This window comes from Trachypithecus francoisi, unplaced genomic scaffold (genome assembly GCF_009764315.1).
Source record: "Trachypithecus francoisi isolate TF-2019V2 unplaced genomic scaffold, Tfra_2.0 Lachesis_group11, whole genome shotgun sequence".
NCBI lineage: Eukaryota > Metazoa > Chordata > Mammalia > Primates > Cercopithecidae > Trachypithecus > Trachypithecus francoisi.
Genome location: NW_022681456.1, coordinates 76520809 through 76622075, shown reverse-complemented (window position 1 = coordinate 76622075; position 101267 = coordinate 76520809). Strand labels below are relative to the sequence as shown.

The 101267-nt window shown below is 45.6% G+C and overlaps 3 protein-coding genes and 2 pseudogenes across 14 annotated transcripts; 3 read left to right on the top strand and 2 right to left on the bottom strand.

Moving 5' to 3' along the window:
• The first annotated feature begins 1951 nt into the window (after positions 1-1951).
• On the top strand, positions 1952-2572 carry LOC117091046 (nucleolar protein 56-like). The gene has a single exon (XM_033223526.1). The coding sequence runs from the start codon at positions 1952-1954 to the stop codon at positions 2474-2476; it is 525 nt and encodes a 174-aa protein (XP_033079417.1). The 3' UTR covers positions 2477-2572.
• A 5970-nt stretch (positions 2573-8542) lies between these two features.
• On the bottom strand, positions 8543-8638 carry LOC117091262 (annotated as a pseudogene).
• A 20165-nt stretch (positions 8639-28803) lies between these two features.
• LOC117090856 lies at positions 28804-29388 on the top strand (annotated as a pseudogene).
• Positions 29389-48841: 19453 nt separating this feature from the next.
• On the top strand, positions 48842-78601 carry OS9 (OS9 endoplasmic reticulum lectin). 9 transcript variants are annotated; one of them, XM_033221494.1, is made up of 15 exons: positions 48842-49219; positions 49645-49821; positions 50999-51062; positions 51184-51260; positions 51497-51595; positions 72765-72975; positions 73094-73195; positions 73409-73509; positions 73690-73741; positions 74874-74962; positions 75152-75385; positions 76001-76190; positions 77127-77291; positions 77434-77546; positions 77827-78601. In XM_033221494.1, the coding sequence occupies exons 1-15, from the start codon at positions 49058-49060 to the stop codon at positions 77950-77952; spliced, it is 1962 nt and encodes a 653-aa protein (XP_033077385.1). In that variant the 5' UTR covers positions 48842-49057; the 3' UTR covers positions 77953-78601. The 9 variants fall into 9 exon arrangements, with proteins under 9 accessions (XP_033077385.1, XP_033077383.1, XP_033077384.1 ...); XM_033221492.1 differs by having other exon boundaries at positions 75152-75430; XM_033221493.1 differs by having other exon boundaries at positions 73091-73195.
• Positions 78602-81227: 2626 nt separating this feature from the next.
• AGAP2 (ArfGAP with GTPase domain, ankyrin repeat and PH domain 2) lies at positions 81228-99772 on the bottom strand. 4 transcript variants are annotated; one of them, XM_033221488.1, is made up of 19 exons: positions 94674-99386; positions 92960-93018; positions 92074-92161; positions 91795-91880; positions 91502-91649; positions 90327-90461; positions 89905-90014; positions 89311-89469; positions 89060-89146; positions 88870-88974; positions 88296-88458; positions 87998-88117; positions 87138-87266; positions 85773-85832; positions 85392-85540; positions 85133-85223; positions 84798-85020; positions 84412-84667; positions 81228-84232 (listed from the first exon to the last, which is right to left on the bottom strand). In XM_033221488.1, exons 1-19 carry the CDS (start codon positions 95839-95841, stop codon positions 83990-83992), a joined length of 3579 nt encoding a protein of 1192 aa, XP_033077379.1. In that variant the 5' UTR covers positions 95842-99386; the 3' UTR covers positions 81228-83989. The 4 variants fall into 4 exon arrangements, with proteins under 4 accessions (XP_033077379.1, XP_033077377.1, XP_033077380.1 ...); XM_033221486.1 differs by having other exon boundaries at positions 87998-88114; positions 94674-96552; XM_033221489.1 differs by lacking the exons at positions 85773-85832; positions 94674-99386 and adding an exon at positions 99488-99772.
• Positions 99773-101267: the final 1495 nt, after the last annotated feature.

Below are 101267 nucleotides of genomic sequence, written 5' to 3'. Positions count from 1 at the left end.
ACCAGATTTCTGGTTTCTCTCTGTCTGTGTAAACAGTTGAATGAATGGTAAAAGTCACTGTTTACTCTTCTGTAAAGTCGTGATTAATGCAAAAAAAAAAAAAAAAAAAAAAAAAAAATTTTGAGGCCAGTCTCAAACTGATGTATTTGTGCTATGAATTTGTTTTTCTGTGTCGAGGGGTACCTTAGGATAAAACATGGGCTTAGGACCCCATAAACTCGCTGCCCAAGATGACCCAGCAAACTGGTTAATAACAAACTTTCCTGCATGTCCCTGAAACAAACAAACAACTGAATGGGGTCTCCATCTTGTACTCCACCTTGGGTGCTTGACCTTGTAACGACGTGGCAGTACTTCCTCTTGGTCTCTGCCTTCCAGGGAACAGGGATTTTAGGGTTTATGTCATAGGTTGCTCTAAAAATTATCTAGAGTAGTTAAAAGATTCTGCAAGCTCAAAATTAACTACTCTAGACTTCTTCTGGGAAAGCTAACAGAGACTACCCTGTGCTGTAGCTCAGTAGCTAGTGTTTCGGCATTTCACACTGGCAGTCCAGGTTTGATTCCCTGTTTAGGAAGTAAGTCCTTTCTGGTTTAATATCTGCATAACCTTGTCTAGTCTCTTCTCCTCCATGGACTATCTTAAATTTTCCTTTCTCTGGTCAAGTGCAGTGGCTCATGCCTGTAATCCCAGCACTTTGGGAGGCCAAGGTGGGTTGATCATGAGGTCAGGAGTTTGAGACCATCCTGGCCAACATGGTGAAACCTTGTCTCTACTAAAAATACAAAAAGTAGCCGGGTGCAGTGGCTCATGCCTGTAATACCAGCGCTTTGGGAGGCCGAGACGGGCGGATCACAAGGTCAGGAAATCGAGACCATCCTGGCTAACATGGTGAAACCCCGTCTCTACTAAAAATGCAAAAAAAATTAGCTGGGCATGGTAGTGGGCTCCTGTAGTCCCAGCTACTCGGGAGGCTGAGGCAGGAGAATGGTGTGAACCCAGGAGGAGGAGCTTGCAGTGAGCCGAGATTGCGCCACTGCACTCCAGCCTGGGTGACAGAGCAAGACTCTGTCTCAAAAAAAAAAAACAACAACAAAAAAACCCCACAAAAATTAGCTGGACATGGTGGCACACACCAATAGTCCCAGCTACTCGGGAAGCGGAGGCAGGAGAATCGCTTGAACTCAGGAGGCAGAGGTTGCAGTGAGCCAGGATCGTGCCACTGCACTGCAGCCGAGTGACAGAATGAGACTCCTCCTCAAACAAATTTTCCTTTCTCTGAGCACTTGGGAGGTTACCTCTGGTAAGTTTCAAAAGCCAGAAATATTGGCCATTTAGCCTGGCTAAAATTAGGTAATAGGAAATTTTAAATGGATTTCATTAAAAAGTGCTATGATTAAAAGTCATCTTAATTAAAAGTGGATATTCAACCTCTTTCCTGGCCCTGTTTTTCCAAGGGCTCCACCCTAAAGCCAATAACCAATTAAGAAACTTAAAAACTGGCAAATGAAAAATCTTACAACTACTGTAGTAATCTTCTGTCTGTCTGTCTTTCTGTGTAACTATATATGTGTTGTGTGTAATGTTTATATAAAAGAGCTTTAATTAGTTGGCTTAAACAAAAATAAACTCTTAAAAGCAAAATAGCTAGTCCTGGTGTCTGAGTGATTCTCAGGGCCCAGCAAAGGGACCAAGTCTCTAGAGCCCTGAAGACAAGGGGTAAACACACCAAAATATGGACTCATTTTCCACTCCACCTTCATTGGCCGAGCAGCTGCCAAGAACAAAGGCCACATCTCCCGATACCTGGCAAACAAATGCAGTATTGCCTCATGAATTGATTGCTTCTCTGAGGTGCCCACGAGTGTATTTGGGGAGAGGCTTTGAGAACAAGTTGAAGAGCAACTGTCCTTCTATGAGACTGGAGAGATACCATGAAAGAATCTGGATGTCATGAAGGAAGAAATGGTTCAGGCAGAGGAAGTGGCTGCTGAGATTACTAGGAAGCTAGAGAAACAGGAGAAGAAATGCTTAAAGAAGGAAAAGAAATGGCTGGTTGCACTTGCCCTCATATCTTCAGAAAACAGCAGTAGTACTCCAGAGGAGTGTGAAGGGACGAGTGAAAAACCCAAAAAGAAGAAAAAGCAAAAGCCCCAGGAGGTTCCTCAGGAGAATGGAATGGAAGGCCCATCTATCTCTTTCTCCAAACCCAAGAAAAAGAAATCTTTTTCCAAGGAGGAGTTGATGAGTAGTGATCTTGAAGAGACCGCTGGCAGGACCAGTCTTCCCAAGAGGAAAAAGTCTTCACCCAAGGAGGAAACAGTTAATGGCCCCGAAGAGGCAGGCCACAGAAGTGGCTCCAAGAAAAAGAGGAAATTCTCCAAAGAGGAGCCAGTCAGCAGTGGGCCTGAAGAGGCAGCTGGCAAGAGCAGCTCCAAGAAGAAGAAAAAGTTCCATAAAGCATCCCAGGAAGATTAGAATGCAAACGGACATTCTCTGGGAGGTGGAGCATACCATAGCCCAAGGTGACATCTCCCAACCTGTGCCCTGTTCCCCAGTAAAAACAAATTCACACACACACACACACACACACACACACACACACACAAAGCAAAATAAAAACAGTAATGCCTTCTAGTTCATGTGACTTCAGTAATCTTTGGCAAATAAAAATAGCTTTAAAGATTATTGATAAAAACATTTTGTCTAAATTATGCAGGTCAGATATTAGGTTTGCTAAAGGCTTTAAGGTCATAAACTGCTTTGACTTTTGAAAACTGTTCAATTTATTTTGAAGACATTAAATTCTAAATAAGGCATGGGGATGTATGGAATCAGCCATGCCCTCTAGCTATGCAAAGAAGGTTATAAAGAAAAGAGATTTTATATAAAAAAGGATGTTGTATGGTAAATTCTTGTCCTAAAGTAAAAGGACTGGTTGTTTAAAAGAGGGATGTTTAGGGCAAGTCATAAAGTCTAAACATGTTGTACATGTTCTATGTAAGTCGTGAAAGAATTTAAGAAAAGAAATTTATGCCAAAAATGTTGTACAATTTAAAGGTGATTAGGCCTCCTAAATACTTCATAAAATGCTGTTGTGACTCAACTGTACAGCTTGCCTGCTTTGCAGCTAGGTAGGGTCTGGGACACATGGAGTTAGACACTGGAAAGAGTCAGACCTTATTTGCATTTCTCTCTGGGTCCTAGGCTCCACATCTAGTACATAATTAAAATCCCTTACTTACCAAGGTTTTCACCAAGAGTAAAAGTCACTAAGAGTTAACACTGGAACATGTAATTGAGACTACTGAAAAAATAAGTTTACATACAAGATGTGTAAGAGAATAAAATGTGTTTTTGTAAGAGATTATAAGAAAGTATGGGAATGTAAATTTTTGCCTAGGTTAGAGGGTTAAAGGATTGTTTTAAGTTAAATAAAGCTAAAGGTTTGAACAAGTTGTGAAAGGTTTATAAAAATTAATTATAAGAGATTCTATGTGTGAACATATTGGCTAAAGTTAAACTGGCATTATTTAGTTTTTTCCCCCATAAATTGGACATGGAATAGAAACACAACAGAGTTTGCTTAGAACACTGTTCTGCTCTGAGAAAAAAAATATTGTAAAGCATTATAAAATGTTTATATAAATCTTACCTTATGGTCAAACTAATTAAAACTGAATAGATTTATAAAATGTTATTAAAACTAGCTTTAACATTAAAAATACACTAATGGAAACATAAAATTTGATTTTCTACTTTAAAAATGATTTTATGGCCGGTCGCGGTGGCTCCAGCCTGTAATCCCAGCACTTTGGGAGGCTGAGATGGGTGGATCACAAGGTCAGGAGATCGAGACCATCCTGGCTAACACAGTGAAACCCCGTCTGTACTAAAAAATACAAAAAACTAGCCAGGTGACTTGGCGGGCGCCTGTAGTCCCAGCTACTCGGGAGGCTGAGGCAGGAGAATGGTGTAAACCCGGGAGGCGGAGCTTGCAGTAAGCTGAGATCCAGCCACTGCACTCCAGTCTGGGTGACAGAGTGAGACTCCATCTCAAAAAAAAAAATGATTTTATGTAATATTAAAAGACAGTGAAAGGTTTTTGTTTACTTTTTAAGTAAACTACAAAAGGAAAAAGCAGGGGAAAGGAAAGAAAGGAGACAGAATCAGTTGTCCTCATGCTATCATCATCTTCATTGGGTCTTGTTTGGAAAGCTGAGTCTCCTCTTTATCAGAATAATGTTTTTTCCTCAAAAAAAATTTTTTTTGAGACAGAGTCTCACTGCAGTGCAGTGATGTGGTCTTGGCTCACTCCAACCTCCACCTCCCAGGTTCAAGTGATTCTCCTGCCTCAGCCTGCCGAGTAGCTGGGGCTACAGGCACCCACCACCATGCACGGCTAAGTTTTGTATTTTTAGTACAGGCAGAGTTTCACCATGTTGGCCAGGCTGGTCTTGAACTCCTGACCTCAACTGATCCAAAGTGGTGGGCCTCCCCAAAGTGGTGGGATTACAGGCATGAACCATGATGCCTGGCCTAAAAAAATTTTGAGTTATCATTTTGGCTAAATGAGTGACTTATGGTAACCTGAGATTCTATTTTGTAATATCCAATGTTTTAAACCTTTGGTATTTAACAAACCTTTCAAAATGAAGCTCTAGATTATCATGCTAAATCAGCGAACATTAAAATTGTTTAAATATACAATTTGAATGAACTCCATGGTCTCAGTCAAATTACCTATGATAACCCATTAGTTATCAGTGCTATGCACCTAAATTGGAAAACAACTGGTATTCAAGAGGACATATGTCTAATGTTAAGCATGGTCTCATGAAGAATCGGGACATGCCTTGTCCTTCCTAAATCCTTAAAGCTTTTGCTATTAAAGGTTCTTCATTCCATGACTGGTCATGGAAAATATAAAATAATCCAAATTGAATATATTGATGTGGTGACTTATAAATTGCGGAAATAGTTTAAAACCAATGTTTGGTTCCATATTCCCGGGAAGACAATTAAAGCCTCAGGTACATTTGGCTACCTGATGGGCCATTTAAACATTTATAAAGGAATTTCATTCAATTGTCATTTTCAATGCATGTTTTCTGGTGTATAAAAGCTTTTCCGTGCAAGAGGACTGATGTTATAGCAGTAGATTATTATGCTACAGTGTATTTTACCAGGTAAAGAAAGTTTTTTATGGGTCACTGAGGACAATCCCTTCATAGTCTAGAATCCGAAGACTGGATCTTCTGAGAACATCAGAGAAAGACCGTCCTTACCATCCACACTACAGAAAAACTTTGGAGCCTGGAACCTTGGGTTTATAATCTCACAACTGAGAAGGGTCCCTCACACTCCTGGAACTGTACACTTCTTGGAACCCTTAAGGTAAAACTAATCAGGAAAGTTTCTCCCCAGAAGAAGATGGCATCCTTGATACGAACAGCTTTTCTGAAAGATCGCAGATCAAAACTTCTATTATCATGAGACTCTTATCTTTGAATATGTTTTCCTTGTTTATGCCTCTATGAACAATAGAAATGAAAAGGGGGTCCATTATGTGCTCTTATAGGGTACGCTTTTCTTTGTGAAGGATTTTGCAGCCAGCCTTATACATGAATAACTTTAATAGACAAAAGATGAAGGCCCAGTGTAGGTGAGAAACTTTAGTGATACATATGTTGCCTCAAAATCAGTCAAAACTCCTCTTAACCGACATCATGGATTAAAGAGAACATTGACAGGAGGCCTTCACTCTTCTAGAAGGACATCATTTGTTTGGTCCTTTTTCCATGGCTTAGAATAAAAGAGGCAATAATTAGAAATGTCTCCCTCATAATAGGCTCTATAGCAAATTTTACTTTAAAGTCTGTTATTACACAACAGACTTTAAATTCTCTTGTGAAAGTTATGCTAAATAATAGAATTGGCTAAACAGAAAAGTACGTGTGCAGCTGCTGACATTTGTGGCCTATGGAGAAATATATCAAGTGTAAATTATAAAAATTCAGTTGTAGGGGATTAACGAAAAGACCACTTAGTCAAGTGAGTAGACTCTAGATAGTTCATTCTTTAATCTATTTAATTTTAGGTGGTTTGGTTTATGGGGACCCTGGGTAAGGAGCATACTTCAAACTCTTGGTATCATCCTCCCCATAGTCATACTAACAGTCTCCCTGGTATGCTGTATTCTCTTAAAAGTTTTAAATGTTTGCATGCAGCTATCTCTAGAATGTCAAATGGTCTCTCTTCAACTGGAATGACAAAAGCTGAAAGAAATGTGCAACCATGAGGATACCATAACATATGAATGACACGCTGAGACTGGAAACCTAAAACGATGGTAACTGAGAGTGGTGTTAAGGCCCTAAGTTTTGGTCACACTCTCACCTAAGTGAGAACCTGGCCAGAAAAGGGGAATTTTTTTAAACAAAATTATGGGAGGCCATTATTTTGGACTGAGCTCATGCACTAGGCCCTAACAAACCAAACGAAACTAAAATGGAGTCACTTGTGCTAAATGTGACATAATCAAACTAAGGCTTTAAAGAAAACACATAGATCCTAGAAAAGATCAGGTTTTGTTTTTCTCCTGTAAACAGATGTTCCAACATAAGGAGATACCCTCTGCTCAGTGCTTATTCTCTCCTTGCAAAACCCACTGTTCTACTGTTTCCCAGTGGGTTTCAAAACCATATAAGTACATTTACAACAGTGATAGTAACATCAATGACTAAGGTGTTGGTCAATCTCTCAAAATTGAGAAAATGACCAAAATGGGAGAATTGTTAAAGCAAACTAAATATGGCCTGAGAAGGACTCCATACTTCCATATTTGAGACCTTGTGGATGAACTGTGACTTAGCTTAATAGTCAGACAAAATTGAAAACCTAACTTAATAGTATGCGCCCATAACAATAGCCGAGTGTTGGCCAATCCCAGCAGCCATACTTCAACCACTCATAGACTGCTGAGTGTTCAAACTGCGTTCAAGTAAGGCAAACACGGAGCTATAACCAATCTTACTGTTTCTGTACCTCACTTCTGATTCCTGTATGTCTCTTTAACTTTTTTGTGTATAAATTTGTTCTGATCACGAGGCACTCCTGAAGTCTGTGAACCTGCTCTGATTCTGGGGGCTACCTGACTTACGAATACTTCATTGCTCAATTAAGCTCCTTTAAATTTAATTCGGCTGCAGTTTTTCTTTTATTAGGGCAAAACTGCCTCCCATTCTATTCAAAGTCACCCCTCTGCTCACTGAGATAAATGTACATCTGATTGCCTCCTTCAGAGAGGCTAATCAGAAACTCAAGAATACAACCATTTGTCTCTTATTTACTTATGACCTGGAAGCCCCTTCCCTGCTTTGAGTTGCCCAGCCTTTCCAGACTGAACCAAAGTTCATCTTACGTATGTTAATGATGTCTCATGTGTCCCTAAATGTATAAAACCAAGCTGTGCTCTGACTACTTTGGGCACATGTCGTCAGGACCTCCTCAGGTTGTGCCACAGGCACGCGTTCCCCAACCTTGGCAAAATAAACTTCCTAAATTAACTGAGACCTGTCTCAGATTTTCAGGGTTCACACTTTTCACATTCCTATTATACAAGGCTGTATGTAACAGATGTCGCTTTTTTACAAACTATATTTTACATAATACATTTACAATTTTAGATTGTCTACATCGTAAGCACACAACAGGTGCTTATTAGTGGCAGAGCAGTGTAAACAATACCTGCTTATTTTTTAGTGTGATACAGCCTAGTGGACCTGTATATGTGTTTATAAGTTTAAGGTAACATGTTTACTTACAAATTGCTCCTTCTCACCCCATCTAACACATCTCAGAAAATAATTCAGGATGATAGAATATATTACGTTACTCTGAATTTATACATCATATCACCTTATAATTTATTTATTAATTACACTTATTACAATGTCCTTAAGATAAATTCCTAGCAGTGGGATTTTTAAATGAAAGGATTATATACATATTAAATTTGGATAGTTAATCCTAAATTGTCCTCCAGAAAGGTTATACCAATTTACACTCTTGCCAAGTATTGCCACCATATTTTTAAGGTTGCCTAGTATTCTTTCATGTAGATGTACCATAATTAAAATGCTTTAAAAGTGCCTGCCCAGGCCAAGCACAGTGGCTCAAGCCTATAATCCCAACACTTTGGGAGGCTGAGGTGGGCGGGTCACAAAGTCAGGAGTTCGAGACCAGCCTGGCCAACACAGTGAAACCCAGTCTCCACTAAAAATACAAAAAATTAGCTGGGCATGGTGATGGACACCTGTAATCCCAGCTACTCGGGAGGCTGAGGCAGGAGAATCACTTGAACCCGGGAGGCGGAGGTTGCATTGAGCTGAGATGGCGACACTGCACTCCAGCCAGGGTGACAGTGCTAGACTCCGTCTCAAAAAAAAAAAAAAGTGCCTGCCCTCCTTTTTCTCTTTCTCTCCCTCTTCCTCTCCTTCTCCTTCTCTTCTCCTCCTTCTCCTTCTTCTTTGTCATTATCGTCATGAGACAGGTAATGTGTCAACGTTGTAAAAAGGTGGCACATCTCATATTTGTGCATGAACACCCAATCATCATGGGTATGACCCACAAAAGGATTGTGTGTGCTATTATTATTGCTGTTATTACTAGATATTTTCACTTTTTTGCTAATATTATATCATATTATTGATGTTTTCTTGGCACTTTTTCCATTTTCTTTTCTCTTTTTGAGAGAGGTTTTCACTCTGTTGCACAGGTTTGAGTGCAGTGGCATGATCACAGCTCACTGCAGCCTCAAAGTCCTGGGCTCAGGCAATCCTCCTGCCACAGCCTCCTGAGTATCTAGGACTACAGCAGTGTGCTATCATGCCTGGCTAATTTAAAAATTTTTTGTAGAGACAGACTCTTGTTATGTTGCCCATGCTGCTCTCAAAGTCCTGGCTTTCAGTGGTCGTCCCACCTTGGCCTCCCAAAGCACCATCTTCTTTTGTATTAAAAAATATGGCTGGGCGGGGTGGCTCACGCCTGTAATCACAGCACTTTGGGAGGCCAAGGCAGGTGGACTGCTTGAGCCCAGAAGTTTGAGACCAGCCTGGACAACATGGTGAAACCCCGTTTCCACACATAAACACAAATCCCCAAAAATTAGCCGGGTGGGGTGATGCACGCCTGTAGTCCCAGCTTCTCAGGAAGCTGAGGTGGGAGGATCTCTTTAAGCTCTGGAGGCCGAGGCTGCAGTGAGCCGAGATCACGCCACTGCACTTCAGCCTGGACGACAGAGCGAGACTCTGTCTCTTTAAAAACAAACAAACAAACAAACGAACAAAAAAATGGACATGGTGGCTCACGCCTGTAATTCCAGCACTTTGGCAGGCCGAGGCAGGTGGATCACCTTTGGTCAGGAGTTTGAGACCAGCCTGGCCAACGTGGTGAAACCCCATCTCTACTAAAAATACAAAAAAATTAGCCAGGTGTGGTGGCAGGCCCCCGTAGTCCCAGCTACTCGGGAGGCTGACGCAGGAGAATCACTTAAACCCGGGTGGCGGAGGTTGCAGTGTGCCAAGATCGCGCCACTACACTCCAGCCTGGGTGACAAAGGCAAAACTCCACCTCAAAAAAAAAAAAAAAAAAAGTGGGGCTCATGCCTGTAATCCCAACACTTGGGGAGGTAAAGGCAGGAGGATACCTTGAGCCCAGAAGTTTGATATCAGCCTAGGCAAAATAGGAAAATCCTTTCTCTATTAGAAAACAAGCAAACAAACAAATAAAACAGTACTTGTCTCTTTTTTGTTTGTTTGTTTGTTTTGTGAGACAGAGTCCCAGTTGCTCGGGAGGCTGAGGCACAAGAATCACTTGAATCCGGGAGGTGGAGGTTGCAGTAAGCCTAGATCACACCACTGCACTCCAGCCTGGGCGACAGAGCGAGACTCCGTTTCAAAACAACAACAACAACAACAACAAAGACCAAAAAACAAAAACAAAGAGTATCCTTTGTGAAGCTGTGAAAAGTATTAACTTTGTTAAATCTCAACCCTTTAGTGAACATCTTTTGAAAATTCTGTCTAACAAAATGGGAAGTATGCATAAAGTGCTTTTGCTCCCTACCAAAGTCTGGCTGTTTGGAAGAAAAGCCCTTGTGTTATTTAGACATAAGCTGAACTAGCCAATTTTTTTCAGTGAACACATTTTTTACTTGAAAGTATAATGAACCATGTTTATTGAGTCTTGAGTATTTGGCAGACAGTTTTACAAAAATAAACAAAGTAAGCCTGTCACTTCAAGGAAAACAACTTAACATTATTTGTTGGCAATGATAAAGTTAGAACTTTCAAGCCAAAAATAGAATTTTGTACCTGCCACCCGAGCTTCACAGTTTCCCAATACTTCAAGACTTTTCTGATGAGATTGGTAGTGATATTAATTAATGTTATTTTTAAAACGTTGTATAGTGAAATGTGGCAACATTTGGAAGCTCTGCATAGCTCAGTGAACCAATGTTTTCCAAATGACCAATTCATTGATGATACAAAATCATGCACGGGTAAAAAAAATGCAATCAAAGTGCAAGATAGATTTTCATATAACCCAGAGTAGAAAAGGCTTATTGATATGGTTTCAGAGTTTAAGTTGCAGCTAACCTTTAAGAAACAAATATTTCAACCTGGACAACATTGGGAGTTGCTGTCTCTACAATTTTCTTTTTCTTTTTTAATTTAGTCAGGCGTGATGGCACCTCCTTGTAGTCCCAAGTACTCAGGAGGCGGAGGTGGAAGGATCACTTGAGCTCAGGAGGTCAAGGTTGCAGTGAGCTATGATTGTACCACTGCACTCCAGCCTGGGTGTCACAGCAAGGTCCTGTCTCAAGAGAAAAAAAAAAAAAAAGTAAGAAAGAAAGAGAGAAGAAAGAAAGAGAGAGAGAGAGAGAGATGGAGGGAGGAAGGACTATTTGTTGTGTGGTGTAAAATAAACAAAGATTGTCCATAATTGTCTGAAAAGGCAACTAAACCCTGCATCATACAACTACATAGCTAGAGTTCTTGTTTTTTGTTTTTTCAAACATGGAGTCTCACAATGTTGCCTAGGCTGGCCTCAAACTCCTGGGCGCAAGTGATCCTGCTGCTTTGGCCTCTGGAGTAGCTTGGACTACAGGTACAGTGGCTCAGAATTCTTCATATAGTTTAGCCAAAATAACCTATCACAAATATATTGAATGGAGGCTGGGGGTGGTGGCTCATGCCTATAATCCCAGTGCTTTGGGAGGCCGAGCTGGGTGGATCACTTGAGCCCAGGATTTCAAGACCAGCCTGAACAACATGGTAAAACCCTATCTCTACAAAAAATAAAAAAAAAAATTAGCCAGGTGTAGTGGTGCACACCTGTAGTCCTAGCTATTCAGGGGGCTGAGGTGGGAGGATCACTTGAACCTGGAGGCTGAGGCTGCAGTGAGCCATAATGGCACTACTGCACTCCAGCCTAGGCGACAGAGTGAGACTCCATCTCAAAAATAAACAGGCCAGACACGGTGGCTCGTGCCTGTAATCCCAGCACTTTGGGAGGCCGAGGTTGGTGGACCACAAAGTCAAGATAGTGAGACCATCCTGACCAACATGGTGAAACCCCATTTCTACTAAAAATATCAAAATCAGCTGGGTATGGTGGCACGCGCCTGTAGTCCCAGCTACTTGGGAGGCTGAGGCAGGAGAATTGCTGGAACCTGGGAGGTGAAGGTTGCAGTGAGCCAAGACCACGCCACTGCATTCCACCCTGGCGACAGAGTGAAACTCCGTCTCAAAAAACCCCAAAAAACCAAAAAACTAACAAAAAACACAGAAAAGCAAATATATTGAATGGAGAAATAGATATGAGAGTTCAGCTGTTTTTTTATTATTAACCCACAAACTAAAGAGATTTGCAAAAGTTTAAAACAACATCTCTTCTTATTATTTTTTGTTTTAGAAATTATAATAGTTTAAAAATATATATTTATGTTAAAATTAGTGGTTTTATCATTATTTAACATGAATTTGTAAGTATACATTTACAGTTTTTCTGTTTTAATTTTTCTTCATTTTTTTTTTGAGACAGGGTTTCTGTCACCCAGACAAGTGCAGCAGTGAAATCATAGCTCACTGCAGCCCAGAATTGTGCTCAAATGATCCTTCCCTCTCAGCCTACTGAGTAGCTGGAACCACAGGTGCATGCTATCACACCTGGCTGATTAAAAAAAAAAAACTGGCCGAGCATGGTGGCTCATGCCTATAATCTCAGCACTTTGGGAGGTCAAGACAGATGGATCGCCTGAGGTCAGGAGTTCAAGACCAGCCTGGCCAACATGGTGAAACCTTATCTCTAACAAAAATACAAAAATTAGCCAGCATGGTGATGTGCCCCTGTAATCCCAGCTACTTAGGAGGCCGAGGCAGGAGAATCACTTGAACCTGGGAAGTGGAGGTTGCAGTGGGCCGAGATTGTACCACAGCACTCTAGCCTGGGCAACAGAGTGAGACTCCATCTCAAAAAAAAATTTTTTTTGTTTTTGCTTTTTTTTGTTTTTAGAGATTTGGTCTTGCTGTGTTGCCCAGGCTGGTCTCAAACTCCTGGGCTCAAGTGATCCTCCCACCTTGGCCTCCCAAAGTGCCAGGATTATAGGTGTGAGCCACCATGTCCAGCCTCAATTTCTAATATGGTAAATATCAATAGATATTAACCCACAAGGCCAGGTGCTGGGTCTTACACCTGTAATCCTGGCACTTTGGGAGGCTGAAGTGGGTGAATCACTTGAGGTCAGGAGTTTGAGACCAGCCTGGCCACCATGGTGAAACTCCATCTCTACTGAAAAAAATACAAAAATTAGCCAGGAGAGGTAGCACATGCTAGTAATCCCAGCTACTTGGGAGGCTAAGGTATGAGAATTGCTTGAACCCAGGAGGCAGAGGTTACAGTGAGCTGAGATTGTGCCACTGCACTCCAGCCTGAGCGAGAGTGAGACTCTGTCTCAAAAAAAAAAAAGATATTAGCCCACAAAACTAATGTCCTTTGTAGTTCCCGATAATTTTTTTTTTAGATGGAGTTTTGCTCTTGTTGCCCAGGCTGGAGTGCAATGGCGCGATCTTGGCTCACTGCAACCTCCACCTCCCAGGTTCAAGCGATTCTCCTGCCTCAGCCTCCTGAATAGCTGGGATTACAGGTGCCTACCACCACGCCTGGCTAATTTTGTATTTTTAGTAGAGACAGGATTTCTCCATGTTGGTCAGACTGGTCTTGAACTCCCAACCTCAGGTGATCCACCCACCTCGGCCTCCCAAAGTGCTGGGATTACAAGCGTGAGCCACCATGTCTGGCCTATAATTTTTAAGTATGTAAAGGAGTCCTGGGACTAAGAAGTTTGAGAACCATTGCTTTAAAGCCCCTAAATGACCCTCCCTATTACAACCCTTTTCCTCCCCCACCAGTTGCTACTATCCAGGGTTTTAAATATTGCCTTTCTTTTCCTTCTAGTTTACCATACATATTCTATATATGTATAGATACATTGGTGTCTGCCAAGCAAGTCTTATCGATGGAATGGTTGCCTGAGCTCAGTTTCCCCCATATAATATTGTTCATGAAGCCCCTACTCAGAGGATTAGCATTAGTCCAGTCCTTGTTTTTGTTGTTGCCTTTGGGAGACTTCTCACTCATGTAATCAAAAGACCTTGGTACAATAAAGTTCCAGTCCATCAAAGTTTTGTTAGTTGTGGTTGTGACACTCTGCCAGAGTCAGTTAAAACAGGCCATTTCCACCTCCCTGCCACACAGAGGGTGCCAGATGCTCAGTAAGCCTGAGCTCTCATTCTGCTGGTGTGCTGGTGTATACTGTGGCATTGGGAATGCTGGTGTGGTTTACTACTTGCAGGACAAGAAGGTCATTCTGGTCAGCAGCAAAATGAGGTCTAGGGTGGCAGATCCAGCGCTGCTTCAGGTTATCCTTTGTGGCCACAGTTTGGGAGAGCCTAACAAAAGTTTTTTTGTTTCCAGACCTCTGCTGCCATTTTCTTGTGAAAAAAGCAGATGGACAGGTTAGTGCCCCACCCTCCATCCTCGGGGTCTCATGCATTCCCTACCTATCAGATGGGCTTCACCTGGGTTAGTGTAGCAACTCCATCTGTCTATCTCTTCCTGAGGCTGTTAACCTCTATGGGCACCCGTTGCCCTCGTTGCTTGACTCAGACCTTTCTGCCATAGTTGTCCAGTCCAGGAAGGGAGGTCACATCCTATACAAACTTGACATGTTTGAACATGTTGCTCACCTGAATGGAAGAATCAGGCATCCCCAGCACAGCTTGAGGGACCTAGCACCCTGGTATTTCTGGGTCCCATTCCCCACTCCTGTGGGATCACAAAGAGTAGAGTCACTCAGTGAAGCCTCACCTCCAGATTAGAGTTGGGGTGCCTTCTCTGGGCTACTATGGCAGCCTGAATTGCAAACCACCCCCAAGGTGTGCACTCTAAAGGGAAAAAGGAAAAAGAATGTCTGGGAACACTAAGATTGGGATTTCAAAGGTGCAGCCTAGCAGGTGGCTGCCTGGTCCACCAACACCCCTGCTAAGCTCAGTGTCTCTCAACATGCACCGTGGTGCTGTTTCCCTTGCACTGGAGTGCAGAGTTTAGTGTCAGTACTGCCCTAGTCAGACAGAGGTGCCATCCCATTAGCAGGCCATCTTGATGTCTTTCTTCAGTTGTTGTGTGAGCTGGGTGTCTCATCATTAAAAGTCTTCATTCAAAGGATGATGAGGTGTATGTATTTAATGAGAGAGTGCCCACTGGCAAGTTGCTTGGTCAGTGAAGCATGTTTCTTGGTCAGAGTAAAGTCCCATAGGGCATCCAAAAACATGACATAAGTTCCTCTCAAGGGTGGAGGGTGGTCATGTTAGACCCAGCATCCACATGAGTGATGTATATTTGTCTCTTTCAGGCAGCAAATCCTTGTCCCTACACAGGGGTTCCTTTAACAGTCTGGTCTCCTAGTTGCCATTCTCCTGACTAGGTGGCTAGGCTGTTGGCAATGGCCCTTGAGTCAGTGAAAATGAATGGATGGCTGCTGCAGCCTGGTGGATCCCATCTGCTTGTTGTTTCACAGAGCCATCAGTAAAACATGCCATGCCAGCACTAGGCATGTCTCTGAGGTCTGAGTCTTGGGCTACAGATAGCCACAGAAGGAGCCAAAGCATCCTTTACAGGTCACTTGGTCCCTTATGGCAAGCTGGCCATTTGTCCCTGAAGCCTACTGGTCCCTTGGGGTCCTGGCTGGGCCCTATCTTGAATGTACCATTTCCATTTGATAATTGCACTCTGTTGAAACTATCCAGTTTTATTGTTGGGATTCTAAGCACCCAAGTGATAACTGGCAATTCAGGTCACAGCATCAACATGTGACACTCCAGTTGTAAGACACTGTTTCCACCAGGGCCCAGAAGCAAGTACAGAGTTGCCATTTAAAATGGTTATGTCTCATGCTGTTTCAAGCAAGTTACATGTCCAAAATCTGTGAGGCTGGTGCACCCCAGTGGCAGTTTGCTGTTGCCACAGACTCTAATCAGTGTGTATGGAGGTTGGGATACCTGAAATTCCATCAGACTAGCTGGCATTGCCTTTAAAGGTTTTAGTGCAGCACTGCTTTTGTTAAATAACCCATTGGGGCTTGGGTAGCTGGGTGGCAGGTAGGAGTGAATTTGCTCCACTGTTATAGCTCAAATTTTCAGGTGTGAGGGGGCATACCCTCTCAGGCAAGTGCCTTTAAAGGTTTTAAAGGCAGTGATGGGGCCATGGCTTCCTGAAAGTCTTCCAAGGCCTATTGCTGCAAAGAACCCTTTTCAAAGTTGGCCGCTTTGCTGATCACCTTGACTAAAAAGGCCAAGAGAACACCTGGGTGGGGTACATACTGTCTTTGGTACTCAAAGAGGCCTACCAGCTGTTGGGGCTCCTTTTTATTAGTGGGTACTGTCAGGGTTAAACATTTTTGCTTGACAGTATCTGGGATACTTTTTTTTTTTTTTTTTTTTTTTTTTTTTGAGACGGAGTCTCGCTCTGTCGCCCGGGCTGGAGTGCAGTGGCCGGATCTCAGCTCACTGCAAGCTCCGCCTCCCGGGTTTATGCCATTCTCCTGCCTCAGCCTCCCGAGTAGCTGGGACTACAGGCGCCCGCCACCTCGCCCGGCTAGTTTTTTGTATTTTTTAGTAGAGACGGGGTTTCACCGTGTTAGCCAGGATGGTCTTGATCTCCTGACCTCGTGATCCGCCCGTCTCGGCCTCCCAAAGTGCTGGGATTACAGGCTTGAGCCACCGCGCCCGGCCTACTTTTTTTTTTTTTAAAGACATGATCTGGCTCTGTCACCCAGGCTGGAGTGCAGTGGTGTCACTGTAGCATTGACCTCCCTGGCTCAGGCGATCCTCCCACCTCGGCCTCCTAAGTAGCTAGGACATGCCACCACGTCCAGCTAATTTTTTGTATTTTTTTGTAGATACAAAAATGTTGCCCAGGCTGGTCTCAAACTCCTGGGCTCAGGCAATCCTTATGCCTCTGCCTCCCAAAGTGCTGGGATTACAGGTGTGAGCCACTGCACCCAGCCTGGATCCTTTTTTTTTTTGAGACGGAGTCTTGCTCTGTCGCCCAGGCTGGAGTGCAGTGGCCGGATCTCAGCTCACTGCAAGCTTTGCCTCCTGGGTTTACGCCATTCTCTCGCCTCAGCCTCCCGAGTAGCTGGGACTACAGGCGCCCGCCATCTCGCCCGGCTAATTTTTTGTATTTTTTTAGTAGAGACGGGGTTTCACCGTGTTAGCCAGGATGGTCTCGGTCTCCTGACCTCGTGATCCGCCCGTCTCGGCCTCCCAAAGTGCTGGGATTACAGGCTTGAGCCACCGCGCCCGGACTACTTTTTTTTAATGTTAAGATTTTATTTACAAGATTTTTTGTTGTTGTGCGAAAAGTAAAAAATGCTGTTCCAATCTTGGTGTAACTGGTAGCCATGGACGGATGACTTACCAATCACAGCTATCCATGTTATAGCAAGAGTTTTACACAGAAACCTATCAGCGCTTACAATTTTGTTGGGGTTAAGTCCTGAAGCATGGTGGTGGATTACCAAGAGTGACTAAATAAAAGAAGGTGGAATGTCACTGGAACTATTCTTAGACTTTTTGGGTGGGTGTTTTAGGGTTTCTAACACAGCTAATTTTTTTTTTTAACAGTCACCAAATTCATGAGCAGTCCTGCTGAACGGCGCTGTTTCTGCAGGTCATTTGGAGTCTTAGTCATCTTTTCCTTCATCATTTGTTTCTACCTTCCTGGGATACTTTTTTTGACTTTTAGCACAGGTGGCCTTGGCATTCTGCCTCTTACAGTCCATTGTTAGTTTCCATGCCTGGACAGCCTTTTTTGCCCGGTCAAACTGGTCTGTTACATTATCACGGGGTGGTTTGTAAGAAAGTTTTGAATTAACCAAGTGATCTCCTGTTCTCCTTTTAGTATGCAGCACTGCTTTTGTTGAATAATCCATCGGGGCTTGAGTAGCTAGGTGGCAGATAGGAGTGAATTTGCGCCACTGTTATAGCTCGAATTTTCAGGCGTGAGGGGCATACTGTTCCAATCTGACCTTTAGATAGTGAGTCTCACTTTCTGTGAAGGACCACCGGTTCCCCTCGGATGCCTCAGGGGTCACTTGAGTACCTCTTTCTTGTACCCAGTCAAGTACCTCAGGGTCCATCTGAGTAGCCACTTCCCAACTCTGGCCCCGGGAATGAGGGATCACGTAAGTGCTCAACAACCAGAGGATCTTGCATTATGTTTCCCTGTTGCCACTGTGAAAGGAAAATCTTGGGACCCCAAAATTACTAAGCTAAGGGAAAAGTCAAGCTGGGAACTGCTCAGGACAAACCTGCCTCCCATTCTATTCAAAGTCACCCCTCTGCTCGCTGAGATAGGTGCATATTCTGATTGCCTCCTTTGGAAAGGCTCATCAGAAACTCAAAGAATGCAACAATTTATCTCTCACCTACCTATGACCTGGAAGCCCCCACCTTGCTTCGAGTTGTCTCACCTTTCTGGACAGAACCAATGTACTTCTTTTTTTTTTTTTTTTTTTTTTGAGACTCTGGGCTGGAGTGCAGTGGCCGGATCTCAGCTCACTGCAAGCTCCGCCTCCCGGGTTTACGCCATTCTCCTGCCTCAGCCTCCTGAGTAGCTGGGACTGCAGGTGCCCGCCACCTCGCTTGGCTAGTTTTTTGTATTTTTTAGTAGAGATGGGGTTTCACCGGGTTAGCCAGGATGGTCTCGATCTCCTGACCTCGTGATCCTCCCGTCTCGGCCTCCCAAAGTGCTGGGATTACAGGCTTGAGCCACCACGCCAACGTACTTCTTACATATATTGATTGATATCTCATGTCTCCCTGAAATGTGTAAAGCCAAGCTGTGCCCCGGCCACCTTGGGTACGTGTCGTCAGGACATCCTGAGACTGTGTCATGGGCACATGTCTTTAACTTTGGCAAATAAACCTCCTAAAATGATTGACACCTGTTTTGTCATTTTTCTTGATTGACACGACATTGCTCTTTCTTTGCTTCAATCCATGAAGCCAGCTCACTCACATCTGTGGGGCTGGGGCAGGGTTAGCATTCTATGTCCTGCTTATCACTCTTCCTTTCCCATAAATCATCCATTTGCATTTTCAGCTCCTGAACCCCCAAGCTGATCTCTCCAACCTGGGCCAGGTACTGGGGAGTATCGCCCCTCCCATGTTGACAATAAGCCATTGTTTTGTCAGACCAGATGCTGCTCACTGTGCCAGTTTTGTAAAGCAGGTTCACTGTGCACTGCTTACCAACTTGTGTCAGTCTGGTGAGGTAGAACGCACTTATATGCAAGTTACATGATGCAGAATTACTCCTCACAGATAGGCAGCAAGGAACGGCAGAAGCCTGGGGTCCACCGTGAGCTGATATGCCAAGCCTCAAGAAAGCTGCCTGGGGCAGATATAGTCTCTGCTGCATGTGCCCCACTTGTACCACAGCTGAGGGACCCCAAAAGGTAGCTCTGTGTTACATATCTCATGGTCATATGTCTTGCTGGGCAATGCTTTCAAAAATGTACTGCTTCCAGGGGAGACAGGAACAACTCTTGGGCTATTCCAGGTAGTTCCTCCGTACTCAAGATGTTCCATTCCCCAGGAGGGACAGGAACAAGGCCTGGGCTGTTTCAGGCAGTTCCTCCTTGTCTCAGGATGTTACATTCCAGTACATTCCAAGTTATTCTTGAGGATGTTACATTTCCAGCACATTCCAAGTTATTCTTACAAGCAAGAAACAGGGAAGAACTGGGTGGGTCCATGTGCCCAGAGAACTGGTCTGTACAAATTTTAAAATTTTTATATAGTCCAATTTATTAATTTTTAATTGTATGGGTCATGTTTTAGTGTTATATCTAAGAATGCTTTGCCTCAGCCAAGGCACGAAGAATTTTTCCTAGAAGTTTTATAGTTTTAGCTTTTACATTTATTATGTGGTTTGGCTGTGTTCCCACCCAAATCTCACGGTAGCTCCCGTAACTCTCATGTGTTTTGGGAGGGACCCAGTGGGAGATAATTGAATCATGGGGGTGGTTTCCCCATGCTGTTCTCCTGGTAGTGAATAAATCTCGTGAGATCTGATGAGATTTATAAGATTTATAAGATTTATAAGGGAAAGCCCCTTTCACTTGGCTCTCTCATTTCCTCTTTGCCTGTCACCATGTGAGACGTGCCTGTCACCTTCCACCGTGATTGTGAGGCCTCCCCAGCCACGTGGAACTGTGAGTCCATTAAACCTCTTTTTCTTTATAAATTACCCAGTCTCAGGTAGGTCTTTATCAGCAGTGTGAAAACAGACTAATACAATTTAGCTGTGTGATCCATTATGAGTTAATTTTTGTGTATGACAAGGGTCTATATTTTGCTTATGGATATGCAGTGGTCTTAGCACCATTTCTTGATTAGACCACCCTTTCCACTATTGAATTGCCTTGGCAACTTTGTCAAAAATCAATTGACCAGAAGTATAATGGTTTATGTCCAGACTCTCAAATTTGTTTCATTAATCTATATGCCTAGTTTTTCCCCAGTACTGCAGTTTTTTATTATTGAGGCTTTATACTAAGTTGTGAAATGGGATGAGGTAAATCATCTGAATTTCTTCTTTTTCAAATTTATTTTGGCTGTTATGGGATCTTTGTCTTTCCATATAGATTTCAGGGTAAGCATGACAATTTTCACAAAAGATCTTTCTGGGATTTGGGTATGGATTGCATTGCATCTACAGATCAATCTTTATAGAATTGTCTAAATTATCTAAGGAGAATTTTCATCTTAAAAATATTGAGTCCTTCAAGAGAATGAGAAGACAGATGCAGACTGGGAGAAAATATTTGCAAAAGACATAACTGATAAGGGACTAGTATCCAAAATATACAAAGAACTCTTAAAACCCAATGATAAGAAAACTACCCAGTTAAAAAATGGGCAGCAGCCCTGAACAGACACCTCACCAAAGAAGATATACAGATTGGCAAATAAACATATGAAAAGATGCCCCATGTCATAAATCTTTAGGGTGCTGAAAATTAAAACAGCAATGAGATGCCACTATACACCTATTAGAATGGCCCAAATCAGATGTTGAGCAACAGGAACTCTCATTCACTGTTGATGGAAATGTCAAATAGTACAGCTACTTTGGAAGACAGTTTGGCAATTTCTTACCAAATGAAATATACTCGTACTATACAATTCAGCAATCACGCTTCAAGTGAGTTGAAAACTATGTTCACACAAAAACCTGCACTTGGGTGTTTGTAGCAGGTTTATCCTTAGTTGCCAAAATTTAGATGCAACCAAGATATCCTTCTGTAGGTGAATGGGTAAAAGAAACTGTAGTACATTCAGACAATAGAATATTATTCCATTATTTTATATATATGTTCTAATTACGTTATGATTTCTGCTTTGAACTATAGGGTTGTTAGCAATTTCTTCTTTTTCAAACATTTGCATTTATTCTAGTTATCTCTTTATTACTGATTTCTGGCTTTATTACATCATTGTCAGAGAGCTTGTCCTATTTGATTTGAGTTCTTTTACATTTGTTGAGACTTGTGTGGTCCAGTATATGTCAATTTCTGTGAATGTTTATTTGCATGCTTTATTGTTGGCTACTGTGTTTTCTGTATGTCTCCTAGGTCATGAATGTTAATCATGCTATTCAAATCATTTGTATCCTTATTGATGTATAAGTCTCCCATGATAATTATGGATTTGTATATACACCTCATTATTCTGTCACTTGCTATTTTAGGTATACTGGAACTACTTATTCATTTATTCATTAAAGGTATATTAAGAGGTGGGCAGATTGCTTGATCCTAGGAGTTTGAGACCAGCCTGAGAGAGAGAGAGCTTTCTGAGTGCTAGACACTGTTCTACTTGCTGGGGATAGAGCAGTGAACCAAATAGGCAAACATTCCTGCTATTCTTGAGAGAATCAGATCATAAGAAAGATAAATAATTACATACAATTTTGAAATTATCTTTCTGTAAATGGAATCTTTGAACATTATGAAATGACCTTTTTATCTTTAATAATTTTTAACATAAACTCTAATTTGTGTGATGTTAATATTGTTATAACAGCTTGTCTTTATTCATTTTTGTGTTGCTATAAAGGAATACCTGAGGCTGGGTAATTTATAAAGAAAAAAAGGTTGATTTGGCTCATGATTCTGATAGCTGGAAAAGTTCAAGAGTTTAAGATTGGGCATCTGCATCTGGTGAAGGTCTCAGGCTGCTTCCACTCATGGCAGAAGGGGAAGGGAAGTCGGTGTGTGTGCAGAGACCGCACAGTGGGAAATCAAGAGAGAGACAGGGAGAGAAAGAGAGAAGGTGCTAAGCTATCTTTAGCAACCAACTTTTGCAGGAATGAATAGAGCGAGAACTTGCTCACTCGTCTTTCTCCCCACTCATTAATCTATTCATGGGAGATCTGCCCCCATGACCCAAACACCTTCTACTACATCCACCTCCAAACATTGCCACACTGGCAATCAAATTTCTTTTTTTCCTTTTTCTTTTTTTTTTTTGAGATGGAGTCTTGCTCTGTCGCCCAGGCTGGAGTGCAGTGGCCGGATCTCAGCTCACTGCAAGCTCTGCCTCCCGGGTTTTTACGCCATTCTCCTGCCTCAGCCTCCCGAGTAGCTGGGACTACAGGCGCCTGCCACCTTGCCTGGCTAGTTTTTTGTATTTTTTAGTAGAGATGGGGTTTCACCATGTTAGCCAGGATGGTCTCGATCTCCTGACCTTGTGATCTGCCCGTCTCGGCCTCCCAAAGTGCTGGGATTACAGGCTTGAGCCACCGCGCCCGGCCGCAATCAAATTTCAACAAGAGATTTGATGGAGACAAAAAACTATACTCAAATTTTTACCCCACTCATATTGAGTTACCATTTTAAAATGTATTTCCATCCTTTTCAAGTTTCTGTATTCCTATATTTTAAATGTGTTTTCTAAATAGTATATAGTTGTGCTTTCAAAATTTTAACCAGTGTGGCATATCATTATCTAAAAAATTTAATCAATTTACACTTATTTTATATATATATAAATATATTTGCATTTATATCTAACATTTTATGCTTTCTGTTTATTCAACTTCTGTTTCTTTTGTCTCCCCTCTGGCTTTTGTTTTGTTTTAATCATTTCACCTTTTTTTTCTTTCTTTAGTTTTTTTTTTTTTTTTTTTGGACAGGGTCTCACTCTGTCACCCAGGCTGGAGTGCAATGGCATGATCTTGGCTCACTGCAGCCTCGACCTCCTGGGCTCAAGTGATCCTCCCACCTCACCTCAGCCTCCCAAGTAGTTGGGACCACAGATGTATACCCACATGCCTGGCTAATTTTTGAAACATTTTTTGTAAAGACGGAATCTCACTATGTTGCCCAGGCTGGTCTTGACTCCTGGCTCAAGGAATCTGTGGGGGATCATCAGAGTTGTGGGAAAAACTATACGGAAAGGACGCAAATTTTCTGAAAGGTCAGAAGGTTCTGCAGACCCCTGGGGGAGAATAGCTGAAGGCAGCTGTTCTGTAACCCTCAGGCAGAGGGCAAGGAGTAGGTATAAGGGAGTGTGGAGGAATTTATCTTAAACAGTCTTCTTTACTTATGTTGACCAGGAACTGACCTTTGATTATCCGCAGGCCAGATGTTCCCTGAAAGGGGAACAATAAATGTTAATTACCTACAGGTTGTGTTGGCTCCAGGTTTTCAGCATTGTGCCTGCACTGAATAAAAGCAAACAGCTCCAGCTTCTCAGGGCTGCTCTCTGGCCATTGGAGCCAGGCAGTCACCTAGCTGCTCTTACACTGCATACCTTTGTCTGAGTACTCATTTCATCCATCGGCCAGGGTCTGCGGGACAGACCCGGGAGTGATCCACCTGCCTCAGCCTCTCAAAGTGCTGGTATTACAGACATAAGCCACTGCGTCTGGCCCTTTGCCTATTTTTTTTTCTCCTCATCTAGGTTGGAAGCTATGTGCTCTGTTCCTTTCATTTTCTTAAAAAAATAGTAGTGTTATCAATATATAATTTATATAAGTCTGGTGTAGTGGCATGTGACTTTAAGTCCCAGCTACTCAGCAGGCTGATGCAGGATGATCCCTTGAACCCAGGAGTTCTAGGCCAACCTGAACAACACAGTAAGACCCTGTCTCTAAAAAACAAAAGAATATATAATTCACATATCAAAAAACTTACCCATTATATTAGGGTTCTCTAGAGGGACAGGGCTAATAGGATAGATGTATATATGAAAGGGAGTTTACTAAGGAGTATTGACTCACACAATCACAAGGTGAAGTCCAGCAATGGGCCATCTGCAAGCTGAGGAGCATGGAAACCAGTCCAAGTTCCAAAACCTCAAAAGTAGGGAAGCCAGCCAGGCGTGGTGGCTCAAGTCTGTAATCCTAGCACCTTGGGAGGCTGAGGCGGGCAGATTACTTGAGGTCAACAGTTCAAGACCAGCCTTGGCAACATGGTGAAACCCCATCTCTACTAAAAATACAAAAATTAGCCAGTCATCATGGTGGGTGCCTGTAATCCCAGCTACTTGGGAGGCTGAGACAGAAGAATCGCTTGAACATGAGAGGCAGAGGTTGCAGTGAGCCGAGATCACGCCACTGCACTCCAGCCTGGGTGACAGAGCGAGATTCCATGTCAAAAAAAAAAAAAATAAGTAGAGAAGCCAACAGTACAGCCTTCAGTCTGTGGCCAAAGGCCCAAAAGCCCCTGGCAAACCACTGTAATAGGTCGAAGAGTCCAAAAGCTGAAGAACTTGGAGTCCAATGTTCAAGGGCAGGAAGCATCCAGCATGAGAGAAAGATGGAGGCCAGAAGACTTGGTCAGTCTGTTCCTTCCACGTTCCTCTCCTTTTATCCCAGTCATGTTGGCAGCTGATTAGATGGATTAGATGGTGCCCATCCAGATTGAGGTTGGGTCTGCCTCTCCTGGTTCACCGACTCAAATATTAATCTCCTTTGGTAACACCCTCACAGACACACCCAGGAACAATACTTTGCCATCCTTCAATCCAATCAAGTTGATAGTATTAACTATCACACCAATTTAAAGTGTAGATTCAATGGTTTTTAGTATATTCACAGAGTTGTGCACTACAATTAGTTCTAGAACATTTTTATCACCCCCCAAAAAACTCTGCACCCATTAGCAATCACTACCCATTTCCCAGCTTTCAGTGAGCTCCCCAGCCCAAAGCAACCTCTAATCTACTTTCTGTCTATAGAATTACCTATTTTGGGCATTTCATATACACATTATCACACAATACGTGGTTTTGAAGACTAGCTTTGTTCACTTAGCCTCTTTTCTTTTTTTTTTGAGATGGAGTCCTGCTCTGTCACCCGGGCTGGAGTGCAGTGGCATGATCTCGGCTCACCACAACCTCCGCCTCTCAGGTTCAAGCAATTCTCCTGCCTCAGCCTTCCAAGTAGCTGAGATTATAGGCACCAGTCACCATGCTTGGCTAATTTTTTTTTTTTTTTTTTTTGTATTTTTAGTAGAGCGGGGTTTCACCATGTTGGCCAGGCTGGTCTCGAACTGCTGACCCCAGGTGATCCACCCACCTCAGCCTCCCAAAGTGCTGGGATTACAGGTGTGAGCCACTATGCCTGGCCATGCTTAGCCTGTTTTCAAGGATCATCTATGTATAGCATGTACCAGTATAGTACTTCATTTCATTTTATTGTTAAATAATATCCCATTGTATAATGATACCACATTTTATTCATCCATTTATCAGTTTACAGACATTTGGGTTGTTTCCACTTTGGGGCTCTTATGAATAATGCTATGAACATTTATGTACAAGCTTTTGTGTAGGCATGTATTTTTATTTCTTCTGAGTATGTTACGAGGAGTGGAACTATTGGGTCATATAGCAACTGTTTAACCTTTTGAGGAACTACCAGGCTGTTTTCCAATGCAGATTCACCATTTAAAATCCCTCTAGTATTTTATAAGGGTTTCAATTTCTCCACAGTCTCACAAGCACTTGTTACTATCTGTCCTTTTGACCACAGCCACCCTACTGGGGATGAAATCGTATTTTATTATGGTTTTGATTTGCATTTCCCTGCTGGCTAATGATGTCAAGCATCTTTTCATGTGCTTATTAGCAATCTGTCTATCTTCTTGAGAGAATGTCTATTCAAATTATTTGCCCATTAAAAAAATTGGGACCAGGCATGGTAGCTCACTCCTGTAAGCTCAACACTTTAGGAGATGAGAGGATATCTTGAGGCCACGAGTTCAAGAGCAGCCTACAGACTAGGCAACATAGCAAGACCTCATCTCTACTAAAAATTTAAAACTTAGCTGAGCATGGTAGTGTGCACCTGTGGTCCCAGCTACTCAGGAGGCTTAGGCAGAAGGATCACTTGAGCCCAGGAGGTTGAGACTGCAGTGACTGCACCACTGCATTCCAGCCTGGTCGATAAGAAAAGAAACCAAACAAACAAAAACAAAAAATTAGGTATTTTATTATTGAGTTGTAAGAGTTCTTTATATATTCTGGATAGAAGTTATTTATCAGACATAATGATTTACAAATATCTTCTCCCATTCTGTGGGTTGTCTTTTCACATTTTTAGTAGTATTCCTTGCAGCACAAAAGCTTTTAACTATAATGAAATCCAATTTATTTTTTCTTTTGTTACTTGTGTTTTTTATGTAATATTTAAGAGTTTTATAGTTTTGGCTCTTACATTTAGGTCTCTGATCCACTTCTAGTTAGTTTTTGTATATATTATGAAGTGGGGATCCAACCTCATTCTTTTGCTTGTGGATGGCCAGTTGTCCCAGCATAATTTGCTGAAAAGATGATTCTTTTCCCGTTGAATTGTCTTGGCAACTCTGTCAAAAAACAATTCTTGGTAAAAGTGAGGATTTAATTTATAGACTCTCAATGATATTTTATTGGTGTATAATGTCTAGCCTTATGTTAATGCCACACTGTCTTGAGTGCTGTAGCTTTGTAGTAAGTTTGGGACTCAAGGAGTGTGAGTTGTCTAACATCGCTCTTCTTTCTCAAAATTGTCTTGGCTATTTTGGGTCCCTTGAATTTTCATATGAATTTTGTAATCAGTTTGCTAATTTCTGGGAAGAAACCAGGTGAAATTTTGATGGGATTGCATTAAATCTGATGATCAATTTGAGGAGTATTGCCATGTAAATAATATTTAGTCTTCCAATCCATAAACACGAATGTCTTTCCATTTATTTAAGTCTTTTAAAATTTATTTCAGTAATGTTTTGTAGTTTTTAGAGTACATGTTTTTTATGTTATTTATTTATTTTTTTTGAGATGGAGTCTTTTTTTTTTTTTTTTTTTTTTGAGACGGAGTCTTGCTCTGTCACCCAGGCTGGAGTGCGGTGGCGGGATCTCAGCTCACTGCAAGCTCCGCCTCCCGGGTTCACGCCATTCTCCTGCCTCAGCCTCCCGAGTAGCTGGGACTACAGGCGCCCACCACCTCGCCCGGCTAGTTTTTTGTATTTTTAGTAGAGACGGGGTTTCACTGTGTTAGCCAGGATGATCTCAATCTCCTGACCTCGTGATCCGCCCGTCTCGGCCTCCCAAAGTGCTGGGATTACAGGCTTGAGCCACCGCGCCCGGCCTAGAGATGGAGTCTTGCTCTGTCACCCAGGCTGGAGCACAATGGCATGATCTCTGGCTCACTGTAACCTCTGCCTCCCAGGTTCAAGTGATTCTCCTAGCTCAGCCTCCCAAGTAGCTGGGATTACAGGCACCTGCCAACATGCCCGGCTAATTTTTCTACTTTTGTGGAGACAGGGTTTCACTGTGTTGGCCAGGCTGGTCTCAAACTCCTGACCTCAGACGATCCGCCCGCCTGGGCTTCCCAAACTGCTGGGATTACACGCGTGAGCCACCGCACCCGGCTCTAGAGTACATGTTTTGTACATCTTGCTACGTATATTTCTAATTATTTTATTCTTTTTGATGCTATTGCAAATGAAATTATGTTCTTACTTTTGTTCTTAGATTGTTCATTGCAAGTGTATAGAAATGCAATTGAGGCCGGGCGCGGTGGCTCAAGCCTGTAATCCCAGCACTTTGGGAGGCCGAGACGGGTGGATCACGAGGTCAGGAGATCGAGACCATCCTGGTCTACACGGTGAAACCCCGTCTCTACTAAAAAATACCAAAAAACTAGCCGGGCGAGGTGGCGGGCGCCTGTAGTCCCAGCTACTCGGGAGGCTGAGGCAGGAGAATGGCGTGAACCCGGGAGGCGGAGCTTGCAGTGAGCCGAGATCGCGCCACTGCACTCCAGCCCGGGCGACAGAGCGAGACTCCGTCTCAAAAAAAAAAAAAAAAAAAAAAAAAAAGAAATGCAATTGATTCTTGTATTCTGCAACCTTGTTGAACTCTTGTATTAGTGCTAATAGATTTTTTAGTGAATTCCTTAGGATATTTTAGATATAAGGTCATCTGCAAATAGAGATGGTTTTGTTTTTCTCTCCAATCTGTATGCCTTTTACATGCATTCATTCATCTACATACAACATTCATCTTCGTGCCTAATTACACTGGTTAGAATGTCCAGTACAATGTTGAATAGAAACGGTAAGAGTAGGTATTCTTGTCTTAGTCCTAATATTAGAGAGTAATCATTCATTTTTCACCAAAAAGTATGATACTAGTTGTGGGTTTTTTGTAGATGCTTAATGACTTTTATCAGGTTAAGTCCTTTTATCTTCCTGGTTTATTAAATGTTTTTATCATGAAGAGATGTTGAATTTTGTCAAATGTCTTTTCTGTGTCTGTTAAGATGACCATGTGGTTTTTGTCCTTTATGGATAGGATGTACTATATTAATTTTATTTCTTACATTAACTCAATCTTGCCTTCCTGGGATAAATCCCACTTGGTCATGGTATACAATCCTTTTTATTTGTTGTTGAATTCATGGTAATTTGTGGAGAATATCTGGATCTATATTCATAAGAAATAGTCTAGTTTTCTTGTATTGTGTTTGTCTGATTTGGTATCTGAGTAGTACTACATCATTGAATGGGCTTGGAAGAGCTTCATTTTCTTCTGTTTTTGGAAAAACTTGTGAAGAAATAATATTAATTGCTATTTTTTCATCGGAAATTTCTGATTTATAATTCAATCTCTTCTAGGCGGCTGCTGAAGATGGCGGAGGGGCAGTTTCTGCTGCTTGCTGGCCAAGGTCACTCTGGGGCCACCTGGCAGCCATCGTGGCTAAGCAGGTACTGCTGGGCCAGAAGGTAGTGGTCGTGCACTGCGAGGGCATCAACATTTCTGGAAATTTCTACAGAAAAAAGTTGAAGTACCTGGCTTTCCTCCACAAGTGGATGAACATCAGCCCTGGCCGAAGCCCCACGTCTTCTGGCAGAGCTTGCCAGGTGGGCTGCCCCACAACAGCAGCCAGCCAGGCCGCCTAGGACCAGCCGCTAGGTGCTCGGTGGCGTCCCACCGCCCTGTGACAGGAAAAAGTAGATGGTGCTTTCTGTTGCCCTCGAGGTTGTGTGTCTGAAGCCTGTGAGAAAGTTCGTCTACCTGGGGTGCCTGGCTCACGAGACTGGCTGAAAGTACCAGACCGTGACAGCCACCCTGGAGGAGAAGGGGAAGGAGAAAACCAAGATCCACGACCAGAACAAACAACTCCTGAAGCTACGGAGACAGGCCGAAAAGAATGTGGAGAAGAAAACTGACAAATACAGAGAGGTCCTCAAGGCCCATGGACTCCTGGCCTGAGTCCAGTAAAGACTGTTTATTCCTCATGCTTGGCCTGTCCTGCCCTTCCTCCATCGTGGACCTGGAATGTGGGCACCCAGGGGCAGCAGTCCAGGTGCCACAGGCAGCCTGGGATTTAGGAAGCTTGGGAGCAAGGAAAGGGTCTTAGTCATTGCGTTTCAATAAGGTTACTTAAAGCACTCAAAGAATTGTGCAGGCATAATTCATCTGTGACCAACAGAGCAACCAGTTACTTCAGTTTCAATATCAGCAAAAGGGAGCTGGAACACTAATTGGAGGGGCCCTATCTTGTGAGCATGCATCTGTTTAATTCCCAACTGGTCATATACTATACTATGCAGCTGTTAAAATGTGAACAAGCGCTTGGGGACAGCAGCATGAGCTTGCTGTTGTACAAAGGGTATCTATAAAAGCACAGACTGGGAAGATGTATGATCAAGGGGTTACAGGCATTGCCCATGCTTCTTGCCTGTATTTTGTGACCAGAATCAAATAAATTACTTTTATTCTTTTTTTTTCTTGAGACGGAGTCTCACTCTGCCACCCAGGCTGGAGTGCAGTGGCGCATCTCAGCTCACTGCAAGATCCGCCTCCCGGGTTCACGCCATTCTCCTGCCTCAGCCTCCCAAGTAGCTGGGACTAGAGGTGCTCACCACCATGCCCAGCTATTTTTATTTTTAGTAGAGACAGGGTTTCACCATGTTAGCCAGGATGCTCTCGATCTCCTGACCTCGTGATCTGCCTGCCTCAGCCTCCCAAAGTGCTGGGATTACAGGCGTGAGCCACCGCGCCCAGCCAATATTCTTTTTGATGACAGACACAAGTATTTCCTGAAATACTTGTGGCATCATAACTGGTATTTATTTCTCATTTCATTTTTCCCTTGATCAATTTGAAGTTACATAATTCTATTTCCACACTTTTACTGATTACCTACAACACAAACCTTTCATTCATCAAAAAATCAAGTTAATCAGTATTACTTGTATCAATAAGAGTTCATTCAGGAGGGAGGCCGAGACGGGCGGATCACGAGGTCAGGAGATCGAGACCATCCTGGCGAACACGGTGAAACCCCGTCTCTACTAAAAAATACAAAAAACTAGCCGGGCGAGGTGGTGGGCGTCTGTAGTCCCAACTACTCAGGAGGCTGAGGCAGGAGAATAGCGTAAACTTGGGAGGCGGAGCTTGCAGTGAGCCGAGATAGCGCCACTGCACTCCAGCCTGGGTCACAGAGCGAGACTCCGTCTCAAAAAAAAAAAAAAAAAAAAAAAGTGCATTCAGGAAAACAAAAGTAACACTAGAATGTAATGCAGGGAGTTGATTAAATAAGTGTCAGAGGAATTAAAAAGCAAAGGGAAACATTGAGGTAACATAGAGATAAAATCTGCAAGGAGTAGCTACCACCTTTGGATCTGGGGAAACAAAGGGAAGAGGTTGGGGTTATCTAGACCAAAAGTTCAGAGAAAGGCCCTAACAGAGCTGAGGCTCAGACTCTGAGGATGGGATGTTTCCTGATTGGTGCTGGATGTTTAAGGGGGCACAATGAGTCTGGTTCTGGGAGAGCTGAAAGAAGCTTGAGGCTGGACTGATGCAGGCCAACACTAACAGGCATAGCAAGCAAAGGGGAAAATGAAAGTCACTTTTCTTTCAGTTTTCCAGTCTCCCTTAGCACTCCTATTGATAGAAACTAAGAGGGAACCAGTTGACAAGAAAGAAATGTGAATAAAACTGTCTTTGTTCACAGATGACATGACTGTCTATGTAGAAATTCCAAAAGAATTAACGAAAAATTTCTGAAACTAATAATGACTATAGCAAGTTTGTAGGATACAGATTAATATAAAAAAGTAAATTGCTTTTCTTTATACCAGCAATGAGCAAGTGGAATTTGAAATTAAAAACATAATACTCCCCAAAAATAAACTACTTAGGTTTAAATGCAACAAAATATGTACATGATCTATGTGAGGAAAAGTATAAAACTCTGATGGAAGAAATCAAATAAGAACTAAATAAAAGGAGAGATAGTCCGTGTTCCCGGAAAGGAAGACTTGATATTATCCAGATGTCAATTCTCCCCAACCTGACTGATACAATGCAATCTCAATAAAAATCCTAGCAAGTTGTTTTGTGAATGTCAACAAACTGATTCTAAAGTTTCTATGGAGAGGCAAAAGATCTGAAATAGCCAACACAATGACATAGGAGACCAAAGTTGGAGGACTGATAGTACCTAACTTCAAGACTTAGTATAAAGCTACAATAATCAAGACAGTGAGGTATTGGCAAAGTAATAGACAAATGGACCAATGGAACCCAGAAATAGACCCACATAATGCAGTCAACTGATATTTGACAAAGAAGAGGAGAAAAGCCAATACAATGGAGAAAAGATAACCTTGTCAATGAATGGTACTCAAACAACTGGGCCTCCACATGCCAAAAAAAAAAAAGAGACTCTAGACACAAACCTTATACCCTCAACAAAATTAACTCAAAATGGATCATAGACCTAAATGTAAAATGCAAACTATAAAAGTCTTAGCATATAACATAGGAGAAAATCTAGATGAACTTGGGTATGGCCATAACTTTTTAGATACAATACCAAAAGCATGTTCCATGAAATAATTGATAAGCTGGATTTCATTAAAACTAAAAACTTGCTCTGTGAAAGACACTATAAAAAGAAATGAGAGGACAAGACGCAAACTAGGAGAAAATATTCGCCACTTTGGGATGTCAAGGTGGGAAGATCACTTGAACACAGGTGTTCAAGACCAGCCTGGGCAACATAGCGAGACTCTTGTCTCTAGACAAAATTTGGCTGGGTGTGGTGGCTCACGCCTGTAATCCCAGCACTTTGGGAGGCTGAGGCAGGCAGATCACAAGGTCAGGAGTGTAAGACCAGCCTGGCCAATATGGTGAAACCCCATCTCTACTAAAAATACAAAAAATTACCTGGGTGTAGTGGCACGCACCTGTAGTCCCAGCTACTCGGGAGACTGAAGCAGGAGAATCGCTTGAACCTGGGAGGCAGAGGTTGCAGTGAGTCGAGACTGTGCCACTGCACTCCACCCTGGTGACAGAGCGACACTCCATCTGAAAACAAACAAACAAAATGAAAAGTTAGCCAGATGTGGTGGCATGCACCTGTAGTCCCAGCTATTCAGGAGGCTGAGGTGGGAGAGCTCAAGGCTACAGTGAGCCATGATTATGTCACTGCACTCCAGCCTAGGTGACAGAGCAAGAATATATATATATATATTTACAAAAGGTGTTTTTGATAAAGGACTAGTTTCCAAAATATCAAAGAACTCTTAAAATTCAACATTAAATGTATTTAGTCAGGTTCTCCAGAGAAACAGAATCAATAGGAGAGATAGATAAGTAAATAGAAGGTAGGTAGAAAGGTAGATAGATAGATAGAGAGAGAGATATTTATTATGAGATATTGGCTTACACAATGATTAAGTCCCACAATCTGTCATCTGCAAGCTGGAGGCCAGGAAAGCCAGTGCTATAGCTCTGGTCCAAACCCAACACCTGTGAATCAGGGGGCTAATGGTGTTAAGTCTCAGTCTGAGTCCAAAGGCTTAAGAACTAAGGCCAGGTGCGGTGGCTCACGCCTATAATTTGGGAGGCCGAGGCAGGTGTATCACTTGAGGTCAGGAGTTTGAGACCAGCCTGGCCAACATGGTGAAACCCCGTCTCTACTAGAAATACAAAAATTAGCCGGGTGTGGTGGCATGTGCCTATAATCCCAGCTACTTGGGAGGCTGAGGCAGGAGGATTGATTGAACTTGGGAGGTTCAGTTTGCAGTGAGCCATGATTATGCCACTGCATTCCAGCCTATATAACAGAGTGAGACTCTGTCTCCAAAAAAAAAAAAAAAAGCAAATAAACATATGTAACATATGTAAAGATGTTCCATATCATATGTCTTTAGGAAACTGCAAATTAAAACAAAAATGAGATACCACTACACACTTATTAGAATGGCCAAAATCTAGAACACTGAAAACACCAAATGCTGTCAAGGATGTGGACCAACAGGAGCTCTCGTTCTTTGTTGATGGGAATGCCAAATGGTACAGCTACTTTGGAAGGTAGTTTGGCAATTTCTTACAATACTAAATATACTCTTACAATATTATCCAGCATTCGTGCTTTTTGGTATAAGCTTAAATTAGTTGAAAACTTATGTTCACACAAACTTACACATGGGTGTTTATAGCAGCTTTATCCTTAATTGTCAAAACTTGTAAGCAACCAAGATGTCTTTCTGTAGGTGAATGGAAAATTAAACCATGGTACATCCAGACATGAAATATTATTCAGTGCTATAAAGAAATGAGCTATTAAGCCATAAGAAGACATGGAGGAACATGCATTAAGTGCATATTATTAAGTAAAAGAAACCAGCTGAAAAGGCTAAATACTGTGATTCCAACTATGTGACATTCTGAAAAAGGCAAAACTATGGAGATAGTGAAAAGATCAGTGGTTGCCAGGGACTAGGGTAGGAGAAGGTATAAAGGGGTGGACCACAGAGGATTTTTAGGGCGTAAGACCATTCTGTATGATACTTATATGATGGATACAGTTCATTATACATTTATCCAAACCCAGAGAATGTACAGCACAGAGTTGTGTTCACCACAGTGAACCTATGTGTAAACTGTGGACCTTGGGTGATAATGATGTATCAATATAGGCTGATCAGCTATAACAAGAGTGCCTCTCTGCAGCAGGATGTTGACAGTGGGGGAGGCTGTGCATGTGTGGGGACAAAGGGTATATGAAAACGCTCATATTTTCTGATCAGTTTCACTGTGAACCTAAATCTGTTGTTTGAAACAGTAAGTCAATTTAAGAAAGAAAACAAGGCCGGGCGCGGTGGCTCAAGCCTGTAATCCCAGCACTTTGGGAGGCCGAGACGGGCGGATCACGAGGTCAGGAGATCGAGACCATCCTGGCTAACACGGTGAAACCCCGTCTCTACTAAAAATACAAAAACTAGCCGGGCGAGGTGGCGGGCGCCTGTAGTCCCAGCTACTCGGGAGGCTGAGGCAGGAGAATGGCGGAAACCCGGGAGGCGGAGCTTGCAGTGAGCTGAAAACTGGCCACTGCACTCCAGTCCGGGCGACAGAGCGAGACTCCGCCTCAAAAAAAAAAAAAAAAAAAAAAAAAAAAAGAAAGAAAACAAAATGTAATTTGCAGGATACCACCCCCAGCATCATGGTGTATAGAAGGGTGGATTTGAAGTTGAAGGACATAGTTTGATAATCAGCATACTATCCTTGCAGACAATGTAAGAGAAGCCTAGAACAATTTAACTTTGTTGGTTCACCTCCGAATGTCTATGTTATTGTTTTAATGTGTTTTAATTCTATATTTTTACTTAAATTCCAGAAGACATTAATGTTGTTGTTTTATTCTTTTTTTTTTTTTTTTTGTAGAGCCAGGGTCTCCCTATGTAGCCCAGGCTAGTCTTGAATTCCTGGCCTCAAATGATCCTCTCCTCTTGGCCTCCCAACGTTCTGGGATTACGGCATGAGCCACCACACCTGGCTATCCTCATTATGGAAATGTATTTACACTAGTCATAAAATTTCTAGTGGAAGTTGTTTTCTTTCATCACATTAAAGATATCAACTATTGTCTTCTGTCTTTCATTGTTGCCGTAAGAAGTCAGTTTTCAGTCTAAACTGCTGCTCCTCTGAAGGGAAGCTGTTTCTCTAGCTGCTTTTAATTTAGTTTTTTACTCTGGTAAAAGTTGCATGCAGTGAAGTGCACAGACCTTACCTGTATAAGGACAGTGAATTTTGACAAATGTGTACACCCATATGTCCCACAGTCTGGTTGCTTTTAAGATCTGCTGTTTTCCTTTAATGTTATTTGGTTTCACCATACTATGTTTATGTGTGGACTTCTTTTTATTTACCCTGCCTGAAACTTGTTGGACCTCTTGAATCTGTGTTGATTTGTATCTTTCATTAGTTCTGAAAAATGCCCAATCAATAGGTTTGCTACCATGCTCTCTTCTCATTTCAGAACTCCAATTAGTTAGATTTTTTTTTTTTTTTTTTTTTTTAAGATGGAGTTTCCCTCTGTTGCCAGGCTGGAGTGCAGTGGTGCGATCTCGGCTCACTGCAAACTCCATCTCCCAGGTTCAAGTGATTCTCCTACCTCAGGCCCCTGAGTAGCTGAGACTAGGCGTGCACCACCATACCCAGCTAATTTTTGTATTTTTAGTAGAGACAGGATTTCATTATGTTGGCCAGGATGGTATCGAACTCTTGACCTCGTGATCCACCTGCCTTGGCCTCCCAAAGTGCTGGGATTACAGGCATGAGCCACAGTGCCCAGCCTAGTTAGATTTTTACTCTGCTCTTCATATATCTTTCTCTTTTAAACTCTCCTCTTTGTTGTTCTGTATTTTATTCTGGATAATTTATTCTAATCTATCTTCCAGTTCATTAATCCTATCTTCAGCTAAATCTAAACTGGTCTTTGGGTTACTTAAATTTTAAATGGAAAATTTCAAACACAATCAAAAGTACAATGAATCCCTCTGTACCTATCATCTTGCTGCAACAATTACAAAATAAGTTTAATTTTGTTTCATCTATATTCCACCAATTTCCCCTGGACTCCCATAGGATTATTTTAATGCAAATCCCAGACATTATGCCATTCCATTAATAAATACATGTGTATGTAACTCTAAGAGTTAAGGACCATTTTAAAAACCGTACCAAAATACCACGACTACGTCTAACAAAATTAACAAATTCTTTTTTTTTTTTTTTTTTGAGGCAGAGGTGGAGTGCAGAGGCAAGATCTCGGCTCACTGCAACCTCCGCCTACCCAGTACAAAAGATTCTCATGCCTCAGCCTCCCAAGTAGCTGGGATTACAGGCGGCTGCCACTACGCCTACTAATTTTATGGTATTTTTTATTTTTTGTATTTTTATTTTTACTCTTTTTTTTGAGACAGAGTTTCGCTCTTGTTGCCCAGGCTGGAGTGCAATGGCGTGATCTCAGCTCACTGCCACCTCCACCTCCCAGGTTCAAGCAATTCTCCTGCCTCAGCTGGTCTCAAACTTCTGACCTCAAGTGATCCACCCGCCTTGGCCTCCCAAAGTGCTGGGATTACAGGTGTGAGCCAGCATGCCTGGTCAATTTTTTTGTGTTTTTAGTAGAGATGGGGTTTTGCCATGTTGGCCAAACTGGTCTTGAACTCCTGACCTCAAGTAATTTGCCCTCCTTGGCCTCCCAAAATGCTGGGATTACAGGCCTGAGTCACTGCACTCAGCCAACAGTTTCTTAATATCACATAATATCCAGAGTCCATAATTGACTAATATAAGTTTTTTTATAGATAGTTTGATTCAGGATCCAAATAAGATCTATGCATTACATTTGGCTGCTATGTCTCCTAGATCTCTTTTATTCTCTAACAGTTCTCCTTTCCCACCTTTTCCCCCTTGCAGTGTACTTTGTTGAAGAAACTGGAGCTTTTATTCTGTTTGTTCCTGATCACATTCCTACGATGTCATTTAACATATTCTCAGATTTCTCATACTTCCTGTAAACTGTTGGTTATATTTAGAATCTTCTTTGGGCTGGGCACGGTGGCTCATGCCTGTAATCCCAACACTTTGGGAGGCCAAGGCAGGCGGACCATCTAAGGTCAGGAGTTCAAGATCAGCCTGGCCAACATGGTGAAACCCCATCTCTACTAAAAATACAAAAATTAGCCAAGCATGGTGGCACGCACCTGTAATCCCAGCTACTCAGGAGGCTGAGGCAGGAGAATCGCTTGAACCCGGGAGGCAGAGGTTGCAGTGAACCAAGATCGTGCCACTGCACTCTAGCCTGGGCGACAGAGCCACACTCTGTCTTAAAACAAAAAACAAGGCCGGGCGCGGTGGCTCAAGCCTGTAATCCCAGCACTTTGGGAGGCCGAGACGGGCGGATCACAAGGTCAGGAGATCGAGACCATCCTGGCGAACACTGTGAAACCCCGTCTCTACTAAAAAAAATACAAAAAAACTAGCCGGGCGAGGTGGCGGGCGTCTGTAGTCCCAGCTACTGGGGAGGCTGAGGCAGGAGAATGGCATGAACCCAGGAGGCGGAGCTTGCAGTGAGCTGAGATCCGGCCACTGCACTCCAGCCCCGGCGACAGAGCAAGACTCCGTCTCAAAAAAAAAACAAAACAAAACAAAAAAATTCTTCTTTGGAGAGCAAGAATCCTTCATAGATAATGCTCTGTGTTTCCTATTGTATCACATCAAGAAGCCCTGGTTGTTCCTCCTTTCGTGATGTTAGATTTTGTCAGTGTATTCACTTGGTGTCTGTTTGATTCACCCACAAGCCACGTAACTAATGTTTTTGGAGGTCATTGGTGACAGTTGACTAGATTATTTATTTCATTAGGACTGTAAAAAGATGGCAGCATATCATTCCTTCTACACTTATTAGCTGAAATTCTTCTATAAAGAAGAATTCTTAAGTTATTTAATTACTTCATTCATTTTAAAATTTAATTTTTGTTTTTAAATTTATTTATTTATTTATTTATTTGAGATGGAGTCTCACTCTTGTTGCTCAGGCTGGAGTGCAATGGCATGATCTCGGCTAACTGCAACCTCCACCCGCCGGGTTCAAGCAATTCATCTGCCTCAGCCTCCAGAGTAGCCGAGACTACAGGCCCATGCTATCATGCCCAGCTAATTTTTGTATTTTTAGTAGAGAAGGGGTTTCACCATGTTGGCCAGGCTGGTCTCAAACTTCTAACCTCAAGTGATCCTCCTGCCTCAGCCTCCCAAAGTGCTGGTATTACAGGCGTGAACCACCTTGCTCACCTATTTTTATTTCTTATTTCAATAGTTTTTGGAGTACAGGTGGTCTTGGGTTACATGGATAAGTTCTTTAGTGGTAATTTCTGAAATTTTGGTGTACCCGTCACCCAAGCAGTGTACACTGTACCCAACATATAGTCTTTTATCCCTCATCCCCTCTCCCATTCCACCTCCAAGTCCCCAAAGTCCATTATATCCATTTTTATGCCTTTGCATCCTCACAGCTTAGCTCCCACTTATAAGTGAGAACATACGGTATTTGGTTTTCCATTCCTGAGTTACTTCACTTAGAATAATGGCCTCTAGCTCCATTCAAATTGCTGTAAAAGACATTATTTTATTCTTTTTTTTATGGCTGAATAGTATTCTGTGTGTATATATATACCACGTTTTCTTTATCCACTAACTGGTTGATGGGTACTTAGGTTGGTTTCATATTTTTGCAACTGCAAATTGTACTGCTATAAGCTTATAAAGACTTCTTTTTCCTTTGGGTAGATATCCAGTAATGGGATTGTTGGATTGGATGGTAGTTCTACTTTTAGTTTTTAAAGGATCTCCATACTGTTTTCCATAGTGGTTGTACTAGTTTACATTCCCACCAGCAGTGTAAAAGTGTTCCCTTTTTACCACAGCCACACCAACCTCTATTATTTTTTCACTTTTTTATTATGGCCATTCTTGCAGAAGTAAGGTGGTATATCATTGTGGTTTTTGCATTTCCCTGATAATTAGTGATGTTGAGCATTTTTTCAGATGTTTGTTGGTTGTTTGTATATTCTTGTCCTTTGCCAACTTTTTGATGGGATTATTTGCTTTTATTCTTGCTGGTTTGTCTGAGTTCCTAGTAGATTCTAGATATTAGTCCTTTGGGGGATGCATAGCTTGTGAATATTTTCTACCACTCTATGGATTGCCTGTTTATTTATATTGCTGTGCAGAAGCCTTTTAGTTTAATTAGGTCTCTTTGTTGTTGCATTTATTTTTGGGGTCTTAGTCATGAATTCTTTGTCTAAGCCAATGTCTACAAGAGTTTTTCCGATGCTATCTTCTAGAATTTTTATAGTTTCAAATCTTAGATTTAAGTCTTTGATCCATCTTGAGTTGCTTTTTGTATAAGGTGAGATATGAGGATTCTGTTTCATTCTTCTACATGTGGCATGCCAGTTTTCTCAGCACCATTTATTGAATAGGGTGTCCTTTCCCTGATTTATGTTTTTGTTTGTTTTGTCAAAGATCAGTTGGCTGCAAGTATTTGGCTTTATTTCTGGATTCTCTATTCTGTTCCATTGGTCTACATGCCTATTTTTATACCACTACCATGCTGTTTTGGTAATTATAGCCTTGTAGTATAGTTTGAAGTCAGGTAACATGATGCTTCTAGATTTGTTCTTTTAGCTTAGTCTTGCTTTGGCTATGTGGGCTCTTTTTTGGTTCCACATGAATTTTTTTTTTTTTTTTTTTTTTTTTTTTTTGAGATGGAGTCTCGCTCTGTCACCCAGGCTGGAGTGCAGTGGCCAGATCTCAGCTCACTGCAAGCTCCGCCTCCCGGGTTCACGCCATTCTCCTGCCTCAGCCTCCCGAGTAGCTGGGACTACAGGCGCCCGCCACCTCGCCCGGCTAGTTTTTTTTTATATTTTTAGTAGAGACGGGGTTTCACCGTGTTAGCCAGGATGGTCTCGATCTCCTGACCTCGTGATCCGCCCGTCTCGGCCTCCCAAAGTGCTGGGATTACAGGCTTGAGCCACCGCGCCCGGCCCCACATGAATTTTAAGATTGTTTTTTCTAGTTCTGTGAAGAATGACGATGGTATTTTGATGGCAATTGCATTGAATCTGTACATTGTTTTGGACAGTGTAGTCATTTTCACAGTTGAATCTACCTATCTGTGAGCATGGGATATAGTTCCATTTGTTTGTGTCATCTATGATTTTGATTTCTTTCACCTGTATTTTGTAGCTTTCCTTGTGGAGATCTCTCACCTCCTTGGTTAAATGTATTCCTAAGTATTTTATTTTTTTTGCAGCTGTTGTAAAGGGATTGAGTTCTTGATTTGATTCTCAGCTTGGTTGTTGGTGTGGTGTATGGATAGGATCATATACCTAGAAAACCCTAAAGACTCATCCAGAAAGCTCCTAGATCTGATAAATGAATTCAATAAAATCTTATTTTTAATTTAAAATTTTACACCTTTTATTTCTGGAGCCTCTATCTTTAAATGTGCTATGTTATTATTTATTTATTCCTTATTTCTTTAGTTTTCTGTTTTTCAATATATTCTTGTTTCTCTTTTATTTCTTTAAACAGAGTAAGTGTAATTATTTTAGAATCTGTATCAGATAATTACAATATCTAAAGTCTTTCGGGCTCAGTTTTTGCTGTTGTTATTTCTTCTCGTTCTTATTTATGAGGTCTCCTCGTGTGTTTGTGGGTGTGTGTGTGTGTGTGTATGAACTACTAATTTTCCTTGGAAAATGACTTCTAGGAGTTCTTTGGTGGTAGGATGAAAAGACATTTTTCTAGTGTGTATTTGGATTTGTTTCTGCCACATGCCTGGGCACATTATACTCACCTCTTCAAGACCACTTCAAACTAAACGTACAAATTAAGTAGATTTTTTTGTTTGTCTGTTTTTAAACTACCTGAATCTGAAATTACACTGAAAATTTCTTTAAGGGCCCATTTGTGGTCACAAATTCCTCTGCTCTGATACCAAGGTAGCTTTTGCTGTGGTTCCCTGAGAATGGGGAGGTAAGGGAAGATTCACTATGGAGGGAATCTCCTCTCAGACTCTTTACCCTGGTGAATCTTCTGTCCCTTCCTCTAGAAAACGAAGCTCAAGTCTGCATATGTGGTAGATGCCCTCCAAGCAAATGTGACTGCTGTTTTGAATACGTCTTTAGGTTTCTGATCCCCTTTATATTTTGGCCTGTTGATTCTTTTTTTTTTTTTTTTTTTTTTGAGGCAGAGTCTTGCTCTGTTGCCCAGGCTGGAGTACAGTGGCCGGATCTCAGCTCACTGCAAGCTCCGCCTCCCGGGTTCCTGCCATTCTCCTGCCTCAGCCTCCCAAGTAGCTGGGACTGCAGGCGCCCGCCACCTCGCCCGGCTAGTTTTTTGTATTTTTAGTAGAGACGGGGTTTCACTGTGTTCGCCAGGATGGTCTCGATCTCCTGACCTTGTGATCCGCCCGTCTCGGCCTCCCAAAGTGCTGAGATTACAGGCTTGAGCCACCGCGCCTGGCTGGCCTGTTGATTCTTTACTGTCTTCTTGGCTCTACCATGCTTTTAAGAAGGTATTTCCATTTTCCCCAGCATTTTTTAGTTGTTTTATTGTGGGAGTATCAACTGAATACCTAACCTACTATATTGAAGAAAACAGAAATCTGTTTAGCTTTTCCAATACAACCTTTTATTTTTATAGAATTAATAATTGTTTTTTATCCTCCTTAGCTTTCTACCAACTTGCCACTAATATATCTGCAAACTCTTCTCATGCAAATCTCTTCTCCCTAAGTTCAAATGCATTAGGTAGTCTTTGTATTTCTTAAAGAAATCACTCTCAAACCCTTCTGAACTGCTCTAATTTTGATGAATTGATCTCTAGTCCTGCCATACAACTTGGCATCTCCCTTCACCATTGTCCTGGAGATTCCTTTGGTCTCTTTTGTGCTGGATCTCATTTCTTGGACTTCATGCATTTCTCTCTCTCTCTCTCTTTTTTTTTTTTCAACTGACTAATTTGTCTTGGCATAATAAATCCTCTATCTTTTGAAAAGCAGTGCATGGAATAGCAATACTTTGAGAACTTGCATGTCTGAAATCGTTTTTATTCTGGATTCACAATTAAATTATAGTTTGATTCAACATAGTAGAAGTTCTAGCCAGAGCAATCAGGCAAGAGAGAAAGAAATAAAAGGCATCCAAAATAGAAAAGAGGAAGTCAAATTATCCCTGTTCACTGATAATATGATTTTTTTTTTTTTTTGAGATTGAGTTTCGCTCTTGTTGCCCAGACTGGTGTGCAATGGCGCCATCTTGGCTCACCACAACCTCTGCCTCCCGGGTTCAAGCGATTCTCCTGCCTCAGCCTCCCAAGTAGCTGGGATTGTAGGCATGTGCCACCATGCCCGGCTAGTTTTGTATTTTTAGTAGAGATGGGGTTTCTCCATGTTGGTCAGGCTGATCTTGAACTCCCAACCTCAGGTGATCTGCCCACCTTGGCCTCCCAAAGTGCTGGGATTACAGGTGTGAGCCACCACGCCCAGCAATATGATCTTATATCTACAAAATCCTGAAGACTCCACCAAAAAAACTCTTAGATTTGATCAATTAATTCAGTAAAGTTTCAGGATACAAAATAAATGTACAAAAATCAAGAGTGTTTCTAATCACTAACAATGTTCTAGCTGCGAATGAAATCAGGAAGGCGATCTCATTTACAATAGCTACCAAAAAATAAACTATCTAGGAATATATTAACCAAAGAGGTAAAATAATTCTATAAGAAAAACTACAAAACACTGACGAAAGAAATTGTAGGTGACATAAACAAAATAAATAAATACACACAGGCATACATACATGGGAAAGAATATCCTTTTCAACAAATGGTATAAACGGTGCTGGGGAAATTGGATTGCCATGTGCAGAAGAATGCAACTGGACCCCTATCTTTTACTACATGCAAAAGTCAACTCACAATGGACTAAAGACTTAAATGTAAGACCTGAAACTTTAAAAATACTAGCCAAAAACCTAGGGAAAACTCTTCTGGACATTGGCTTAGGAAAATAATTCATAACTAAGACCTCAAAACACAGGCAACAAAAAACAAAAATAGGTAAATGGGACTTAATTAAACTACAAAGCTTCTGCCTAGCAAAAGAAATAGTCAACAGAATGAACAGACAACCTGCAGAATGGGAGAAACTATTTGCAAAATATACATCTAACAAGGGTCTAATATCAGAATATAAAAGGAACTAAAACTCGACAAAAATCTGAAATAACTCCATTAAAAGTGAGCAAAGGTTATGAATAGACATTTTTTTCCAAAAAGACATACAAATGACCAAGAAATGTATGAAAAAACGCTCAATATCACTAATCATCAGAAAAATGCAAATTAAAACCACAATGAGATACCATCTTACAACAGTCAGAATGACTATTACGGAAAAGTCAAAAAATAACATGTTGGTGAGGATATGAAGAAAAGAGAACACTTAAACACTGTTGGTGGGAATGTAAATTTAGTACAACCTCTATGGAAAAGAATGGAGGTTTCTCAAAGAACTAAAAAATAGAATTACTACTTGATCCCACAATCCCATTAGGAAAAGAAATTATTATATCAAAAAGATCCTGGTATTTGTATGTTTACTGCAACACTATTCACAATAGCAAAGATATGGAATCAACCTAAGTGTATATCAATGGATGACTGGTTAAAGAAAATGTGGTATATATATATACAATGAAATACTGTTCAGCCATAAAAAAGAATGAAATCTGTCTTTTGCATAAATATGGATGGAATGGGAGACCATTATCTTAAGTGAAACAAGTCAGACACAGAAAGACAAACGTTGCATGTTCTCACTTATAAGTGGGAGCTAAACAATGTGTACACATGGACATAGAGTGTAGAATAATAGACAATGGAGACTCAGAAGGATGATGGAGTTTGAGGGGGCTAGATGATGAGAAATTACTTAATGGGTACAATACACATTGTCTGGGTAATGGATACCCTAAAAGCCCTGACTTCACCACTACACAATCTATGCATGTAACAAAATTGCACTTGTATTCCACAAATTCATATAAAAATAATGTTGAATCAACAAACATTTTAGTTTGGTGGAGTATAGAATTATAGGTTGGAAATAATTTCCCTAAAAATTTGAAGGTATTTTATATTATTTTCTAGCTCCCAATGTATTTTTTTTTTTTTTTTTTTTTTGAGACGGAGTCTCGCTCTGTCGCCCAGGCTGGAGTGCAGTGGCCGGATCTCAGCTCACTGCAAGCTCCGCCTCCCGGGTTTACGCCATTCTCCTGCTTCAGCCTCCCGAGTAGCTGGGACTACAGGTGCCCGTCACCTCGCCCAGCTTAGTTTTTTGTATTTTTTAGTAGAGACGGGGTTTCACCGTGTTAGCCAGGATGGTCTTGATCTCCTGACCTCGTGATCCGCCCGTCTCGGCCTCCCAAAGTGCTGGGATTACAGGCTTGAGCCACCGCGCCTGGCCTGTATTTTTTCTTTTTTAAGAGACAGGGTCTCACTCTGTCACCCAGGCTGGTTGTGTACCGTGGTGTGTTCATGGCTGACTGCAGCCTTGACCTCCTGGGCTCAAGTAATACTCCTACCTCAGCCTCCCAAGCAGCTGGGATCACAGGCACTCGCTACCATGCCCTGCTATTTTTTTATTTTTATTTTTTTGTAAAGATGGAGTCTCCCTATGTTGTCCTGGCTGATCTCAAACTCTTGGGCTCAAGTGATCCTCCCATCTCGGCCTCCCAAGGTGCTGGGATTACAGGAGTGAGGCACCACACCCAGCCCTCCCAATGTTGATGAGTTTGTAAGCCCAATGCTGTTCTGATTCCTTTTTTTTTTTTAATTTAAAAAATTGTATTTTAAATTTGTGTGGGCGCACAGTGGTGTATATATATATATATTTATGGGGTACATGAGATACTTTGATACAGACATACAATAAGTAATAATCACATCATGAAAAATGGAGTATCCGGCCAGGTGCGGTGGCTCATGCCTGTAATCCCGGCACTTTAGGAGGCCGAGACGGGCGGATCATGAGGTCAGGAGATCGAGACCATCCTGGCTAACACGGTGAAACTCCGTCTCTACTAAAAATACAAAAAATTAGCCGGGCGTGGGCACCTGTAGTCCCAGCTACTCAGGAGGCTGAGGCAGGAGAATGGCGTGAACCCAGGAGGCAGAGCTTGCAGTGAGCTAAGATCATGCCACTGCACTCCAGCCTAGGCAATAGAGCGAGACTCTGTCTCAAAAAAGAAAAAAAGAAAAAGAAAAAAAAAGAAAAATGGAGTATCCATCCCCTCAAGAATTTATCCTTTGTGTTACAATCCAATTATACTCTTTATTTTAAAATGTACAATTATTATTGACTATAGTTACCCTGTTATGCTATCAAATACTAGGTGTTTTTCATTATTTCTATGTTTTGTACCCATTAGTCATCCCCACTTCTCCCCAACCCCACACTACCCTTCCCGGCATTTGGTAACCATCCTTCTACTCTCTATCTCTGTGAATTCAACTGCTTTGAATTTAGCTCTCAAAAATAAGTGAGAACATGTGAAGTTTGTCTTTCTGTGCCTGGCTTATTTCACTTGACATAATGACCTCCAGATCCATCCATGTTGTTGCAAGTGACAGGATCTCATTCTTTTTCATGGCTGAATAGTAAGTACTCCTATGTGTATATGCACTATATTTTTAAAATCCATCTGTTGATGGACACGTAGGTTACCTCCAAATCTTAGCTATTGTGAATGGTGCTGCAACAAAAATGGGAGTACAGATATCATTTCCATATACTGATTTCCTTTCTGTTGGGTATATACCCATCAGTGGGATTGCTGAATTTTATGGTAGCTCTATTTTTAGTTTTTTGAGGAAACTCCAAACTGTTTTCCATAGTGGTTGTACTAATTTACATTCACACCAACAGTGTACAAGGGTTCCCTTTTCTCCATGTCCTCTCAAATATGTGTTATTGCCTATCTTTTGGGTAAAAGCCATTTAAACTGGAGTGAGATGATATCTCATTGTAGTTTTGATTTGCATTTCTCTGATGATCAATCATGTTGAGTACCTTTTCATACACCTGTTTGCCATTTGTATGTCTTCTTTCGAGAAATGTCTATTCAGATCTTTTACCCATTTTAAAATCAGATTATTAGATTTTTTTTCTTTTGTTTGTGCTCCTTATATATTCTGGTTATTACTCCCTTGTCAGATGAATAGTTTGCAAGTATTTTCTCCCATTCTGTGGGTTGTCTCTTCACTTTGTTGATTGTTTTCTTTGCTGTGCAGAAGCTTTTTAACTTGATGTGATTCTATTTGTCCATTTTTGTTTTGGTTACCTGTGCTTGTAGGGTATCTCAAGAAATTTTTGCCCAGGCCAATGTCCCAGAGAGGCTCCTCAATGTTTTCTTATAGTAGTTTAATAGTTTCAGATCATAGATGTAAGTCTTTAAGCCATTTTGATTTGATTTTTATGAATGGCAAGAGATAGGGGTCAAGTTTTATTCTGCATATGGATCTCTAGTCTTCCCTGTACCATTTGTTGAAGAACTGTCTTTCCTCTAGTGTCTGTTCTTGGCACCTTTGTCAAAAATGAGTTCACTACAGATATATGGACTTGTTTCTGGATTCTGTATTCCATTCCATTGGTCTGTGTCTGTTTTTATGCCAGTACCATGCTGTTTTGGTTATTATAGCTCTGTAGTATAATTTGAAGTCGGGTAATGTGATTCCTCCAGTTTTGTCCTTTTTTCTCGGGATAGCTTTGGCTATTCTAGGTCTTTTGTGGTTCCATTCTAGGGCTTTTAGGGTTGTTTTTTCTATTTCTGTTAAGAATGTCATTGGTATTTTGATAGAGATTGCAATGAATCTATAGATTGCTTTGGGTAGTAATGGTGGTCTGATTCTTAATCCTAATGCTGTTCTGATTTTTAAAAAATTTATTAACAAAGCAACAACATGAAGTCACATGTTCTGATTTTTTGTCTGTGTATGCAACTTGTTCTTTCTTTCTGGAAGCTTTTAGAATTGTTTCTCTGTGTCCAGTACTCTGAGATTCTATAATGACGTGTCTTGGTGTGGGTTTGATTTGTTGTTCTGGATACTTAGGGTGCCCGTTCAATTTGGAGACTCTGTTCTTCAGTTTGGGTTAGTCCTTTTAAATAATTTTTTTTGATGATTTCTTTGCTTCTGATTCTCTGTTCTCTTTCTGGAACTCTAATTTAGAACTCTTATTTTGTCCAGACCTTCTGGACTGATCCTTTAATTTTTATGTTTTCTCCTAAAGTAGAACAAATTTCATCTTCTTCAACTTTATCCTCCAGTCTTTGTACAGAATTTTTATTTCTGTAACATGGTTTTAGTTTCCAAGAGCTCTTTTTGCTTATCCAAATAGTAGTTACTCTCAAGTAGTTTCCTGTTGTTATTTTATGAATGCACTATAATATCTCTTTGAGAAGTCTGATGATGGATTATTTTTAATGTTTTGTTGTTTTAGATGGAGTCTAGCTCTATGGCCCAGGCTGGAATGCAGTGCCGCAATCTCAGCTGAAGGCAACTTCCGCCTCCCAGGTTCAATCAATTCTTCGGCCTCAGCCTCCTGAGTAGCTACAGGTGCGTGCCACCATGCCCAGCTAATTTTCGTATTTTTAGTAAATACGGGGGTCTCACCACGTTAGCCAGGCTGGTCTTGAACTCCTGACCTCAAGTGATCCGCCCACCTCGGCTTCCCAAAATTTTGGGATTACAGGCGTGAGCCACCGTGCCAGGCCAATTTTTTAATGTTTTATTTTTGGTGGTTTTTTTTCCCCCCCACTCCGTTGCAATTTATGTTTCCTCTCATTTGCTTTTCCCTTCTTGTTTGTTTTTGTTTCTTACTCGTATATTAAAGTCCTTCCTTAAACGTCTAATGATCTCTGGCTATTTATTTTGAAGAGTAAGAACACTAAAACGCTGATTGGAAAGTGAAATGAGGGCTGGGGCACCTAGGCCAAAGTCTTACATGTGGAATTCATTATAATTATCTATATCATTAAGAGAATTCTGATGAGGGTATCTTTGGGATTTTTCTTTGGAGGTGGTGAGATTCCCCAGAGAGGATTTTCCAAAGGTATAATCAGGCTCTTGTTTACCTTTGTTTCGTAATCAATATTCTCAAGTTTGTTAAAAGTTACCATTCTTCGGTTTGATTTCCAGCTTCCAAAATTGCTGCTGTTCTCTCCTTTCCCTTTCTTACGGCCTGGAGAGTAATACATAATTCCATCTTTAACTGGAAGCCCATGTATGTATGTATGTATGTATGTATGTATGTTCTCACTTATTTGAGACCGGGTTTCGCTGTGTTGTGCAGGCTGCACTTGAACTCCCGGGCTCGGGAGATCCTCCTGCCTCAGCTTCCGGAGTAGCTGATACCACAGGTGCGTGCCACCGCGTCTGACTGCCCGCATTATTTCTCTAGGATAGTTTTTTTGGAGGTCAACTGCAGGATCGTATAGGAAGATTTTGACACAAATTTTCTTTTTGCCCCAAAGCAATATGTATATATGAAAAGAGGTAAGCGTCTGTATAATAATTATTTGTTTTGCAACAAGCATTGAATAACTTTCACGGGCACTGCGCAAGCTATCTATCTGCCTCAATACTCCGCCCAGCGGTGGGCAGGTAGAAACATCTGAAAAAGCAATGAGATGCGCATGACATTTGGGCGAAGACAGAGGGCAAACATAAAAGGGCCAAGCGCATAGACCACGCCTCTGAAATTGGGGTAGGCGAGAAGAGTTTGATCTTGTCGATGATTGGCTGGTCTCTGACCAATCACGGACAGCAATTGATTTTTCTAATTGTCGTAATCCACCTCCCCGGGGCCTTGAAGTCACGTTTACAAATAGGAATAGGGTACGTAGGAGGGATAGAACGTACAGCCAATAAAATCATGTGGCGCCGATAGGCGTGTTGAGGCCGCTGCCAGGCTTAGGGCGGAAACAGATTCTCCGGCTAAGAAGGGGAACGAAAGATGGCGGCGGAAACCGTGCTGTCCAGTGTGTTAGGACTGCTGCTTCTGGGACTCCTGTTACCCGCAAGTCTGACTGGCGGTGTTGGGAGCCTGAACCTGGAGGAGCTGAGTGAGATGCGTTATGGGATCGAGATCCTGCCGTTGCCTGTCATGGGAGGGCAGGTGAGAGGCGTATAAGGGGCGAGGGTCCGGGCAGAAGAGGAAGCGGGTAAGAGATAGAGGAAGAAGGGCAGCTCCCAAGTCTGGGGCTGGAGCCTACGGGAAATCGGGAAGAGTAGGTATTGCTTTTACGGTGACCCCTGGGGATCGCAGACTGAGACCCATTCTCTAGGGGCCAGGAATTGGGAGAGGTGGGGCTTCCCGCTGTCAACGTTCAGGTCTCAGTTTACTATCGAAACACCCGGACTCCGTTCCCGTGGAGAAATGGGAGCGCCCTCTCGCCTCACCCACTAAATACAGCTGGAGAGCTTGTGGCTTATTCTGTCTTCGACTGAGCTCTTCCCCAGGGTCTGAAGAGGGATTTCGTTGTTTTCCCTGATCCCAGCCTTTCTTTGCTTCCTTGCCCCCGACCCTCCATTCTTTCCCAGAGCCAATCTTCGGACGTGGTGATTGTCTCCTCTAAGTACAAACAGCGCTATGAGTGTCGCCTGCCAGCTGGAGCTATTCACTTCCAGCGTGAAAGGGAGGAGGAAACACCTGCTTACCAAGGGCCTGGGATCCCTGAGTTGTTGAGCCCAATGAGAGATGCTCCCTGCTTGCTGAAGGTGAAAGGGACTGGGTTAGATAGAATGAGGGCTTGGGACCTAGCAGTTCATCTGAGAACTGGAGTCCAGTGAATGAGGCAGGATCTAGGGGACCTGTAGTGGTTAAGGAGACCACTGGAGGAGTAGACAGATTACACGGACAGGAAAGAAGCAAAGAATCCTGCAACCATTGATGACATTTTGCTGAATGTAGGAGCAGGTTAGGATAGAAGATCTCAGAAAAGGCCGGGCACGGTGGCTCACGCCTGTAATCCCAGCACTTTGGGAGGCCAAGGCGAGCGGATCACGAGGTCAGGAGATCGAGACCACGGTGAAACTCCGTCTCTACTAAAAATACAAAAATAAAAATTAGCTGGGTGTGGTGGCGGGCGCCTGTAATCCCAGCTACTTGGGAGGCTGAGGCAGGAGAATGGCGTGAACGCAGGAGGCGGAGCTTGCAGTGAGCCGAGATGGCGCCACTGCACTCCAGCCTGGGCGACAGAGTGAAACTCTCTCAAAAAAAGAAAAAAAAAAAAACCCAAAAAACAAAAAAGAAGATCACAGAAAAGGGCTAAAGCAAGACTGAGGGTCTGCGTCGGGTAGGAGGAGTACTTCCTTAAGTCTCCCTGCTGAAGTCACCCCCTGCCCTATCACTCGGCTCCAGTATCCAATTTTATTTTTGTCGTAGCACTTTTCATGATCTGAAATCGTATTAACTGAATCAGTTTGTTTATTTTCGATCGGAATCCCAGCATTAGAATGTAAACTCCATGAGGTCAAATAATTTATCTTGTTCATAGTTGTATTCCTAGTGGCCAGAACAGTGCAAGGAATGTCCAAGAAGTTCAATTAATATTTAATTTTGGGTTCTTCTATGTTTCCCTAATATGATTGCTTCAGGGATACCATAATTTCTTATCTTTATGGAGGGGAAATAAGGATTTAAAAAATATTTTAAGAGGGAGGAATGGAAAGACCACAAGTGGAAAACAGACTTTAGAGATAACTCTCTACGTCACAGAAGGAAAGCAGCCCTCCCTCCTTACTGAAAGTCTGGAGAATTGAGAGTGGAAGTGAAGGGAAGAGAATTGAGTGTGAGAGTAGATGAGAGGCTATGTGTCTTGGAGCCAGGAGACTCTGATTCCAATAAAAGACGTCTGCACCCCATCCCCCTGATTGTTTAATTTTTAATTGTCAGACAAAGGACTGGTGGACATATGAATTCTGTTATGGACGCCACATCCAGCAATACCACATGGAAGGTAACTCCCTCCTATGTTTTCCTTAAGCCCTCAGCATCATATCATTGAAGGTAACCTGCCTCCCCAGTTCCCTCCTACTCCTCTTAGGAGTAACAGTGCTTCTCTGTGGCTTCTCTTGCAGAATCAGAGATCAAAGGTGAAGTCCTCTATCTTGGCTACTACCAATCCGCCTTCGACTGGGATGATGAAACAGCCAAGGTGGCAAGAGTGTGGGATTCAGGGAGAAGGGGTTTTGGCCACCGGCTGAAAGCCCTGACAAGAAGGGGAGGGTCAAGATTAGCTGATCTGTTTCTTGGGGCTTGGTGGCCATTAGGACAAAGTTTCCTGGGGCCTGGGGGCACAGGCCATTCTTTTGTGTCTTTGGGGACGCAGTGCCATCCTTCCTCTTTGCTGTCTTTCTTATGTCCCCCACTCCTGCCTCATGTCTTCTCCAGGCCTCCAAGCAGCATCGTCTGAAACGCTACCACAGCCAGACCTATGGCAATGGGTCCAAGTGCGACCTCAATGGGAGGCCCCGAGAGGCTGAGGTTCGGGTGAGTCTTGAGAGAGGGAAGTTGACACTCCCATAGGGACAGTTCAGATTCTAAGGGAAGAGAATTGCATCTTATAGTCAGGGGGCTCCCTCCCAGATTTAAAACATATTTCCAGCAGGGCACGGTGGCTCATGCCACCAGCACTTTGGGAGGCTGAGGTGGGCAGATCACCTGAGGTCAGGAGTTCAAGACCAGCCTGACCAATATGGTGAAACCCCATCTCTTCTAAAAATACAAAAATTAGCTGGGTGTAGTAGCAGGTGCCTGTAGTCCCAGCTACTCGGGAGGCTGAGACAGGAGAATTGCTTGAACCAGGGAGGCAGATGTTGCAGTGAGCCGAGGTTGTGCCACTGTGCTCCAACCTGGGTGACAGAGCGAGACTCTGTCTCAGAAAAGAAAAAAAAATAGCAAAAACACATTATTTCCAGGCCGGGCACAGTGGCTCACGCCTGTAATCCCAGCACTTTGGGAGGCCAAGGCAGGTGGATCACCTGAGGTCAGGAGTTCAGGAGCAGCCTGGCAAACGTGGCAAAACCCTGTCTCTACTAAAAATATAAAAATAAGCCGGGCATGGCTGTGGGCACCCTGTAATCCCAGCTACTTGGGAGGCTGAGACAGGAGAATAACTTAAACCTGGGAGGCGGAGGTTGCAGTGAGGTGAGATCGCGCCATTGCACTCTAGCCTAGGTGACTAGAGCGCAACTCTGTCTCAAAATAAAATAAAATAAAACGTGTTTCCAGCTGCCATCTGGACATCATTACCTGGATATTCAGAGGCACTTCAAGTCAACATTTCCCAGATCCTCTTCTCCATACCCCCAACCACACTTTATCTTTTTCCCACATTTCTCCTTTTTGTCGCCTCAGCAATAAACCTGAGTGCCATCCTTGACTCTTTCTTCTCCTCTGCATTGTCCCTCCTTTTTATTTGTTTAATGGCTCTTCAGTGAGATCTTGCTGTATATGCAGGGATTAGGCTGGGCTCTGGGGATACCATGGTGAGCAAATGTGCAGCCCCTGCCCTCACAGGCTGCATTAGAGGGGAAGACAGAATCACAGAAATGAGTCTATGATTATCAACTAAGAAGTGAGATGAAGGAAAGGAATCTATCTAGCTCTCTCAGAGTAAATAAAGCCCGTTTTTCCTACTTCTAGATATCTCTCAAAACTATCCTATGCTTTCGTGTGGTCAGTACCTTCACTCTTGCCTGCATCCCTGTGAACAGCTTCTTTACAAGTGCCTCTCATCTAGTGGTCCTTAGCTGAGTGGAGGCAGGCAAATATAGAATGCAAAAAGTTCCTTGGGTCATTCTCATGTATTCATAAATATACACACCTGTAAAGAATTGCATGACACCTGTCAGAGTTATCTTTCCATAATGCAGATTTGTACCTGCAGTTGTGTGCTGGTAAGTGTTGGACACCCAGATCTCTGTGGGTGTGGGAGGGAAGCCCTGATTATAATGTTTGCCAATATCTGTGGTAAAAATACTCCCGTGATGCCCAAGTCAAATGATGTTAACTGTCTTGCAACATTCTCCAAAACTTACCAGTTGGCTCCAACACACCTGTAAGTCTGCATCACTTCTTCTTTCAGTCCTGAAAAACCTTCAGTGATTCTGCCTTGCACAAAGGCTAAGATCCAAATGTTTCAGCACAGACCAGGGTGGTAGCAGTGGAGGTGATGGGAAGTAGTTGGATTCTGGATATATTTTGAAGGTAGAGCCAATGAGATTTGTTGATGGTTTGGATGTGGGATAGAATCATGGATTACTTCAAGATTTTTGGCTTGAGCAACTGGAATGATGGAATTGTAATTTACTGAAGTGTGAAGGAAGAGGTTTGGGGGAGGAAATTAGGTTGGTTTTGGATATTGAAGGTTGAGATGCCTTTAGACATTCTAGTGGTGATGTCCAGTTGACAGTTGGCTCTGTGATTCTGGAATTCAGGGACAAGTTCTAGGATAGAGATATAAGTACTCATTGTATTTCTGCCACACTGGCCTTTTTCTGTCCTTCAAACCAGTGGGTCTCATTGTTCCCTCTGCCTGGAGCAGTCTCCTGCAGATGTTTGAATGATCGGCCCCATCCCCTCATTCAGGTTATATTCAAGTGACAACTCCCAGGGAACCTAACATAAGCAAACAGACACACATACACACACATGCACCTATTGCTCCTGTCCGGGTAAGCATCCACAGTGTTTTGCATTCTCCAAAGCATGTATCATTACTTGAAATTACCGTATTTGTTTAAGTTTAATTTCTGTCTTCCCTCACTAAGATAAACTCTGGGAAGGCAGGGATGATGTCTGTCTTGTTTTCTGCTGTATCCACAGCTACTGGAACAGTGCTTTGCTCAAATAGATACCTAGAAATTATTCAATGAATGAATGAAATGAATGACAAGACAGTGCTAATGTTACCTTTCTTGATTAACGCAGAAAACTAGTTAGTTGTGTTCCTTCAGCACTTAATAATACAAGCATCCACATTCCTATATACCCACAAGCATCCAAACACGTATATAATCCGTTATAGCACTTACTTCATTGTGTTCTAGTTATTCCTTTGGGTGTTTGTATCTTCAGTTGGCCAAGAACTGAGGTCAAGACTGCATAGCTTCCTCATATCTGGTGAACATATGCTCTGTGCCAAGCACTAATAGAAACTAGGAACAAAAAGGTGGATGAGACGTAGTCTTGCTTTCAGGAGACATGTTAAATGAACAGCCACAACAAGCAGGATAAATGCCATGAGCAGTGAAGTGCAGCCTGCAGGGGAGCACACAGTCGGGACGGAGTCCAGGGTAAAAAGGAGGCCTCTTGGGAAAAGTCACCTTTGAACTGATGTTGGAGGATGAGGAGTTAGACTAGCAGATGGAGAGGATGGCGTGGGGAAGAAGAGGGCATTCCAAATGGAAGGTGCGCTAAGTGCAAAAGGCCTGGAGATGAGAGGCAATGGCCTATCCCAGGAACTGACAGATATTCACAGGGACTGATGGGAATCAGGGACTGATGTGAATCATGGGAAGAGGAGTATAGGAGATGAGTCTGGGCAGTTGGTAGGGGACAGGTCACGAAGGGCTCTGTAGCTATGATGAGGAGTTTAGACAATCCAAGAGACAGTGGTTGGGGGAGGCAATGAGGTATTTGAAGCAGAATGATGACATACTCAGGTTTGGATTTGAAGGCCCACTCTAGCTGGAGTATAGCAAAGATTGAGAGCTTATTTAGGCAGCTGCAGTAATCCAGGTATGAAATAAAAGTGGCCAGGGGATGAAGAAATGTGACTATTTGGAGAGAGATTTAGGGGGCAAAATCAATAGAGTAAAAAGGAATGAAGAATGATTTCCAGGCTTCTGGCTTGTGCAGTTAGATAGATGGTGATTCGTGTTACTGAGATAGGTATAATGGGAACAGGAGTAGGTGTGATGAAGGAAAATGGTGAGGCGATCAGGTAGAGATTTCCAAGGAGGCTGTGGATCTCTGGGTCTGGAGTTCAGCAGAGAGATCTGAATTGAACCCAGAGGTGGGGAGTCATCATATCAGCTATAACTGAAGCCAAAGTATGGATGAAATCCCCCAAGGAAACAGTATCTAATGAGAAAAATGGGACAGAACTTCAAGGAAGCCAATATTGAGAGCATGGGAAGAAGAGGGTTTTGCCAGAAGAAGGGGCCAGAGAGGAGGCTATGGTGACATGGAAATGAGGAAGGACATATCTCAAGGGGAAATTGGTCCATGGTGTTGGCTGTGCCTGAACCTTCAAGGAAGAGGAGGATTAAAAACTGCTTGTAGGCAATCATAGTTATTATTATTTTAATAAAGGCAAAACATATACATGGAAATAAAAAATTCAGACAGTAGAGAAGAGAGCCAGATGGAAAGTATAAATCCTCTACTCCCAGGCACTCCTGACCAGTCCTTTGGTCGGACTTAATGATAGAGGTCATTGGTGATCTTTGCTGGGGCAATTTGAGCAGAGTGGTGAAGATGAGGTGTTGAGAAAAGTGGTGAAAAAGTGGAACTCAGCAGGGCATGGTGGCTCATGCCTGTAATCCTAGCACTTTGGGAGGCCAAGGTAGGCAAATCACTTGAGGTCAGGAATTCGAGAACAGCCTGGCCAATATGGTGAAGCCCCATGTCTAGTAAAAATACAAAATTAGCTGGGTGTGGTGGTGGGTGCCTGTAATGCCAGCTACTTGGGAGGCTGAGGCAGGAGAATTGCTTGAACCTAGGAGGCAGAGGTCGCAGTGAGCTGAGATCGCGCCATTGTGCTCAAGCCTGGATGACAGAGTGAGTCTCTGTCTCAAAGGAAAAGAATGGAAATCTTTGAAGAAGTTTGGCTGTAAAGGAGAGATAAAAGGTAAGCATTAGTGAGAGGTGCTGGGGGATTGAGAGAGGGGGCATTCTGTGGTTGGTGTGTGTTTTAAGATGGAACAGATTAGAACATGTTGAAGGCTGTTGGGTGGATGTTAGTGGAGAGGAGGAGAGGGAGGTGAAGATACAGTAGAGAGAATGAGAAAAGAATATGGACAGGGCTGGGATGCAGAATCCTGGGAGAGCAATTTGCCTCAAAAGGAAGGTCTAGGCCGGGCACGGTGGCTCAAGCCTGTAATCCCAGCACTTTGGGAGGCCGAGACGGGCGGATCACGAGGTCAGGAGATCGAGACCATCCTGGCTAACAGTCTCTACTAAAAAAAAAAAAAAAAATACAAAAAACTAGCCGGGCGAGGTGGCGGGCACCTGTAGTCCCAGCTACTCCGGAGGCTGAGGCAGGAGAATGGCGTAAACCCGGGAGGCGGAGCTTGCAGTGAGCTGAGATCTGGCCACTGCATCCAGCCTGAGCGACAGATCGAGACTCCGTCTCAAAAAAAAAAAAAAAAGGAAGGTCTAGGGTCGTAACTGGAAGTGTATTTGCTAATGAGTCTGGAGGTTTTGGTGGCAGAAAGTTGAGGCCATTCCTATCTCGTTGCTTCTAGTTTTCAGTTCTTATGCCACTTGCCTAGGTGATCAAGTAAAGCCCCTACTCCAGGGCAGGCACTGTGACATGTTGCTGGCCTGATGCCTCCTCAATAGGAACAGCATGCATGTTGTTTGTTAAAGTGCAGTCTCTGTGGGGCTAGGGAACAACTGGTTAGCTATGTGGAATTAAATAAATTTCTATTTATTGGTGTGTGTTTTAAGATGCAACAGACTAGAATATTTTGAAGGCTGTTGGGGGGATGTTAGTGAAGAGGAGGAGAGGGAGATCAAGGTATAGTAGAAAGAATGAGAAAAAAATGTGGACAGGGCTGGGATGCAGAACCCTGGGAGAGCAATTTGCCTCAAAAGGAAGATCTAGGGTAGTAGGCCAATTCAATTCTTATAAAGTAAAATTCTAGAGATATCAAAGTTTTAAGTTATAAAACATACGATATACAAAAAAAAAGTCATAGAGACCCATAAATTCACTGCCAAGTTGAACAGATGTTAATGTTTTGCCTGATTTGCTTCAGATCTCTGGTTTTAAAAAAGGAATAAAATACTTATGCTAATAGCTAAAGCCCACCTTCATATTTAATCACTCTCCCTCCTCACCAGAAACAACCACAACCCTCACTACACTTGTTTTGTATTTTTATTAATGGTATATATGTATTACAAACAATAGATAGTGTTTTGTGTTTTAAAATTATACATCAGGAGTATCAACTCGTTTTTTTCACTGATCAGTGTGCTTGCCATTCCATGGCATGACATGGAGCTCTGGTTCAGTGATTTTTTTTTGGAGACAAAGTCTCACTCTGTCACCCAGGCTGGAGTATAGTAGCACAATCTAGGCTCACTGCAACCTCTGCCTCCTGGGTTCAAGCGATTCTGCTGCCTCAGCCTCCTGAGTAGCTGGGACTATAGGCACCCGCCACCATGCCCAGCTAATTTTTGTATTTTTAGTAGGGAAGGGGTTTCACCATGTTGGCCAGGCTGGTCTTGAACTCCTGATCTCAAGTGATCCACCTGCCTCGGCCTCCCGAAGTGCTGGGATTATAGGTGCGAGCCACCATGCCCAGCCTGGTTGAGTGCTTTTAATGTCTATATTGTGTTTCATTGCTTACTTACCCATTCCTCTGTTGATAAACAGTTGGGTTTCAACTCTAATGCCCTTATACACAGTGCTGCAATGGAGGTCTTATTGTGAGTGTACAAGAATTTCTCCAGGGAAATACCTAGAAAGTAGAATCACTGGGTTACAGGAGTGTATGTTATTGGTGAATTCAATTTTTTGTTTGTTTGTTTTGTTTTGTTTTTCTGAGACAGAGTTTCACTCTTGTTGCCCAGGCTGGAGTGAAATGGCGTGATCTTGGCTCACTGCAACCTCTGCCTCCCAGGTTCAAGCAATTCTCCTGCCTCAGCCTCCAGACTAGCTGGGACTACAGGCACCCACCACCACGCCCAGCTAATTTTTGTATTTTTAGTGGAGACGGGGTTTCACCATGTTGGCCAGGCTGGTCTCAAACTCCTGACCTTGTGATCTGTCCGCCTTGGCCTCCCAAAGTGCTGAGATTACAGGTGTGAGCCACCATGGCTGGCCCTCAATTTTTTTAATGATTGAAAAAATATATAACCTAAAAGTTCATTCTAACAGTCTTTAAGTGTACAATTCAGTGGAAACACTCACAATGTTCTGTCACCATCACTACTATTTCTAAAACTTTTTTCATCATCCCAAATAAAAATAACTATTTCTCCCTCTCCCAGACTCTGTTCTACTTTCTGTCTGTATGAGTTTCCTGTTTGAGGTACTTTATATGAGTGGATTCATACAAGATTTGTCCTTTTGTGTCTGGCTTATTTCAGTTAGCATGGTGTTTTCAAGGTTCATCCATGTTGTAGCATATATCAGAATTGTATTCCTTTTTATGGCTTAATCATGTTCCATTATCTGTACATAGATTTTGTTTACCTATTTGTTGATGGATGGACACTTGGGTTGTTTTCTTCTTTTGGTTATTGTGAATAATGCTGCGATGAACATTGGTGTTCAAGTATCTGTTTGAGTCCTGTTTTCAGTTCTTTTGGGTCTGTACCTAGGAGTAGAATGTGCCTTATGGTAATTCTAGGTTTAATTTTTTGAGGAACTGCTGAACTGTTTTTCCATAGCAGCTGCATCATTTTACATTCCTAGTGGCAGTGCACAGGGTTGCAGTTTCTCCACGCTATCTCCATCACTTATTTTCCTTTCTTTTGTTTTCTTTTTCTTTTTTTTTTCAGTAATAGCCATCTTAATGGGTGTGAAGTAGTACCTCATAGTGGTTTTTGATTTGCATTTCCCTAGTAACTAATGATGTTGAACATCTTTCATGTGCTTGGTGACCATTTGTATATCTTTTTTGGAGAAATGTCTATTCAAATCCTCTGCCCATTTTTGAATTGAGTTAGTTTTTCTTGGTGAGTTGTGAGAGTTCTTTATGTAATATATTCTGGATATTAATCCCTTATCACATCTATGCTTTGTAACTCTTTTCTCCCATCCTGTGGTTGCCTTTTTACTATCTTTTGTTTTGCTTTGTTTTTTTGAGACAGGATTTCACTCTTGTTGCCCGGGCTGGAGTGCAATGGCACAATCTCAGCTCACTGTGACCTCCGCCTCCCAGGTTCAAGTGATTCTCCTGTCTCAGTAGTGTCCTTCGGCGCACAAAAGCTTTTAATTTTGATTTCCAAGAGTTTTATAGTTTTAGCTCTTAAATTTAGGTCTTTGATTCATTTGAGGTTAATTTTTTTTTCTTAGAGATGGGGGTCTCGTTATGTTGCCCAGACTAGCCTCGAACTCCTGGGCTCAGGTAAGCTTCCTACTTCAGTTTCTGAATAGCTGGGATTATAGGGGTGTGCCATTGTGCCCAGCTGCTGATTTTGAGTTAATTTTTGCATATGGTACAACTTCATTGTTTTGAATATGGATATCCAGTTTTCCTGGCACCATTTGTTGGAAAGACTGTCCTTTCCCCATGGAATATTCTTGATACCCTTACCAAAAATCAATTGACAATATATGTGAGGGTTTATTTCTGGCCTCTCTATTCTATTCCATTGGTAAATATGTCTGTCTTTATGCCAGGATCACACTGTTTTGATTATAGTAGCTTTGTATTAAGATTTAAGTCAGGAAATGTGAGTCCTCTAACTTTGTTCTTTTTTTTTTTAAGATTGTTATGGATATTTGGGATCCCTGGAAATTCCATGTGAATTTTAAGATTTTTTTTCTACAAAAAACACCATTGGATGCCTTTCATTTATTTTTCACTCCTAATCACTCTAAAACTTCCAGTACTATGTTGAATAGAAATGAAAAAAGTGGCTTTCCTTGTCTTGTTCCTAATCTTAGGGGAGAAGCTTTCAATGTTTCACCATTGAGTATGATGTTAGCTGTGGGTTTTTCTTATATGGACTTTATCAATAATTGAAGACATTCCCTCCTATTCCTAGTTGATTGTTTTTTACATGAAAAGGTTATTGAATTTATCAAGTACATTTTCTGCATCAGTTGAGATGATCATGTGGGTTTTTTCCCCTTCATTCTATTAATATAGTGTATGACATTGATTTACCTATGTTGAACCATCTTTGCATTCTTGGAGTGAATCCAACATAAATCATGATGTATAATGCTTTTAATATGCTGCTGAATTTGTTTGCTACCATTTAGTTGAGGAATTTTGCATCTGTATGTATAAAAGATATTAGTTGCCAGGCGTGGTGGCTCACACCTGTAATCCCAGCACTTTGGAAGGCCAAGGCAGGTGGATCATCTGAGGTCAGGAGTTCGAGACCAGCCTGGCCAACATAGTGAAACCCTGTCTGTACTGAAAATACAAAAATTAGCTGGGTGTGGTGGTGAGCACCTGTAATCCCAGCTACTCAGGAAACTGAGGCAGGAGAATCGCTTGAACCTGGGTGACGGAAGTTGCAGCGAGCCAGGATTGTGCCACTGCACTCCAGCCTGGGTGACAGAGCAAGACTCCATCTCAAAAAAAAAAAAAAAAAGATATTAGTCTATTGTTTTCTTGTAGTGTTTTGTAGTAGTATTGTCTAGCTTTGATACTATGGCAATGCCAGTCTCACAGAATAAGTTAGGAAGGCATTCTTTATAAATTTCAGATTTAATTATTTTGTCACCTGCATTCTATCTATACTTTGTCTTTTTGTTTATAGTGTCTTAAATGAATTTTAATTTTAAAAAAATTTAAATTCCAATGTAGTCAAACTTATCAGTCTTTTTCTTTATACCTTGTACATCTTATTATGTTTTTTATTTAATCCTTTCCTATTTACTATTCATTTATTTTTTCGGGTTTCTAAAAAAGTAGAAAAGTGTGAATAGAGTTTCTCATACTTTGGACTACAATTCAATAAAAATTTATCTTAATGTATGTTATAAGATTAGGACCTAGATACACCTATTTTCCACAGTTGCCCCAGCACTGTTTATTGAATACACCATACATTCCTCTCTGATTTGTAATGCCTCCTCAGTTATTTACCAAGTTCTCAAATATATGTGCATTTTCTTCTTGGCTTCTCTTTTGTTCCAGTAGTCTATCTATTCCTATGTCATTACCACATTGTTTTAATTACTATAGCTTTTTCATAAATCTTGGTATCTGGTAGGATATACTCGCCTTTATTCTTCAAAACTGTCAGGCCTATCATTGGTCAAGTTCTATTAAAACTCCTTTTGGGGATTTTGGTTGGAATTTAATTTTAGACTGATTTGGAGAGAGTTGATACTTTATAATATGAAGCCTTCCACACTATGAACATGTTTGTTTCCATTTACTTGTTGTCCTATACTTTAGTAAAGTTTTAATTTTCTCTAAAAATTCTTGTACATCTTATGTGAGATTAGTCTTAGATACCTTATAGTTTTTATTTTTGTATTGTTTGTGTATACAAATATTTCATACATACAGGACCTTATAGTTTTTGATGCTATTTTAAATAGCATCTTTTACAAATTTCATTTTCTTTATTGTTATTATTATTTGAGATGGGGTCTTATTCTGTCATCAAGGCTGAGGTGCGATCTTGGCTCACTGCAACCTCTGCCTCCCAGGTTCAAATGATTCTCTGCCTCAGCCTCCTGAGTAGCTGGGATTACAGGTGCGCACCACCATGCCTGGCTAATTATTGTGTTTTTTTTTAGGGAGGGGGTTTCACCATGTTGGCGAGGCTAGTCTCAAACTCCTGGCCTCATGTGATCCACCCTTGGCCTACTAAAGTGTTGGGATTACAGGCATGAGCCACCGTGCCTGGCCAAAAATTCTGTTTTCTGATTGTTGCTGGCATATGGTCACATTATTGGTTTTACATATTGATCTTATATTCAGCAACTTTTTTTGAACTCTTTCATTTTTAGTACACAAATTCTTGTGGATTTTCTGTATAGATAATTATGTCATTTGCAAGAGAAACAGTTTTGGTTTCTTCCTTTCTAAGTCTTATACATTTCATTTTTCTTATACCTTAAGTGCAACAGAAGTGGCAATGATGGGCATCCTTGACTTGTTTCTGACTTTAAAGGGTGCTTCTGAAGTTTCACTGTTAGCATGATGTTTTCCTGCAGGCTTTTTGCAGATACCTTTTATCAGGTATGTGAAGTTCCATTCTGTACCTAGACTGCTGGATATTTTCACCATGTATAGGTGTGGAATTTTAACACATGTTTATTCTGTGTCTATTGAGATAGTCATATGGTTTTTTTAATATTAAAAATGTTAAATTTATATTTTTTTTATTCTTTCATTTCTGGGATAATACATGGTCATGAAGTATTTTTTTATACATTGCTATATTCAATATCCTGATAGTATAATTAACTTTTATAACTGTTTTCATAAGTGGATTGGTCTATAATTTTCTGTTCTTGTACTTACTTTGTTTTTGTATAAAGTTACATTCACTTCATAAAATGTCTTGAGGAGCTTCCCTCCTTTTCTGCTCTGTGGAGCAGTTTGCTAAGATAGAGATTATTCTTCAAAGGTTAGATAGGGTCGGGTGTGGTGGTTCATGCCTGTAATCCCAGCACTTTGGGAGGCCAAGGCAGGAAGATTGCTTGAGCCTAGGAGCCCAGCCTGAGCAACATAGTGAGACTCCTGTCTCTCCAAAAAAAAGTTTTAAATTAGCGTGTTGTGGTGGTGTACACCTGTAGTCCCAGCTGCTTGGGAGGCTGAAGCAGGAGGATTGCTTGAGTTGGAGAGGTTGCAGCTGTTAGGAGCTGTTATGCCACTGGACTGCAGCCTGGGTGACAGAGCATGACTCTATCTCAGAAAAAAAAAAAAAAAAGAAAAAAAAAAGGTTAGATAAAGTGAATCCTCCTCATCCCCACAATATGCTACAAAACTGGTATATTGTGGGGATGGTTGTTGCTACTGATTTAATTTAATTTATTTAAAGATTGTAAGGCTTTTTAGGTTTGCTACATCATGAAGCTTTAATAAAGTATAGTTTCATAGGCCATTATTCATTTGTCTACATTTTCAAATGTATTAGCATAAAATTACAGTTTTTTAAATAAACTCTTTTTATAGATATATCCTCTTTTGCTTTCCTAATAATTGACTTTGCTTTTTCTCTTTTTTCTTGATCTGTGTTGCCAGAGGCTTGTCTACTTTATTAGTCCAATAACCACCTTTTGGTTTTGTTTATCTGGTTGTCCATTTAGTATTTCACTAACATTGTATTAGTCCATTCCACATTGTTATAAAGAAATACCTGTGACTGGGCAATTTACAAAGAAAAGAGGTTTGTCTCACAGTTGTGCTGGCCATGCAGGAAGCATAGCAGCCTCTACTTCCGGGGAGGATTTAGGAAGATTCAATCATGGTGAAAGGCAAATGGGAAGCCAGAGCCTCATATGGCGGGAGCAGGAGCAAAAGAGAGAGGGGGGACATGCCACAACCAGATCTCTTGAGAACTCACTCACTATCACAAGATAGCACCAAGGGGATGGTGCTTTATGTGCCACCATGCCTGGCTAATTTTTGTATTTTTAGTAGAGACGGGGTTTCTCCATGTTGGTCAGGCTGGTCTCGAACTCCTGACCTCAGGTGATCCACCTGCCTCAGCCTCCCAAAGTGCTGGGATTATAGGCGTGAGCCACTGTGCCCTGCCACATGTTCATTATTTTATCTTTGTTATTTCCTTCCTTCTCCTTTCTTTGTGTTATTCTGATTTCTTTTTTTCTCACAACTTGAATTTTTTTTAACATTAAAAAATTCTGGCCAGGCATGGTAGCTCATGCCCTATAATCCTAGCATTTTGGGAGGCCAAGGTGGGAGGATCACTTGAGGCTAGGAGTTTGAGACCAGCGTAGGTAACACAATGAGACCCTGTCTCTATGAAAAAAAAAAAAAAGGCCGGTGTGGTGGCATGTGCTGTGGTCCCAGCTACTTGGGAGGCTGAGTTGGGAGGATCTCTTCAACCCAGGAGGTCAAGGCTACAGTGAGCTATGAACACGCCACTGCGCTCCAGCCTTGGTGACAGAGCAAGACATCATCTCAAATTTTTTAAATAAAAAATTCTATATTAAATTTTCTGAATAGGCATCACATCCACATAACTCAACTACAAAAATGCTTAAAAGGTATACAGAGAAAAGGATTAACACATCTTGTCCCTCATTAGCCTCTTTCCATCCTTAAAGAAAGGTAATCATTGTTAATTTCTTTATATACTCTGAGATTTTTTTAAATGCACATATAAGCATATATCTTCGCACTCTTTCCAAATCCATATATATATATCTAAAACCTTACTTGGGCCAGGTGTCGTGGCTCATGCCTGTAATCCTAGCACTTTGGGAAGTAGAGGCAGGAAGATCACTTGAGGCCAGTAGTTTGAGACCAGCCTGGCCAATGTAGTGAGATCCCATCTCTACAAAAAAATATTTAGTCAGGTGTGGTAGTGTGTGCCTGTGGTCCCAGCTGCTCAGGAGGCTGATAAGGGAGGATCTTTTCAGCCCAGGAGGTCAAGGTTGCAGTGAGCTGTTGTCATACCATTGCACTCCAGCCTGAGCAACAGAGTGACACTCTGCCTCAAAAAAAAAAAAAAAAAGTCATCCTTATTCCTGTATATAGTTTCTGTTATTCTGTTATATAGCTGTATCATTGTTTATCTAAATAGTTCCCTGTTGGTGGACATTTAGCTTGTTTTAAATCTTTTATTAACACACGAGTGCTGCAGTGAATAATCTTGTACTTGTAGAATATATGTAAATTAGGTTCCTGGAAGTAAGTTTGTGTAATTTTGCTATGTACTGCCAAATTACACTGCTTAGGTAAATTACTTTCCCTCTAACAATGTATGAGAATGCTGATTTCCCTATAGCCATGCCAACCCGGTATATTTTTAAACTTTTGGATTTTGGCCATCATCAGCTAGGCATCAGAGAAAGAATGATTTCTTAGTGTGGTTTTAATTTGCATTTCTCTTAAGAAAAAAATGTCTAATTTTACTCATTTAAGGGTTGTCTCTATTCCCTTCTTTACTCTTTTCTTTCAGCTATCCAAATTCTTTGCTCGTTTTCCTAATGGCTTACTGGTCTTTTCCTTGTCAATTTATAAGAACTGTATACAGTAGAGATATTATCCTTTTGTCTGTGATATAAGTTGCAAATATTTTTACAACTTCTTCAGCAAAATGCTTACCTCACTAAGTTTCAGTCTGTCTTCTCTCTTAATTATACACTCAAAGCTCTACATTTCACTCTGAGTACTATTTTGGTTGCATCCCTCAAATTTTAATATGTGATGTTTCCATTTTCATTATGGTTTCTACATGCTTCTGAACTTATTTAGAATTAGCTTAATACATTTCTAAACAAATGCATTTTGCTTTGTTGTTTATATGATTGCTATTGGTTTCTAATTTTATGCCATTGTGTCAATGATTCTTTTGGTGATTGTTGAGACTTTCTTTTTGATGAATTTTTAAAAATTGTGTGTTTGTGCTTGAAAGCATGTCTTTTCTCCATTTAAGCAGTTCAAGATGCTCATTGTATTGTTCAGATTTTCTGCAACTTTATGTTGAGTTGACTCGTGATCATTGAAAGAACTCTGTTAATATTCCCACTGTGATGGTGGATTTGGCAGTTTTGTTAATTTTTTATTTATATGTTTTAAGGCTATGTTTAATTTTGAAATTAAATAATTTATAGGTTTTCTAATGTTGAACCAACTTTGCATTCCTGAAATGGACCGAATGTGGTCATATATATTATCCTTGACTATCCTTTTTTTTTTTTTAATTTTTTTTTTTTTTTTGAGACAGAGTCGTACTTTGTCACCCAGGCTGGAGTGCAGTGGCATGATCTCAGCTCACTGAAACCTCCGTCTCCCAGGTTCAAGAGATTCTTGTGCGTCAGCCTCCCAAGTAGCTGGAATTACAGGTGTGCGCCACCATGCCCAGCTAATTTTTGTATTTTTAGTAGAGACGGCATTTCACCATGTTGGCCAGGCTGGTCTCGAACTCCTGACCTCAAGTAATCCGCTTGCCTTGACCTCCTGAAGTGCTGGGATTGCAGGCGTGAGCCACCCGCACCTGGCTGAGGGTAGATTTTTAACTACTGATTCATTTGCTGAAGTAGTTTTAGGAATATTCAAAGTTTTCTATTTCTACTTTGGTCAGTTTAAATTTTCTTTTCAGGAGTTTGTTCATTTCATCTGACTTAAGATTTATTGGCATAAAGTTCATTATATTCTTCTATCTTTTTAATCTCTGTGGCATCTGTAATTAGGTTCCTCTTTTTATTCCTTATGGCTTATTTTTGCATCACTCATTTGTTACTGGTCAGTTGCATCAGAGGTTAGTCAGTTTTATTAGTCTTTTCAAAGAACCAACTTTTGGCTCTGTTGAGCTTCTCTATTGTATTTGTTTTCTATTAATTTCTACTCTAATCTTTCTTTTCCTTCTACTTTTCTGGGTTTATTTTGCTGTTTGTTCAACTTCTTGAAATGAATGCCTAGCTCATTCATTTTCAGCTTTTCCTCTTTTATATCTCATAAATTTGTCTCCAACTACCTATATATCTCTCACAAGTTTTTAATGGCTATTTTAAATTCCTTATATAATTATTAAATAGATAATACTTTCCCATGATACAAAATCCAGAAAATACTATTTAAAAGGTATGTAATGAAATATTTCCCGGCTGGGCACGGTGGCTTATGTCTGTAATCCCAGCACTTTAGGAGGCCAAGGCAGGTGGACCACCTAAGGTCAGGAGTTCAAGACCAGCCTGGCCAACATGGTGAAACCCCGTCTCTACTAAAAATACAAAAATTGGCCGGGCGCGGTGGCTCAAGCCTGTAATCCCAGCACTTTGGGAGGCTGAGACGGGTGGATCACAAGGTCAGGAGATTGAGACCATCCTGGCTAACATAGTGAAACCCCATCTCTACTAAAAATACAAAAAAAAAAAAAAAACTAGCCAGGCGAGGTGGTGGGCACCTGTAGTCCCAGCTACTTGGGAGGCTGAGGCAGGAGAATGGCGTGAACCCGGGAGGCGGAGCTTGCAGTGAGCTGAGATCCGGCCACTGCACCCAGCCTGGGCGACAGAGCAAGACTTGGTCTCCAAAAAAAAAATACAAAAGTTAACGGGGTGTGGTGGGGCATGTCTGTAGTCCCAGCTACTCAGGAGGCTGAGGCAGGAGAATCGCTTGAACCCGGGAGGCAGAGGTTGCAGTGAGCTGAGCCAAGATCACGCCACTATGCTCCAGCCTGGGCGACAGAGCAAGACTCTGTCTCAAAAAAAAAAAAAAAGAAAAGAAATATTTCCCTCCCATACTTGTCTCTCATCTGCTTATTTCCCATTCTCTCCCCACCGTCCCTTCTCCAGCTCCACAGGTTATCCCTGGTCTTATTTTTGCATGTATCCTTCCAGCCTTTTTTTGTGTGATTACAAACAATTATGAATGGAGATTTTTATTTCCTTTGCTTTTTATTATAAACAATATATAGTAAATTAAACACACTGTTCTATACCTTGCTTTTATTTCCCTTGACAATAAACCTTAGAGATCTTTCAATGGCAGTACATCTTTTTTTTTTTTTTTTTTCTTTTTTGAGACGGATTTTTGCTCTGTTGCCCAGGCTGGGGTGCAGTGGTGTGATCTTGGCTCATTGCAACCTACCTCCCTGGGTTCAAGGGATTCTCCTGCCTCAGCCTCCCGAGTAGCTGGGACTACAGGTGTGCACCACCACACCCAGCTAATTTTTGTATTTTTAGTAGAGACAGGGTTTCACTATGTTGGCCAGGATGGTCTCAGTCTCTTGACCTCGTGATGCACCTGCCTTGGCTTCCCAAAGTATTGAGATTACAGGCATGAGCCACCACACCTGGCCCTTTTTAGTTTTTATAGCCGCATAAAGTTCCATTGTGTGTTCCATCATTTTGTCACCATTATTCTACTGGTTGAAATAGTTCCCCCCCCAATTCTTTTGTTATCACAAATGATTATTACATTGTACATATATGCATGTGTAAATATATCTTATATATAATTGGGCTGGGCACAGTGGCTAATGCCAATAATCCCAGCACTTTGGGAGACTGAGGAGAGAGGATCACTTGAGCCCAAGAGTGTGAGACCAGCCTGGGCAACAGAGCAAGACCCTGCATCTATAAAAAAAAGAAAAGAAAGTAAGCAAAAAAAAGCATAATTGCCAGGTGCAAGTTATGGATATTTAAAGATTGTCTTTTTTGAAACCTTTTATTACAGAAACTTAAAAACATATATAAACTCCCTACAAAGGTGTATCTCTGGTTCCCTGTCTTTGGACACATAGGATGGTATTCCTGTTCTCTATTTATTTTTGTTCTAGTCTGTATTATTTCCCTCTGCTGGCTCTTGGTTTAGTGTGTTCTTCTTTTTCTAGTTTCTTAAGGTAGAAGGGTAGATTATGGAGTCAAGATTTTGTTTTTAAAAAATTGATGTTTATAGCTATGAATTTCCCTCTAAGCACTACTTCAGCTGCATCCTGTAAGTTTGGATATGTTATGTCTTCAGTTTCATTCATTTTTGAGGTATTTTACAGTTTTCTTTTGATTTTTTTCCTTTAACTCATTGGTTACTTATGAGATTATTGTTTAATTTCTACATATTTCTGAACTTCCAAATTTTTTTCCTTATTCATTTCTAATTTTATTCCATTGTGGTCAGAGAACACACTTTGTATGACTTAAATTCTTAATTCTTTGAACATATTTATTAATGTAATGGCTACTTTTTTTTTTTTTTTTTTTTTTTTTGAGACGGAGTCTCGCTCTGTCGCCCAGGCTGGAGTGCAGTGGCCGGATCTCAGCTCACTGCAAGCTTTGCCTCCTGGGTTTACGCCATTTTCCTGCCTCAGCCTCCGCAGTAGCTGGGACTACAGGCGCCTGCCACCTCGCCCGGCTAGATTTTTTTTGTATTTTTTTTAGTAGAGACGGGGTTTCACCGTGTTAGCCAGGATGGTCTCGATCTCCTGACCTCATGATCCGCCCGTCTCGGCCTCCCAAAGTGCTGGGGTTACAGGCTTGAGCCACCGTGCCCGGCCGTAATGGCTACTTTTAAGTCTTCGTGAGATCTCACATCTGGGCCCTCTCATGGGTGGTTTCTGTTGCCTGCATATTTTTCCTATATATGTTTCATACTTTACTGTTTCTGCATGTTTCATAATTGTTGAAAACCATTTTAGATAGTATGTTGCAGTAACTCCAAATAGAAATTCCTGCCCTCCACCCCATGGCTTTTGTTTGTTCATTTGTTCAGTGACTTGGCTGAACTACTTGAGTGGAGTCTCTTTCCCTCACAACGTGAAGCCTCTAGTGTCTTCTCAGAGGGCAGTCTTGGCCCTGCACACAGCCACACTAGATGACAGTGGTTTCAGCAGGCTCTTTCTGACTGTTTCTTTCATGAATTTGTTAAGCCATCTGCCTCTGCTGGTATCACCCCCAGCTGTTAGGCTCCACTCATTGCCAACTAATTGCTTTATTGTTTTTGACATGTGGGGCATAAGTTGTTCCATAGTTTAGTCCAGTTAATTGTGGGGCCCTTTGTCAGGCTAGTTTTTGAGGGCAATATGTAGGTTTGTTGTGACTCCAGGATGGCTCTCAGTTGCCCTTTCCCTGGTTCTCTCTGTTAAACTAGCTGTCCCAAGGTTTAGCCTATTGCTATCACGGAGCAATCAGCCTCCTTTTAATTGCCTCCTGCCAAAATCTCTACATTTTTGAAGTGCCTGTAAGCTTGAATTTCCCCATACTCTGTGTCATATTAAGTTAGGTCCTTTGGAGAATGTTAGAGCTCTGTGTTCTTATGGACTGCCTCTCCCCCTGGGCAAAATCTCCGAGGCCCTGCTCTGGAGTTGGGGTCAGGAACAATGGCTTGCTTCCCTTGGAAGGACATTCCTGTTTTATGAGCAGGGAGCTAGGCAGGGATGACAGCCCCTACTCTCTAAGTTTGCATCGCCTTTTGTGAACCCTCCACTCTCTGAGCAAGCTTCAGTGAGGACAATCAGGACCCTGATACTCTTGTCCCACTGCACTTGAAGTAAAGCCTCTGCCCTGTGGGTGGGGCTGGGTGGAGGAAGGGAGCCCTTGATCTTTTTTAGGAGTTTAGTTGCTGTACCTTGGAGCTCGTGGCCCTCCTGGTAAAACACCATATACCATATCTCATGACTGCATGTTGAGAGAATAGAAAGTCCCTCCCCCGCTCCACCACCCCGCCCCACCTTTTTTTTTTTTTTTTTAAACTACACTCACCTGCTGGAGTGGAGCTTTTGTCAAACTGAGCTATTGGGTGGGGTTGTAGTAACTCCAGATAGAAATTCCTGCCCTCCACCCCATGGCTTTTGTTGAGGGAGCAGGTCATGGCTCAAGTGCTGCAAATTCTCACTATTCAAGATTTAGTAGCTGGGCATGGTGGCTAACACCTGTAATCCCAACACTTTGGGTGAGAGGATTGCTTGAGCCCAGGAGTTTGAGAAAGCCTGGACAACACAGTGGGACCCTGTCTCTACAAAAAATTTTTAAAACTTAGTTGGATATGGTGGCACACACCTGTAGTCCTACCTTGGGAGGTTGAAGTGGGAAGATTGCTTGAACCTAGGAGGCTGAGGATTCAGTGAGCTGTGATTGTGCCACTGCACTCCAGCCTGGGTGGCACAGTGAGACCCTGTCTGGAAAAAAAAAAGATTTAGTAGATATTCTTGAGTAAACATTTCCTCATTTGTTATATGTCCTTAGGAAAATTTCCAAAGAGTTTAAATGCTTTGTGTTCTTTTGTTTGTTTGTATTGAAACAGAGTTTTGCTCTTGTTGCCCAGGCTGGAGTGCAATGGCACGATCTCAGCTCACCACAACCTCCGCCTCCCAGGTTCAAGCGGTTCTCCTGCCTCAGCCTCCCAAGTAGCTGGGATTACAGGCATGCGCCACGAGGCTGGCTAATTTTGTATTTTTAGTAGAGATGGGGTTTCTCCATGTTGGTCAGGCTGGTCTCAAATTCCTGACCTCAGGTGATCTCTCTGCCTCGGCCTCCCAAAGTGCTGGGATTACAGGTGTGAGCCACTGCGCCTGGCCATGCTTTGTGTTTTTAAATTTTCATCAGTTATGGAGTTTCCCTATGGAGTGTGCGAAGTCCCTCATGCTGCCATTTCAGAAGTAGGACCTCTCCCACTTTTTGTTTGTTTTTGAGACAAGGTCTTGCTTTCCACACAGGTTGGAGTGCAGTGGCATGATCTTGGCTCACTGTAACTTTGAACTCCTGGGCTTAAGGGATCTTCCCAAAGATCCCTTAAGTCTCAGTCTCCCAAATAACTGAGACTACAGGTGCACACCACCACACCTGGCTAATTTTTTAAAACTTGTGGCGATGAGTCTCACTATGTTGCCCAGGCTGGTCTTGAATTTTTGGCATCAAGCCATCCTCCTGCCTTGGCCTCCCAGAGTGTTGGGATTACAGTTGTGAACCACCAGCCTGTCTTACTTTTAATAGTTATTTTAGAAATTAGAATATTGCATGCTTAATTTATCAAAGGCCAATCAATATCTTTACCCTCTTTCTGAATGATATAAGAATCTTGGCCGGGCGCGGTGGCTCAAGCCTGTAATCCCAGCACTTTGGGAGGCCGAGACGGGCGGATCACGAAGTCAGGAGATCGAGACCATCCTGGCTAACACGGTGAAACCCCGTCTCTACTAAAAAATACAAAAAACTAGCCAGGCGAGGTGGCGGGCGCTTGTAGTCCCAGCTACTTGGGAGGCTGAGGCAGGAGAATGGCGTAAACCCGGGAGGCAGAGCTTGCAGTGAGCTGAGATCCGGCCACTGCACTCCAGCCTGGGCGACAGAGCGAGACTCCGTCTCAAAAAAAAAAAAAAAAAAAGAATCTTAGAATTGTTTGAAGTTTTTAACTATATACACATATATAAAAAATACATATTATACACAAATATATATACACTTTAAAAAATAATACAGGCCGGGCCTCATGGCTCATGTCTGTAACCCCAGCACTTTGGGAGGCTAAGGCGGGCGGATCACCTGAGGTCAGGAGTTCAAGACCAGCTGGGCCAACACAGTGAAACCCCATCTCTACAAAAATACAAAAATTAGCCAGGCATGATGTCAGCTGCCTGTAATCCCAGCTACTTGGGAGGCTGAGGCTGGAGAATCGCTTGAATCCAGGAGGCAGAGGTTGCAGTGAGCCGAGATCATGCCATTGCACTCCAGCCTGGGTGACAGAGCGAGAATCCATCTCAAAAATAATAATAATAATAATACATATATAAAGCAAATATAAGTATATATATATACACACACACACAATATTTATACAAAATAGGATTATGAAACACAAATTGGTTACCTACAGTTAAGCTGCCTGAGTTCAGTTCCTGTTTTTACCACTTAAAAGCTGGTCAACCTGAACAAGTGCCTTAACTGCATCACACCTGTTTCTTGAGGCATGAAGTTGAGATACCAATACTCCTTCACTGGGTCTTTGTGATAATTAAGTGAGCCAATTTATGTAAAGTGCCATATGCACAGTATATACACAATGCTTGACAGATAATCAGTGCTTAGTAAAGACACCTGCTCTAAGAACTAAAGCAAGTTATTGTTGGTGATTAAGTGTATTCACCCTTTCTGTCCTGGCAGTTCCTCTGTGACGAGGGTGCAGGTATTTCTGGGGACTACATCGATCGCGTGGACGAGCCCTTGTCCTGCTCTTATGTGCTGACCATTCGCACTCCTCGGCTCTGCCCCCACCCTCTCCTCCGGCCCCCACCCAGTGCTGCACCCCAGGCCATCCTGTGTCACCCTTCCCTGCAGCCTGAGGAGTACATGGCCTACGTTCAGAGGCAAGCAGGTGAGTAATTAGAGAAGGAGAAGAAGGGGAGATACGGGGGCAGGGGACAGCAAAAGATCAAGTATTGAATAGCCAGAGAAATGTGTTCCTGGCCTGCTTGCATGCTGTTTCTCAGTAGCCTCAAAGCAGTATGGAGATAAAATCATAGAGGAGCTGCAAGATCTGGGCCCCCAAGTGTGGAGTGAGACCAAGTCTGGGGTGGCACCCCAAAAGATGGCAGGTAGGACCTTGTTTCACCTGTTCCATGAAACTCACTTCCATTTTTTCCCTTCCCCTGATCTTACTGTCCTGACTGACTGGTGGGGTGGAGTGGAAGAGTACCATGGGTCCTCATCCCTTGGTGATAGAGGAGGGGAAGGGACCCCATCCTATTTGCTCCTTTCTGTCTCACCCCTCCTGTCAGATCAATGTCTCCCTGTTCTCTGTACCCTAGGTGCGAGCCTGACCAAGGATGACAGTAAGGACTCGGATTTCTGGAAGATGCTTAATGAACCAGAGGACCAGGCCCTAGGAGGGGAGGAGATGCAGGCTGAGGTGAGACCAGCTGCCTCAGAGGAACGGGATGGGAATGGGGAGGGTCACTGTAGCTGGGGTCATTGTGAGGTGACCTACATCTACCTAGGGATGCAAGGATATCCCCAGAACCTTTGTCTTCATAGTATGGAGGGCATGAACAGGCTTTCATACTTGACTCTTTCCTTTTCTCCTTGTCAGGAGCAGGACCCAAGCCCTGAGGCAACAGATTCAGCTCCAGGTGCTCCCAATGGTGAGTGAACCTTCCGTGTCTCCTTTACCATATATATTTTAGGATTGGCAGGGATAGAGATGGAGGGAAGAGCTAAGCACTGGGAGGGAGGTTGGGTAGCCAGGAGGTTGGGTAGCCAGGCCAGCAGCAAATTCATTTTTACAGGAGTTAATACTCTTTGTAGACAGCACTGCTATTTTAGCAAGGTGGCAGAACACAGTAGCTCCACCACTTGGTGACTTTGTAATTCACTTAACCTCAATTTTCTTACCCATAAAATGAGGGTAATAACCCCTACCCTAGAGAGTTGCACGGGATTAAATGAGAATGCATCCATAATTCATAGTAGAAGGCCTGGAACTGAATAAACTAAATGGTTAATATTTGTGGAAAGAGGAGAAGGGTTCCAGGGAAGACAAGTCCTTAGCCCCAGGATCTCCTCTGTAGTCCTAAAAGCTGGAGTGACTGTCAGAAGGGCCTCAGAAGTGCATGGAAGAGTGGGGACTTAGCAGCTTGTTAGCATCCATGTCTCCTACCGGAGTGTCCACCTTAGAACGGTGCTCTCTGCAGACGAATGTTTGCCCTTGTCTCACTATTTAACAGGTAAACCCTAGAGGCAGGGACCATGTCCTTCCTTGGTCTCTCATTACCTGTCCTTAGGAATCCAAAGAGCATTTAGGAGTGCAGTAGCGCACACCTGTAATCGTAGTGACTTAGAAGGCTGATGCAGGAAGATTGCTTGAGCCCAGGAATTCAAGATTAGCTTGGGCAACATGGTAACACTCCATGTTGAAAAAGAGCCCGGTGCGGTGGCTCATACCTGTAATCCCAGCACTTTGAGAGGCTGAGGCAGGTGGATCACCTGAGGTCAAGAGTTCGAGACAAACCTGGCCAACATAGTGAAACCCCATCTCCACTAAAAATACAAAAATTAGCTGGGCATGGTGGCAGGCACCTGTAATCCCCGCTACTTGGGAGGCTAAGGCAGTAGAATCGCTTGAACCCGGGTGGCAGAGGTTGCAGTGAGCAGAGATTGCACCACTGCGCTCCAACTTGGGTGACAGTGCAAGACTCCATCTCAAGAAAAAAAAAAAAGAAAAAAAAAATTTAAACACAACAGAACTGGTTCATGATTATTACTCTTTCATCTCAGATTTTCAGAACAACGTGCAGGTCAAAGTCATTCGAAGCCCTGCAGATTTGATTCGATTCATAGAGGAGCTGAAAGGTGGAACAAAAAAGGTATAGGCCACGCTCAGGGAATGGGTAGAACCCACCTCTCAACTGCGAGCATTTGAAAAACTACGCTGACCTGGGACTCAACTCCTGGGTCCCCCAGTACCACACACCTGCTACTATTTGCCCCCCACCATATGTCTCTGTTGAAACTCCAACTGTCTACCTCTTTCTCCCTACTCCCTACCCACCCAGGGGAAGCCAAATATAGGCCAAGAGCAGCCTGTGGATGATGCTGCAGAAGTCCCTCAGAGGGAACCAGAGGAGAAGGAAAGGGGTGATCCAGAACGGCAGAGAGAAATGGAAGAAGAGGAGGACGAGGATGAGGATGAGGATGAAGATGAGGATGAACAGCAGTTACTGGGAGAATTTGAGAAGGAACTGGAAGGGATCCTGCTTCCGTCAGACCGAGACCAGCTCCGTTCGGAGGTGAAGGCTGGCATGGAGCGGGAACTGGAGAACATCATCCAGGAGGCAAGCCCAGCTCCTCCTCCTGTTAATTCCACAGCCGCCTGGTCCTGTGAAGCAGGACAGGCTGAGGGACTAAAAGAAACAGAGAGCACAGCACAGGGCAAGGATGGGGCACTTGGAAATGGTAGCTGTTTCCCTAATTAATTGGGGCTATTGGGGAAGGGGGACCAGAGAGAGGGACAAGACTTAAATATCAGACTCTCTGGCCAGGCACAGTGGCTCACGCTGTAATCTCAGCACTTTGGGAGGCTGAGGTGAGCAGATCACCTGAGGTCAGGAGTTCAAGACCAGCCTGGCCAACATGGTGAAACCCTCTCTACTAAAAATGCAAAAAACGTAGCCAGGCATGGCAATGGGCACCTGTAATCCCAGCTCCTTGGAAGGCTGAGGCAAGAGAATCTCTTGAACCCGGGAGACGGAGGTTGCAGTGAGCCGAGATGGCACCACTGTACTCCAGCCTGGGTGATGAGCAAAACTCCATTTCAAAGTATCAGACTCTCCTACACGGCCTAGCCCGCTGGCTGCCTCCACGCTCCAGACCCTTGACTCACTCTCTTCTCTTGGGTATTCCAGACAGAGAAGGAGCTCGACCCAGATGGACTGAAGAAGGAGTCAGAGCGGGATCGGGCAATGCTGGCTCTGACATCCACTCTCAACAAACTCATCAAAAGACTGGAGGAAAAACAGAGTCCAGAGCTGGTGAAGAAGCACAAGAAAAAGAAGGTTGTCCCCAAAAAACCTCTTCCATCACCCCAACCTACAGGTGAGAGCAGTCAGACAAAAAGGAGTAGCCCAGTCCGTTGTTTTCATCCCTCAGCTGGTCCTATTCCCAGAGGGGACCCTGTTCCTTCCCTTCTGAGGGTGCTCATTCTCTCCCTGCTTTCTGGAACACTGTCCTCACTTGCGCCTGCTTCCCATCACCATCATCTCTTTGCGTGCTTACCTCCTATTCATCCCTCTGGGAAGCAGCTTTTAGAGCATGTCTGCTTGTTTTCTGGTTTGCTCCTGTACACCCAGTACCTAGCACTCTGCCTGGCACACAATGGATGATCAGTAGGTAGTAACTGAATGCTTGTGAGTCTATATGCTGAAAACCACACATCTATGAAGGATGCAACCTGTCAACATTTAGGACTTTGCACCAAGAGAGTCCCCAGCTGTCAGGGCACGAATAGGAGAGCCCAGCTGCACATGAGCCAATAGCCTGGATAGACTTTAAATTCTATCTTCTTGCATCCCCTTGTGTCCATTTCATAGGGTCCTATGGGTCTGGACATCAGATGTTCCAAATGAAATGTTCCAGTTTCAAACCCTCCATCCCATTCTCTCTATAAACATTGAAATGTCTTTAAAGTCCTAACATATGGAGGAGACCACACTTTTCCAACCTGCTGCTTCAAACAAAACTTTGTTGGTGCAGGTGGCCTGATTTTGGCTTCAGAAAACATTTGTTTTCCTATAGGTGATGGGCAGAATTATTGGGTAGGGTGGGAAGATGGAAGGCAGCAGTGGGTGGAGGGAGCTCTATAGGCTGAATTGGGAGTGGGGGCACACATTTTTTTGAGCCCTGGCTCATACACATGTTGAGATGGAATAGCTGCCAAAACCAATGGATGTTTTAGGGGGAGATGACCCCCACACCCCTAACCCTGGAGTCATGCCTCTGCTTTGTGTTTCCCTGTGTGTCTCCCCCTCTAAGAGGAGGATCCTGAGCACAGAGTCCGGGTCCGGGTCACCAAGCTCCGTCTCGGAGGCCCTAATCAGGATCTGACTGTCCTGGAGATGAAACGGGAAAACCCACAGCTGAAACAAATCGAGGGGCTGGTGAAGGAGCTGCTGGAGAGGGAGGGACTCACAGCTGCAGGTGGGCCCTGGAGGGCGGCTGGACCCAGCACTGTCGGAAGGGCAAGCTGCCGGACGTGGAGGGGCTGGGACCAGTGGGGCAGGGGGCCTGCCCTGAGGCTCCCAGCCATCCTCTCCTCTCACTGCATACTGCTCCTTTCCAGGGAAAATTGAGATCAAAATTGTCCGTCCTTGGGCTGAAGGAACTGAAGAGGGTGCACGTTGGTTGACTGATGAGGACACAAGAAACCTCAAGGAGATCTTCTTCAATATCTTGGTGAGAGGCTTCTACCTGCAAGTCCTGGCCCCCAGGCCTCCTGGCCCCAGCCCACCTGGAGTGGAGGTGCGGGCCTGCCCCAGCCATGCCATTGCTGAGCTTCCGTTTCCTGATCTGTAAGACAAGGCGAGGGTTCCAGGGACTCAGAGTGCTGCCATGCAGGAAGAGCCTCTCAGGACATGGGTGTCCTCGTTCCCTGCCTTCCCCCAGCTGCCTGGCCCAGGACTTCCCTGGGCTCAATGGCGAGTAGCTCCAGCCCACCTCTACCCTCTCCCACCAGGTGCCGGGAGCTGAAGAGGCCCAGAAGGAACGCCATCGGCAGAAAGAGCTGGAGAGCAATTACCGCCGGGTGTGGGGCTCTCAAGGTGGGGAGGGCACAGGGGACCTGGATGAATTTGACTTCTGAGACCAACACTGCACTTGACCCTTCACAGAATCCAGAGTCTTCCTGGACTGGCCTGCCTCCTCCCCACCTCCCCACCCTGGGACCCCTGAGGGCCAAACAGCAGAGTGGAGCTGAGCTGTGGACCTCTCGGGCAATTCTGTGGGTGTGGGGGCCCTGGGTGAATGCTGCCACCCCAGCTGGCAGCCACCTTGAGAGCTCACCGGGCCTGTGATGTTTGCTCTCCTGAGCTTTCGCTCAATCCTCTTCCTCTTCCTCTGTGGCTTTTCTTGTTATTGTACCCTAACAATAGGATATTCCCTGCTCCCTACCTGGAGATTCGGTAGGATCTTTTGAGTGGAGGTGGGTAGAGAGAGCAAGGAGGGCAGGACACTTAGCAGGCACTGAGCAAGCAGGCCTCCACCTGCCCTCATTGCTGTTTGGAGTCGCTTTACCCCCTTCTATTGACTTGCCTTGAGATTTCCTTCTCCCTTTCCCTGCCCACCCTGTCCCCTACAATTTGTGCTTCTGAGTTGAGGAGCCTTCACCTCTGTTGCTGAGGAAATGGGAGAATGCTGCCCATCACCTCCAGCACAATCCCAGTGAAAAAGGTGTGAAGCATCCACCATGTTCTTGAACAATCAGGTTTCTAAATAAAGAACTGGACCATCAATCTGTCAACCTTTTTTGTGGGGTGGGGGTTCCAGCAGGGAGGAGGCTCAGTGTTCTTTTCAGATCATGCTCTGATCCTGTTCTTTGCTCCCCACTCCCCAGGTACGGGGGCTGGGGTATGCAGGAAGAGACCAGAGTGGCTAAATGAAGCCTGGCCTGGCAAGGATTGAAAGAAACACTTGCAGTACTGTCATCTTCTTTTTCTCATCTGTCTGTTTCTGTTCCTTCCCTTCTCTTGCACCAAGTCTTTCCCTATCATTTCCCCCTTTATACCCTGAAAGCCAAAATGCACACAATGGAGTTCCCCACAGCGGGGATCTTCCTTCTGCTGTGGTCTCTCCCACAGCATGCTCCAGATTCCATTTGTCACCCACACCCCTACCCACCTGTCCTTTCAACATTTCCCAAAAAGACCTCCACCTTTGGGCATGCCCAGAGAGAGCGCTGCTGCCCACACATGCCAGTTTCTTAATGTGCCAAGGGTATGTGGGCCTGGTGTCTCCCTTTCTTCTTCACTACCAAGTGCAAGCATGGGTCCCCCAACATGCCTCCTCCCAGTGCGGAGGACTCTTAATTTTTTTTTTCTTTCTTTTTTTTTTTTTTGAGGCAGTCTCGCTCTGTCGCCCGGACTGGAGTGCAGTGGCCGGATCTCAGCTCACTGCAAGCTCCGCCTTCCGGGTTTATGCCATTCTCCTGCCTCAGCCTTCCGAGTAGCTGGGACTACAGGCGCCCGCCACCTCGCCCGGCTAGTTTTTGTATTTTTTTTTTTAGTAGAGACGGGGTTTCACCGTGTTAGCCAGGATGGTCTCGATCTCCTGCCCTCGTGATCCGCCCGTCTCGGCCTCCCAAAGTGCTGGGATTACAGGCTTGAGCCACCGCGCCCGGCCTTTTTTTTTTTCTTTCTTTTATTGAGACAAGAGTCTCGCTCTGTTGCCCAGGCCGGAGTGCAGTGGCCTGATCTCAGCTCACTGCAACCTCTGCCTCCCAGGTTCAAGCAATTCTGCCTCAGCCTCCCAGTGACTGGGATTAAAGGCATGCACCACCATGCTCTGCTAATTTTGCTCTGAGGTGAACGGCCTTTCTGCTGAAGGCTCCCCCCGGGCTCACAGGATAAGAAAAGGGATAGAGGAGCCAGGCATGGTGGCTCACCCCTGTAATCCTAGTACTTTGGGAGGCTGAGGCGGGAGGATCACTTGAGGCCAGGAGTTCGAGACCAGCCTGGCCAACATGGTGAAACCCCGTCTCTAATAAAAATACAAAAAATTAACTGAATGTGGTAGCGGGTGCCCGTAATCCCAGCTACACGGGAGGCTGAGGCAGGAGAATTGCTTGAACCCGGGAGGCAGAGGCTGCGGTGAGCTGAGATCACGCCACTGCGCTCCAACCTGGGTGACACTGTGAGACTCTCAGAAAAAAAAAAGGGATGGAGGGCCCAGAACTCCCACATGTCTGTAAATGGAGAGTGAAGGATTCAACTGTTGAAGGAAGCTCTTGCTGAATGTGGACTAGTGCTTACTGTGCATGCTATGCTTATATTGTTTTGTTTTGAAGTATAAATTGGCAGACTTTGAAAACCCTGCTTCCCCTGGTCCATCTGTGCCCCCTGAGGGAGGGATGCTCTAGCTGGGCAAGAGCTTAGACACTGCCTTGAGGGCAGCAGTAGTCAGAATGCTGTGCCCAGACCACACCCTTCATCTCCCACCAGCGGGGCCTTGAACAAGTCACTTAACTTTCTAAATGCTGTTTCCTCGTTGGTAAGTTGTAGACAACAGTACTGGCTTTTTAAGATGGCTGTCGCCTGTAGTCCCAGCTACTCGGGAGGCTGAGGCAGGAGAATGGTGTAAACCCGGGAGGCGGAGCTTGCAGTGAGCTGAGATCCGGCCACTGCACTCCAGCCTGGGTGACAGAGCGAGACTCCGTCTCAAAAAAAAAAAAAAAAAAAAGATGGTTGCGAGGATTGAATGACATAGAGTGTATGTCGTGCTTTTAACACAGAACCTGGCCCGAAGTAAGTGCTCACTAGCTTTCTATTATAAGCCAGCTCCTGAGTTCTGAAAAGACTGGGTTACTTGGAAGCAAGAGTCTCAGAAGGAGTCCCCAAAGCTGATCAGAAGCTCAGAATGGGAAGGGGCTGGGGCAGGAGGGCTGTGCTTTGATTTGCTGGGGATGGAGTCTCAGCATCGCCAGAAAGCAGAGTTCTGGAAATCTCACTCTGTCAATCATTTTGTACTTTTCAATCAAAATTCCTTTTTCCTTTCCTTTGGCTTTTGGCAGCACTCTCATGGTGAAGGTCGGTCTGCCTCAGCTGTGCTAAGACAAACAAAAGGAGGGGAGCAAGGTGTGGCAGATGGCAGCCAGCAGGGCTGCAGGGAGGGCTGGCGGATGGCAATAGGGCATCCTGTATGGCAGGGCATCCAAGCTAGGCAGCCCAGGGCGAGCTGTGAAGGGGTCATGAGCACAAAGGGGCAGCAGCTCTCCTTCACCCACCCAGGGAGTCCCTTTCTGGGCTCCTATTTTGTCATAACCTGGAGGGCTTGATATTTTGTCATTCCATCCACTACCGCCTTTTACATCTTCCCCACAAGACCGAAGATACTCCCCATTAAGAGAAGAGGCAAGTGGATTATTTGGTGTTAGGATTTGTTGTGAGGTTTGCTGACACCTTGACCATTTTTCACTGGCTGGAAATGAAAGGAACTTCCCACTTGGTCTTTGCAGGCAATTTCATTCTCTACAGGGTCCCTATTTCCTCCCCATATTCTCTCACACTCCCAGACTTCTGAAGAAGGGAGCAAACTTTGACCACGAGGAAGGAGTGGAGCTGAACTAAGAGTCCAGGGTCTTGGAGGTGAAGGGGGAATGGCCGGGTCCTCCAGTCCAATTTTCTTTGCTACCTCCCCCTCTCCTCGCTTTGCCCAGACCACACACCTGACTCTGTACTTGTCACTGCACCTGCACTGCTGAATCCACCTTTCCTGGGTCATGCCGCTGTGCTGGGTGGTCACAGACTAGGACCCTGCAGAGCCGCAGCCTCCATGTGAACTGCATTCAGGTCTGGTGCTGTGTCCTCAGTTCAGTGGCACACTTGCACCTGAACATCTTGGGGCTGGTGGGCACCAAAGGTCAGAAGCAATTCTACCCAAAGATGCTGGTGCTACCAACTAACTCCTCAAAGTAGATAATAACATATGGCTATGCCCAACCTGCACTGGCTGCTGACCCAACCCTACCCTGTCCAGCCCCTCTACCTGAGAAAACACTTTCAGCTGCCCTGGAGAAATGGTAGGATTGGCTATGTGCTGAGCCTAGCGGCACTGCAGCTCACAAGGCAGCACCGGCTTCAGGCCACTGTGGCCTTGGTGGTCCCTTTGATGGCACGGAGGTGGATAAATGCCTGCATCAGCTGACACTGAGTTTGTGGACACCAAGGACCTCTGCAGCCAGCTGGGAAATCTTTCCGAGGTCTCCCACCCCTTCCCGCTGGAGCACCCCGAGGGGCCAGGGGAGGAACCCCTACTCTATGTTCTACTCTGGTACCTAGTGCTCACAGTGAGCAGGCTGGCCCAGGGCAGCCCTCCTCAGAGCTGGAGCGCCTTTCAGGTGCCCTCTGAACAGATATTGTTCAGAATACAGAGAAACAGATGCCACCAAGGTCATCTAGCTGTGAAGTGGAGGGGCAGGTTTCAAAATCAGATCTGTCTCCAAAGTTCCTGCTCTTAACCAAAGCTGTCCCATCTTCTCACCCCTCTCCATGGCCTCTAAGTACCATATCCCAACTCTTCCAGGACTGGCATCATCTTAAGAGTCAGTGCCTTCTCTGCTCCCAGGGTCCCCACTGACTCCAACCTGCCATGTCCTCCACTACATGAACCCAGAACTGTTGTACATAATGGAACTACCTCCATGCCCATGGGTACTGTCCTGCCACCAGCCACAGTGGGAGGCACCTCTGCCTGTCCCTGTCCCACCCCAGTACCCCACCTTGACCAAGGCCATGCCCTGACCTGCCTCCAAGAACAGACCAGCAGCTCACCCCCTAGACAAAAATCACTTCCTCTTTAATTGCTGTTGAAGAAGATTCACACCACTGCCTCCAAGGAGATGGGGGGGCATTCCCCCCTTGCCCCCACCTCTCTCCCCTTCCCAATTACCTGGTCCTTTGCAAACTATTTTAGCCAGAAAAAAAAAAAAAAAAAAAGACCGGAAACCACTGACACAGACAGCCCAAGGGCTGGGTTGGCTGAGGGAGGCAGGGCTGGGCCAGGCAAGTCCGCCCTACCACCCACTTTGCGGGGATGGGGCAGGGGGCCTGGAAACCCTCCCAGCCACGTGGAATCCTCTCAGCCCTGGCTGGGAGAGGTCACGGGGGTGAGGAATGGCTCTGGAGCTGCTCCAGTGGGAGGGAGGGGCTGGACAGAAAGAATAATGGGGGAGGGGTCCCACTTTAGGGGTGCCCCCTACCCCAGATCACCACGGGCGCTGCACAGTCACAGGTACGCAGTCACGGTCACAGACACTCACAACCCGAGAGCACCCCCACCCCCACCCCGCCCCCTGCCCACCCTGGGCTTCCCCTACCCCAAAACGCCCTCCCCACCCCCACCCCCATGTTGGGGAACAAAGCAATAAATTACAAGGCCCCCTTAGCCCCCTTAGCCCGCTCCTGCTACATCCCTTCTCCCTCCCAAGATAGTAGCGGGAGGGACCCAGACTCTTGGCTCCCCCCGGACTCTTTAGCTTCCACCCATGGGTAGGTGTAAGGGGACGTCCTGGTTTCCACTACTCACGGTCCCTTTCACGGAAAGGGTTGGGAACCCCCCCACCCCCATGAGCAGCAGGGGTCCTGCCCCTCGCTGCCCTTGCCCCCTTCACTGGGCAGTGAGATGAGTATGGAAGGGGTAGGGTCTCCATATTGGCCCCAAGTCCCAGGGCTAGCCCTCCCACGTACTAAACCCTCCCTCTGGCGTGGCGTCGCCCCAGGAGCCAGCCTGGGTATGGGCTCCCGCCTTGGGATTGTTGAGTTCGGGCAGGACTGGGTCTTCTTCCCGCCCCTAGGGGGCACAAGCGGGCATGTCCAAGCGCCTAGGAGCCCGTACCGCGGGGAACGTCCCATTCCGCGAAACCCGAGCGGGTAGACCCAGAGCAATCCGAGTGTGGAAACAGTGGAGAGGGGGCGTGTTGAACTGGGGTCTCCATGCCTCGTTGGGGAGAGGGAGGTGAGTTTGTGTCTTCTGGGAGGCGTGGGGGCTGTGCCCTCGTGGGGGTAGGAAGTGCTCCCGTGGGGCTGGGTGCGGATCGGAGAGGTGAGTGGGTGCGTCTGTCCAGCGGTCCGCGCGGTGTGGTCGTGCCCAGCCCGCGTGGGGGTGGGGGTGTCTCTCCCACTGGGCAACTATACCAGCGCAACCGGGGCGTCGGCGCGGCCCACGCTAGCGGCGCTGCTCCGGCGGCGGGGGCTTGGCGTGGCGGTGATGCTGGGCGTGGTGGCCGCGCTGGGCGTGGTGGCCGCGCTGCCGCCCTCACCCGGGCAACCGTGCTGGAGAAGGATGTCGGCGCACAGCTGGCTTCCAGCCTGGCGGGCGTAGAACAGCGCCGTGCGGCCCTGGGCGTCACGGGCCGCCACGTCCGCGCCGTACTGGAGGGCGGAAACGGCCGCGTGACCGCGCGTCCCCAGGGCGCCCACACCCGGCACCGCCTCCCCCACATGGCCATGCCTACTTCCGGGGTCCCTCTGTGAAGATCGGGCTTTCCCGCGCCAGGCGTTTTCCGAGATGAGGCCTCAAAGACTCCCTTTCCTCCCCCCAGCTGACGTACCCACAGCAGCAGTTGCGTGATGACGACGTGGGCGAGCTCGGCAGCCAGGTGGAGTGGGGAGCGGAGTTGTGGGTCCTCTACGCTGGTGTCGAGCGGCCCGTGTCGCGCATGGGCCAAAAGCAGAAGAACGGTAGCCACGTCCTGGGCCTGCACGGCGGCCCACAGCTGGCGGCCCAGTGGCTCCTCCGTGGTGCTCAGCGGCGCCAGGAACAGCAGCTGCTCGTACTTGGCGCGAATCCACGACTCGCGCTCCTCCCTGCAAGACCAGGGATAAACTGAAAAGGCTCTAGGGACCCCCAGCCAGGACCTCTGCCCCTACCCAAGGGACCGTCTCAGGCTCGCACACCATCAGCAACCCTCCCCCCGCTCTGTTCCCTCACCCTTACCGCGAAGAATCCCGCGTGGGCTTGGCACGGCCTCGCGTGTCGCTTTCCCACACGTGGTTGGCCGTGTCGTTGCCAATAGCCGTCAGCACCAGGGTCAGCTCCCGTGGCCAGTCGTCCAAATCCAGCGAGCGGACGCGGGACAGGTGAGTGCCCAGGTTGCGGTGGATGCCAGAACACTCGATGCAGATGAGGGCGCCCAGGTTCAAGCTGGCCCACGTGGGGTCTGCGGACAGAGCGTAGAGGTCAGCTTCCAGCCGGGCAGCACAGTCACCCCGGCATTCACCGCCTCCAGTGAACCACACTCCCTAGCCCCTCCGCTGCCTCCTGGCACTCACTGGGGGCCCCGCAGTCCACGCAGATTGAATTCCCCTTGGCGTTCCGGATCGCCTGGATGGCCACGGCCTCGCTCTGGCTGTCTGTGCGCAGCTGCAGAGAGGGTTTGGGTTGGCACTGATTCTGCCTCCAAGCCCCACCCCCTTCTCCTCAGACACCTCTGCTCTTCTCCCACACGACTTCGGCCGTGTAGTTGCCAATGGCTGTCAGCACCAGGGTCAGCTCCTGCGGTCAGTCCTCCACCCCACCTCAAACTCTTACCTTGACCTTGCTGCTCTCACAGCATTGTAGACTGGCTAGGATCTGACTCTCGATGGCCTGGACCCAGGCATCCCGCTCCTCAAAACTGGCTGCCTCAAAGTGCCACGTCTGACCGGTGCTGGACACGATCAGGAACTCAAAGTTTTCCTCTGAGTGGGGGATGGGATGGGGTCATTAAGGGACAGAGTTCAAGCAGGGGCTGCCTTCCCCAAGCCCGTCCTCCCTGATGTCCATCCCGAGCCCCTGGGAGTGGGGCAGTGGGGGTAGGGGAAGCAGAGGGTGGGGGGCAGCAGGAAGCCCGAGCACATGCAGGGGAAGGCGGGGGCACCCCCACCCTTCTGCACCCCAGCTGAGCGCCCCTCCCGGCTCCCCACTTGTTACCTGCTTTATAAATATTTCTTAAACTACCAAAGGATTTTAGTTTCCACATTTTGCGCTTGGCTGGTTTCCCGAAGCGAAGGAGATAGAGATAGAATGGAGAGCAGAACACAGAAAGAGAGACCAAGAAAGGAGAAAAAGAGAGGTAGATGGAGAGATGGAGAGAGAGAGTGACAGAGTGCCAGAGACAAAGCAGGACAGACAGATGGGGAGAGAAAGCAGAACTAAAGTCAGTGGCCCCAGAGCAGAGTGGAGCAGAAGCCAAGAGCCATGAGAGTAGGAAGATCTGGAACCTGGGTCTGAGCACCCGGCAGAGAGCAGGGGCAGCAGGGATGGGTTATCAAGACCAGCGAGGAGCTGGGCCTCTGGGAGGAGAAGGGAGGGTCAGGATCTGAGTGAACACGGGGGAAGAGGGAAGAAGCTGGGGCGCAGGGCTGAGACGAGAGGGCCCTGGGGCTGGTGGCGGTGGGGGTGTGGGGAATCACTGAGGGACAAGAATGGGGATCACTATGGTCAAGGGCTGTTGGGGAGCACTTGGCAATAGAAAGTTATTCGGAGAAGACTGCGTGTGGTGGCTCACGCCTGTAATCCCCACCACCTGTAATCCCAGGACTTTGGGAAGCTGAGGCGGGCGGATCACGAGGTCAGGAGATCGAGACCATCCTGGCTAACACAGTGAAACCCCATTTCTACTAAAAAATACAAAAAAATTAGCCAGGCGTGGTGGCGAGCACCTGTAGTCCCAGCTCGCCTACAGCTCGCCAGGACTTTGGAAGGCTGAGGCAGGGAAATGGCGTGAACCCCGGAGACGGAGATTGCAGCGAACCGAGATCACGCCACTGTACTCCAGCCTGGGTGACAGAGCGAGACTCGGTCTCAGAAAAAAAAAAAAAAAAGAAAAAAAGAAAGGAAAGAAAAGAAAAAGGAAAAAAAAAAAAAGAAAGAAAGTAAGTTATCGGGAGAAGGGACTGGGTGGTCACAGAATCCAGGATTTGGGAAATCAGGGGGAGATGCAGAGATCAGGGGCTGAGTCACTGGGGATGGGTGGGGGGCTTCTGGGTGCAGGGGCTGGGGTGGTAAGTGGAGTTGAGGGAAGGAAGAGGAACTAGAACATCCTTAGGAGAGGGAGCAGGAGCTATAGACATGGACGTCATTGAGAATAGGGGCTGGGGAAAGGAATTGGCTGGGGAACAAGGAAAGAAGGACGGGGTTGGGGGATGTCCACCCACTCTTTCACTAAGTTGTTTGCAGTGGTAATGGTCGTCAAGCACTCAGCTTGACTTCCTCCTGCCGCAGGAGTTAGCCCGGGGAGCTGATGTTGGGGATGAGGGTTCCGGGTGGGAGTGGAAGTGCCTGCCAGAGCCTCACCTTCAGCCTGCCCAGTAGAGCCTTCAGTCTTGGATGGTGTTGTCAATTTTTTCCTCCTCTGTTTCTTCACCATGGGAGAAGGAGGGGGTTCTCGACTCAGGGGGCTCAGGTCTCCAGATGGGGTACAGTCTTAGGGAGGAAGACACAGCTGCCTCAATAGCCCCCTCCACATATTTCCTGATTTCTTGATAGCCTGTCTCATTCCCTGAACTACTTTGGCATTTTAGGGCACCCCTCCTCAACTGTCCCTCTCCAGGAGTTCCCCCTTGATCATTCCTGGGGAGGCAGGCAGATGAGAGGTTTAGAGTCAGACCTGCACTCAGATCCTGGTTCTACCACTTACTTACTGGCTTTAAGACCTTGAGCAAGGCACTTAATCTTCTGAGCCTCAGTTTCTTTATCTCTGAAATAAGAATAATAATCTTGACCTGACAAAACTGTTGTGAGGATCATCTGTTTACAATGTGTCATTTGCATACTATATATATATATTTTCAAACATGTCAAACACGGCTGACTATGTACTAGACAATATTCTCAGTTTGTTTAAACCTCATAGCAACCCTCTGAGGTAGAAACTATTATTTCCACGTTACAGATGAGGAAACTGAGGCATGGAGAGGTCAAGTAACTTGCCCATGTGGCAAGCCAGGATTCAAGCTCAGGCAGTTGACGTTAGAGTCCACTTGTCTTAACCATTATGATAGACATGGTATGACTGAGCTTGGTGTTCATGTGTGGGGCTCCATGTGTTCACTCATGCATTTATTCCAACCTCCAAGCCTTCACCCCAAATTCATTTCCCACACCCACCCTATTTGGGTGTAGAAGACAATGGATGGAATTTCATCCCCTCTGACCTGTGCTGAGGGCTCGGGCCAAATTCCGGTCTGGCTTCAGCAGGTGCTTGGATGTCTGATCTGGTGGTGGCTGCAGGGAACTAGGGCTGGGGCTAGGGCTTGGCATGGGAGTAGTGACTTCTGTCAGAAAAAGATGAAACCTCAGTGAGCCTCTCTTTCTTCTGGCCCCATTCCTTACATGGTCCCTCTTTATTACCCAGCTTCCTACTCGCCCAGTGCCAGCCCCCAGTTCCCTCTTACTCCTCCTTTTCCCCAGCCCTGGCCTCTCTCCTGCTCCTATGTCATAAGCCCTACTCACCCGGGCCTTCGCCCATCTGGACAGTGCTCATGTCCTTGACGAGTCCGTTGATGCTGGCTGAGGGGCCAAACGCAGAGATGGCCCTCGGGGGCCGCTTGCCCGGGACTTTGACTGTTGTTCGCAGCAAGTCCATCTCCTTGCCGTGAGTACTGTGGATGTAATCCTGGAGGGGTACAGGGCCGAGAGTGTAGGGAAGTTGGGGTCCTTGGTATGCTGGAAAGCGGTTAATATGCTACAGAATAGAGAGGGACTGGAGAGGGGGCCTTGGGGGCCAAATGGGTTGTGATGAGCATCTAGGGGATGGGCCCATCAGACTTGATCCAGCATTGTCTCCTCCAGGAAGCATTCCCTTCCTGGGTGCTCTCCCACTAGACTACAAGTTCCTGGGGCAATGCATTTACCTTTACATTCCTGGCATGGGCACATGGCAGGCTCTTAACACATGCCTGCTAAACTTAAGTGAACAGGACTAGCACTTCCTAGAAATGACGTTAGTGCTTTGTCAGAGGCACAGACAGGTAGAGCTTGAGGGAAATCCAAAGCTGGCCAGTGTGGCCCAGTTTCTGCCACTCACGTTAATGCTGGGGTGGTAGAGTAGAAAGCCATTACTGGACAGGGTTACATATTTCTTCTTCCATTCTTTGTTCAAGGAATTGCCACTTCGTTTTAGTAGGAAGCTCTGGAGAAAGTGAAAAGACACATGGAGGGAGAAAAGCCAACTAAGACCAGCTGCCCCTAGCCTGCCCCAGCCCCAGACCACTCACCTGTTTGATGGGGATGGCTCGTCCACTCCCTGTTGTCTCTCCCCGACTATCCAAGCTCCGTTTCTCGGAGTCACTACCCCGACGATTCTGGAATGGTTATTGGAATCAGTTTAAGGAGGGGAGGGATAGAGGGATACACTGATGTGAGGATAAGGAAGACAGAGGAAGAAGGGCCCAACAGAGGAGTCTAGGGACTAGGGAAGATGGGCAGGTCATGGGGGACAGGAGGATGGGGGTCAGCATGTCCATACCGCAAAAAGGCTGGTCCTACGCTTGGCTGCCCGGTGCAGGGACCCTGGGGTGCTCAATCCAGCCACTGCAGCTGCCTCAGCTCGGAGCTCCCGGTGACCAACATTCGGTGAGGATGGGAGAGAAGAAGAGTAGTCGCTAGTGTGGCCCCCGTTACTAGCCTGGGAGCATATGGAAGAGTCAGCAGAGCTGAGATGCCCCTTACCCTACCAAGCTACACTCATATCTAGTTACGGGGAATTTGAGACATTCCTTGATCACCTCACCCTTTATTTATATTGTCATTAATAATTTTTAAAATCCTCACTAACATTGTGACAGTGCTTTAAATGTTGCAAAGGTTGAATCACAAGTATTATGTCATACAATCTTCCTGATAGCCTTGGGAGGTTAGGTGAGTTGCTTAAGGACACTGCAAATGATGTCTCAAATCTGGTTGACTTCCAGTCCAATGCACTTTCTGCCAATAGTTTCACTGCCATTTCCATCTGTTTCCCCACTCCCTGAACCTCCTTGGGTACTCTGTACCTGTCCTAGGATCCCCAGCCCTTCTGCATCTTACCAGCCCCTCTGCAGACTCTGAAACCCCAACTCACCTGGCCAGCTACCGGAGTGGATGCAGCTGAGTGGCTTGGGGAGCTGGGCAGGGACTTGCAGGCAGCCAGAAGCTGTTGCTGCTTGCGCAAGGTCACCACCTTCTGGGCCACTGAGGGGAGTTGAGGGAAGGAGGTGTGAGCAGGCCAAATACCCAAGACCACCCCCTTCCATGCACAGCTTTGATAAATCCCCAGTAGACAACACAGGACCCAACTTCCTTGTCACTGTGGCCTCCATGCCACCTGTGGCCTTGCCAGCTCCTCCAGCCCAGAAAGACCTTGTGACTATTAAGCAAACCTCTGGCCTCCCCGATCTCTCCTCCTTCCCACAAAGGCTAGTTTCCTGTCAGTCACAGAGAGAGGCCTGGATGCCAGGCCCCTTGCTCTGGCTTCCCACATATACTGGAGATCACCACACTCACCCTCCTGGAAGACCCGATCCACATTAAGCCCATAGGTTGCACAGGTCTCATAGTAGCTGCAGCGTTTCATGTCCGCGCACAGAGCTCTGGCACGAGCATCTCCCACCACCCGAGGAGAGGAAGCACTGATCCTGTCTGATGGGATAGGAAAGGGGCAGGATTGAAGAAGGAGCCCCGCCTTGTTCGATTTTTCACGATTCCCTTATCCCTGTGCTGGGCCCTCAGGCTGGGCCCACTGGGGATGGGGTGTGAGAGATCATCTTTTCTGTGACCAGGTGGAATGAGAGTACATAAGCCCTTTCTGAGTACTGGGCCCAGTTCACACACCTAGCTGTGTATGAAGAGGATGGGTGAGCTGTGTGTGTATGTGTATGTGTGTGTGTCCTCAAAGAATACTGAGTGGTGCTTCCTGACAAGGGCTACATAGCTGAGACCCAGGTGTGAGCAATAATCACCCTGCCCTGCAAATCCATCGAAACCTGAACTGGTGGGAGGACACCAGCTTGTGAACTAGGAAAAGGTTGGGTACCCATGGGTCATGGCTGGACTGCCCACTCTGCAGCAAGAAACCAGGAGGCAAGCAACAGGTGGAAGCAGGCACCAGCAGAACAGGCATCCAGACCAAGTCCCACCAGCTCGACACAAGAGAGTGCTGGAAAAGCATTTCCTGGCCCTGGCAGAGTCTGGGAGCCTCTGAGTCACTTCTTTGAGAATTAAAAGGTTTTCTGCTCTCTTCATCATTTCCTTTGTGCTTTCGCTTTGTTTTTGGATAAGTTCCTTTAAAAGGTGCCAGTCTGACCCAGCTGTTGCAAAAAGGAAGACGGAAAAGGTTTCCCATCCACACTAGGACTTGAGATTTTCTGTGTCTTGTGATGGTGGCACCGGGAAATGGCAATGTCAGAACACAAGGTAGGTGACATTTCAGGAGAGGCAAGGAGATGGCTACTATAGCTGTCCTTTCTTCCCTGGAGATCCCCTTTTCTCTGCTCAGACCTTGGGAAGTTATTGTTTGGTTTCATGACTCCCTTATTTGGAGACCAGGCTCCCTCCAGAAGAGTACTGTAATCCAAGTGGCCGTTTCCACACCTTACCAAGTTCTCGACCATGTTGAGCAATATCCCAGTAGCCTCCTCAGGGCCTCCCTTGAAAGCAGTGCTTTCCTAACCCCTCCTTACCTTGTGTCCCCACCAGTGCCAAGGCCAGGCCTCCTCGTCCCTCCCCACGAAGGGAACTCAGCTGCCCATGGAGACAGCTCACAGCCTGGAAACTGTTCTCATCCTCCAGGCTGAAGACGAAGATCACAGCATCTGCCCAGCCTGAGAACTTGCGGGGAGTGAGGGAGCAAATGGAAAGTCAGGCAGGTCTACTTCTCTGGACCCAATCCAGATGGAGACCTGGGAAACCACAGCCCTCTTCCTTGGCCAGTGCTGACCCCAGCCAGCCTGTCCCCCACCACCTCCACCCTCACCTTGGCATCAGGTGCCCCAGCTTCCTCTCGGATTAGCACCAGATGTGTTTGCCCATCCACCAACATCTCTTTCTTGTACTGCTCACCTGTACAGAAGAGTTGGAAAGGGTAATAGGTCAGAGGTGACAGGTCACCAAACCTCCCCATGCTCCCAGTGCTTTTGCTATTATGGCCTCATCCTTCCCCCCCTCCTCCGGTCTCCATACCTGCCTAATCATTGATCTCACTCCTGGATCCCTAACCCCAATCGTTAGCTTACTATGGCTCTTGAGAACTCACTCTCTGTCTTCTCCAGCACCTGGTATGAACCGGTCAGGAATCGGTGGATGAGCGATGACTTCCCACTCCTGGCGTCGCCCAGCACACCCTGAGGGCAAGGATGTGGAGCAGAAATTGTGGGATGTAAGAGAAGGCAGGATGCGTGGGTCTGGACACTCCAGAAAACCCAGAGAGATAAATCACCCAAGCAGGCCCTACAGCGCCTGGATGATAGTCATTCCAGAAAGAGCAGCTGGGAGGATCAGAGCAGCTGGGGGGATCGGAGCAGCTGGGAGGATCAGAGCAGCTGGAGGGATCGGAGCATTTGAGAGGATCAGAGCAGCTGGGGGGATCGGAGCAGCTGGGAGGATCAGGGCAGCTGGGGGGATCGGAGCAGTTGGGAGGATCAGGGCATGAGTGTGGTAAGAAATGATCCCAAGCTCAAAGTGGAGCACAAGCTGAAGAATGTCAGCAATTCAGTACGTTTTTTTGTGTGTGTTTGGTTGTTTAGAAAACAAACTAGACGTGTGTGTGTGTGTGTGTCTGTGTGTGTGTGTTTGTAGCATGTCACAGCTCTAGGCACTAGTTGGAAAACTTTACCCAATTCTAGGCAACACAACATGAAGGCCAAAGGGCAGATGCCAGAAGTGAGAAGCCTGGAGGAGGACCATGAACAAACAGGAAAAAGGGGATGGCTGCGTAAAGACTAGAGAGGAAAAACTTGTGAGGAAGATGTAGCAAATTCCCAGGTTGGTGCTATGAAGGTAGACTCTCAGAAGAACTGGAAAACGATTCCCTATTCTCAGAGAGAGAGAGAGAGAGAAAAGGAGAGGTGAAGGGAGAGAGCTGAGAGTGCAGTGGGTGGGAGGTCAGCCTTCCCTATAGGCAAGGGGACTGGGATACCTACCAGGCGCAGTTCAGGAATGGAGCGGCTCAAAGTCCATTCCTGGCTATTGATCACAGCCTCTGTAATGGGAGAAGGGCAGTAAGAGGGGAGGCTCCTGGCTCAGGAGGACCCCCAACACTGAGCCACCCCTCCTCCCTCTGCAGCTTTCCAAACCCCCTGAACCCTGCCTGCACTGGAGAGGTGTGTGGTACAGACAGGTTTGAGGGTGGTCCCCAGGCCTCCCATCCCAGCCGCTCTCCCCCAGCTGTTGCTGCCGCTCAGTGGTTGCTTAGCAACGGAGCTAGCAAGACAAAAATACTTCAGTTGGCATCTCCCTTAAAGCACATCCCCAAACGCGGGTCCCGGCCCCAGACAGGGAGACCAGGGCTCTGACAGTGGCAGGTTCTTCCCTCTGGAAAAAGAATAGAAGAGGAGCTCCTCCCTAACCCACTGGTTCCGAGGGCAGACCCTGAAAGGAGGTGCTGAAACATAGAAGAGAGTGTGTCTTCCCCAACCTCCATTCCACAGAACAGAAACTGAGGTGAGGGGTTTCCCTCCCCTTCTTCAAGGTCAACGGCACCGTGGCCCTGTACCCCTCCCCACAACCCAAGGGAAAGAGCTAGGATTTTCCTATGCCTCCATCTCCCACACCCTCCCCACAAACGCCCTCCAAAAGAACTGTGGGGAAGGGCTCCATCGCCTGGCCAAGAGAAGCCACAGGCCTGGGGGAAAGGATGCTCCTTCCGCCCGCCGGGTCCAGCCCCCGCGCCTGACACCGGCCGGACGTTCCCGGGGCGCCGCAGCTGCGGCGGGAACTCTGGGATCCGGAGCCATCTGCTCCCACCCGCTCTGGAGCCAAACCCCGGGGGCCGCCTCCGCTCCCGGACCCGCCTCCTCTCCCGGGAGTGTGAGCCGAACCAAGAGTCTCCTGCTTATCTCCTCCAGTAAGAAAATAGTAATAATAATAGACACCCTGCCCCCGTAAAAAAACACTACCTTCCCCGTACCGCCTCCCAAGTCTCCCAGGGTACGGATTGCCTTTGCAGCAGTTCCGCTCCCACTGACTCACTCCGGGGTCAGCCCCGGGTGGGTTTCAGTGCGGCTCTGGGGAGGGGGCTGGCAATGGGGGAAGTGAGGCTTCCTATCCGCCCCCTCTCACTTCACATTTAAATATTATGCACGTCCCAGCCCCCGCACACTCGCGTACCGCTCAATCCGCCTTCACCGCACGGAAAACATCACTAGCCTGCTCTCAGCCCAGGGGACGACTGGTCCCTGGCTAGAAGCTGCCTGCAAGGTCACTGTCATGCCACCTGCCCCAAATGCTCAGGGGAAACTGAGGATTCCTCATCCCCTTCACCTTCAACGTCCCTCTAATTACGGCAAATCCCCGTTTCCATGCTCCCAGAGTTCAGCTGAGGCTGGAAGTGGGGTCCTGGGCTACTCTGGGAGCAATTTTCTAGTCGCTCTGACCAAGGGCATTATTTTCCCAGAAAGCTCTGAGGCTCTCTTAGTCCCTCTGAAATCAAGTCATTTCTCATGTCGCACAATGTAGCTACTCACCCCGCTTCAGAACTCCTATTCTTTGCCCCAATTCTTGGCAGAGGAGTGAGCTTGGTTCATCCGCCCACCCCAGAGTAAAGCTTCCCTAGTCTCCTGCACCTCGCTCCTCCACCCCAAGCTGAGCATTCCAGGTACCCTTCCCTTCGTGTTCTCAAGCCCTGACTCAACTCACTAGGGGAAGCGCGGAGCTCGGCGCCCAGCAGCTCCCTGGACCCGCTGCCAGAAGACAGGCTGGGGGGTCCGGGAAGGGGCCCGGAGCCAGGAGGCCCTCCTGTGCTCTTGGTGAAGATGCCGCTGATAAACTTGAGCATCTTGCGATCACGAGTGGACGCTCGGCCCCCCTCCCGGCCCCGTTTCAGCCCTGGAGCTGGAGGCTCCAGAGTGATTGGAGGTGCAGGCCCAGGGGGCTGCGCGGAAGCGGCGGTGACAGCAGCGGCTGGAGTCGGAGTTGGTGGGAGGGTTAGCGGAGGAGGAGAACCGGCAGGCTGTCCCGGATGCAAGTCACTGTTGTCCAAGGTCTTACTCTTGCCTTTCCGAGGAGACAACTTCCCTCGGGCTCCGGCCCCAGCCCCAACCCCACCAGAGGTCGCAGCTGTAGCGCCCCCTCCCTCGGCGGCGGCGGCGGTGGCGGCGGCAGAGGCAGAAGCTCCAGTCCCTGCGCTGCTCTTTGACCCCTTGACCCTGGGCTTGCCCTCGCTTTCGGGCCATGACAGGCGGCTACCCGCGCCCTTGCCCCCGCTGGCTTTGGCTCCACTCGTGGTCACGGTTTTGCAAGGCTTGGGAGCCGGCGGAGGAGGCGCCACCTTGAGCCTCCGGCTGCCGGTGCCAGGGTGCGGAGAGGATGAGCCAGGGACGCCGCCGCCTGCCCGGCCTTCGGGCTCCGGGCCGCCCCAGCTCGGGCTGCTGAGTAGGGGGCGCCGGGAGGAGGTGGGAGCGCCCCCAGGCTTGGGGTCGGGGCTCAGCCCCCCGGAGAGCGGGGGTCCCGGAGGGGCGGCCCAGAGGGAGAGGCGGCGGCCGGGAGCGGGGGAGACTGGGCGGGCCGGACTGGCTGGAGCCGGGGACAGGGCTGGGGGCTCCGCGCCCCCGGTGCCCGCGCTGCTGGTGCTGATCCACAGCGCATCCTGCCGGTGGAAGAGACGTTCGTGCCGCTTCTTGCCCGGCTCCTCCGCGCCTCGGGGGCTGCCAGGATCCCCAGTCTCGGAGCCTCTGGCACCGGTGGCGCCGGCCGCGGCCGGAGACGGAGAAGGCGGCGGCGGAGGCACCGACTCGAGCTTAACCAGGGTCAGCGAGATGAGGTAGGTCGTTGTCCGGCGCTGAAGCGCGCCCGCGCCCCGGCTCATGGGGCCCGGAGACCCCCGAGCTGGGGAGGGGAGGGGACTCCCCCGAACTGCCTCAGGGGGGCCCGGCCATGGGGCCGCCCTGCTCGCTGCCCCCAGCCCCTGGACCCCGCTGAGCCCCCGGCCCGGCTCCGCTGTCGCCGCCGCCTCCGCCGCCTCCGCTTGCGCCCCCCTCCCATCACATGGGGCGCCCCCTCCCCATGCTCCCCGCCCTGCGCCCCCACCCTCTTGGAGCCCTGGGACCTTGGTGCTGCTCCAGGGAGGCGCGCCGGACCGTCCACCCCGGCCTGGGTGGGGGCGCTGAGATGGGTGGGGGAGGGCGGGGAGGACAGTAGTGGGGGCAAATGGGGGAGAGAAAGGAAAAGGGGGCAGAAAAGGAGACCGGAGGCTAGGGGAAAAGACCCAGTGCGGGGGAGGCAGGAGCGGGGAATTGGGACTCAAGGGACAGGGGCTGCGGATGCGATCGGAGAGAGGGTCTTGAGGAGGGTGGGAAGCTAGTGGGGCTGGCCGTGCGGGGGATTCGCAGGGGCGCGGGGAGGATGCTGGGGATGGAGATACAGGAGGCGGCGGGGGAGGAAAGAGAGAACGGGAGGTGGGTGGGAACCCACGGGTCTGGGGTCTGGGAGGGGAGGGGCGTGAGATCCGGGCGAAGAGTCCGGGGGCCTCGCCCGGGCTTGGCTTGGTCCGGATGCGCGCTGTGTCCGGGCGCTCCCCTCACATTGAGGAGGAGGCGGCCCCCAGGCCCCCCCACCCTATCTCCCCCCCACCTTTTCTCCACCAGCACCGATGTCTGCGAGGGCGGTGCAAAATCCAGGACTGGATTTCTCTCCCAAATCCTGGGCTGGATTTCCTGGGACTTGGACTCACCTCCTCCAACAACCTAGCCCCCTCCTCTCGCACACCAAGGTTAGGAAGCGCGACTGCGAGGTATGGCATTTAGGGATAAGGGTGAAAATCGATCTATTGGGTGAACAGGCCGCGGTGAACAGAGCAAACCCAGGGTCACTGTCAATTCTGGGGAAGCTGAAGTGGGAAAGCGGGGGCCCTAAAATCCCTTCCCCCAGGATCTCGTCTCCCCCAGGTACCTGGACGCGTTCCCTTTCTCATGACCCAACTCCCTTTCCCACTCACACCCCCACACTTAATACTTTGATGGGGCCAAGACTTGAGCTCGACTGTCCCAAAGTGAACTTGGAAAATGTTCCCCAGGGATGGGGACAAACTTAGCAGGGTAGGAGAGAGGGGAGAGATCTGAGCGCTGGAGAAGCCCAGGCCACAGGGTAAGTCAAAGGCTCCAGCTCTAGGAGGAGGGAGAAGGATGTGTCTTAGACTGATACCCCCCCATGCCAAAATGCATCCAGTCTCCATAGCAACCGTAGCTCCAAGAGTGCCTCAGAAACAGGGGGCAGAAGCAGAGAGGGATCCGTGTGTATGGTGGGTGGGAGACCAACCGGGGGATGATGAATTAGTGGAGGCACTGCCCTCAAACCTGGTTACTCAAAGGTGGGGGATTTCACTCCCCAAGTATAAGGACCCTTCAGTTGAGGCAGTGAGAGCCAGCCTCTTCAGAGTTCCCTTTCAGTCTCCTGAGGTTTGCTGAGTGGGATTCTTACGGAAGGTTAAAGAGGAGGCAGATGAGTGAATGGAAACGGTCTGCTCCTTGTCCCCCACACCTCTAGGGGTCTTGGAGTTCAAGGCTGTCTATCCTCCAGCCAGGTGAGAATCCTAAGTGGTTAAGCCAAAGTGGAAAAGTGGTTGAGACCCCTTGGGGGTGGGGTAAGATGGGCGAAGGAAGTTCTCTCTGCAGCCTTGGAGACCCCTTCCCGGGACTTGGGGAGTCACAGCGGTCCCCTGATTTGGCATCCCACCCTCCTGACGCAGCTGAGACTATAATAAGTGCTGCCGTGGGCGGCTCTTGGAGGCAGGAGCCCGCAGCGTGCTCGGCCTGGTGGGGGGCTGAGGGTGGGGGGGGCTGAGCCAGGATGCCACGAGCCCTTTGTTCTCCCAGAGGCCTGTACCCAATCCCTCCAGTGTTCTGTCCTGGGGCTCAGCAGCTTCTCCCTCCCTCCCTACAGAACCAGGATGATACCATCCCCAGGACAGGAGACCCTTCAGTAGTGTTTTTTGATGGAGATGGTGAAGGAGAATTGTTGGCTCTGGCTTAAACTTCCCTCCTTTGATGGCCTCAGTTTTCCTTTATGTTCAATGGGAACAGAATACTAATTCTTAAGAGGAGTAAAACAAATCACTTATGAGGAATGGAGCCTTCTCAGGGATTTCAGCCTCCACCCCTCCTCACCCCTCTCCCTCTCCAGAGGGAGCACAGCTTTTCTCCCTGGCCTAAACCACTCTTCTCCTTTATTATTATTATCATTATTATTTTTGACAGGGGTGGGGCATAGAGTTCCTCCCTAGGAGGCCCCATGGGCCACTCCCCCTTGGTCTGCCTTTCCAAACACTAAGGCTGTCAGGGGAGACTTCAGGTGTAGTTCCTGGCAAAGGGTGTGGGACAGGAGATGAGAGGGGCACTAGCCTCTGAAGAGCAATAGGAAGGGGATCATCAGCTGGTCCCACTAGGCATCCAAAGCAAACCGTTCCTTCCCCAAGTTATACTCTGGTGTACCAGCAGAGAGGTCTGGCAGGAAGTGTCCTTGAGGGAAAGAATGATCTGTTGAACCCCCAGGTAGGCAGGTAACAATGGAGAGGACTGAAATGGCTGGAAGAGATCAGGATATGATGGAGGAAGTGCTTCCACCAGATATTTTTCATGAGCAAAGAAGGCTGCTTTTGTTAGCTCTTTGCCACATCAGAGGTGAATGAAATGAGAGCGAGCTGGAAACAACCTCCAGTTCCACCAGTTCGTCAGTGGTAGGGCCTTGTGGATGGAGAGAAGCTGTTCCTGCCAGGGCTCCACCACAGGATTGAAGGCTGGGGTGGGCAGGAGGATGTGGCGGATGGTGTTGCCATGGCAGCACTTCCTCCCTGTGTTGTCATCACTTGCTCTAATGGCACTAAGGAGGTAGAGCGGAAGGTGTGTGGGGGGAAGACAGGAACAGGAGCAAGGGGAGGAGAGGGGACCAAGAAGAGTTCTGGGGACCTATCTGCACTCTGGCTCTGCAGAGCATGGTGTGTGAGAGTTAGTATGCGCTTGGGAGCCTAAGATTCTCTGCATGGTGTACTTCAATGTGCATGCGTGTGTGTGTGTACGTGTGTGCATGTGTCTCTCTACAGCTGGAGAACAAGAGGTCACTCATCCTTAGTGGGTCCTGGGAATGAAATCATTATCCAGTCCCAGAACCTGCTGCTCCAGACTGCTTCCTGTTCTGGACTCCCCAGGCAGGGACCAAGTCTACCATGAGTCTGTCACAGCCTATCTTCCCCATGCTCACACATTTCCTCATTGCCAAGGTCAGCTCAACAGGGACCTGTATTTTGATCTCCTGGGAGAAGGATCAGAGCAGGGAAAGAGACAGAATGATACCTCCCATGTCTTTTTCCATCCTCTCTAAATGTATTCTTCCCCAGAGTCCCAGCTCCATCTTGGGGACTAGGAAGTAGCTGACTGGGAAGTGATATATGATACAGCTAACCCGTCTATGCACCTGCTAGTCCCCGATACACCCAAGTTGAGGGCTGACCTTTCTCTTACCTTGAATGCTGTCTAATGAGGCCTGGATGCTGTCCTGAAGTTCAGGGTCGTCCACTCTCTCTGCCAGCTTCCTGAGGCGTTTTAGAGCCTGCTTGGCCACCTCATGTCGTTTGACTTCTGCTCTCACTGCAGCTACAACGAACTGCCTCTGGGCATGCATGTTGCCCAGACCTGTCTTTCCAGGCTAACAACCACCTCTGGCCCTGAGGCCCATGGCCTTACAGCCCCCAAACCTCAGAAGGCCCCTTCTGCTGTGCCCAGAACTCCCCGCCCCTGCCCGCCCTTCCGTCTATAGACCTCACTTCCTGACTGGTGAGTTTCAAACCCACAGCCTGGGACAGCACTAACTCCTGCACCTCCCACCCCCTCTAGTGTTGGCCCATCAGCCCTGCCAGCCAGCCCCTGCTATGATTTCCCAGCCAGGTGGATGGAGAGATCTTAACAGTGTCCCAGGGCCTCCTGTGGGAGGTGGTTAATTAAAATGGGTGTTGGTTCTGGGAGAATATGGCAAGCTAGGTCCCAGGTGCAATCCTAAACTCTTGATGACCTGCAGATTTCGAACTCTCACAGGAATTTATGCACACTTGGTCTGTTACCTTCACAGCCCTGCATTCTAGTGTACACTTGTACCCATCGCTCTGGCTACATATCCCAATAAGCTCTGTATCCTTACGCCTTACAACGTAACCCTTTTTCAGTCAGCTACCCACTGAGGCCACCTCCTGTTCAAAAGGGCCAAGTGAGGCCAGGCGTGGTGGCTCATGCCTGTTATTCCAGCACCTTGGGAGGCTGAGGCAGGAGAATCACTTGAACCCAGGAGGTGGAGGTTGCAGTGAGCCAAGGAGGTGGAGGTTACAGTGCAGTGCACTGCAGCCTGGGTGACTTAGTGAGACTCCATGTCAAAAATAAATAAATAAATAAATAAACAAATAAATAGGCCAAGTGATTACGGGGAAAATGAGTTATGAAGGAGGAAAGTAACCTATAAAAAGACAAAAACTACCATGTTCCATGTTCAATCAGTTTCATAATAATTAACATGACTATAACACTTAATAGTTTACAACCTACTTTCATATATATTATCCTCATGACAGCCCTGAGGGGTAAGATTATTTATACATATTCTGACTAAAAGGAAACTAAGGCTCAGAGAAGCCATTAAGAGGTGAAACAAAGACATGGATTTAGGTCTTCTGATGTTATTTTATTTTTACTTTTTTATTTTTGTTTTTTACCAAGCACATAAAGCCAGATTGATTATAATTTTAATACCCCTTTCACTACACCACACAACCAAAATGCTTGTCAGCCAGTTCCCCTTCTAATACCATTGTTTTGCCCTTGATTTAGGACCTGAAAGAAAAGAAGGTAGATGAGGAATTGAAGGAGACAATGAAGATGGGAGACAATGAAGATGGGAGACAACTGAAGGAGACAATGAAGTAGGAAGGGGATGTAGGTGGGGAGTGAGGGGGTGGGAGGTGGGAGGTAGTGGGTAGTTTGACTTAATTACTTTGTTTACACTGGACACCTGTAATCCTAGCACTTTGGGCGGCCCAGGCAGGCAGATCAGCTACCGTCAGGAGTTTGCCACCATCCTGGCCAACATGGCAAAACCCTGTCTCTACTAAAAATACAAAAAAATAGCTGGGTGTGGTGGTGGGCACCTGTAATCCCAGGTACTCGGGAGGCTGAGCCAGGCAGAAGAATTGTTTGAACCCGGAAGGTGGAGGTTGCAGTGAACTGAGATCGCGCCACTGCACTCCATCCTGGACTA

Coding starts and splice junctions, on each gene's coding strand:
- LOC117091046 (XM_033223526.1), top strand. CDS start 1,952: ATGAAGGAAGAAATGGTTCAGGCAGAGGAAGTGGCTGCTGAGATTACT.
- OS9 (XM_033221490.1), top strand. CDS start 49,058: ATGGCGGCGGAAACCGTGCTGTCCAGTGTGTTAGGACTGCTGCTTCTG. Junction 49,822..50,998: donor ATGCTCCCTGCTTGCTGAAG/GTGAAAGGGACT, acceptor TTTAATTGTCAG/ACAAAGGACTGGTGGACATA. Junction 76,191..77,126: donor TCCATCACCCCAACCTACAG/GTGAGAGCAGTC, acceptor TCCCCCTCTAAG/AGGAGGATCCTGAGCACAGA.
- AGAP2 (XM_033221488.1), bottom strand. CDS start 95,841: ATGAGCCGGGGCGCGGGCGCGCTTCAGCGCCGGACAACGACCTACCTC. Junction 91,881..92,073: donor GGTGCTGGAGAAGACAGAGA/GTGAGTTCTCAA, acceptor TCTTCTGTACAG/GTGAGCAGTACAAGAAAGAG. Junction 89,470..89,904: donor CCACTCCGGTAGCTGGCCAG/GTGAGTTGGGGT, acceptor ATATGCTCCCAG/GCTAGTAACGGGGGCCACAC.